The sequence below is a fragment of the Callospermophilus lateralis genome, unplaced genomic scaffold (genome assembly GCF_048772815.1).
Source record: "Callospermophilus lateralis isolate mCalLat2 unplaced genomic scaffold, mCalLat2.hap1 Scaffold_86, whole genome shotgun sequence".
In the NCBI taxonomy this organism is placed as follows: domain Eukaryota; kingdom Metazoa; phylum Chordata; class Mammalia; order Rodentia; family Sciuridae; genus Callospermophilus; species Callospermophilus lateralis.
In genome coordinates, this window is record NW_027516693.1 from 6,203,721 (window position 1) to 6,347,899 (window position 144,179).

General features: G+C 37.6%; 1 protein-coding gene across 1 annotated transcript; it reads left to right on the top strand.

Annotated features, from left to right (window-relative positions):
- The first annotated feature begins 36,699 nt into the window (after positions 1-36,699).
- Positions 36,700-108,110, top strand: LOC143641128 (uncharacterized). Its single transcript, XM_077108519.1, has 5 exons — positions 36,700-36,858; positions 99,182-99,308; positions 103,796-103,971; positions 104,068-107,233; positions 108,049-108,110. The coding sequence occupies exons 1-5, from the start codon at positions 36,700-36,702 to the stop codon at positions 108,108-108,110; spliced, it is 3,690 nt and encodes a 1,229-aa protein (XP_076964634.1).
- The last annotated feature ends 36,069 nt before the right edge of the window (positions 108,111-144,179 follow it).

Below are 144,179 nucleotides of genomic sequence, written 5' to 3' on the forward strand. Positions count from 1 at the left end.
TATATAAATATTTCCCCAGACTTTCTCTGTGGTACTAAAATCAGACATATTTTGAGGGCTGTCCCAAGTCTTCAACTGATCAAGAGGGAGGACTCAGAATGCCACAGTAGGACTTCTAAATTGTTTTCTTCTTCACTCTCTTATAACACCAAGCATATTGTTTAGTCAGTACATTCCATTGTCAATGAACTTGGAGATAGCAAAGATCAGTCATAAAATAATGCCCCCAAATTTCTGTCTCCTTAGGCAGATAGTCACAGTTCCAAAACTAAGTCAGAAGCACCTGTCAAAACAAGGTCCTCGACAAGTAGATGTGATGGGAGCAGAGAGAAGTAGGTCAGGATCTGGAATTCTGGGGAGGGAGCCTTGAGCAGTAGGGAGGAGCTTCAGAGTGCTGGGGGCCTTGGAAAAGTTGAAAATAGAAGAGTTTCAGAAGCAGATTCTTAGGAGCTAGTGTGGATGTCTTGGTTCAGGCAGCCCAGGCATTTCCAGTTGGATTTATTTCCATTGGTTCCAGTGCAAATGTCCAGGTTAAGGACTAGTAGATTCTCCTACCCAGGCTCCAACTGGCTTCTTCTGGCCCATCAGGCATCTAGAATCTATAGGCACTGAGGCTGTGCCTTAATCAAACTATCTAGAAATTTACTTGGAGTTTCTTTATCAAAAACCTGACACAAAACTGGAGAATTAAAGAGTAGTTCACCCTGGTGATAACTAGAAATCCAGGCTGCCATCTCTCCCTGACACAGCTGTCATTCCCTAGAAAGCCACGATTTCATTTCCTAATGAGATATAGCTCTGTTCCAAGGGCATTTTCGCTTCTCGGTGCTTTGTATATTGTACTATGTCTCTGACTGAATAACACTGAGGAGTCCTGGCCTGCACATTCCCATGTGGTTAATTGCAACAGCATGTGGCCGAAGTCCTTACTGAATATGTAATCTGATGCCACTACTGTGATGGTGTTCAAGTGCATAAAATGTTTGAATTAGTTGTTGTTTTTCATATGGAATAAATTACTTCATTGAGAGTTTGGAAACTTGCCAAATATTGAGAGCAGGGAAAAGTTCTCTTTTTTCCATAAAAGTCCTTAGGACTTCTTGCAAATATACGCCCTTTTACTACAGGCCTGTATGAGAAAGTGCTTCTCTGCACCTGTGTTTTATGCTTTGGCTTTGTGTAGGTAGGAGAGAAGGATGGAAGGAGAGGTCCCTAGAAATCTCAGACATGGGGGTGGGGGTGATGATAGATTGGGAGAAGAGACCAAGGGGCAGATAATAGATTCCAAGGGAGGAGAGAGTAGCATAGGAAGAGTCTTTGAGAATAAAGGACTCAGTATGTTTCAGTATCTTGAAATTAATTCAAGAAATGCAGAATAGCTGGGCATGCATCTGTAGTCTTAACTCCTTGGGAGGCTAAGGCAGGAAGATAGCTTGAACTCAAAACTTTGGGGGCAGTTTCAGCATTTAGTGAGACCAGCCTCAAAAAAAATGCAGCAATCACCCCACAAATATTAGTGCCTCAAATCAGAAGAATCATTTCTTATCAGATGCCCTAGGGTAGCCCCCTAAATAAATATCATAACCAGTGGACAAGTCACATAATCTCTTTCAGATTTTTTCCTCACATGCAAAATGGTGACACTAATAGTAGGTACTTCATAGAATTATTGTGAGGTTTACAAGAGATGGTACCTAGACAGCAGTTAGCACAACACCTATCAGAGTGAGAAATCAATATAGTTTAGGGATGATAATGAGGATGCTGGTGAAGATGATGAAAGACACCAAAGAGGATGCCACAAGAATCAAGAAAATAAATGCATTTAAATGGAGCAATAATTATTCAGATTTAAAAATTATCAGGACATTTTCAGACTCATGGAAGAACCAGAACATGGGTGCAGTTTATTTTCATATTTACCACTTCCCTTTGGTTCCTACAATCTTCAGACATAGGAACAACAACAACAACAACAACAAAGGAGGTAAAAACTAGGGGACATGCCAGCACCTGAATTTTTGGGATATATTGGTACAGCGTTAGAGGGGATATTAAGAAACCATCTTTTATGGAGAATTGTATTAAAACCTATGAAACAGCTGAGTGTTTATTCTGTTCTTAAGGGTTCAGAGAGTGTAATTATCTGGATGTTTAACTTAAACACCATTTCAATCTGGTTCTGATCTCCCTGTCAATGCACAACAGCTGTAGTTGTAGAAAATAACCCATGACCCATAGAGTTGGAAGATAGGAATAACATCCATGCTACAACCTAGCAGTGCTAAACCAGGCTTAGCACCATTTCCTAAAGGTGAGCTTAAGGTCGTGTGTCATTTGCCTTCAATCATGAATGTTTGTGGGGAAAATGAGAAGCATGTCATGCCACAATGTGGTCCAGCTGTCTGAAGAACCTCCAGGGAAGAGAATCAAGAGGCAATAATGCAAAGCAAGGGGAGTTCAAGGTGACTCCTGTGGCTTCTCTGCAATTGACCTATTCTGACATCAAAATAGCCATAAAAGAGTGGACCTTTCCACAGTGGACATTCAGTCTGGAAAGTCTCTTTTGGACTCATTGGGGTTAGATCCATGGTAAAGTCAAATGCAAATCCATATATAATGGGGCTGGTGAGGCTACTGCTGCTTCTGTCCACTCCTTCCAAGCCCTCTTTCCCTAATCTTCACCACCTCTGTGACTCTCCACTGGACTGTCCCTGCATCCACACCTCTGAAGTCAAGGAGAACTAATCTATGCCCCAGGCTATAATTACAGTCTGACTCAAGATGCAGTCAGCCCAGGGATCTCTCTCCAGGTGTTATGTGCCAGTGTTTTTCTGATAATCCATTCTCCACCTCCCATAAATAAATAAACAAATAAAACAAAAGTACATCTTTTCTGACTTGTGCATCATGTGTCGCAACATGTGCATGTTTTCCATTTAATTGGTCCTGAATCCCTTATTCTTCACCTTTTAGTTGTACAGTTTGTTTTGGGTCCTTAAGTATGTAACTTGCACCTGGGAAACGGAGATCACAACTGTTATTTCTCTACTTCCTTAAATACTGCTAATATCATAGGCAAATGACAAATGCTTTGTGAGCAAATGAATAAATAAAGCACAAAAAAAGTAGAGAAAGAAAAGCAACCATCTTTTTGCTTACACTGATTTTTATTTCAGATCCTAAATCAGGGGCTTTAATGCACCAATCTGCTTATACACAGCTGGATGCAATACTCTTGGTTTACCTGGTACCATCTGCAGGCTAAAACATCCCCTGAAGGCCAAAACAGAACAAAAGAAGCATTGGGGAGAGAGGGAAGGAGGTGTAGAAAGTGGACAGGAAGAGGTGTTTAAGGGAAATGGTGTACATTAGCAGATGTCACAGAGATTTATTTCTTTTTCTATGGGGATTTACTCTAGTGAACGAACTCTGCTTTCAGGATTTTTCCAAAAAGCACTTTGAGCATTCATCATTTGTTATGGGGGCTGCTTTGTGGGCAAAACTTTCCTTCTTTTCAGATTTTGGATTTAGGCTTTAGACTTGAGATATTAAAAGGAGTAATACTTTGAAGCTTTGGGAGGGGGTGGAGAGAGAGAGAGAGAGAGAGAGAGAGAGAGAGAGAGAGAGAAAGAGAGAGAGATAGATCAGGAGTGAGCAAAGCCTAGGGTGGAGGAGGGATTTGTCAAAATTAATTATCTAGGTACCTTTCTCAAAAGCATTCTTTCCCCCTTCCCCTTACTCCTGAGTAACCATATCAAAGAAATGTACAGAGCAGAGACCTCAGACCCTCAATGTGGTGGGGAAATGCAAGAGATCTGAGCTCTTAGCCTTGTGTTTTAGACTACATTTTGGAACTAGTGGCCAGACAACAGGTCCTGTGTGTTCCTGAGGGAGCGTTCTCAGGGTTAAGGCTTTGAGGGTTGCCAACTAGCAGGGAAAACCACGTATAAGCCATATACTTAGGAAACTCAATAAATCCTCACTGATTAATTCCAGACCACCACTCCCTTCCCAATCAGAGATGTAAAATTTCCTAAAAAATATTTTTTGAAGATGGGGAATGATGGGAAGGTTTAAATGACAGAAGTCTTTTTCATTTTAATTTTTGTTGTATCTTACAATGCCATCAAGAGGCTATTGTGATAGTTTTGAGTGTCACAAAAATAAATACAGGATAGAAATTGTCATTAATTTTAAACTGGTTGAAAAGTAAGGGACAGAAAGAGGTCATTGGGAAAGAATCATTTTTATTTAGCACGAATATAATCCATGAATTAGCAAACAAGTGTTATGAAGATTTGTTAGGAAATAATAGAATTCTCAACTCTGGTCTCCAAGAAAGAGTACGTGCAATTTTATTAGGGCATGCTGGTTGCTGTAACAGATGAACCCCACAATTTCAGTGGCTTTCATAAGAAACATGTTTTTGTTCGTGTGATTAAAAAATCCATGGTGGCTGTTTCTGGTTAACAGAGCAGGGGTAGAAGACATGATGGCTCCACTGATACTGAGGGACCAAGTCTCAGGGACTTGCTGTCTTTAACGTGTGTCTTCCAAGGATACCCGGGAAACCAGCATATGCCATCAGATGAGAAAAAAGAGCGGGTGGAGAAGGCATGTCTTCTGTGACATGACACTTCTGCTCATATCCTGCTGATGATCACTCACATGGGGCTTCACCCAGATGGGCATGGAGCTGTGAATGTTGTCACTGTCTGGGAAGCCACCTCCTGACTCTCCACCTGAAAGTAGGAGCTTGAGCACACTGAGATAGTTAGGCAACTGCACCATGAAAAGAATCAGGAGATGTATTGAAATAGAGGAAGTAGTGAAGTCAAGTTTACAAAGTCATTTTTGAGTTCTGACTCTAAATCACCCACTCGCTGAATGATTTAGTCTCTGATCAACAGTTTCCTCATCTACAAAGTCATGTTCATAATAACTGCTTACAGGATTGCAGTGAGAGCTAAATATAACACTAAATATGAGCTTCTTTGTAAACAAGAAAAGAGTGACCCCATGTTCCTGCTTCTGTGGATGAGCACAGTGGATTTGCATAGTTTGGAAGGCTTACTCTTTAAATCATTAGCTAATTCATGACTGAAGAAAGAGGATATGTTTCCTAAGCTTATATTGTTAATTTTTAAATTATTACATGAGAAAAGGAGGCTGTATTTTTTAAATGTACAATTTGGAAATCTGGGGTTGGGGTAATGGAAAGAAAGTCTAATTGCAACCTTGACATTGGCCAGCTGACTGACCATAATCTGGTCACTTCATCCGTCTGGGCTCTAATTTCCTCAGCAGCAAAAAGAGAGTGGTTAGCTAAATGTCCTTTCCCGATCATGAATGAGATATTATGAGGAGGAACTCATCCAAATGACTCATCCACATTATCAGATTACAATCATGAGGAGATCAGTGGAGAAATAACACCCAACTGGGATAAATTTAAGGTAACATATTTTCAAAATTTAAGGGAAAAATGATGCATTTTTAACCTCTAAAGGGAATGACTTAATTACTATATAGGTCCAGTGTTTAAAAAAATTATGTTTTATCATTTGTCCCCCAATTCTCTTCCTCATCTTGTTTTATGTTTTTCTTTTTGAGCTAATATGGGATATATGGTATATAAATTATAGATAAGACCAGTAGACATTATTTCAGTGGCAAATAAGCATAAGATTTTGGCAAAAATAGCTCCTCTTCATCAGTTTGATATGAAGATTTGTAAAGAAAGATGTAGGCCAGACCAACATGTGATTGAACTGATTTCTTTGTTAAGAGACAAATATTCACATATGTTTAATTTCTTCTCTAGACACTGATGTGCAAGCAAAGCTTTGCTTCAAAGGTTAAGTAAGATTCAAGGCAGCTCCCTGATCCTAGGAGATACTGAATAATAGTTATATGGACAGTAAAGTACATCAGCAATTAACAATTACTTGTGATACTAAATTTTAGCTTCTGCTTTTCATGTTAATCATGAACATCTAATTATTTAAAGCATACATTATTCATTAGATGCATAATTATCCTTATTAGATCAGCAGTGTGGCCATGGTTTAGTCATCAAGCCTCTCTGAGCCTCAGTTTCTTGATCTGTAAGATGGAGATAATATTTCCTTTTGGAGTTACTGTACAATTGTACAGATTAGAGACAGTGTATATAAAATGCCTGGCATGGAGTCTGGAACATGGAACAGGATCAATTAATGGCAGCTATTAACTACTTACATAATTAATTGTGATTTAATTTGTGCTTTCTGTATTGTGCTGTAATAAAGATTAAGAGAGTTATGAAGTGGTCCTTATGTTGAGGAATATAAATATGACTTGGAGACACAGAGCAGGCTAATAATAATGATACAAGCTGGCATTTACCAGTGTAAGCCCCAGTTCAGCGACAGCCAGTGTGACTGGGAGGTGTTTCATAATGTACACATCAAATTTAGATAACAGACATCCAAATTTGCATTTATGAGTGACCCTTTTATTTGCAAAAATAGTTTTGTTGGTGTTTTTTAATAGGTACTATGGCAATAACTGGGCCAGTCAAATTCTCCCATTTTACAGAGTGAGCACTGAGGTAAGAAAGTCTGATGTTTCAGTAGGTTGTACATGAGGGGCTTTGCAGAGGGAAGATTAGAAATCAGTTGTTTTGGTACCTATGCTAGTGTTCAACTCTCTGTCTCATTAGAGTTCAGGAGAATATGATTCACTTGAGAACTAAACCTTGTTTCTTCTCTTAAAATTCAGCACATTTATTCTAAAAAGATTGAAGGCTCAAATGAACATTAGAAAGTGTTTCTACTTTTCATCTCCTTGAAATCATGCCAGAAAAGGCCTCTAGCATGCTCAACTCTAGCTTACCTTTTTGAAAGTTTCTCCCTCCCTGGATGATGGTAGTCATGGAATCATCACTTGTTAACACATAGATGACTCCAGAAATTTCTGTACTTCAAAGTGAATCTTTTATTCACCTGAGTGTTTAACTGTGTCAATGTGCTCTCATTATCAGATTAATTGAATAATTCAACGAGGAAATGTGCCCAGTGCACACATTATACAGATGTGTTTGCCAAAGTTATCTTGGCTTACAGGAGAAAGCAATCCTCTGATGCCCTGAGTTATTTAGAAAGGCCATCACGGATGTCAACAACACATGTATATCCTGAGAGATACTTGTGGTAATATGTAAATACCAAAAATTGTCTCTAGTTTATTCTTCTATTACATTGCTAGGATTCCACCCTTGTGCTGCAGTTGTATAAGTGAACAGTTTGTTACAGAAAGTGTACTTATTCTCCCAATGGATAGCTATTCTTGGTCACCATATAGCCTGTCAAGAGTGACTATACTCCAAGGCTTTGCAAACGTGAAGCCCTTAGTAGGTTCTTGATCTGCTAGTAGAAAACAATTTACATCTAACTTAATGGGGTGGGGGTTGTAGTTGCTATGGTTTGAATGTACATATCCCTCCAAAATTCACGTGTGGGAACTTAAAATACAAAATGATGATTTATTAAGAGGTGGGACCTTTTGAGAAGAGATAAAATCATGTAGTCTATGCCCCTGTGAGTGAGATCAAAGCCCTTATAAAGGAGGTTTCAGCCTGGTGTGGCCGTACATACCTATAATTCCAGCTACTTGGGAGGTTGAGATAGGAGGATTGTGAGTTTAAGGCCACCTAGCAACTTAGTGAGACCCTATCTCAAAATGAAAAAATGGAAAAGTCTGGTATGTAGTTTAGTGGTAGAGTGTCCCTGGGTTCCATCCCTAGTACAATAAATTTAAAAATAAATAAATAAATAAAATTTTAGAGAGCTTCCTAGCCCTTCCATCTCTTCTACCACTTGAGGACACAGTGTTCATGACCTTTATGCCTCTTCCATCATCTTGAAGCAGAGAATGAGTTCATCAGCTATTCAATCTGCTGTTCTCTTATTTTTTAACTCCTCAGCCTCCATAACTGTGAAAAGTAAATTTCTATTGTGTATAAAATACCCAGACTTTTGGATTTCATTATAGAAGTAGGAATGGACTAAGTCACAGATATATTTCTACTGCATTGCCTTAAATGTGGTTGCAAAAACTGTACAGTTCAAATTGTTTTTCAGTTATACAGAGAATTAATTAAGCTGGATAATTATATATATAATTTAAATTAAACTACTATAAGCCATGTAAATGATAAAACATGCAAGAGTAATTTACTATAAGACTGCTGTGCTAGTCAGCCTTTTGCTGTAATAATGCTGTGTAACAAACAACTCCCTCAAATCTCATTGGCTTATATAAATAAACATTTACTTGCTTAAAGAGCTAGGAATTGGGTGTGCCTTAGCTGAACTTGGCTGGGATTGGCACATATGTCTTCTTTCTCTGGGACTCAGATTGAAGAATCTGTGATTCTCTGTAATATTATCTCTTCCTTGTTATTTGCAAGAGGGCAAACAAAACTACACAAATACACTTAAAGCCTCTGGTTCAATGTAGTTTACATTATCTCCTTTAACATTCCTTTGATCAAGGTAAGTGACCTGGTCAAACCCTATGTCAGTGACTTGCAAAAGTGTCTCTACTAAAAATATGTCTCAATGAGAAGGGAAGAAATGTGACTATAATTTGCTGCATTATGTTCAGGCCAGTTGAGTCACAAGGACATTCAGTTAATTGGATGTAGATACTTAAAGCTATAACTCAAAATATTTTTAATTCTCTTTAAATAATTATGCCAGGTGATTTCTTTCCTAAAGAATCAATGAATTTTGGTGCTTCAGGACCTGAATGTATGTCTTCTCGAACAATAAATTAGCCACTCAGCCACAAATTTGCTTTTTGAATCTTTAGTAACAAAATACTAGAAGGCCAGTGTTGTGGTTTAAATATTAGATGTTCCACAAAGCTCATGTGTGAGACGATGCAAGAAAATTTACTTAAGGAATCTTTGGAATAAAAAATCCAAATTGGGGCCTTTCCTTGTTGATATATATAATTGATAATCATATGCGCTACAATATAGTGTTTTGTGTTTGGACTTTATAATTAATTAAATGCAATGTTTATGGCACTTTGTTTATAGATTTATTTGTTAGCACTAATGTCCATAGATGCTAACATTATATAACATTTGTTTCTGAAACATATTGAAGTAATTGCACCTTTTGATTATAGCATGAGATAATTCTGATTACACATTGTAATGTAATTTTGAAATAAATGAGGATTATGTCCAACAGTTCTCACTGATGAAATTATTATTAGTATGTAAAGAAAATAATGTAGAAATTTATGTGTGTATACAGAGAATCAAGTATAGTAGTATACAAAATTGATGAATAAATGCATTAAAATAATGAAAAGGGACATTTCAAGTTAATTAAAAACAATCTATGAATAAAACATAACAATCATAGATATTTTTGTACTTTATACAAATTGAAATATTAATCAAAATGTGTAGAACTAGGTAAAATTGGTCCTCATTAAAATTAAAGTTTTTGGAGTTTTAAAGGTACAATATTGTATGTCATGCACACTTTTCCCATAGTCATTTAATCTCTGAAATCTAGTATTAGAGTAACAGATTCAACATGAGGAAAAACATAAATACTCCACTCCATCCTAAATGTTCAACTATATGGAACAAAATATTTTTGTTCTCTAACTTTTTTACATTGCATTTTTTTTCTAGGTGTTTTTGTCACTTAAAAATCAAAACATAAAAAACAATATCAAGTATAATTTCTAAGAAAATTAACTAATTTCAAGAATTGACAAAAACCATTTGCAGTGGAAACAGATGAGTGAACACTACTAGGTGAAGTAATAAAGAGGTATCAGTCTGAGGTGGTGAAGTGCCAGTTGGGTCCCAGTTGCTCCCTGATTGTTCTGCAGGTCCTATCACCTGACACCACACCTGCATTGAGAGAAGGGCCTATACTTTAGCCTGAGGACTGGATTCTGCTCCTAGTGTCTATTTGGATTCCCAACTCTGCAGGGAATCATTAGAAAAACAAGTTCACAAAATTTGTTGAGTCTAATACATGTAAGGCACTGGGATATACTTGAGGAAATATTTCTGACTGTGACAAGATCCACAATCTAATGAAAAGGGACAAAGACAAGCAAAAACTTGTGGTTGAGTTGCTCTCTTCTAAGAGTGAAAGTCAGGAGTATCGACTAGAGGAAGCCAGCTCATTTTTGTCTGGATTTTCAGGGCTCCACCTGTGGGTTGAAGTCAGAAATTTCTCTTTAGGTATCTCTGGGACATTACAGATTGTAATTTTTTTTCTCCTTGAAATCAACTGCCAAAGTCATGCTACTGTTGAATATGAATAGATCTAAATTACAATAAACACAGGTCAGAGTTTCCTATCCATGGCCAAAGAGGAAGGCATAATCATATAAAATATGGGAAAGGTATTCCCTAGCTAAATGCTGAGAAAACCAGAAATGGCAACATAGTGGCTAAGAGTATTAGAAAGAGATGGAGTTCCGTTCTCTGAGGACAAAACTAGTGAGAAGCAGGGTGTAAAAATGTCAGGGGTCATGTAGATCAAATTTTTTCTGATAAATTTAAGATATTTTACAAACATAGATTTATTTTCACATTATTCTTGTGTGTGTGTTTTTAATTTGATGTTTTAAAACTTCCCCAATAAGTAACATCTTGGATTATAGAAAATAATGGAATGAGTGCTATCAGTGCTTTTGTTCTTCTCTCTATGTTGGGGCAGAACAGTTCTCAAGCTTAATTCTTTCATAAAGAAGATGTGTACTTGGCACTAAGTTCAGAAATTTTAAAAAGCCCTCTCCTTGCTTTGTCAATGCCCCCCTTTAATGGTTCTTCTTAGTTATATATAACATTAGGATTCATTTTGACATAATTATAAAAGCATGGAATATAATTTGCTCTAATTCAATCCCTAGTACTTTCCCTCTCTCTTCCCTCTTCCTCCTCCTACTTGTTCCTGTCACTATTGTTTAAGTCCACACTGTATGATTAGGTTTACCTTTTATGATTTAAGTATTTCCTTGCCGAATTTACAGACAAGTTTGAGGAGATAAAAGTTTTCTTATATTAGAACAAAGACAAGGCTCCAGAGAAAAAATAGATTTGGATGTTTCATTCCCATAACATTTGAATCCTTGCAGCTAATCTAATGCAACTGGATTTCCAATGATGTAAAAAACAAAGCAAGCAAGCACTGCTGAGAGCCATAAGGAGCCTCCTATTGTCAGAGGGGAAATTCCTCTCTCTTTTCCAGAGGATCAATCATCCTGAAAGGGCTTCTCCAAATACTGGTAGCAGTAAAATAATCACCCACCTGAAACAGTGCTTCTCAAGACTGGGGTGTGTTTACTTTCTTCTTGAAGCCTAAGTTATCCAACCATAAATCACATCAAAGAGAAATCTAGGCAGTAGCTAAATATTCTGATTGAAAAATTCTTCAAAAGCCTACATCATATAATAATTTTGTTGAAATTGGTTTGTTATGTGCATTCAATACTTTGCTGATTTAAAATAATCTCGATTTTTTATCTACTTGTTTCATTGACTTTATGTATTAAAATAACAGCAGAAGAAATAATCCAATTAAAAACTACATGTTCAATGATTTTCTCATAGTTACCCCTAATTATTTTTTATTAAAAATGTACTCAAGTAATACATACCCATTGGAGAAAACGGGAAAATGAAGATACATAGACAGAAAAAAAGTAGTAATCAACTAAAGATAACCATAATAGACTTTTGCTTTATATCTGTTCAGATGCTTTTTGGTTTCCATGAATCTAAGTATGTGAGACAATTTTAAGGGTTCCTCTCATACATACCTACATTTTTTCAGCAAGTGTTTTTCTTTTCAAACTTGATATAATATGAATATTTTTCTATGTTAATACATGTACATAAGTTTTAATGATTGCATTTGATCCTTCAGAATTATTGGATCATATTTTCAATTTAATTCATTAACTTTGGTTATTTATGTGTTGACTTCCACATATTTGTGAATTCCTATTTTCCATCTGCTATTGATTTCTAACTATATTCCACTGTGATCCGAGAAGATACTTTATATAATTTTAATCTATTCAAATTTTTTGGGACTCATTTTGTGGCCTAACATATGGCCTATCCTGTATGCAAATAATGTGTATGTTCTACTGTGTTCAGAGGGACTGTTCTGTATGTCCAGTAGATCTAGCTTGTTTTTACTATTGTTCCAGTCCTTGATTTCCTAACTAATCTTTTGACTAGTTCTTTTGTTCTATCTATTCATTTTTAAAAAAATATTTTTTTAGTTGTCAATGGACCTTTATTTTATTTATTTATATGAGGTGCTGAGAATCAAAGCCAGGGCCTCACACATGCTAGGCAAATGGTCTACCACTGAACCACAAACTCAGCCCTTGTTCTAACTATTCTTGATAGTGAAATGTTCAAGTCTGTAACTATCAGTATGGAACTGCATATTTCTCCATTTAATTCAGTCATGTTTTTCTTCAGATATCTTAAAGCTTTGTTATTTGGTGTTTATATGTTAATAATTATTGTATCTTCTTGCTGTATTGGCCCATTTGTATAATATCTTTCTTTGTCTCATAACAATTTTAGATATAAAGTCTGTTTTATCTGTTGTTAATCTGGCAACCCAAACTTTCCTTTTGTTTATTATTTGAATGGGATAAATATATATATATATATATATATATATATATATATATATATATATATATATATATATATCACATATTTGCATGGGATATATATGTTTTACACACACACATACACACACACACTAACTACACACACATTATTTACTATAGTCTTGTATTGGAAAAGAGTTTCTAGTAGACAGCATATAGTTGGATCATTGGTACAACCTCTCAAAAAAGAGCAATAACAAAAGAACTCTTTCTTTAACCTCTGTCTTTTAATTGGATAGTTTATTCTATTTACATTTAAAGTAACTGTGAAAAGGGAGGATTTATTTGAACAATTTTGCTATTTGTCTTCTATATGTTATATATCTTTTTTCATTGTTTTGTTCTTCAATTTCTCAATTACTTCTTACTTTTGTATTTAGTTGCTGTGTTTTTCTAGTGTACTGTTTTGGTTCCCTTTTTATTTCCTTTTCTTTATTTAAAAAATATTTTATTACTGGTTACCCTAGGGATTATAATTGCCTCTTATTTAAAACAATCTAGTTTAAATTAATATGAACTTAGCTTCAATGACATAAAAACTCTCTTCCTATGTATCTCCATCCTTTCCCCATGTCTTGCTATTTTTACAATTCTTTATACATTTTCTGTTCATGAACATAGGTTTATTATGATTGTTTTATATATTATTATTTTAAATAATGTAGGAAGAAGTAGTTATTAGCCAAAAATAGAATAATGCTGACATTTGCAATTTTATATTGTTATTTTTATTGTTCTTTATTTCTTTGTATAACTTCAAGTTACTACCTAGTGTCCTTTATTTTTAACTTGAAAGATAGCCCTCATTTTTAAAGAATTTTTGTAGAATAAATCTACTACATTTTTTCTACTATCCTTGAAAAAATGAAGGCCAAATCAAGATATTTACAAACAAAAACTGAAATAGTTAATCACTAGTAGATTTATTCTATCATTTTTTCAAGGATAGTTTTGACAGGTATAGGAATCTTGACTGATAAATGTGTTTTTTTTTCTTTTAGCACTTTAAATATGTCATATCATTGCCTTCTGGCCTCTATAGTTTCTGCTAAAATATCATCTGTTTATTTTATTTAGGATTTCTTTACACAACAAATTATCTCCAGCTGCTTTCAAGATATTATTTTTGTCATATAACAATTTGATTGTAATGTATCTCAACATGGAACTCTGAGTTTATTCTATTTGGAGTTTGTTTAATTATTTGGATGTGTAGATCTATGTATTTCATCAAATTTTAAACAGTTTTAGCCATTATTTTTTTCAAATATTTTTTGTGCCCATTTCCTCTTCTCTGAGACTACTAGTATATACATACATATATATATATATATATATATATATATATATATATATATATATATATATATATATGTGTGTGTGTGTGTGTGTGTGTGTGTGTATATACACACACACATATATTTACTTTATTTGTAAATATTACACCTTGCACAATTTGTGCTTGAATATATATATGTTTAATGAGGTCCATGGGACTCTGAGCTGTTGTTAAATTGTTTTATTTTTTGTTCTTTTCTTTCTGTTATTAAAATTGGATATTTTGAGTTGACCTATTTCCAAGTTTACTAATTCTTTCTTCTGCTTATGCAAATCTGATTACCATTGTACTAAAGGGCATGATGGGGCAAAGGTAGGTAAAAATGCCGCATTGCTGTCCTACTAGGTTTTAGTTACCCCGTTCTTGAGTAAGCATTCACTTTGACTGCAGTAAGTCTTTGTTAATCTTCCTGAGTTGTGACTTAGTTGATTCTGAACAGGTTTTGCCAGGCTTTTAAGGGGTTCTGTTGGAGGAGGGGGTCTTTGGAATTTTCTACTTGTCATTTTTTTTTTCTGGTACATTTTTCATTCTCTTAAAATATCATCACCCAAATAATCCAGACACAGAAAGACAATTACCGCATATTCTCAATTATATGTGGAATTTAATAACAACCAAACTCAAACAGAGTAGAATAGTGGTTACTAGAGGTGAGAAAGGAGGAATGGGATGGTCAAGGGTATAAAACCTCAATTAAACAGAAGGAATAAGTTTTTTTTTCCCTTTTGAGATATACTGCACTACATGGTGAATATGGTAAAAAAAAATTACACTTTTTAAAATTACTGACAGTAAATTCCAAATGCTTTTACCACACACATACACACAAAGATAAATATGTGTAGTGATGGATATGTTAATATGTTAATTAACTTGATTTAATTATTCTACATTAAAATGATAAATTTAAACATCATTTTGTACTCTAAAACTTTATACAACTATAATTTGTCAATTTAAGATTAAAACATAAAAATAAAATAAATTAAAATAAAATAAATTAAAATAAAATATTAACTCCCACTATATCTTGTTTTAACCTAAATTTATTTGATAATATCTCATTTGTAGATATTTGTGGTCTTTAAAATTTGGGAGTAATTATAAATAACACTACAGTGAGCATCATTTATAGCCAGAATTTACATAGGCTATTTCCTCAGGATAATTCCTAGATAGGAAATGCTGCATTTTATGAATAAAAAGGTATAATTTAAGAGTTTTATTAGGTAGGTGACACCTTTTTCAGAGAGAAAAAAGTCCCAGAGCCATAAGTACTAGTATATCAAGAAACAAATCTTATACCTGTTAGGTTTTTAAGATGAGAAATTTAAACAGGTTAGAATTATTTGTTCAATTGCAGCTTATTTAACTCCTCACCTAAAACAGATAGTTTCTAAATCTGATTTGGTGTGCATGAGTCAGGTCTTCAGTGCTTCAGTTCACCATGTGGGCTGAAGTTGTACACTAACCACCCAAGATCCTACAGTGCCTTAAAGACAACAAAGGGGGAACAGAACTTAATTCCTTTGACGTGGGGGCTATGTTCATGAATTCCAAACAATTTCTACTCTAAGTCTTCAAAAGGCAAGTGGCCTGAATGACCAGAGTTATTCATCTACAGAATAGCAATAGGAGGAGGCATTCAGAAAACTAAAATAGGACCTTTATTTGTAAATATTACACCTTGCACAATTTGTGCTTGAATTATTAATATAATGCCTAAACTGAAACTATAATAGACATCAAAAAATTTCTCTCCTAGTAACCAGCCCTCCTCTGAGTCCTTTTAATCTCATTTCCTACTTAGCAATTTTTTTCTATAAAACAAAACTGTTTTCAGTTACATATTATCCATATTAACTAGCTCTAGTCATATATAATTTCTTTTGTTATATTGGAATTATTTTACTCTTCTGTTTTTGTCCTTGCTTAACAAAAACCAACTACAAACACAATTTGGATTGGAAGACTCATTACTATAGCCTGACTGTACTTGAATTTTGATATTCAGGACCCATTAGATGATTTTAACAAAACAGAAAATATTTGTAAATAGGAAGTCAACTTGGAAGAAAAACATATTCCCTCATTTTAAGTGTTGTGTAGGTTCTGAGATTTTACATCTTCCTTCCAGTCAAACTTTGGAACTAATGAAAATTCTCCATATGAGGAGATTTCTAATGGCTAGGAAAATATTACCAGAGAATGTCTGAGCTGTTGGTGATATAGGAACCTTTACAAACCTGCAAAGGCCCTTCTACTTCAGTAAATAGTGCGATTCTGTACAACTTCAAAATGCTGTGAACCAAAGTATTTTAAGATCAATTTGAAATTCCAGAGAGGGGTTAAGGTGTAGGGTTTTTGTTTGTTTGTTTGTTCGTTTTGTTTTGGCTTTTTTGTCTTTAAATAAGAGTCAAAGCCTGAGTTTCCTGTTATTTTTCCTTAAAGAGAACTTATATGGAGAAAAATCCTGAAGTGGGAATTAGAAATGACTGTCAAGTTTCACGGAGGTCTGATGAGTGCATTTGCCTCCTCCCCTTCCCATCTTCTAACTGGCACTTGACCATTAGCATCACACTCCAATTATTTTTTTCAAGGACACTTTGCCTGAGAATGAATGGTTGTCTCCCAAGAGAAGGAAGGTATCATTTAACAAACAGCAAACACTGTATTGCTATTTATTCATCATTCATTATTTATGATTTGTCCTATATAAATCAGGAACTGGGCTACACAGAGAGGACAGAGGTGTGTGTTATTTTCAAAGACTAAATGTCATATCAGAATTTCAGGGTCAGCATATTGTTTCTTCCCCAAATCATGGTAATATCTAAGGCTATATATCTAACTACAAACTGTCACAAATGAATTCAATAAAAATAAATTCTTTTACATTTGTTCAGATTGTATCCTGAATAGCTCTTAAAACTTGTTTTAATTATTCACTTTTCATCAGTTATTTGGGAAAGTGATACTTCAACTTCAGTATGAAATGCAAAAGCTGAGTGGCTTAAGTATGCTGACTGAAAGTGAAAGTATTATATTCTTTATGTAAAGATCTCTGTCCTGTTGGTTCAGGTGTTGCAGCAAGTAATAATGAAATGTACACCTACTGATAATTATTCTGAATAACTATTAAGAAAGGTTTACAGTTTCTTCCTTTTATTCTTCAATTTCTGGCAGGAGTACCCAAATTTCCAAGGTGGGCTTGTAGAATCAGAGCTCAACTAGAAAGAGAAGCATTACAAGTCATCCCAGTAAAGAGTATTCTTGCTGATCCAGGAGAATTCAAACTTTCGCTCTTCACATTTGTACCAAAACTTTACAGAGGTTTTTGGAATCGAGCTTCCAAAACCTGGGTGGCTCATTCATCTTCAATAATAACATTAAGAGTTACTGAATGACTTAGCCAAAAGTGGTGAGAAGAAGTCGCCACAATTTGTTTCAGCACTTTTGGAATGAACATAATGTCAGTTAGAAAAATTGTCGGTTATGAAGTTGAAGTACGCTTTTCCTCCACAAATGGAGCCTAGTGTGACATTTTATATAAGCTGAATTTCAGAAAATAAGGAAATGACATCTTTTATCTCTAACTAGGTTCTGGAATTAATTTGCTCTTTTTTATTTGCATCAATATATTTGTCCTCCAATGGCATATGTTTCATCAGGGCAACCATGTGGAAAACTCAGACACAAAGAAGTATTTGTTTCTTGCAAGAACAGTGTGAATAAGGCATTAATGTAATTTTGATGCCAGATAAAGTACTTTATTATAGCAGAGCACATAATAATAAAGGGACTTATAGAGGGCCCAAGTTTGTTGGTCTTTGAATTTCTTCCATAGTACAGTAGTCAAATTGGTTCAACCATTTCAAAAATCTGGGTTGAATGAGAGTATGTTTTATCATTTTCCCTTTTTTTTTGAATTGAGTTGCTTATGTTAATTTCAAATTATAAGGATTTTCCAAAGGATTTTTGTCACACAGACCTGGTATAATAGGGCAACAATAATGATATGCAATGGAGAGATACTCTCCACAATGAACTTCATCAGTATTTGGGAGGCAGAATAAATCTATTGAATAATTTATAGCAATTCTAAAGAGATTTTATGTCTAGAAATGAGAATTTATGTGGTGATTCAATATGGATATAGCACAGGAAAATACAGTGACGTTATTTCAACAGAAATAAATTAGGTTACAAGGCTACTCCACACATATTTCAGGATTTTAAGAATACCACAATGGTACAACAGAAAAATCAATGGATGAAAATTCAGGAGACAGGATTCGCTGTCCATCGCTCAGTGGTGTGGGCCCTCTCTCCGTCTGATCGGAGCTGGAACAGTGCAGGCCGCCCCACGGGATCAGAGCGCTCCACTGCGGTGGACTCTGCTCCTCACATCCTACTGCTGGGACCCGGCTACATTTCCAGTCAAGCCTGGCTTTATTATGTGTCTCTGCAGTGCAGCCCCAGCAGCCAGATTGGGAGGAAGAGAGCCAGCGACCACAAAGAAGACAGGAGCGCAGGGAGGCTGGCGGGCAGGACTGCGGCTGTGGCTGGAGAGCTGAGGAGCTGGGGCGCAGCCACTGCTGCCTCCACCGCTGCCGCCTGCTCTTCCTCCTCCTCCGCCCCCGCTGCCGCTGCCCACGCCCTCTCTGAGCCCCTGGCCCAAGGAGGCAGCTAGCTGGCTGGCGACTTGGCACCGCCTGGGGTTAGGCTGCGCACCTCTGGCTGAGCACCGCAGCCCAAGGGCAAGCAGCGGTGGCCTGGCGCCTGGGTGCGCTTGCCCGCTGCAGCCTGAGCGCCCCAGGGCGCCACTTCCTCCTCAGGGGGGCCGGTGCCAGACTGAGCCAGAGAAGGGGGCTGATCCAGACTGAGCCAGAGAAGGGGACTGAGCCAGGGGCCCCAAGCCGGGGCTTCCAGCCACTACAGCCGTTTTGAGCCCCCACCCCCAAGTAAGCTGAGTTGAGGTACCCCCTCGCCAACCATCATAATCTCCAAACCTGGCGTTTGGGTATTTTCTGAGCCATTAATATTTATTTATTTTGTGTGAGGCAGGGGATATTTGAAGCCTTTTTTTTTTTTCCCTCTGGGTTACTGAGCTCCCACGCTCCCAACCACCTCCCCTCCTGAGACCTTCTCCACTCCAGCCCCATTTCCCCTCCTAAGATGGGTTCATTGTGAGCTCTGCAACTGGCTGCAAAATCCCACAAGGAGTGGAGGAGGAGGAGGGTGAGGGTGAGGGTGGGGGTGGGCTGGGGGAGGGGCCGAGGGGCCGCAGGGGCGGGGGCGGCGGAGGATGGAGAGGAGGAGGAGGTCAGCTTTTTTTTTTTTTTTTTTTTGCATAACTCGGCTCAGCTGTGTGTCCTCCGGAATCCCCGAGACTGCCGCTGGGACCGGGATCCCCCAGCTGCCACATTACAACAGGCAGGGGCCACCCTCCGCCCCAGAGTGGCCTCAGCTGGCCCAGCCGCCCCCCCCCTCCAGAGAGGCCACCCCGACCTGCTGTATGCTCCCCGCAGCCGCTAACCCGGCTGCAAAAAAAAAAAAAAAAAAAAAGTTTCCGAGAGGCAGGCAGAGAAAGGGGAGAAGGGCTACCTGGAGAGGCCGGGCGGCGGAGGGAGTCAGCCGCAGAGGGCTACTGAGCGCCTGGAGCCCCAGACATATCGAGGCAGAAACAGGCGAAGCCTCGCTAGGTGAAGGGTGAGCGAGCAAGGCGCGATGGAGTTAGGAGGGAGAGAGAGAGGGACGGCGTCCCTGGACCCTGGGAGCAAGCGGAGAGGAGGAGGAAGAGGAGGGGGGAGGAGGAACTCAGGAGCAGGAGGCGGAGGCGGTGGAGGGGGCCTGCCGTGGACATCCTACCCGCCCGGACCCCTTCCGGGCCTGGGGTCGGCTACAAAGGGCCTTCGTCTCTCCCTCCTTGCGGAACCCGGGCCTGTGTGGCCAATCAAGGCGTGCGGCCCAACTTGGCAGGGATTGGGAATCTCGGTGCTGGCGAGAGGAAGGAGGAGGCAGTGAGGTTGGGCGCCCAGGAGGCTGGCAGCATTGAGGCCGCCCATGCTGGCCCAGGGCCTTGCTGGCTTTCTACAGCCCCCTCCTTGTCGCCTGGGGATGTAGAGAGCAGCAGGTGATGCCTTCAGTTGGGGGTAGGGAGGAGGAGGGGGGCGTTTTCTTTTTTTTGCATAACTGGGCTTGGCCACTCGCTGCAAGGACCGCCGCTGGGACCGCCTCTGGGACTGGGAGCCCTCGGCTTCAGTATTGCAACAGGCAGGGCCCCTGCGTGCCCTGGGCCTCCCCCCCCCCCCCCCGCCCCCCCGCCCCCCCGCCGCCCGGAGCGGCCTGGGACGGCCTGGGCTGCCCCCCCCCCCCCCAGAGGCCGCCCTGGACTGGCGGTCGGCAGCCACCAACCCGGCTGCAAAAAGAGTTTCCGAGAGGCAGGCAGAGAAGGGGGAGGAGAGCTACCCAGAGCGGGGAAGGGCAGCTGGGGGCCCCGGCCGCCGCGGAGCTCCAGGAGCCCGGGACAAGTCCAGGCAGAAGCAGGGGAAGCCGCGCTCAGGGAAAGGTGAGTGTGGGAGGCCCAGCAGAGGCGGGAGGGAAGGAGAGAAGGAGGAAGGACTGGCGAGCGGGTGGGCAGCTGTGGACCCGCACGAGCGAGCGGAGAGGATGATGAGGAGGAAGAGGAGGGGAGGAGGAAGCCAGGAGCAGGAGGCAGAAGCCAGGTGCAGGAGGCGGAGGCGGTGGAGGGGGCACGCCATGGACACCCTACCGGCCTGGACCCTCTTGGGGCCTGTAGCCACCTCTAGCCCGGACCGGGCCTGGGGTCGCCTACAAGGGGCCCTGATCGCTCCCTCCTTGCGGGCCCCAGGCCCCCGTGGCCAATTAAGGGGTGCATGCCGACTTGGCGGGGATTGCGAATCTCGGTGGCAGCGAAAGGAAGGAAGAGGAGGCCAGGACGGGCGCCCAGGAGGCTGGCAGCTTCCAGGCCGCCTTTGTTGGCCCTGGGCCTCGCTGGCTTTCTCCAGCCCCCTCCTTGTTGCCCAGGGATGTGGAGAGCAGAGAGAGTGCGCTTCAGGCACAGCAGTCTGGTCCCAGGACACCTGGCGCCCCTCCCCCCCAGCGCCCCTCCCCCAGCGCCCCTCCCCCCCAGCGCCCCTCCCCCCCAGCCCAGACTGTGCTCCCTGCTCAGCTGCGCACTTCTTGCCTGCTCCACACACTTCCTGCCTGCTCCACAGAGGTTAACCCGGCAGGGAGCCACTGCCAGGAGTTCATTGTCTAGGCCAAGAGGACACAGGTCCCTGAGGAGCCCTGCAGCAGTCAGGAGCACCTCTTCACGCAGTGTGCCGGGTACCCCACCCCTGGCACACTCACCTTCCACACCCTAGCCAGCTTCCTGCAACAAGTCACCAGGGTGTGCATGTTTGTGATGAGATATGAATGTATAGGTACGCACATGCACAGCAGATGCAGGCACTCCTTCTCCTTGCGTTGCATTCTATTTACACAAAGTCCCCAGCTCCAGGGGCCCCTGGAGAGCAGAGGCCCTGGGGAGAGGCAGTGCAAGGGCTGAGCCCCTCCCCTGCCCTTTTCCCATTATAGGCCGCCCTCTCCCGGCCTGGCCTGTGCTTTGTCCCAATTCCAGCCCCTCAGATATTTATTGCTTTTCAAGAACTGCCCCCCTTCTTGAAAGCAATATTCAAAAGTGTGTTCGTAAGTGTGGACAGCTCCATACCAAGTGTTTGAAATGGCAAGGTCTTCACCTTTAAAGATGCTTGAAGGTGCTTCTTAAGGAACAGTGGTGCCTTTTACATTTTAATTTATTTTATTTTGCCTCCACTGCTGTGTGTCAGGACTAACGTGGTGGCATTGTGGACTTCCCCAGCTCCGAACATTCTGCAGTGGAAGTCGCTTGACCGTAATTCATAATTGATCTTAGAAATATGAAAGCCCATAGCAGGAAGGAAAGACAGAAATGTAACAATTTTTAATGGATGCTCAGAGAGTGTAATTTGAAAGCATAGGCATTGCTGCTTTGAAAATCAATCAGGCCTCAGGCGGGCTCACTTCCCACTTCGGGGACACAGCCTCCCTCTGGAGTGGGGAGTCATTTGTCCCCCCAGATGTTTGTCCTTCTTTGGAAAACCCAGATTTACCGGAGGGAGGATACCCAACAAATAGAAAAGGGGGCTGGGGTGGTAGGGCAGGGAGTGAGCAGCCTCATTGGTTTTCCAAAGCCTTGTGATTTTGTTAGAAAAAGATAAGAAAAAAAAGAAAAAGAAAAAAAAAAAACTAACAAATCCATGAATGTTACAAAAGTCGTATTTTCTGACTTATTTTCCTACACCCCTTTCCCCCTTTTGTGAGTCCTGGTGGTGCGGCATTGTAGTTGCAATCATTTGTTATCTTTGATAATTTTGGCCTCATTCTCCAGGCTGTTCCCATCTTGCACAATGATGTTATTTCGGCTGATAATACCAGATGGTTTGGTAACGGTTACCTTGCAGTTCCCTCTGTCCCTCAATGTTAAGGAGCCCTGTCTCCCTTTTACCCTATGGCTGGCTGCTGCTTGCTTCCTCAGATCCACGCAACAACTTCTCTCATTTCTATGGAAAAGGAATATTTTTTTCCCATCCTTTTTAAAACTTTTGAATAATTTGTACTGCTGTCAGTTTTTCTCCATCTAGCAACTGCCTGTTAATTATAGTTCTTAATATTAATTAGCACTCAGGTTGTGTCCACATACCCCCACCCCAACATCCAAAACTACCCCCAGTGACTTTTCTCTCCTTCCCTCCCCTTCTTTGTCTTCTTCTGCCAGCCCCGAGCTCCTCCAAAGTCCATTTTATAAGTTTGGTAGTCTAGGGATCTGGGAACAGTGTAGCTTGACATTGATAGTGTTTCCATGGAAATAATTGAGATGTAATAAATAGAGGCATTCTGAGGTTACAGGTTTCTTGATTCATCTGAGACCACATACAAGTGTAAATTGTTGACATTTGTTTGTCTAAATGTACATGATCTTGCGGGAAGGGCAAAATAAATCCTTTGTACATTCCATAGCTTTCTATGTGGATTGGGGTGACTGATATTTAATCCTAATATTAATCCCCCCCAATTAAGTTACCTATTCTACCTAGCTTTGGAAGGGCCTGTTTCATTCTAGAAAACATTCTTTATGTCTAATAATTGCTGTTTAGATTCTTACACCTGTTTCCTTGCAAAAACTTAATAAGCAATAAAATAACTATGTGCCTCTGGCAGGAGAATCCTGCTAACATTTAATCATAAGGTGCCGAGTGTGCATTAATAATGAAAGGTGCAAAATGATGGTGACTTAACAGTCATAAAGTAATTCCACAGAACCCGCCAGCCCTGGCAAATGTTGTGGCCTGCTACAGCGTGTTCACAGAGGAGGAGGAGGGGGAACCATGCAAGGAGGAAACTGGAGCTAGGCATCTTGGAGTACAGCTCTCCTGGCTGGAGTCAGAAGGCTGGGGATATGGTTCAATCTAATACAAAGTTGTAATAATTGCTATGTCAGTAGCCAACTCTTCAGCTCTTGGCTGTGGAATTCTTCTCTTGATGTAGGATTTAATAGTCTGCCAATTTGATGTATTGATTTCTCTTAACTGTTCATTTGGATGAGTAAATGAAAGGAACTCACTACTGAGTCCAGCGTGCAGACTTGCTGCCTGACTCTGGAAAAGACTCATTTAGGTGGCAGTGGTGGGAGAGTGTGTTTTCAAGGCAGCGTTAGGACCAGCTCCCTCTTCTTTTAACATTTCTCCCCATTTTATCAATAAAATGAAGGGAGCCTGTTCAAACACTGTTTAAAAAGACATAACAGTGTCTACTTCTGTCTGAAAAAGTAAAAGCAACCATTGCTGCCTCTGGTGCTTCGAGATTAATATCTTTCTCTCAGGGTGACTCGACTTGGTTACATACTTTTGGCATGTGGTCTGTTGGATATCAGAGGGACAAAACACTTTGTCTGGGCTCTTCAGCAAAGTGTCTTTCTCTCTTCTTCTCCTCCTTCACAACTTTCTAGGACTTGGAGTTACCTTTACCAGGAGCTCTGTCAAGCCCTGAGTGCGGGTGACCTCCTTTGGGTGTTAAGGCCATCATCTTGGACCTTTTGGAAGGCTGGTGGGTGGATACATCAATGATTCAGAAAGTGTGTAGATTATAAACTCTCTTGAACATTAGTTCCCCCTTACTTCCTGCTCTGGGACCTGCAGTTTTCCTGAGGTGTCACTAAGTTATGGCATGCAGGCATCTTAACTGTTTCAAGGTAATCTAGTGGTGGATGGCTAGGTTTCCTGATGGTCCCATCCATGTTGCAAGTTGGGTGCGTGGCTTTAGGTGCTTGCTTTTTCTGATCCCTGGCTGAAGTGAAGTCCAAACTTGTCTATGCATGGTACACTGATATTTGCAAAGAGTATTATGTTTATGTATTGAAAATATTTGTATAGATATCAGGGTTTCTTCCTATCTGAGTGAGTGTTGGGTAATTATAACAGAAGAGTACCTTGGAAACTCTTAGTGCCTGGTTATAATAGGTAACCTCAATAGGTGTGATTGGGACAATTTGTCAATTTCTGCAAATTCCCATTGGCTTGCAAGGGCGTTTTGTGTGTAGTTATATTAGTCTGTAATCAGAGTAGTTTTGAACTCAAAGTGGACTAGTGAAGACTCCATTGGTTATATATCCCACTTGAATATTTCAGTGCTGGCTGTCAGTTCCCTTAGCCTGCTGTGGGTGCCAGGCAGGGTGAAGTGAGTGGGGGAGATATAGATGGAAACTTTGGATTCATAGCGTACCTGCCAGGATGGGGTGGGAGCCAGCAACTGGGGTTGTACACCCAGTAAATAAAAATATTTTACTGATTTCAAGGATCACCAATTATCTGATTGCTCTGCATGGCTTTTTTGTACAAAGGTTTGATTTTTAATGTCTTCTGAAAAGGGTTGTCTTTGTCTCGATTGATGTCAGGAATAAAAACATGATGGTAATATCCCTTTGAAAGCTATTGTATTGTCAGCCCTGCCTGACAGCGGGAGGGCCTCTCAGCATTATAGATTAGTGCTGTGAAAACACTGACATTTTCTTTGTTACATTGCTGTTGTTCTACTTGCAAAGTCAATTACACAATGTTGGAGCTCAGTTACCCAGTTGACTTTGGATGTAGCAGTGTCTTTCACTGTCTTCTTAAAGATATAATTTTGTATTGTTATTGTTGCTTTTTTTTCTCCTTTTCCTTTTGAACCTGCCTCCCTCCCTGGTTACCTCCCCTTCCATGTGCTAACCACCCCCCCACGCCCCCCCCAAAGTCTGAACATGTGTGCAAGGCAAACACTCTGGTTTTAATTGTGACCATCCAAATTCAAAGACCGCTACATCATTATCTCTGAATTCTTCTGCTGATTCACATCTCAGTAGCTTTTTTTTTTAAGAGAGAGTGAGAGAGGGGGGGAGAGAGAGAGAGAGAGAATTTTAATATTTATTTTTTTTTTAGTTATCGGCGGACACAACATCTTTGTTTGCACGTGGTGCTGAGGATCGAACCCGGGCTGCACGCATGCCAGGCGAGTGCGCTACCGCTTGAGCCACATCCCCAGCCCCCATCTCAGTAGCTTTTTATTGATATAGTGACTACAGCAGCCAAGATACATAAAAAAAAACCATCCAACGAGATTATAGTGTTGATAATTTATTATCAAGTGGGTTGTTTTCTGGATTGGGGGTCACTAAGGTTGGCAAATTCAGAGCTTGCGTTTTAAATATTTTTCCTCCTCCCACTTCCTAGAGCCTGCAATTCGAGCTGAACCAGGTTCCCTGGTAGATGGGACCCTGGCAAACAGTTTATTATTATTATTATTATTATTATTATTATTATTATTATTACAGATGTACCATTCATCTAGAGCCATTGAGTTTGGGGTTTAGGATCCTGAATGGCCTTTTGTCACGTTTGGAAGTGGTCTCATAGGAGAAGCATGCAGTCCATTCTCCCACTGCAGATGACAAATCGGGTTATAAGATGTTGTTCTGAGGGGGTTCCAATCTGCCTTTTTCAGCAAACTTGGACTTGGGATGGATTTACACCCCTGTGTGAAATCTTGCTACTGAATGGAAGGAAGCCTCAACATGTCTAAAGCTGAAAATGGTTCCAGAGGTTGTTTTTATTTACCTGCCATCTTCACCATCCCTCCCTTCTCCAGAACATCTGAAAGTCCTGAGTTCCCTAACCTGGTCACGGAAGAGGCGGTCACTTGGAGGAGGGGCTTGCAGAACCAACCGTCACTCGCCCCACAGAACAGGGTGTAGGAGATATGCTGGTGCTGCCCGTCACCACCGCAGACTGCAGATGACGGGCTCCATCAGGAAATTCTGTCCGTCCAAGGACACTAATGGTGGGCCCCCGAAGTTATTATTATGAACCACCAGACAAGAGCCTGTGTTCACCAACAATTTGTCAGAACTAATTTTGTTTTTCTCCAATAATTGAAAATTAATGTCTTGAAGTGAAAGCAGATGTTCATGTCATCTTCTGATTTGGGATATAAAATGGGGCTCTGTGGATGTGCTCAGTAATCTAACAGCAATTTCCCTCTCCTTCATAATGGGGGTTGCTCGGCCTATGTCACCTAAGGCCAGAGATTGGGAGCTGAGAGAAGGGGGCCTGGGTGGCACTCCTTGTGCTACTTGGGGGTTTGTTTGGGAGGGAGACTGCACCAATAAAAATCTTTTTGTTTGAGCTCTGAAACTTGGAGAGTTCATTGTTGAGGATGTTTAGTCACTAGAGACATATTTGCTGAGATAATTCAAAGCATTGTGCTGGGATAGGTAAGGGGAGCCCTGGCAGGGGGAGAGTGGCATTCTAAAGATGTGTGGGTCCCTAACTGTCATGTCCTTTCACTGTTGCATGGTGAAGCTGCTTAAAGTCACGCATTCCTGGGCCTGGATCCCAGAGACCTCTGCTCACCTGGCTGACCCAAGCAGTAGCTCAGAACTCTGTGTCTCTCCTTTTCTAAAAACTCTGTGTCTCTCCTTTTTAAAAAATGGGGGTAAAATATGCATAATATAAAATTTCCGTCTTAACCATTTTTAAGTAGTATTTAGTGATGGTTGGGGGAAGGCCATCAGTTCAAACTTCAGTCTTCCAGAGCAGATGTGAAAAAAACTGGCTCAGAAGATGATGTGGTGTCTCAAAAGCTCACAGTTCTTTTTCTTAGTCCAGAGTGAGAGGTGAGTCAGGTCTGCCTGCCGCTAAGAGAGAGCAGGAGCCTAGCCCCATCAGGGCCAGTGGGACTGGGGTGCCAGGGACAAGTACAGGAACTTTCTAGTGATCTAGTGACCATTCCCAGGATTAGAACATTTGCCCTCTCTTTGGGGGATGCCATTCTTCTGGAGACTAAGCCTGGCTGGGTGTGAGCTCCCCTAGTGCCCCTCATAGGCCAGATCTTGAGTGGCTCCCGAACTTGCCTGCCAGGGCCCAGGCAGCATTGGCTCACCCAGCCCAGTGCACTTGGGGCAGGTTTTTCTGTGATGGGGAGAAGGGAGGAGCAGCTGTTACAGGATGGCCACCTGGCTGCCTTGATTTGTGGTGTCCTTGAAGCCCCATGTTGGGCCTGTAGTTCTGGGCTTTGCCTCAGCATGTTGTCTCCTCTCTGCCTCCTCCAAAGTGCTGGGGAACTTTTTCCTTCCCTGATTTCCCTGTAATTGAGATTCGCCACCTGGGCATGAATTATTTTGTGCAGCGTTGTCATTCCCTGTCCTGCTGTGAGGTTTATCTATTCTGTTGATCCTAATTAAATAAAACATACTGTTCACCTAACTCCTGTTGCACCAAATTTTACCTGCCTGAAAGCAGAGTGATGGCCATCTGGTCCTGGTCAGGGAGCAGGGCGTTCCTAGAGATAGTGGGGGTGGAGGTGGGGTGGGGGGCAGCAGGCGAAGAGCTGTGCCCCTTGGACTGGGTGTGGTGGGACTATGGAGCACCAGCAGTATACAGTGTGTTTCTGCTTCCTGAAGAAGAGGTTTGGTTTTGTCCTTAGCCCCCTTGGGGCTGTAGGTTTGAATTTGGGGAGATGGGAGACAATCACCAGCTCCAGGGACTCCCCAGGGCGAGGACAAGGAAGGAGAGCAGGCTGGCAGGCTGGTGGCTGGAAGATGGAAAAAAGGGACAGTTTCCCATCACATGAGGTGAAGGCTGCAGAGAGCGCTGGGTTCTCTGGGGATTCGCGAGCTGTACACCTGTTCTTGGTGTCCCAAAAGAGTGTCTGCAGATGCCCTGTTCCCCCCAGACGGACAGTCGTCAGCAAGGGCCCTGGGCATGTATATTGGGAAGATTCAGGCCTTTACTGTTTTTGCCTTTGAATCTCTCAGAATCCTGAAAACCACGGAAAAGGGACCCTGGAGTTTCTTCATTCAGACGCGCGCGCGTGTGTGTGTGTGTGTGTGTGTGTGTGTGTGTGTGTGTGTGTGACTGGACCTGAACACTGCTCTTCTCAGGGAGCTCTCTCTTTCTCTCTGTGCCACATCCATGCATCTTTAATTTCACACATCCATCTGCAATCTGGCTCCCACAATTTAGGTGCATGGGTACTCGTTCCACCTGTTAGGGCCACAGAGAACCACTCAGGTTCCCAGTCCCCAGAGCAACCCTGTGGAGAGCTGGTCAGGCTGGTCCTGCCTTCCCCATGGGAGAGCACCTTTCCTGGCACAGGGCAGCCTGGGGGGACCTCCAGGACCTCATGTTTCATCACAGATGAGGACCCAAGCTGGGATTCTGGACTACTGTGTTTAAAAATAAAAGGACTTCTGAACTGAATGAGTGAAGGTGTAAACTGTTGAGGGAATGAACCGGTGAGCAAGCGAGTAAGTGAATGAATGATCAGGTTGTGACTAATGAATTTCTAAGAGAAATAGCAAGAGGGTGAGGTCCCAGGCAGGACTTGGGCTCCCATGGGTGTTACTCTCTCTCGTCTCTTCTACCCTCCTGGTCTCCCTCCGCCTTTTTTCCTGCTCAGGAGGTGAGGCTGCTAGCCCTCATGCTCCGGAGCTGGGGGTGGCTTGTGCCATCCTCTTCCTTCTCAGGTGCTCCATGAGATGAAACGGTAGTTGCTTCTCATGGGGGGCCTTTGCCCTGTATGGTCCTAGGCTTGAAAAATAGTCTTTTGAAAATGATAAAAGCAATATGAGATTTTTATATTAATTTGAAATAAAACAGAATGTTTGACTCCATAAATTTCCATCCTGCTGCTTATGTTCATCCTGCCACAGAGATTCAGGGGTCAGATGGGACATCCTTAACTGGCTTGGTGCTGGCCAGTGCTGGGCAGTTCAGCTACCATTGGACCCTCTTCATCTTTCAGGGAGGGTTTGCCCCAGGATTAGCACTAAGAGTGAGGGGTAGGGTTGGGAGAAGGAAGCAGGAGGGAGAAAATGGGAGTGCTCACAGGGAAACCTGATGCCCAGAGTAAAAAACCAAGGCTCACTCTGAGCTGGCAGAGTGGTGCATGCTTGTGATTCCAGCAAGTGATCTCAGGAGTCTGAGGCAGGAGGATTCCAAATTTGAGTCAAGCCTTGGCCTTTTAGTGATGCCCTTAATAATTCAGCCAGATCCTATCTAAAAATAAAAAAATAAAAAGGACTGGGGATGTAGCTAGGTAGAAAAGCACCTCTGCTTTCAATAATCCCCAGTTCTGTAAAAAAAAAATGAACAACCCTATCTCCAAGGTGAGGCTCAGAATGCTTTATTTTTCTTGTGGGGGATGGGTGTGGGTTGGAGGCAGGTTGCAGGCAATGTGTTCCATGATCTGGGGAAAGAGAGTGTCCTCTTTCAGTCTTAGTTTTCCTATCTATCCAATGGGATGGAACCAGTTGGATCAACTGCATGTCTTAGGTGCTATAGGATTTTAATTCCTGGAACACAAGAAGTGGCAAACACATAAAACTTGGGTTTTAAAATAGTGCAGGCTAAGCTGGGTGCGGTAGTGCAGGCCTGTAATCTCAGTGACTCGGGAGGCTGAGGTGGGAGGATCGCAAGTTCAAAGCCAGCCTCAGCAATGGCGTGGCACTAAACAACTCAGTGAGGCCCTGTCTCTAAATAAAATATAAAATGGGGATGGGGATGTGACTCAGAGGTTTAGTGCCCCTGAGTTTAATCCCCAGTACCCCCCCCCAAAAAAAAGTTTCTTTTCCAAGTGCTGGGGCCACAGTGGATACATCTGAGTTGATTGCTCTAGGGCATCTGCTGCAGGGCAGCTGGGTTCTTTCTAGCCTTTTAAAAGGTTTAGGGTGAGCAACAGATTGGGAGAGGCTTGAGGCTTGATGGTGTTGTTTCCAGGTGTCTGAGAGGGAGAGTTGGTGGTGATGGGCATTGTTGGTGCCAGCTGGTGGTGTCCCAGGTTCTTTGGCTCCAGGTGTTCTGCAAAGCATTGCTGGTCATCTGGGTGCTGCTGTAATCCAGTGGTGACCAGGCCAGACACATATCCATTTAGAGTCACCAGCCCTGATCCCTATGGAGGACACATGGAGGGACAATCAGGAGCTGGCTCTTTGGGCACCATGGGGCTCTGTCTTCCTCTTGTCCCCCATTCCTCCATGAGATTCTCACTGCAGCTTTCTGATTTACTTATCTCAGTTTCACAGGTGTGCAGACTGAGGCACAGAAGTCCCTTGCCCAAGGTCATACTGCTGGAAGTAGCAGAGCTGGGATTTGGGGGCAGGCCTTATCTAGGTCCAGAGCCTGAGCAGTCACCACCACCTTTATTTATAACTACTCTGTGGCTGTGAAGGACAGCAGAGGCCCACCTCTGGTTTGGGTGAGACAGCCATGAATAAAGGCACCCAGGGGGAGCCCTCCTTCCCACCTATCTGTCCATCCGTGGAGTTCTGCCTTTAGGGCTGTCCATTTTCCAATCTGGGGGGGAGGGAGATTGACATCTTAAAGAACAGTCCCATTCTTTTCCCAGAGCACTAGCATCCTGGGTGCCCCCTTACCCAGAGCCTTTACAGTGGTACCTTTACACTAGACCTGGGTGTCTACACCTGTGTGTGTCAGTTTAAACACAGATGGTACCTCCTACTCCCTGGATACACTGACTCTCATTTCATATTTTCACGTAGCAGAGATTTCAGTTTTGGTTGCACAATTAAGATCATTGTAGGCACTCAAAAAAAAAAAAGATAACTTGACCTGGGCCCAGCATCTGTAGTCTTTGAGGAGGGGTTCCTGGTCAGTGTTTCTTTGAAAACTTCCTGGGAAACTTGAATGTGCAGCCAGGGTTAAGGATTGTTGGTGAAGGAGTTAGCACCACATCTGCGTCACACATTTCCACATTACAGCAAGAGGGGCTCTATGGAGAGGATGCACCAGAATTATTGATTGTTTTAATGGAGTTGGGGATCAGACCCAGGACCTTCAGTACCCTAGGCAAGAACTGGACCACTGAGCTACATTCCCAGCCCTCTAGAACTTAAAGTCATCTAGCGGTGGACAGACAGTTGCTTTCTACTGTTTTGCTGTTAGTGACAGTGCTGCAGTGAGCATCCTCAGGTATCCATTTTTGTGTTCTTGTTTAAGTATTTCTTAGGCTGGACTCCTAGAAGTGGAATTATTGGGTCTAAGTGTATCACTGCAAAAATTTGATACTTTTTTTGTACTATGGATTGAACTCAGGGGGTACCTGGCCACTGTGCCATATCCCCAGCCCTATTTGGTATTGTGCTTGGAGACAGGGTCTCATTGAGTTGCTTAGTGCCTTGAGTTGCTGAGACTGGCTTTGAACTTGTGATCCTCCTTTCTTAGTCTTCTGAGTGGCCGGGATTACAGGCTTGCGCCACTGTGCCCAGCAATTTGGTAGATCTTTCTGAGTCACCTTGTGCAAAGGCTGTGCCAGGGAACTCTTCAACAACAGGGCCCAGGTGCATGGCATGTTCCTCTGAACCCTTGCCCACCTAGGAGGTTTCCTTTCTTCTCTTTGTTTCTGTCATCCTCTCCCCCCCCCACCCTTTTTTCTTTTTGCCCATCAGGCAAGCAAGACATTGCACATTGTTTTGGTTTTTACTTCTTTTTATTATTATTAGCAAAGTTGACCACTTTGGTTTCATTTCTTCTCTGGGCATCTTGGCTGCAAGGGTGCAGGGCAGGCTGCACCCAGTAAGCATCTCTTTCCTTCAGTGAGTCCTTCAGTCTTCCCCCCACCTCCCATGCATACATCTATTCTTCCATCTAAATCCAGAGCATCTTACCAGCTGAGCTTTGCTTGGACTCCCAGGAAGATGCTTGAGAACCAAGAGAAAGCCATATGTTCAGGGAGCCCATAGACTGGAAGGGTATGAGGCCTCAATCCCCAGACCAGACAGGGCAGTCCAGCATTGAGGTCCAGGCTTAGGGCTGGGGGGTTGGGGCAGTTGGGGGAGATTATTTTTGATAGGGGAAATCAGGCAAAGCATATGGAAAGTCATTTTGTTTGGACCCTTAAAAGAGGAGCCCTCTTGGTGCAGGTGCCAGCCTGTGTTCTTTCCAGGCAGGGTCTCATTTAATATTGGCACTAATTGACACTTAGGTGGGGCCTCAGGCTTTATTTTTCATGAGCAACAATGGAACCCCCTTGGAGAATCCTCAGCTGAGCATTCTTCTCATATGGATGGTCAGACTTGCCCAGAGAGATGCAAGTCAGGTGTCCAAGGTTATACAGTGACCTTGAGGCAGAACTGTGCCTAAGAGAGGGGGAAGATGTGCTGTGGGAGTTTGCTGCGGCCACTGACCCAGGCTAGGACCCACTTTGAAGACAGCCTTGAGACCCCTAAACTTCTGGAGTGTGGGGGAATTCTGAGCAGATGGGTCTGGGCTCCCAACCCTGCTCCCACACACACACTTGCTGTGTCACTGCTGAGTCTTAGTTTATTTTCCTCCCTCCCGGGGGAAGTGTGAGGACAACTCCATGGAGCTGAGTGCAGTGGTGCAGGCCTGTAATCTCAGTGATTCAGGAGGCTGAAGCAGGAGGATTGCAAGATCAAAGCCAGCCTCCACAACTTATTGAGGTCCTAAGCAACTCAACAAAACCCTGTGTCAGAATAAAAAAATAAAAGTGCTAGGGATAAGGCTCAGTGGTTAAGCATCCCTGGGCTCAACCCATAGTTCAAAAAATAGAAAGAAATCTTAAGGGAGAGAGAGCTGTAAGTTGAGTAGCCATACAGAGGAGGGTTAGTTATTTCTTCTGGTGGGATCCCACTGCAGACTCTCCCATTCCCTCTCATCTATATCTATACTCAAAATGCAGCACTGGAGATAATAGGCAGGAAACAACAAACTTTTAATCTGTCACCTGCTGTGTGACACTTAGCCCTCTTGGTGATGCCAGATTGTGCATCCCTCCTCATGTCATTCCTCTCACCCCACCAGAGAACTGCTGCCCATCTCAGGAGCCTCCTTGGCCAGGCACAGTGAAGCTGGTTGTGTGGGAGGGAAGGCGTATGCCCCAGAATGGGTTGCCCATGTGTCTGTGTGTGCATGAGTCCATGTGCTTGTGGGTATGTGTACTTGTATGTGAGTGTATTTGTGCTGCTGTGCTCATGTGTGCTCACACATGCATCTGTACATGTGTGCATGAGTCAATGTGAATGAATGTATATGAATGGCCTTGTGTGTCTGCAGCTGAGGGAAAGGACTTTTGTCATTACTTGCCTGGTTCAGAATCTCAGTACAGGGGCTGTGTTACTTTGGATACAGTTGGTACCAAAAGTTTGAACTCCTAGGTTCATAGGTTTTCACCCGGGGAGAATGCACATGGGTGAATTTACTTTATATGCATTCATTCAAATAATTGGAGCATCTTCCGTGTGTGCAGCACTGTGCTAGACTCAGTCCTATAAAAACTAAGAAGCAAGTTCTTTCTTCTAAGAATCAGTTGACCATTTATAAAGCTGTGGTCATGAGAGTGGTTAAAAAGTATTTTTTTATGGCCAAATGCATTTGGCAAACACTGCAATAAACAATTAAAAAGTTTTTTAAACCTTTAGGTCTTCTCTGAGTCTTTAAAATGCTAATGTAGGACTCAGATATTTTTAGTAGTTTGTGATTTCTAAACTTATTAGATTACTCTTTGTGGAGTCCTTTATCTTGGACACAGTTTGGGTTTCAAGGCTTTTAGAGTTGACATTATTTACTGGCTCTTCATTTGTTCATTCATTCAGCCCAAGTGTTTACTGAGCACCTATTATATGCCATGTATGCTCAAGGTGCTGAAGCTCCACAGGTGAGAAGACAGAAGTGTATTCTAGTAAAATTGATTGGCCCATCTACAAGTATATGGGTCCATTCATCCTGAAAAGCCAATCCTGGAATAGGCAGGGAATGGTGTGGAAGGCTTTCTGGTTAAGGCCATCCTGGAGGTGACACTTGAGCTCAAATGACAGGGGTGTTCATGAGGGGATTTATGTACCCCAAAGTCTTTGCAGTTTATGATTCGGAGGGGCTGGGAGGGGCTGGGGGATTTTGGGAAAGTCTGGAGAGAGGGCTCTCTAAATCTTGCCCTCACATTCTGGGAGCACCTGCTACCAACTCAGTACCCTTTTGGTTTCCCTGGTGCAGTCCAGAAGCCAGAGAGAGGCTTCCCCTTGTGTTGAGTCAGTTAAACGGGATTCTTGCAGGCACGGGTGCTTCAGGGTTCCAATCTTGTCCTAGGAACCTCAGTGGCTTGACCCATTTCTCTGCCCTAGACCTATCTCATTGTTTACTGGCACCATGACAGAAGAAGGATGACTCCTCCCTGGGCCTGCCTTCTGTGCACACCACCCAGCCAAGCGCCTTGCTTTTGTGCCCATGCCATGTCCCCAGCATCTGGCACTGGACTCACATTCCCCCCACCCCTCCATCTGACAGATGGGGGAATGAGTCCAGGAGGCTCCCCAGACCATTCCCGGAGAGGCCCGGCTAAGAATCCAAGCCAGTCTGTGACCTGAGGCTGGTGGTGTGTGTGGGGCTGCGCCTCAGTGTTGGGGACAACAGAGATTTCCAGGACGGGAGAGCTGAGGCCCCTTAAAGTCTCCTGGTGCCTGTCTGCAGAGTGGCCCTGTAGGGTTTGGGTCCTGAGAGAGGAGCAGGAAGAGTGAGCGGGTGGGAGGTGGGGTAGGAGGAGGGGGATGGAGAAGCCGCGGGGGAAGGGAAGCCGGCGAGGGTGGGAGAGGGCGCGGAGCTGGGGTGGGGTGGAGTAGGCAGTTCGGTAGAAGTTGTGGGGGAGGGCGGTGGCGATGAGACAGAGTTGGGTAAGGCAGGGGAGGGGGCCTGGGGGCTCTTCCCCCCCCTCAACCTGGGCGAGCCCAGCTGGTGCTTGGGAACGCTGCCCCTCCTGGGCCCTTGTCTGCCGGGCTCTCGGGGGCAGCCCAGGACATCTTTGAGGCTGCTGTCCTGGGAACGCATTGGGCTGCCCCTCGCCGGGGAGGACTCCAAGGCTGCAATAACTCAGGGCCAGGTTTGGGCACAAAGCGGCAGTGGCAGGGGTCTGGCTGGGAAGGCGCAGGCTGCGCCACTGGCTCGCTCACTCGCTCGCACTGCCCTGGTGGGGCCGGCTTGTTCCGTGCTGCGGGGCCGCCTGCTCCTCAGAGTCTGGTGCCCGCAGGATTGCAGAGTCCCAGGCCCCACACTGAGGGGCACCTACCAAAGGGCATCTCACCCTCAGCTGGGCGCCGGTTATTGGGCTGACACCCCCACTGGCCAGATGCTCGCCTTGGGGGAGCCCTGGGGTCACTGAGCAATGATTGGCCCTCAGATTTGGGGAGGAGTTAAAGGAGGCAGGGAGTGCAGCCTGGACCATCTGAATGTATGGCAATAAAAATAAATGTACTTTCCAGGTCCTAGGGACTGCTCTGCGCACTCACTTCATTCATTCCTTAACATGCGCTTCACAGTATCTATGAGTAAGGCCATGATTATCCCCGTTTTACAGATGAGGAAACTGAGGCACAGCTAGGACCAGATAGGATCTGAATATAGGCCTCTCTGACTCCAGAACCGTGTCGTCCCTGTAGGGTGTCCAGGCGTGCATGGATGGCCTGGGTATCTGGGCATGGGGGCCGTTCTGAGTCCATTTGCACATGTCCAAGAAATTAAAGATAGCTTAGCAGGCAGATCGTAGTCATTCTGGGTTTGCCATTTCAAATTCATGCACAGGCTCCTTCCTCTGAGGGATATTCTAAGCCCAGGCCAGGCCTTTTGCTTTTGTGGGGTCTCTCTACCTTGGGGGAGCAGACAGTCGTTGGGGTGGGGTATGTGGCAGTGAGACCCCAGTAAAGAGTAAACAGTTCCACCAAGAGGCAAATTCTTGCTGAGAGACTGCTCTGCTTATCTGACTTAGACAGGGTCCTCGGGGAGGACATTGCAGAGGACATTAGTGCAGGATGAAGAAAGGTGACTGCTGAGGAAGGTGTTTAGTTCCCTCTGGCTCTGAGTGGCTTCCCCAGGGTTGCAAAGGAGAAGGAGAAGAGGAGGCTGTGGCCCCTGCCTGTAAGGACCTGAAAGGACGAAATCTTGGGAATCTTGGGCACATATGTCTGGAAGGGCAGGGACAAGTGCTGACTGGCTCTCCCGAGAGGATTGGAGCCCAGGTGAAGAAGAGCCATGGCAGGACAGTGGTACAGACTGCCTGGCATGGGTTGCATTGTGGGGTGGCCCTCGGTGCATGCACATAGGTTCTGTCTGAAGAGTCCCCAGGGCAGGCCACCTGGACCTCGAGCTTTGACCCTCAAGGTCCCCAGAGATTTTCATTGGTACCTGCGAGTACCAGGGAGTAGGTTGTAGGAATGTTTCTTGTTTTTCTAATGAGGAAAGGAGGGCCACAGAGGCCAGCAGCCTTGTCCTGCGGCACCTGCAGCAGGGCTTGTGACCATCTGTCAGTTGGGATGTTCATTTCCTGGGTCTCTAGATCCCATGGAGAGGAGTTTACCAAGGCCTGCCTCCCCCTCACCCCAATGTTAGGGTTGGAGGTGGAAAGGAGATGCTGGTGGGTGCCCCATTACATGCACCTGAGCTTCTTAGCCTGGTTCTAGACTGAGCTAACCCCGTCCAACCAGGATATCGCTAGGTCAGTAAAAAAAACAGCTGCCCACATGTGCCCATTGTATCCCCAAGTCCACTTTAATTGGGTCTCCAAATGGGCTTTATTCTGAATTTCCTGTCTGGCTCCAAATACCCATTGCTCAGGCTCTTCTAGGGGAATTGAGAGAGCTGTGGATTCCCAGGACTGAGTTTTTTTTTTTTCCCACTTGGACTAGCTGGACGAGTCTGAGCCTGTCCCAGAACTTCTCTGTGCCTCTTGTCTTGCTTTATTTTTCTTAGGAGAGTCCCAAGTCTGCTTCCAGGGAGGGAGGTTTGACTTGAGACAAAGGGGACAGGACATTTATTTAGAGTGCTTACTAAGGTGTACTCTGGGCCAGCTGCATGCTGAGTGCTTGATGAGCCATTCTCATGAGCCCTATAAACAGCTCTGTGAAGTTGGTTCCATTATTCTCACCTGTCTGCAGTTGAGGCAGCTTTGAGGGACAGCCAGGGATCCAAGGTCATATAGGTGGCCTGATGCCACCCACCATGCCTGCCTCAGTCACTCCCAGGACAGCTTCTACATACCTGGTGAACCACTGACATTGTGGGGACAGATGGGCAAACAGTTATGAACTCTGAGGCTGGAGACACTGTGTTCCCCCTGAGGAGCTAGCTGTGGCCAGCCCCACCCTACCCCCTACTCTGGGCCTGGCAAGCTGCTGAGGTTTAAATGGGGGAGAAGCAGCTTGGACTGGTCAGGGGTGGGAGGATGAGGCCAGATCCTGGGACGTTTGAGTGGGTGCTGGGCTGGGCTTTACCTGCTTCTTGGTTTCTTGGCTACTCCAAAATAGCAGTGTCCATCACTGGGCCCAGCTGGGCCAGCAACTCTCTCCTGCCAAGTGGGAGGTGCTTACCTCTTTTAGGGACTTGGGGTGGACAGTCCTCTCTTTTATTCTGTCCCCTCCTATCCTATTCCCCAGGCCTCAGGAGCTCCACTGGCTCAACTTGGAAACTTGGATGTGCTTGGTGAGAGTGTGTGGCCTTGCTGAGGGACTCAAATTGGGGCCCTGCCCTCTGGACCTCTGTCTGCCACCACCCAAACAACCCTCTAGTCCCTGGCCTGGCCTGTAAGTCTGCATTATCTTCACTGTAACATCTCTGCAGAACGAGTGGGTGTGTACCCCCTCCCAAGCTTGCTTTCTCAGGCTGCCCTTCGTGGGGCACCCGTGCTGGCTGAGGGGCTCTGAGCTCTAGCCCTTCTCCCTCCTGAAGTCTAGCTAATCAGCCACTGGGTCGACCCTCTGCATTCTCTGCCCTCCGCCCGCTCCATTGCTGGCTTCCTGAAACCCAGGGACCCTGGAGGTTTCTGGACCCTATAGAGTTGCCTGGGTGTTGTTTTTTATTTGGGGGGGTCATGCCTGGTGGAGGAGCTGGGAGCTGGGAGACAGGCCGATGACTGGGTCATGGCCAGCCAGGGGTGGAGGCAGACACCAGCCTGTGTCTCCCTGGATCAAACTGTGATCCCCAGTCCCTTTCTCTGGTGGTCCCGGGTCTGGCTTCCCCACCCTCTTTGGCATTTCCTGTCTGTCTCCCTTTCATTTTGCACCCAGACTCCCCAGGGGTTCCTCTAGGGGGGGAAGAGCCAACTCTAACCTTTCTCCCTGGTGACAGGACCTGACATGGCTGTAGTCCCACTGAGCCTGGGGTTTGGCTTGACCTTGTCTCCCTACATTTCTCCACACTCACCTTCTGGCTGGGCAGCGGGGTCCCCGCTGGGCTCCCCTCCATGTCTGAGCCAGAGAGCCATGGTCTGAGATGCTCCTCAGAGACCCCTGGGCTGGGGCCAGTCATGCCTGTGGGTTCTGGAAGAGGCTGAAGGATTAGGGATGAGGAGAGGCAAACACTGGCCTTCTGGGGCAGGAGTCAGGACTGATGCCTCTCTGGACTTAATTCTTAGGTGGTTTTGAGGACCTCCAAAGCCACAGCACCTCACTTCTCTCCCCACCCCCCAGGCCCATCCCACACACTGGTTTGCCTCTCCAGACATTCTCTCCTGGTCCCCTACCCCTGGGTGCCTTCTTGAGCTCATTGGGCCCCTATCCCAGCCCTCCTGGGCCCCCTCCTTCCTCCTTGACCCACTTTAGTCTCCTGTTGCTGGGGGAGGGGAGCGCACAACTGGGGGCTCTGATCCTGGCTGTCTCCCCCAGCATCCCTTGGGCAGGCTCTGAATGGAGGCAACAAGTTGACCAGGCCTGGCCCCAGGGACTGGCACACTGCGTGCTCCTAGTGACAGCCTCCCTGCCCCCTCCATGGACAGACAGTTCTGAACAGCTGCCCCTGCCCAGGCCCTGGGGAGGCCCTGCCAGGACCCAGCTCCGGTTCCCCCCAGCCCTAGGGAGCAGTGGCTTCAGAGGTTCCTCCTATCTTCTTGCCATGCACCATTCTCAGAGGGGAGGGGGGGCAGGGCCAGGTCCTGGCCTCCACCCATCCTTCCCCTAAGTCTCTCCTGGACAGCCCAAAGCTCAAGTCAAGTCCTGTGTCTGCTGTTAATCTGTGTGACTTGGGGAGCTCCACCAGCCCTCTCTGGACCTCATCTGTGCATTTAGGGAATGGAGCAGATCACTGATGTTTACCAAGCCTCACTGTGTTCCAGGGACTGGGCTAAGTGCTATACATTGATGAACTCTTGTTCCTGTGGGAATTCCATGAGCACACTTTCCTATTTGGAATGTGAGGCAAATGAAGCACAGGAAGGGGAAAGAACATGCTTTTGAGGTCACTCATACATGGAGTTCCAGGCAGCCTGATTGGTGACTTGTCTTCACTCTGCCATTCTCTATTTGATCTTGGCACTGGGGCTATTAACTCCTCAGGGACTAGGACAGGGCCCTCTGAGGGCCTGAGATTGGGGCTTCTCCTTGGGGGACCATTCATTCTGTCCTCCTCAGGTGCCTTGCCACCCTGCCACATGACAGACTGTGGGAAGCTGAGACCCCAGACATCCCAGCTGGGGACACCCCGCCCATATCCTGAGTCCCAGTCCTGGGGTTCAGGGACCTGAATCCAGCCTGACTGTGCCCTTGAATGAACATCACCCCCAGGACAGGAGGGGACCCCTCCCAGCAAGCAAGCTGAAGTGCCAGGAGTGGACAGGAGTTGCCTGTTAGGACCCCAGCAACCCTCCCTCCCTTTTCGCAGCCAATGAGAAATGCAAAAAATAGGGTGTGCAGGCCCTGAGGGGCTGTTTGACTTTAAGAATCTGCACTCCCCTCATCTGCACATTTGCCTTGACATATGTCTTGCCTCTGGGAACCTTTAAATGTCACCTCATTGTCTTGCTGAACAAAAGAGGGGGTGGGAAGTGGGACGGGTCTCTGGGAATGAAATCAGGACATCTTTTCTTATTTGCCTAATTTCCTCACTCAAATGTGTCTTGTGATTAAATATTGCTTCATTCTATCCTGTGTGCTTAGGTCAGAGACCAGGTTTCTTTTCTGAACAGGAAATTGAGAGTATCTGGTCTTTTCATCTTGAGATTTCTCACTCCATTCCCTCTCTTTCTCTTTTTTATCTCCTACTACTGGAAAAGCCATGGTCTTCGCTTCTGGAACCTAGCTCCTCTAGAGAGAGCACATGGGTGGCGCCAAGTGTCAGTCAAAGGCAGTGATCCTTACAGTGCTCACTCAGTGGAAAAGACTGCAATTACTTGGTCATGCTGCTCTCCTTGGCCCAGGGTAAAGCACCGAGCAGAGTGGGCAGGGGATATATAACACCAAGTCCTGTGTTTTTGGCCCTGGTCATAATGAACTTGCCTGATCCTACACTCCATCACTTTGGTCTCTCAGTGGCTCTTTACATGCCTTCCCTTGGGAGTGATTAAAATACTGCCTTTCCTTAGCCTCCTAGCAATGGCCTCCCCTCCTTGCCTTCCTTTCCCAGGTTCATCTTGCAGTCACTCTTGTTCAGTTACAGCTGGGTTGGGGATGGTTAGGGTGAGTCCACTCTCCTAAAATTAGAAAGAGAAGATATCAGGATGTTACTTTCTATGGAGGAAGAAAAATTTTAAATTGTCTTCTGAAACACAGCTAAAATTTACAGAGCTTACTGAATGCCAGACACAGGGCTCAATGCTGTGTCCACCCATATCTCTCAGTCTTCCTAAAAATTCCATGAGGTGGGTCCCATTCTTCCAATTTATTAATAAGGAATCAGCATAAGAAGTTAACCTTGCTAAGCACATGTGGTCTGGGTGTGTACCATAGCCTTATCATTTTTCTTGCCCCTTTGTCTCTCTATGAGTTTATTGGCACCAAAACAAGCATGCTAAATGCAAAGTAGGTTTCCTGATAAATTCCCCCAGAAGCCAATCAGGCCACATAGTGCAAACTAATGTCTCTCAGGCCCAAAGTGCAGCCCCATGGCTCCCGGGTGTACCTTGGTTTTACAAGGCTTCCAGTTATGTGGGGTCTCCCACTCATCCCCACACCCTGTTCTTTGATCCCCCAATAGCACCATTGGATCCCAAACTGCATAAATCCCACTTTACAGATGTGGAATGAGCAGGGGGGTTGCTGGAGCAATTAGCCAAGGCTGTGGGGTGTGTATGTGGCTGGACTGGAAAGCAGACCCATGTTCTCACAGTTTATGAAAGCCTGCAAGAATCACTCCATCTTTTGTTTTTCTGCCCACATCTTGCCCAGGAGGTGACTAGAGGACAGAGTCCTGCTTTTAATAAACAAGAATGATGGAAGTTGGAATTGCAATGCCTAGGTATATATAATTAGACGAACCACCCTCATTTTTGTATTTTAGTCAATATTTAGATTCAATATATCTCAGAGCATTTGAGGGCCTTACAGTGACTATTAGAATCAACTGGGACAATGTAACAGAATTAGTTCATTGGAACTTACATGCAAGACAAATTTATAAATGTCTCAACCCCATCATACCACTTGATTTTGATTATATTATCATTTAAATTCCTGGGTACCTTGCAAACACTTTGATCTTAACCAGATGTAATTCAACTATGATCACTATTGGTGGTTATGGAACAATGCAACCAAACACAATGAGAAGTGACTTTTGGACTTATGTGAAGTCCAGCCTTTGGCCAATGGAATGGATGATTCACAGTGCCAGGCATAGGCACCCCTTCCCCAGGATGTACAAGGTGAATCAAGTGGGTGAGTGGTGAGAATGGCCTTAGGCCTGAGCCTAAGCAACTCTATTTTAAAAACTCCAGTTTGAAACCTGCAGTCTCATCAGGAACACCCACAGATCTCTCCAGTATGACCTCAGACAATTACTTCTCCTTACTCTGATAAACAGAGTGAAGCCTCTGGCAGGCTGCACTTGCCTGATAAGAAAACAAAGTGAGAAGATAAGGGTGGAGACCATCAGACCAGATGTTTCTGACCCCAGGGTAAAGGATGACCTGGAGAAATCTGGTGATATCTGATAAGGATTGCAAGGGGGGGGGCATAAAGCCCCAAAATTTAGCATAAAAATAGAGCTAATGAACAGGGATTCAGCCAACTGAAACAAGGCTGGAAAGTCTGGTGAGGAACTGGACTTACATCTCATTACTTGTCATCATTCTCCTGAGGAGATCCTCATGACTCTCAAACTCTATAACCTCATCTGAATGGTGAAAGCCTCAACTTCTTTCTATGACCCTCTCCTCAACATGTCTTCCACTCCATGCCAGGAAAAACCTGCCTTGTTTCTTGACCTGATTACTGTGAATCTTCTTCACATGATATCTCAGAATCAAATAAATTAAGGTGGACTTGTTCTCATCAAGGAGACAGTGTTCTAAAAGCAAAAGCAAAATCATTAAAAATATTTCCTGACTAGGTACCTGACAAGTACTCCTTCATAGACACACATTGATATAAGCCATTAAAAATAAAAAGAGCCCTGACCCAAAGTTTGGAGAATACATTTGGCTTTTGACTAGCATAGGAGTAAAATTGCATTACCAAATTTCTGTATACAGATAAGGCTAAAGGACTATTCATATTATGGCACTAATTCTGCCTTTTTTAATAGATGAGGTTTTTACAGCTGTTCAGTATCAAAAAATATTTTCAAAGTCCCACAAGTACTGTTTATGTGTGTGTGTGTGTGTGTGTGTGTGTGTGTGTGTGTGTGTGTATTTATGTGAGTGTAGTACTGGTGGTTAAACTTAGGGAATATTATTCCTGAGCTATATTTTCAATTTTTTCTTTTTTTTAAATTATGAGACAGGATCTTACAAATATGATTTTTTGTGTGCCCACAATTTTTAAGTACATATCAAGATCAAATATGCCTGACCCAAAGGCAAATCTTATCTCCATTATTAGCCATGATTCATCATTATTTTTAAATTCTCTTAAAAGTTAAGTAGTGACCTCTTTTTCAAAAAGGGGGGTTACACACATATGGTGGCTCATGTCAGCAAACTTAATAATTTGGGAGACTTAATCAGGAGAATCATAATTTCTAATTCAGCCTAAATAATATGAGAGGTCCCTAAGCAACTAAGCAACACTTTGTCTGAAAACTGAAAATAAAATAAAATACAATTAAAAAGGGGTGGTGATACAGGTGTTTACGAGAACTATCCTGGGTTAAGTACTCATTCCTCTCCCCTTAAAAGAAAAGAATAAGAAAAAAAAACACAAAAATTTTACATCTGGTGAACTTTTTATTCAATGGGGTTAATATGTTTGAGAAATACTACTGATGCTTATAGCAAGGATTTAAAATAAACTTGGGAAATGCCTGAGAACTGAATTGAAACATCAAGGACAAGCAATATTTTTAAAATTTCTTATCAGGAGAAATTTAAAAACAGATATATTTCATTACAGTCATGATAAAAATGCAGCATTGTGTGGAAACTGCTACAAAACCACTGTATTTGTATCACAAAAGTTTTATAAATGGAGAATATGAAACATGAAACACTACGTAAAAAAGTGAGGGAGAGACAACATTAATACAATATGTGTAATCTAAAATAAATAATGCACAAAATATCCACTATACAAATATTATCTGGGAGCATGTCTACAAAATAACACAATACTCCATGCATAAAGCAGAGGACTTGTGATAGTCTCAAATTAAAAATAGTTTCACATCTGTGGCTTCTATGTAGGGGCTCATATCAAAAAAGCAATGTTTCGGGCTCAAGCAGATGAAAGAAAATATGAGGAACTTTTTTTGTAACCATGTGATTTATTTTTATTTTTTTTGTCATTCATGACAGCAGAATGTATTTTGACATATAATACATACAAGGAATGTACATATATTAATCATATTGTCTATTCTATTCTGCTGCCCTTCCTATCATCCCTGCTCCTCCCCTACTCTCCCATCTTTTCTCTTTATCCAATCTAATGTGACACACTTTTTTTTTTCTTTTTCTCATCACAACATTATATATTTATTCTGTTTAACAATAAGGTCCTCCTTCCATCTTCTGTGCAACTCCCTTCTTGCTCCTTTTTCCTCTCACCTCTCTTCCATATTTAGTGGTAGTCTTCTTCTCATGCTCTTCCCCCCATCCCATCTTGAGTCACCTCCCTTATATTAGAGAAGACATTAGGCATTTTTTCCATATTTAGTGATAGTCTTCTTCTCATGCTCTTCCCCCCTATCCCATCTTGAGTCACCTCCCTTATATTAGAGAACACATTCAGCATTTGTTTTTTAGGGATTGGCTAACTTCACTTAGCACAATCTGCTCTAATGCCATCCATTTGGCTGAAAATGCAATGATCTTGTGATTTTTTAGTGCTGAGTAATATTCCATTGTGTAAAATGCCACATTTTTTTAATCCATTCATCTACTGGAGGGCATCTGGTTTGGTTCCACATTCTAGCTATTGTGAATTGTGCTGCTATAAACATTGATGTGGCTGTGTCCCTGTAGTATGCTCTTTTTAGGTCTTTTGGGTATAGTCTGAGAAGGGAAATAGCTCTGTCAAACGGTGGTTCCATTCCCAGCTTACCAAGGAATCTCCATACTGCTTTCCAAATTGGCTGCACCAATTTGCAGTCCCACCAGCAATGTATGAGTGTACCTCCCTGCCCCCCCATCCTCGCCAGCACTTATTGTTGTTTGACTTCATAATGGATGCCATTCTTATTGGTGTGAGATGATATTTTAGAGTAGTTTTAATTTGCATTTCTCTGATTGCTATAGATGGTGAGCACTTTTTTTTCATGTATTTGTTGATTGGTTGTATATCCTCTTCTGAAAAGTTTCTGTTCAAGTCCTTGCCCTATTTGTTGATTGGGTTATTTGCTTTTCTGTTGTTTAACTTTCTGAGTTATTTGTATACTCTAGAGATTAGAGCTTTATCTGATGTTTGAGGGATTAAAAATTTGTTCCCAGGATGTAGGCTCCCTATTCACCAGATGTGAGGAACTTTTGAGATGGTAGGCTTGCTCCTTCTGAAGGCAGCAATAGCCCACAACCAGCCTCTAGCTTCTATCCCTCAGCCCCCAAAGTTATTAAATTGAAATTTTTTATGCAGGTCAGACAAAGAAGGCATATCCACAACATTTGACTGATGTAAGAGCATGCTCGCAAACAAATGTTTTTTTTTTTTTTTTTTGGATGATGCTGAGGATTGAACCCAGGGCCTTGTGCATGCTAGGCAAGCACTCTACCAACTGAGCTATGTCCCCAGCCCACAAACAAATGTTTTTGACCTTGAGTACATACATTGAATCTGAGTGTTTAAGACCTTGGCTACTTGCTAAAAGCATAGCCCTCTGGAAGCTGTACTAACACACTTGGTCTTTTGGTCTTTTTTTGGCCCTAAATGCCTCATGGTATTGAGCATTTTACAACTTCTACTGTAAGGAGCAATGCTAACCTCTCCATTTTTAGGGTGTAACACAGAATGCTGTATGTCTCTAATTCTTACAGACAAAAAAATAATAATCATTCTTTTTTGACACCTGGGTAAATTTTTTTTTAAGCCCATTAGTTCTGCTTAACAGGTAAAATAGGTTAAACTTGGATACCTGGGGTGGCCATGCCAGTTGTTCACTGGAGCCATTGGCTGCAGTTGTTTCAATTTATACATCATGCATTGACTGGACTTGAAGGTCTTTATCCTTCTTCTTCTCTACAGACTCAAAATCACAATGGGGAATGTTGATAGATATTTTCAAAATACAGAGATCTTACTCTACTGGATGTATTTTGGATTCCTAGACCTCTTGATTATCTTGCAATTTCTCATTCTGCTAGTCTCTCACACAATTGCATCAGTTTTTGCTGTCAAATCTATAAAAACCATTCATTCCATGGCCAAAGCAGCTGCACATGAATCCTTTGACTATTTCTCCAAATCATCTATGCCAATGCTGCCACTTTTTTCTTTGGCCAGGGACTGGGGCCTGGGCATCAACACTTCATTGACACTTCAAATTGCAGGGTTCATGTTTACCCACAGTGCAGTCAGAATTCTTATTTCTGCTTACAAGGAACTAATCTCATTATATTACCACTCTCCATAGAAGTCCACTCTAATAGGACTGAGGCAACTAAGTGTTGTATGCTTCTTGGTGTCCATAGGTGTCACCACTCCCCTAACAACCTCTATTAATCTATCAAGACTGAGATATCTCTCACCTGCAAATATCCTAAAGACTATGCCAGTTGCTGTGTGGGTGTTGAGACCCACGATGTAAAATTTGGGTCTCTAGCAATTGAGAGATGTGAGGCAGAGTTGACAGTGCAGTAATGCTTATGCAAACAACAACAACAAAAACAAAAACACAATAGCTCCCAGACAGCCCAGAGCCTTCAGCCCTTATATTCCTGCATTATTCCATAAGCCTTTTAATATATAGGCCAGAAAGCAAAGGTGAATGGTCAATATTTTACATAGTGAACACATGCTCAAAAGAAAATGTTTATGACAATGAATGCATACACTAAATCAGGGTATTTATTTCTTGAATAAATAATAATAATAATAATAATAATAATAATAATAATAATATAAAAATAATATAATATATATAATATTATTATATAATAATAACCTGTTGGAAGCATCAACAAGAGAGTAGCTATAGCCAATGATCCACCCTTTTAGGATTAATCATCAAAAAATCTACACACCTGAAATCTTCTGTAATGATCTATTAGCAAGGAGGTAAGAGCTCTGCATCCACAGGCCACAAAAAATTACACTGTATTGTGATATGACTAGAACACCATCTCCCCTGCCTAGAATTACTAAAAGGTATCTCCAGGTAGTATCTTAACAAGCTCATCATTCTTTCTACTTATCATTGATCAATTGTTATGTGGCTGCAACTAAAGATGTAATATGTAATGAAGTAATACTGATATCATTTTGGTGATCTAGAATATACTCTACAACTGAATATGGCAGAAATCCATTCAGGTGCTGCTGTTAACAAACCAAGTGCCATGTGATTTTGCATCACAAATTTTTGTATTTGATAATTTTTCTTTATTAACTAGAGATAGAGCCTGCTTTTTATCATTTAAGATTTGACTGTGTACTCTGTGTCTTATTCACCAAGGATACATAAAAAAATAATTAAGAAAGTACATCATCCTCATGAGTTTAAAAATTTATTTATCACATAGTCTTCTCTTTAGCTATAACCACATCATAATTTTCCATAGGCTGTAAGGTTTTAACCTAGTATCCTAATAATGCCAGCAGAAAAACCAGAAGTTCAAACATATTGAGTAACATTTTCAAATTAAATCAAAGTTTAGTCAGTAAAAAATTGTCTGGATAGAATGGAGATCAACAGACTGTTGACTATAATAGATAATGTTACCTTCAATATACATTGAAATATTGGTTTCAATATTTAAATGTTAGGAAATAAGCCAGAATTAATAAAGGGGTGATTATAACAACTGTTTCTCTGCTTAACATTTCAATTTTGCCTGTTCATAAACCTGAATACAAGAGCCAACATTTTGATGCATGTCTGTAATTTCTGTGACTCAAGAGGCTGAGGAAGAAAGATTTTAAGTTCAAGCTAGACTCAACAACTCAGTGGGGCCTTAAGCATCTTAGTGAGAACATGGCTTGTCTTAAAATAATGGGCTGGATATGTGATTTGTGATAAAGTGCCCTGAGTCTAGTCCTAGGTACAAAAAAATCCTGCTTTTTAATGCCACCATCTAACTTCTAAGACAATAATGAAAGATTGATAATTCATGTAATCTAGAGGGTCACATAGAGTTGATACTGAATTCCAGTAAAGTTGCTTAATGTTTGTGAGACCTTCCAAATATTCTTTCACACTGAACAGCTATGTAAACCTCATCTATTACAAAAGGCAAAATGATACTGAGTGTCAACCTATTAGCAATTCTTTAACCTTATCTGTACGCTTAAAGTTGACAATGTGTTCTTGCTCCTCTTCTAGCCAATGTTCAGAGTATGTTTCCCAAACTTTGTATCTGAGTTTTTATTTTTGTGTGTGTGACTTATGTAAAGCTGTGACTATGAAAGAGTATTAGTCAGGAAACATTTTGAACACTTTGTTTTTACTTTCACAACACCGCCACCTCCATGAGAATGAGTCCACCTTAATTTATTTGATTCTGAGATGAAGGATGCTTTTTTGGCAATCATATCTCCCTGTGAATTTCAAAAACCATATCAACTATCACCGAATTACACACAGTAAACTGATCCCATATGAAACCAGCCTTAATTGATGATAATTCCACACATGAGACCCTAATTTTTATATAGTTTCTTCTTATTAAGTGATAGATAACTAATCCACTAACCATGGGCTGAGTGCCAGGATTCAATCACACATGGAACTTAAGTTATGTGAAAAACACATCGTGCCTTACAGGAAGTGGTAAATTTTTATTGATTTAAATTTAAACTTTAATTTCTTGACATACTTTACTGAATTATTTAGAAATGTATGTAGACTTCTATGCTTTAATATTTGATGATATTCTCACAGTACCCCATACCAAAGAAAAAATTGAAATTACAATCCTGCATTAAGCTAAAGACAAAACTGCAAAATAAGTTTTTCTTTAAAATGTTTAGACTCTAGTTTCTGGGTTACTGATGATCTGATGACCTAGGGTCTTCTCTCCAGTGATACCCATCTCTTTTGGTTACAGTATGATATCTAAAATGTAAATGGATCTGTGCCCAGAATCCTGTGAAAAATAGTGTCCATTTTTGTCAACTTCTGAGTTGTAGATGGCAGCTCTCTCAAAGTTCACAGTCTCTCCTGTCCTTTGGCCCTGAGAGAATGTTGTTTGGTAAGTTTATTTCATTACCTATGACACAGAACTAAGTTGTCCAGTTTTTACAACTTGCTGAGATCAGGGTATTCATATATCTCAAACATGGGATATAGCTGTGGTGACATAGAGGTCAAGAGTGAAGTTTAGGATGAAACTTGAAAAATACATTTATTTATTAGTAAATTTATATTGTCAAATATAATAATATTTTGGATATAGTGGTTTAAGTTATTGCAATTGATTTAAGCTGTCCTTCTTAATTTTTAATAGAAATTTTTTAATTATTCTTGTGCATTATATTGTTTTTTTCCTCTGGGGATACATTACTGCCTTAGGACATTGCTTAGATGTTTAAAATACAATTTGCTTTCTCATAAGACCAGAAAGCAGTGAAGTTAAATGAAATTTTAAAGTAATTGTGATGAAATTTTTATTCATAAAAATATATATGTTGGGTGTGTGAGAGACCTTGCCTCTTGGTTTTATTTTCCCCATTGGGTTTCTCCCCAATGAAATTAAGTTTTCATCACATGAAAATATCACATGATCTTTTACCCTTCCTCCTTTCACCAAGGTTATTATGTGGCTGTATAGTTTAAGAGTGGTGAGGGTAATGCAAACGACGAGAAGCAATGAGATGTCATTGCAAGTCCTCATTAGCCTCTGGAGCTCAAGTGAATTTTTGATTGAGCTGGCTGAACATCTGTTCATATGTTCTATTATTTATATTAAATTTTGAGGCTTTTTACCCCCTTTTCAATCCTTATTAATTACCACCAGATTGTTCCTTGACATCCTTTACTCTAGGGCCAGAAACCTCTGGTCTGGTGGTCTGCACCCTGGCCTTCTCACCCTTCCCTATTACTAGGGGAGGACAACTTGCCAGAGGCCTCACTCTGTTGTGATTTGTTTATGTCTGAAGGCAATACTGCAGGGCTTCTTTAAGCATGCCTGGTGAGACTGCAGGTTTCACACTGAATTTTTTTTAAATGGAGTTGTTTAGGCCAGGCCTAAGGCCATCCTCAAAATAGTGTAGTGAATTTATTCAAAATTAAGGTTTTTCTTTTGTTTTGTTTTGTTTGTTTGTTTGTTTAATGTATATGTCCTCAATTGAGTTTTCTTTTCTTTTTTTTTTAATACCAGATGTTTAACTCAGGGACACCACACACAACCCCAGCCCTTTTATTGTTTTTGTATTTATTTAGAGACAAGGTTTCAGTTAGTGGCTTAGTGCCTTGCTTTTGCTGAGGGTGGCTTTTTACTCATGATACCCATGTATGATTGTTCTGAGCCACAGGGGTTATGACCTGTGCCACCAAGTTTGCTTTCAAGTGAGTTTTTAAATATGTAAAAAAAGTTTATTAAAATTACATTTAGAAGCATTCCTAATATTCAAGCAAACTCCTTTGCGTTGTGTGGCAGGAAAGAAAAGTGCAACTGGACTTTAATTTAAATTACAAGCAAATTCAACTACAAATGCTTAATTATAACACAGTTAATTAGAAGGTCACAGACCATGGCACTATTGTACTTTTTTAAAATAATTTTTTCTTAGTTGTAGATGAACACAATATTGGTATAATTATTATTATTATTTTTATTATTAATGTGAATCCAGTATTGAACAATCTTCCTCATGCATACTAGCCAAGCACTCTACCACTGAGCCACAACCCTGGACCATTACCTGGTATTTTTAATATTTATTTATATTTCATTTATTTATATGTGGTGCTGAGAATTAAACTAAAGGCCTCATATATGCTAGGGGTACACTGTCCCACTGAGCCACACCTTCAGCTCTTTCTTGGTACTTTTTAAATACCTGTTTTAGATAAATGTTCAGTAGCCTTAACCCTTTTCCAATATCTATTTGGATTAAATCAATAACCTAGAAATCAGTGAAGCTGAGAGCCTAGTTCTATCTCAAACTCTGATTTTACTTCCTTTTTTTCCCCCAGACTCAGACACCTTATCACAGTGTCTGAGTTAAGATTCCCCCTTGAGGAATTTACTGTGTGTTGTCCAGATTCCAAACCCAATATTTACCTATTCCTTAGTTTTATAAAAGTCTTACACAGTTTGCCCAGAGGTACCAAAATCTCTTGGAGTATTAAGAAAAATCAGTATCTCAGTCTTGACTTTTAGGGAGCAGTTTGAATTATAAGGATGCAGCCTTTAAGGCAAGTATATAAAAGGAACATTTTCATCAATACCTTGTATCTAAAATGCACTTCTTTTGATTCCTTTTATTAGATACTGTGAATAAACATACACTGAAAATAAAAATAAAGTAATTTCTTTAACAAAAATGTTCCAATTTCTTTAGATATATATCCAGAATTATAATATAGGGCATTTTTTAACCAAGAATTGTTATTATTTATATTTATTTAGGCACTTTACCACTGTGTTACATCCATATTTTTTTTTAATGAGACAGTGAACCATTGAGTCACTTAAGTCATTGGCAAGTTTCTGAGGCTGGTCTTGTACTTCAGTTCCTTCTGTTTCATTCTCCAAAGCCACTGGGAGCACAGACATTTACAATAATATTCTGCTTTAAAATATTCCTATTAGTGGATTATATGGCATTTGTATTTTGAGCTTTTAAGAACCATGACAGTTTTTTTTTTCAAAAGTATCTTTATTAATTTTATATTTTAACCAACATTTTTATCTATACATATACACATATACTCTGTAGTCCCTACTATCTTTTAGATATTTGTTTGGTTTGTTGTGGTTTGGTGCTAGAAATTAAACTTCGGGGGTGCTAACCACTGAGTTATGTCACCAGACTTTTTTTTTTGAGACAGGTGATATATCACTAATATCTCACTAAGTTGCTTATAGCCTTGCTGTGTTGTTAAGGCTGTCTTTCAAATTACAATCCTCCTGACTCAGCCTCTCCAGCCACTAACATATTTGCCACCACACCTAGCTCTTTGAGATTATTATAAAAACATTTGCAACAAAACTGCTCATGCTACAGAAAATCTCTTTGGCTGATACAATTTAACCCTGAGGAAAGTTTATATGAAGTAGCCAATGTGGGAATGTTCTGTAAAGATTTTTTTGGAATAAACAGGGATCATTGGTTTTGAACCTCCTTTCTAAATTACTGTTTGATATCATAGTTTATAAATGTGCTGGGAAAGGATGTAAATTCATTTGTTTGAAATCTACAGAGATTTACATAAGCTCAGTCACCTTTTGTTCCAGAGCTTGGAACTTCAGGATGTAATAATGTAAACAAAATATGTTAAAGTTGAGACATTCAGTATACACACACACACACACACACACACACACACACACAGAATTCTTTTTCTAGGAGCAATTGGTGACTCTGGAATTATTACTAGTGTATCAGGGACATAATAATGTAAACAGTATGTTAAAGTTGAGACATTCGGTACACACATACACACAAACACACACAACTTTCTCTAGGAGTAATTGGTAGTTCTGGCATTATTACTACTGTTTCAGGATTGGGTCAGGATTCAGGAAATGCTAAAATCTCACTCAAGCTAAGAGTAAATTACTGGATTCCTCCCTATTTCCCCTAAAATACAAGCTAGAGTGAACTTCATCTGTCAGCAACAGAAGTTGGGAAAATATGCTGCCAGATGTGTTTTTTTTTTGAGATAAATTGACAGCTGTTTTAAAATTTTTACTATTGTTTGTTCAAAACATTACATAATTCTTTACATATCATATTTCATACATTTGATTCAAGAGGGTTATGAACTCCCATTTTACCCCATATACAGATTGCAGAATCTCATTGGTTACACATCCATGTTTTTACATATTGCCATACTATTGTCTGATGTGTTCTGCTGCCTTTCCTATCCTCTAGTATCCCCCCTCCCCTCCCCTCCCCTCTTCTCTCATCTTCTCTCTCTACTCCATCTACTGTAATTCATTTCTCCCCTTTTTTCCCCTTTCCCCTCACTTCCTCTTATATGTAATTTTGTATAACAATGAGGGTCTCCTTTCATTTACATGCAATTTTCCTTCTCTCTCCCTTTCCCTCCCACATCTCATCCCTGTTTAATTTTAATTTTCTCCTCATGCTCTTCCTCCCTGCTCTGTTCCTAGTTGTTCTCTTTATATCAAAGAAGACATTCGGCATTTGTTTTTAGGGATTGACTAGCTTCACTTAGCATAAAATTGACAGCTTTGATATTTGGATATTTCTGTGTCTTGATCACAGCTAATGAAAAACTTGGAAAGGCTTTTATGACTCCTAGCTATCACCACATTTTTTTGTATAACTTCTCCCATATTTCCTTTTTGTGTGTGTGTGTGGTACTAGAGATTGAATCCAGGGCCTTGAGCATACAAGGCAAGCACTCTAAAAACTGAGCTATATCCTCAGCCCATCTCTCACATTTCTATTTGCTATAAGTGATGATGGCAATAGGGGATTTTGTCTCAAATGTGGTACATTGCTCAAGACACGACTGATATCCAGGGTATCTAAATCTCTACTCATTATAATTTTGCCAAAGAGACACTCATAGTAGTTTTTTTTTAATGTATCTATAGATGGAGAGAGTGTGTCTCATTTTAATATTCTGTTTTATTTTCAGAATCATTCCCTCTTAACATTTGCCTTTTATAGTGTTGCTAAGGTTGGAACTGACTATCTTGCACTTTCTGCACACACACTCTTACAGTGAACTTTGCCACTAGGTCCCAATTCTAACTTTAGGTTGGATAGATTCATTCATTCAATGTAATGTTATTTTTCATATGGTCAGTTTTACATATTCCTTTCTATTGCTCTTAACAGTACTATTGATATACATATGGTCTCAGATTTGATTCATGTTATGATTTATTCTTCTGTATTATTGCAGTATAAGTAAATGTGTCACATAAAATAACTATATTATTTGTTTTTTTATAAGTTTTCAGGTATTTTGCATATTTTATTTCCAAGATGAATTTTTTTGGTCTCTTTTTTTCTTTTCTTTTATTTGGTACTGGGAATTAAGCTCAGGGGAACTTAGCCATTGAGCCACATCCCCTGAACTATTTTGTATGACAATTAGAGTTGGTGTTTCACTGAGTTGCTTACAGCCTCACTTTTGCTGATGCTGGCTTTGAGCTCACAATACACCTGTCTCAGCCTCCCAAGGTGCTGGGATTACAATTGTGCAGCACCACATCCAGCTCTCTTCTTGTATTTAAAAAAAATTCTAAAATTTTGATGGGAAAAATTACATATTAAATTGAGTTAAATAGTTGTATTTGTAATGATTAGTTTCATTTACACACATAGTATTTTATGTGTATTTGTAAATTTTTATTTAGTTTGTGATAAGTTCCACATATTTTCCTTGAAAGCCATTATACATGTAATGTATTTAACAGATGTAACTTAAGTATAATACTCTTATGTGGTATTTTGTACTCTAATAAAATCAAAAATCTTTCTGGACTCTAGAAACCAATTTTTCTCAAACTTTATTATTATTTTTTTTTGAATGTACCTCATCTTTCCTCTTAGGCCCCAGATTTCGACTTTGTTGACAAGTATAGCTCTAGCCTTATGCTATCATATAACTATACACTGTCATGGTACACACATACTAAAATTTCTACAGGTCTATGCTGCTTGGTGAGGAGTACTTCATATATACATAAACAGTTTTCATGAAAAAATAACAGCAGTTTCTACTTCATCTTTAATTCATGAGAATTTGTTTTGTGTCCTCATCAATATTCTGTATTCTTTTGTTTGTTGTTGTTTCTTACTGGAAATTTAAATCAGGGACACACAGAGACTGAGTCACATAAAGTTGCTAAGGGCTTTGCTAAGTTTCTGAGGCTGGTTTTGAACTCAGAATTATCTTGCCTTAGCCTCCCAATCCATTGGGATTAGAGGTGTATGCAATGAAACATTGTTCTATTTTATTTTTTATTTTAAAATATATGTTACTTCTTAAAATCATTTATTCTTGATATTAAGAAAGCCTAGAATACCATTTTTCCCCACAAATAATTCCTTTTTTAAAAAAAATGTCATTTTTTTTGAAAAAATGTCAGTAGTACCAGATTTATACTTTATTGTTTTCTAAATGGGAAGTTTAATATTATTATTATTATTATTATATTATTATTATTATTATTATTATTATTATTATTATTAAGCTATTTATTAGTTACAAAAGTTTATCTGTTCATATTATTATAAGGCATATACTCTTTTCTATAACGTCATAGCACACTTTAGTGTGTATCAAAATAACCTGTTGGGGGTTGGGGAGGAGGTTTCATGGTATTAGAAATGATGGTGGAGGGGTGGGATTGTGGCTTAGTGTTAGAGTGCTCACTTAGCATGGGTGGGACTTTTGTTCAATTCTCAGCACCACATAAAAATAAAGGCATTGTGATGAGTCCATCTACAAAAAAAGATTCTCTCTCTCTCTCTCTCTCTCTCTCTCTCTCTCCCTCTCTTTCTCTCTCTCTCAAAAAACTTTATTAAAAAAGTAAATGATGGTGTAATATGATGTATAGTATTATATAAAATATGTGTATAAAGAAATGAATTCGTGTAAATATACTTTGTATAAAACCAGAGAAATGAAAAATTTTGCTCTATATGTTTAATAAGAATTGTAATGAATCCTGCTGTCATATATAATTAAAAAGTAATAAAAATGACAAATAAATTATGGCATTATGTTCTAATTGGCAATAAATACTACTCTTTTAAAAATTGAAAAAAAAGTCTGTTGGTCAGTGATGAACTTTATAAAGTATAAAATGTATCCTGAATATTTGGTAGTACATAAACCCAGATTTAGGTATTTATAGTGTTTCAGCAAAATAAAAAAAAAATACTGTAGAGTTCATTTCTTGCAACATATAATTATATGAGATGCTTTTTATACATATACATATATATGACCATTATACATAATTAATAAATGATTACTACATCTCACATTAACCACATTTATTTCAAATTAATTTGTACTTTGAAAGCACCAATATATGACAGTCTTTGGATATATGTACTTGGTGTGTCTTTAAATTTGTTACTTTATGTATTATGCTCTTTTCTTTATTCTTCTTTTTATAGAATTTTTTTTTCCAAATTATTGAGATTACTGAATTTTAGACACCTCAGTTTAACAGTGCAGTCTGTAGATTTTCTTTTTAACTTCAGCTAAAATACATCCCGCTTTTTATAGGCTTATTGTTATGCAAATGACTTCTAAAAACCTGCATACATAACACCCTAACCTGACCTTACTCTGGACTAGTGATATCTGAGTGGAGGGGATCTCAAAGTGATCCATGGAAAAGGCAGGATTGAAATAGTTAATGATGTGAGATTGGTAGATGCTGAGTATGTATTAGTGATTATTCATGAAAAAGTATTGGTGGAGTAGATAGGGGTAGAGATAAAAGTGCTGTGAAGGAAAAAGGGAAAAAAATGACAAGCTCAAGGGTTCAGATTTAAAAAGTCTAGTGGTGGATCAATAGTAGCATGAGGATAAGGGTTTCTTTTCAGGCAGAAATAATGTAGAAGCAAAAGAAGAAGGTAACTCTGTCACAGTCCAAAAAGAAAGAGTCAGATGAATGGTTTATGTGTTTATATTTTTCCTACCTTGGAGTGGAATTGATAATTCACAGAGTATGTTTAAATAGGTAGTATAAAACCATTTCCAAGTAGCTTTACAAATTTGTGAGGCCACAATCAACATTTGACAATTCCAGTCACATAAAATCTTTGTTCTTTTTCATCTGTTTTATTCATTCATTCATTCATTCATTCATTTTTTTCATTAATTTTTGCTTTACTGTTATTGTGTATATACTCCTGGTGAGTATTCAATGATACATAAACACACACACACACACACAGATATATATATATATATATATATATATATATATATATATATATATATATATATATATATACTAACTTCTATAATATTGTATTCTAAAACATTAAAGTCAGCCAGCCTCAGCAACTTAGTGAGGCTTTAAGAAAATCAGCAAAACCCCCTTTTTATATAGAATATTTTATTAAAGGCTAAGAGCGTTTCCTAGCAAAAAAAGCACATATGATTGTAATTTGTAATATGAGAGACAGAGAGAGAGAGAGAGAGAGAGAGAGAGAGAGAGAGAGAGAGAGAGATATCTTGCAAAAATAAATAAGTAATCAGTGACACTCTTACACTCTTAGTGTCAAGGATGTAAATAATTCAAAAATAATAGTGAGCTGTTGAAAAACACATCTAGGTTATTAACTGCTGCTTTGGAAAGTTAGTCTGCTCTCCAATATATAAAAGTGAGAGAAAAATTCTTTACAAAGTTTTGTATAAAAAAAAAAAAGATATTTCAAACAACTTTTAATTCACCCAGACTGGGTCAACTTTAGTTGGTGATTAGGGTTCTGCCAAGTTGATAGATCCTTGAGTTATTTGGAATAATGTGATTTTATGTAGTCTTTAAAAACAAAGATTGAGGTCTAACATAAATCAGATTTGGCCAAGGAAAAAAACATTTAAAAGAAAAGTAAATTTATGAATAAATACATAAAACAATATTTAAGAAAAATTAACATTCAGAATACTAATGCAATTATATAATCACCAGTAATGTAAAAACAATGTGCCGCAGTCTCTGGCTGGGCACAAATCACGAGTCTCCACACAGCTTGTAGATTCAAACAGCAATTCTTTATTCCCGAACTCACACCGGCCGTCTACAAACACGTTCTAGGGGAATCCACGTTCTCTGCCCAAATCCAATCCGCCCAAATCCACTCCTGCCTAAATCCACACCGCATGGGCTTCTGTCTCCCAAAATATACTGTTTGACCCTAAGCACTCAAGAGGAACTCAGCAGCAGGATACGCCCTATTCCAAAAGAGGAACACCCTAATCTCCTATTATACTAAACTGCCCTATTCTAAAGGGGAAACACCCTACTCTCCTATTATGCTAAACTGCCCTATTCTAAAGGGGGAACACCCTAAACACGGATCCTGCCCTGGTCCTTGAGCAAGGTCACCTTTCAGAAGTCCTTCCACTAGACAGCATGGAAGTAAGCTGGCAAGGAATTTGTCATACCTACTTGGCTGATGGCTCCCAGCATCTCCCCCCTTCTGATTAATTAAACAACAAGTAATGTGGCTTAAGGACCGTGCCTGGTAGGTTGTCCAGTTCAACATATGGCTCTTACCCGTCATTGGAAAACTGACCTTTAGGTAACTGACCTTTAGGCGTCAGCCTCCTGTCTTAGGTTGATACCATTGCAACTGGATCATACCCGTCACTGACTACCGGTCCAGCATACAGCCATACTTGTGGATAGGTCTATGCACCAGTGGGGGGGTGAGGTTCTTTGCCTCACCTCTGTTGGCCCCCAAATTTGGCCTTGGTGCCAGTGGGGGAGTGAGGTTAATGTGGCTTAAGGACCGCGCCTGGTAGGTTGTCCAATTCAACATATGGCTCTTACCCGTCATCGGAAAACTGACCTTTAGGTAACTGACCTTTAGGCGTCAGCCTCCTGTCTTAGGTTGATACCATTGCAACTGGATCATACCCGTCACTGACTACCGGTCCAGCATACAGCCATACTTGTGGATAGGTCTATGCACCAGTGGGGGGGTGAGGTTCTTTGCCTCACCTCTGTTGGCCCCCAAATTTGGCCTTGGTGCCAGTGGGGGAGTGAGGTTAATGTGGCTTAAGGACCGCGCCTGGTAGGTTGTCCAATTCAACATATGGCTCTTACCCGTCATCGGAAAACTGACCTTTAGGTAACTGACCTTTAGGCGTCAGCCTCCTGTCTTAGGTTGATACCATTGCAATTGGATCATACCCGTCACTGACTGCCGGTCCAGCATATAGCCATTGGCCCCCAAATTTAGACCATCACTAGCAGAAGGGAGGAGGATACAGAAATGCCACGACACCAAGCCAATTGACAGTTCCTTTGGAAAAATTGCATCATTGGTGACACCATCAGCAAAGATCACTGGTGACACCATCAGCAAAGATATGCCAGCATTACCACAATTTGCTGCACTAAACGTAGTTACATAGTCCAGGCAAGTTCTGTAAGCAGTTCAAAGGGGAGGAATCTATCAATCTGTCCGTCTCCTCCCAAAGTAAGTTGACTCCTTGATTGAGCATACTTGTTGAGTTATATTCATTGGGATGAAGATAGGAATTCTGGCAATGATGCTAAAAAGACATTATCCTGAAAAGAATTATTAAATATAATGAAAAGGAAAGGTGAAAGTAAACAAACAGATCTGTTAACCTACTTAAAAGACAATCCTTAACAGCTGTTTACCTGATTTAAATTAGTAAACAAGCAGATCTGTTAACCACCTTTAAAAAGAATCTTTAACAGCTGTTTACTTAATTTAAATTAAGCCATTTAAATCACGTGAATAAAAAAAAATAATAATAATAATTTGGATCCATTTTCTCATGAGCGCTCCTCATATATGAAATACGCACACACAGACATACAACACAAAACACAAATGTGCAAACAAACGTACAACACATAAGATAATAATAAAGGCCTTGTAGCTTTACCTAGGTGAAATCTCCATTGCAATGTTTAAAAACTCTATAGTCAAAAAAAAGTAAAACTGATCAGAAAAACATTAACCTAGGTTTGTGTGAGCTCAAAAAATAAAAATAGAACCTTATGATGTGGGAAAAATGCAATAATAAAATAGATATTGAAAAAAGCATCCTTGTTAATCACTGTTGCAGATGTAAGAATGGCCAAGCTGGAGTTCTGGATATCAGCTGTTATGGATTTGAGTCAAATCATCTTCTTTTCGATTCGTAGAAATTGCTTTAGTTAGTCTTTCTGGAATCCAAATCGGCTGCTGTTCTCCCTGTGGAAACACACAAACAGAGCCCCGACTCCAGACAATCACTGGGTCTGGACCTTTCCATTGTCCTGTTAGAATATCTTTCCAAAGAACTTTAGGCTTATGCACATTTTTTGGATACATATGCCTTTCTGCAGCACTAAGTCCTGATGAATCCAAATTTAAAAAGTTTAGGGTAAAAAGTGTTATTTTAAGTTTATCTTTGGGGGATATATACCCCTTTCCAATTCCCTCTTTTTGTTTTAGTAAGTACGTTTTAATAGTTTGATGAGCTCTTTCAACTATGCCTTGTCCCTGTGGATTGTATGGAATTCCTGTTATATGAGTAATACCAAATGATGAGCAAAATTGTTTAAAAGAGGTAGAGGTATAGCCAGGACCGTTATCAGTTTTTAACTGTTTAGGAACACCCACAGTGGCAAAATTTTGTAAGCAATGAGCTATAACATCTTTAGTTTTTTCTCCGGCATGAAGGGAGCCCATCAAAAATCCGGAAGAAGTATCAACTGTAACATGTAAATATTTTAATTTTCCAAATTCTGGCAAGTGTGTGACGTCCATCTGCCAAATATGGTTAGGTATCAGTCCTCTAGGATTGACTCCAAGATTAACTTGTGGTAAAAAGGTCACACAATTTTGACATTGTTTTATTATATGTCTGGCTTGTTCCTTAGTTATTTTAAAACGCTTTTGTAAAGTATTAGCATTAACATGGAATTTTTTATGAAAATTCATAGCTTCTTCTAGTGTAGAGAAAATATGTATGTCATGTGTAGTTTTATCTGCTAAATCGTTGCCCAAACTAAGGGCTCCAGGCAATCCTGTATGTGCTCTAATATGTCCTATAAAGAATGGATCTTTTCTGTCCCAGATTAGACTTTGTATAGTGGAAAACAAAGAGAAAACAGTAGAAGAAGGGGAAATCCTACCAGCATCTTCAAGAGATACTATAGCATTAACTACATACTGACTATCAGAAAAAAAATTAAATACAGAATCTTTAAACATTAAAAAAGCTTGTAATACTGCATTAAGCTCTACCTTTTGAGCTGATTGTTTGGGTACTAAAAATGTAAAAGTTTGATCAGGGGTAACTACTGCTGCTGTACCATTATTTGACCCATCAGTGAATATATTTGGAGCATTCATGATGGGGGTTTTTCTTGTCATTTTTGGAAAAACTACAGGATGCTTAGACCAAAAAGACAACAAAGGATTAGATGGTAAGTGATTATCAAATGAAACATTAGATTTACACATGATTATTGCCCAAGTATTTAACTCATTAGCTAACTCATCAATTTGATCCATAGTATATGGAGTAATAATTTTATTGGGAGAAATTCCAAACACTCCCTTCGCTGCTTTTATTCCTTTAAGTATTAATTGTCCTACAGCCTCAGGATACCTAGTAAGAATAGTGTTAGGAGAATAAGATAAATGTATCCACAATAATGGACCTTCTTGCCAAAATACTCCTGTAGGAATATTTTTTGTTGGTAGTACAATAAATAATAAAGGCAAACTTATATCAATTCTATCCAAATGTATATTTTCCATATATGTTTCAATAATTTTCAATGCCTTTCTTGCTTCAGGAGTTAACATGCGAGGTGAGTTTGGATCTGATGGACCTTTTAGAATATCAAATAAAGGTCCCAACTCTCCTGTTGGTATGCCTAGATAAGGCCTTATCCAATTTATGTCTCCCAATAACTTTTGAAAGTCGTTAAGTGACTTGAGTTGATCTACTCGTATTTGAATTTTTGGTGGACGGACCATGGTTGAGGATAATAGAACTCCTAAATAATTAATTGGAAAATTTAATTGTACTTTATCTATTGCTATCTCTAGATTATAATTTTTTAATAAGTTTGTAAGTGTGGCATAACATTCCAGCAATATGTTTTTATCTTTATGTGCCAATAATACATCATCCATATAGTGAAATATTTGTAGTTCAGGATTTTGATTTCTAAGTGGCTGGATTGCTTTATTAACATATATTTGACACATAGTTGGACTGTTAGCCATCCCTTGAGGGAGTACTTTCCATTCATATCTCTGATCAGGACCTTCATGATTTAATGCAGGGATAGTAAATGCAAAACGTGGACTATCCTCGGGATGAATTGGAATTGAAAAAAAACAATCTTTAATATCTATGGCTAAAACATGCCAGGTTTTTGGCAAAGCAGACAATTGAGGAATCCCTGATTGAGCAGGTCCCATAATAACCATCTCATTATTAATGGCTCTTAAATCTTGCAATAATCTCCATTTACCAGATTTCTTTTTAATGACAAAAATGGGAGTATTATGAGGAGATATGGAAGGTTGTATATGTCCTTCCACTAATTGTTGTTTGACCAGATCATGGGCTACTTGTATCTTTTCTTTAGTCAGGGGCCACTGAGGAACCCACACTGGTCTTTCTGATTTCCAAGTAATTTTTATTGTCTCAGTGGCCCTTTCTGAAAATCCAACCCATGTCTGCTTGTTCCTTGATCTATTTGAATTGGTGCTGCTATACCTTGTCCTTGTTTTCCTAATCTTTTTTCTTTCCTAAAACCTTGTCTAGCCCTAGTAGTGGGCGCATTAGGATTGATGTTATTTGTTAATGTCAAACCTAATTGATCTAGGACATCTCGTCCCCATAAATTTATAGGAAGATGATCCAATACATAGGGCTGTATAGTTCCCTCACAACCTTCAGGATCCTTCCAATCTAATATCATTGCACTTCTATGGGGATTAGTAGCCACTCCTAGGCCTCGAAGCGTTTGAGTGGCTTGTTGTAATGGCCAATGTTTTGGCCATTCCTTACTAGATATGATGCTAAGGTCTGCACCTGTGTCCAGTAGCCCATTAAAGTCGTGTCCTTGAATATTTAGTTTTAACATTGGGCGAGAATCTAAATTTAAAGACAACATAGCCCAATCTACACCTGTGGAGCCTAATCCCCTGGAACCTCTTTCTACACTATGACTAGGAAATTTATTATGTAGGCTGGGTATTATTAACAACTGTGCTATTCTGTCTCCAGGCGAAATTACTGATATACCTCTTGGAGAACTAGCTATAATTTTTATTTCACCTACATAATCGGGATCAATTACCCCGGGACTTATCATAAGTCCTTTTAATGTAGATGAACTACGTCCCAATAATAAGCCTACTGTCCCTTGGGGAAGAGGTCCTTTTATTCCTGTGGGAATGATTTGAATTCCCATCTCTGGAGTTAGTACTGCTCTGGCAGAGGCGCAGATGTCCAACCCTGCGCTCCCTCGGGTTTGTCTGATGAGGGATTTAATGGACAATGTGTCCTGGGCACTACTCTGATGGTGTTGCTGGGTTCCTCCACTGCCCCGTATATTTGTGGTTGTGGGCCCCGGAGCATTGGGCCCGGCTGTCCGTTTTTTGGCAACGGAGCCTGATGCCTTTCTCCACGGTATCGTGGGTAAATACCTGGTCCTTTTCCGTTTTTTGGTAAGGGAGTACCCTCTATGGTAGTTTGAGAACGGCATTCATTAGCCCAATGTCTCCCTCTACGGCATCGTGGGCAAATACCCGGTATTCTATTTCTTTGATACCTAGTTTTGTTAAATCCTCCTCCTATGGGGCAACTCCTTTTAAAATGTCCTGTTTGTTCACAATCATAGCATGTTTTTGGCCTGGTATCTAAAGCGTGTTGTACTGCAGCTGCCAAGACTTGCCCTTGTTCATTAATATCTCTACATAATTTAATATATGTGTTTAAATCTTCATGTCTCCATGGTCTAATAACCTCTCTGCAGCAACGATTTGCTTGGTCATAAGCCAGTTGTTTTATTAATGGCATTGCTTGTTCCGTATCCCCAAAAATTTTGGCAGCCGTTTGAATTAGCCTATCTACAAAGTCAGCGTAAGGTTCATTAGCTCTCTGTATTACCTTAGATAGCTGACCTTGTAAATCTCCATGTCCTTGTAAAGTCTTCCATGCCCTAACTGCGTCTGCAGCAATTTGTGCATATATAGCAGGATCATATTCAATTTGTTGCCGCTGACCCTCATAAGGTCCTTTTCCTAGCAACATTTCTAAATTTCTTTGAGGGTAACCGGCTGCTGCATTTCTCCTAGCTGTCTCTGCACAAAATTCCTCATTGGCAACCTTCCATAACAAATATTGTCCTCCATTTAGCACAGATTTACACATGCTAGCCCAATCTGCTGGCGTCATGTCCAAGTTAGTAATGGACTCGACCATGCTCACCGTGAAGGGAGCTTGGGGACCATAGGTTGTTACAGCCTCCTTTAACTGCTTCACTGTTTTAAAATCTAAAGCACGGTGAATTCGCTGCCCTCCTACCTGTTCAAGTACAGGGCATGCTAATCTTCGAGGTCCTGTCTCAGGATCCCAATTATCAACTACGGGGTTTGAGGGCCACTCAGCTGTCTCTATCGGTGGGGCTGTTGGTTGAATTAAACCCTCTTGTGATAAAACGGAGTTAGTAACAGCCTCCTGTTGTGGCCTTTTTTCTAACAACCCCTTTTCCTTTAAATTTTCTTCCTCTGTCTGACTAGCTGGAGAGACCTTCTCTTTTGCTTGATCTAAAATGTCTTTCACCATATTCTGAACCTCTAACAATTTACTTAACATCTTTTCAGTTTGTTTTAATTTACTATAAAGATAACGCAACCCAATAAGATAACACAAAACAAAACCGAAACTGAATGAAGCAAAAACAGAATAAAAAATCGTTGTATCAATTTTCTCTTCCTCAGGGCCGACAAACTTCAAACCTTTAGTCAACCATTTTTTCCAGTTTGCCTGAGAAATTTCTAGGGATAGGCAGCTTGAAACAAAAACAAAATAAATCAAAAGAAGAACACATTGTTTTCTGAAATGGTCACCCATTCTCTCGCCTTCCCTCAGGGGCGAGCAATTTCACTTACCTCCAAGTTTCAGACGTTCCGCGTACGGGCCACCAAATGCCGCAGTCTCTGGCTGGGCACAAATCACGAGTCTCCACACAGCTTGTAGATTCAAACAGCAATTCTTTATTCCCGAACTCACACCGGCCGTCTACAAACACGTTCTAGGGGAATCCACGTTCTCTGCCCAAATCCAATCCGCCCAAATCCACTCCTGCCTAAATCCACACCGCATGGGCTTCTGTCTCCCAAAATATACTGTTTGACCCTAAGCACTCAAGAGGAACTCAGCAGCAGGATACGCCCTATTCCAAAAGAGGAACACCCTAATCTCCTATTATACTAAACTGCCCTATTCTAAAGGGGAAACACCCTACTCTCCTATTATGCTAAACTGCCCTATTCTAAAGGGGGAACACCCTAAACACGGATCCTGCCCTGGTCCTTGAGCAAGGTCACCTTTCAGAAGTCCTTCCACTAGACAGCATGGAAGTAAGCTGGCAAGGAATTTGTCATACCTACTTGGCTGATGGCTCCCAGCAACAATGACAACTAAAGATAAAGTGAATTAATAAAGAAACAAATAAATAATGGAATTAATTAATTAATTTATTGATTTATAACTAACAAGTGTAAAAATGTAATGTGAGTGAATTGTCAAATTCAGCTTGCAGCCATGACAAAGTGTAAAGGTACATGGAAATGGTGTTTTACTACTTACCGAAACACCCTATGAACTATAAATTTTACTCCTAGATGGAAAGAGTTGAACAGAGAACCCATTCACCTGGCTCTCTTACTTGGGAACTGTGCAAAAATTACCTTTTTCTCCCCAAAATTTTATTGCTGCTTCCAAGAACACTACCCCTCTACATTCATACCATCATTGTAGACTTATAGCATATGAACCCCTCTATTGCTCAAGTTTTTTTTTATGGCTCTTTTTCTCTCTACTCCCTTATAGTCCACCAATACTTATTTTGTAATTCAAAATCTACATATTCAGCAACCTGCAGTCTTACATCTTACTATATCCTTTTCCTGCCTTGTGCATGACCACTTTGAGATCCCATCCAACGTAACATCAATAGTCCAAAGTGATCAGATTCTGGGGTAAAATATGCAGAATATTAGAGGTCAGTTACACAACAAGAAAGCTGTAAAAATTGGGCTTCATGTAAGAGTGAAAATAAAAAGAAAATCTATAGACTTTACTAGTTAAAATAAAGGATCCAAAATTTATGAATCTCAATAATTTCAATTATACATGTGAGTTAATTTTTTGGGGGGAAGGGATATAGAGACATTGCTTATGAGTTTAAAGCTCAAACGGTTTTTTTTGTGAGACAAAGAACAGAAAAGTTAAAAAAATAAAGAAATCGTGATATCATTTTCATAAATAAAAATATAGACATATTTATTCACAAATTGCTTTAACCTTATAAACAGTTATAAATGTCAATGCACTTCCCTCTGGGATAGGTCCTAGTATTGGGAAAAAACTTTGCCTTAAAATAACCACATTCACAGACCCTCAAGTAATAATAATAATAAGTGACATGAGGAGGATTTCAGGGTTTTGAAGCATACCTGTAATACAAGTTAGTTGAAAAGCCATCAAGGAGAATTTAATACACTGTCTGAAGACATATATGTATAAATTATATAAAAAAAAGTGTTTATGGTTTTTGTAGCGAGGGTGCAAGTCCAATACACAGTCTTTATTTTTTTTGAATATTTTTAAAAAATGGACACAATACCATTAGTAGTTTGTTTGTTGGTTAGTTTTTTAATTTGGTGATGGGTGTTCAAACCAGTACCCCACGCATGCTTGGGAGGTACTCTACCACTGATTCTTAACCCTAGTACCCAAAGTCCTTTACTTAATTAATTTTTTTTTGTGGGAGTGTATGTGTGTAGTGCAGGGGATTGAATCCTTGACCTTATATAAGTAAAACAAGCACTCTACTGACTAAGCTATATTCTCAGTCCTGATCTGTAGTCTTTTAACAATGACAATGGAGAAGCCTGTCATTCAGACTGATTCTGCACTCACTTGATTCAGGCTGGAGGCAGTGCCTGAACCCTTGACCAATAAGTCTCTTAGGTGAGAACTGTCCAGATCCTCAGGCAGCCAGTGATGAGGGGGCGGGCTTCAACAATCTTTTGTTCCCTTGGTGTCTTGAGCCTGCCATTTTTTCAATCTTTTTGTAGGCTTTCTGTCCTGAATCTGGAGCCCTGGTGTCTGTGCTATGCAGATTCTGAAAACAAATCACAGGGAGAGTGCTGAGAACCCTGAAAGCCAGGAAATGGTAAGTGTGCCTTGTTATCTTGAGACTGGGTAGGAAGGTGGCTTAAAGCTGACAAGAGTGGCAATGGTGGAAACTGGCAGTCATAGTTAGGGACTCCTCGTGCTCCACTCCAGAATCTTGTGGCCAGAGGATCTCTGTGGGGCAGCTTATCCTTCACCTGCCTCTGACTACTCTAGTGAGGCTTAGATCAGCAGTTGAAAACCTGGGCATTTTGTTCCATTATTTTATGGTGTTTTCAGCTTATTTCTAAAGCCCTTTGTGGGCTTCCCTGTGCCATGAGTCCAGCATGTCTCCAGATTCTGTAGTGAAGACTGAGATAAATATCAAGAGAGAACCCCAAATCCATTTGTTGTACACATGCATGAGATAGGCTGTTGGTTTTAGGGCTTGTTACTCATGAGGGTTTGTTTGTTTGATTAATTTAGTGTGTGTGTGTTTGTGTGTTGTTTTCTTTTGGGTACCAGAAAATTCAACCCAGAGGCGTTCATCCACTGATTCACATTTCCACCCCTTTTAAAAATATTTTTATTTAGAGACAGGGTCCCTTTGAATTTCTTAAGGCATCACAAATTTGATGATGCTGGCTTTTAACTCATTCTCTTTATGAGTTCTGCGATTTTTTAATGTAGGGGAAGCAGTATCTCAAATCAGAACAAAAATCTGAAATCCAGAACTTCAGTTTAGCTCTCCATAGGTCTCAGAATAAATGCCTAGTTTTCTAAATCTCTGTTCATATATCCAAATCTAGGGTTCTCTGTTCACAGTGAATAACTATATAAAATAGAATAGATAGTAGAATGACCTTGTAATGTGGATAATGGGCCTCACTCAACAACGCTTGGAGGCTAACTGGAAGATATGTTAATGAGTACCATTAAGGCCTATTTAAATTGTAAAAGACCTTGAAGCCCACTTGTGAGAACACCTTCAACAAAGTCCTTTGTCCCAGAGGTGATTCCTGTTTGAATTTGAAGAAAAAAGGATGGGTCACTCAAAGAATGAAAGTGAATTCATATGGTTATCTGGATGCCTTTTCCAAAGCCTATTTGAAATGCATTTTGCTCTGTGTTCTGCCTAAACCATTAGTAAACTTCTGAGATGGCACATCAAAATGAGGTTTTCTTTTTTCTGATATCATTCCTCATACCACATGGTGGGAGTTCTATTTTTTAGATTTTTTTTTCTATAAAATTTATGAGACAAGCACCTAGATGCAATTGGCAAACTAAGAAATTTTTGCTCCACTTTCCGCATTATCAATCATTATTTTCCTATGCTTTACATCAAATGGATGCACAATTTATGTTTTTCTACAAAAACTGAAGGACATTTTTAAATATTTTAATTTATCATTCTGAGATTTTCACATGAGATGAAAGTAGAATAAAATTATGTGACATTAAGAAGAATGAATCTCTCTTAAATGAGGTTTGTGTGTCCCAGTTAAGAAATTTTAAAAACTGTAATTGGTCATCAATTGAGGGTTTATTTATTTATTAACATATTTGTTTATTTATTTATGGTCAGACAATTTTATTAATAACCCACAAAAGGGGCTGGGGTTGTGGCTCATCCATAGAGCACTCACCTAGCATGTGCAAGATCCTGGGTTCGATCCTCAGAACCACATTAAAAGAAGTAAATAAAAAATAAATAAATGAATAATCCAAAGAAACTTTCCAAACATTTAAAGAAACTCTTTTCTTCTGGTGTGGAAGGATAAAATAAAAGTGGGATTAATTTGAATTTAAATTACATGCAAGTTCAATCTTTCTCTCTCTCTCTCTCTCTCTCTCTCTCTCTCTCTCTCTCTCTCTCTCTCTCTCTTCTCTCTCCCTCTTTACTGGGGATTGACCCCAGGGCACATGCTTAGAAGGCAAGCACGCTACAAGCTGAGCTATTTACCCCACCCCATTTTTTTTGTGGGGGAGGCCAGGGATTGAACTCAGGGGCACTCTACCACTGAGCCACATCCCTACCATTATTTTACTTAGAGACAGGGTTTCACTGAGTTGCTTAATGCCTCACCATTGCTGAGACTGGTTTTTAATTCATGATCCTTAAGTCTCAGTCTTATAAACAGCTGATATTAGAGGCATGAACCACTATTCCTGGCCAACTTCAATCTTAAGGGCTAAAATACACAGCAAATTAGATCAAAGTCCATGTCAATTACTTGGTACATTATATATTGCATATATATATTTGTTGTTGATAGACCTATATTTTATTTACTTATATGTGGAGCTGAGAATTGAACCCAGTTCCTCACATGTGCCAGACTAGTGAGGTACCACTGAGCCCCAGCCCCCTGGAACATTTTTTATGGGGGGTATTGGAGATTGAACTCAGGAAATCTTGACTACTAAGAAACATCCTCAGGGTTATTATTATTATTATTATTATTATTATTATTATTATTATTATTACTTTATTTAGACACTTTTCTTTTGCTAAGGCTGGCTTAGAACTTTTGATACTTCTTCCTCAGCCTCTTCAGCAACTGGGATTACAGACTTGCACCAACACACCCTGCCCCTAGTACATTTTTTAAAGAGAGAGAGAGAGAGAGAGAGAGAGAGAGAGAGAGAGAGAGAGAGAATTTTTTAATATGTATTTTTTTTAGTTATCTGCGGACACAAAATCTTTTGTCTCTATGTGGTGCTGAGGATCGAACCTGGGCCGCACGCATGCCAGGGGAGCGTGCTACTTCTTGAGCCGCATCCCCAGCCCCCTACTACATTTCTAATACCTGTTTACATAGATTTGAAACAGTAGCCTTAACCTTTTTCTAATGTATATTTGATTTGAATCCATAACCCCAGAAATCAGTTAAACAGATTTATTTATTTTTTTATCTCCAACACTGTTTTTGGTTATGACAGTGTTAAGTTTCCCCATTAAAGAATTTTCTATGTGTTGTGTTCTCATTCTGACCTCCCATGTGACCTAGTTCTGAGTTTTAAAATATCTGAAACAAGGTTCTCTGAGATTCCCAATTTTTTGGAGTATTTAGAAAACACCACTATCTGAGTCTTGCCTTCTAGAGACTAGTTTTAATTTTAAGTGTGTAGCTTCTGAAGGGATGGACTAATTGGATGCTTTGCAACTGGAAGACACTTTCTGATATACTTTCTATCTAAAAGGTACTTCATTTGTTTCATTTTATTAGATACTGTGAATAAAAATACAATAAAAGTAGACGTGTGGCAATATATTTAGCAAAAGGATTCCAATTCCTTTACATATATACCCAGAGTCATTATTAGTGGATTTTATGATTTTTTTTACCAAGAATTATTATTTGTATCTTTTTATTTATTTAAATACTGAAGATTAACCTCAGGGCACTTTACCAGTGTGCTACACACCCAGTCTCCAACACTTTTATTTATTTATTTATTTTTGAGAGAGGGTTTAACTGAGTTTCTTAGGACCTTGCCAAGTTCTTGAGGCTGGTCTTCAATTTGAGATTAAACCCCTAGTTTTCTACCTCTTATTCTCCTAAGCCACTGGGGTAAATGCATGTACAACCTTGCACTGCTACCCCAAATTGTTACTAGTGGATTATGTGGCATTTTTATTTTGGGCTTTTGAAGATCCTTAACACTTTTATAAAAAATATACTTACTAAATTTATATTGTCACCAATATTTTTACATAATTGTGTACCATGGAATCCCTATTTATTATTAAATATTTGCTTGGTTTTATTTGGTTTGGTGTTGAGTATTGATCCCAGGGGTACATACCACTGAGACAAATCCACATTACTTTGTATGTTATATTTTGAGACAGGCTACCACTAAGTTGATTGTAGCCTTGTTATGTTAATGGGGCTGTATTTGAATTTATAATTCTCCTGCATCATTTTTCATAGCCTCTAGAATTTCAGGCATATGCCACCATACATGGCAATTTTTAATTTTTATAATAGTCATTTCAACAGCACTGCATAGGCTGCAGAAAATCTATTTGATGAATGCATTAAATCCCAGAGGCAATTTTATATGAAGTAGCCAGTGTAGGAGTGTTGTGGAAAGATTAGCAAGGATTGTGGAATATGATAGACATTATTATCTAAAGTACATATATGAAGACAGGAATTGATGTGAACATACTTTATATACAAACAGAAGTATGAAAATTTTTCTATATTTGTAATAAGAATCGTGATGCAATACACTTTATGTTTTTAAAAAATAAAACCAAAAAAAAAATCTTTATATTTGTTGCTGAAAATAAAACTCAGTGCTTTGCACATGCTAGCAAAGTAGTCTACCACTGAGACACAACTCCAGCCCATGTACCCAGCTTTTTATGCTCTCTTTGTAGTAATCAGAAACAACTTTTAAAATTAAAATTGCATTTATATTACTTTTCCTAGGACAGTAATGTATTACTTACTAAACTAATTCTTAGTATTTTTTAAAAATTATGTAATGGGAGATGATTTTTATTTTTTTCCAGAGATTAATTTATCAATTGTTTGGGGTTTGGTGAAGGGTCTTCTTTTTTTTTTCAGAATATGCATGTCTCCTATTATCAAATGTGTCTATGCTAAGTGTGTTAAAAGTAATGATTCTAAAAGTTTACACAATCAACACATTTCCAAGACTATAGGGAAAAGAAAAAGGACAATATTTACAACATAGAAACCATTTCACATGGAAGCATAGTATCAGTGTCCAACATGGAGTGTAATCCAGATCTTTCAGTGATAAAGTTGTTTAAAAAACACAACCATAGTTTTTTGTGATCCTCTAAAGTACCCTGAAAAACTTTAAGTCATTTACTCTTCTTCAAAATAAATTTCCTGCTACCTTCTTAAAAAATAAAGAACTATGAATGAGAAAGGTGAATGAGACTTAAGTTCTGTGGAGGTACTGAGGTTGACTTTTAATTATAGTTTATAAATAGTCAAATAAGAAGGGCCTTAGAGTAGTCTCATCTTTTCCAACACATGATAGGGAATACTTAGATGAACTGAAATGAAATAATGAAAATGCATTTTAGGAAAGTGATATCACAGAAATTTTCAGAGTAGAGTCTTAGAAATGTGGGAAAAATATATTCATATACATATGCATTTCTATAGAAAAAATAAGTGATAAATAGATGAGTATGAGGGTAAATTCAGTGTGTCTCATGCATTGTAGCTTGAAGGTAATGATAAAGTATTAACTGAGAAGATCCAGAACTCTATAATTGTGGGAGACATTAATAGCAATTTAGAAAAAGAAAAATTGTTTAATCTCTTTAGATTTGCCTTTGTCCTCTGTTCTTCTTATGAATTTGATTCTGTCAAATGAGATTATGTGGGTATGGTTCTCTCTGAAGTTATGGGGTTTTTTTGTTTTTAGAATTTTTTCAGCTCTGTCATGTATAGCCCTGCCCTAAACTCACTTTGGGGGCTCTTTTACCACCTGTTCTGGACTGCAGAACAGAGACCCATCTCACTCATTCTGTGCAATGAATTGACTTTTTTCAATCTTTGCCAACAATGGTTGGAAGAACAAGCATATTGGAGGGTCTTTCATATCCTATAATAAGGTTTTCAGACCCTGTGGGGTTAAAGGTTTCTGCCTGTTGTGTTAGAAACATTTTCCCTATGAGAAGGGCTTATCTATCTATCTATATATATATTTTGGAAGCCCTGTGAACACAGAAGAGAAGCATTTATAGTCACAAACCAAGGAATGCCAAAAGCCATTAGATATGAGAAAATACAAAAAAATGAAATCTTCTCTTAGAGCTTTTAAAGGTAAAACATTTATTTCTGTTTTCTCTAAGAAAACTAAAATTTATCCTTACCTGACAATATTTTGATGTTTTAAACTGCTTGGAATTTCTACCTGTGTTTTGAATTCACCTATGCCTGGCTGTCCCTTACCAGATAACAACGCTCTAAAACCTTACTGGTGCCCCATAAATTCTGGCTCCAGCTTACCAAATAACAATTTTCTCTAAAACTCAATGGCTGCTCATGTATTCTAAAGTCCTGAGCTGGATTAATTCACTAACTTGAAATGTTAGCCATGTAGATCCTAAACCTGCTATCTGCCTTTGTATTATGATTGTCAAAATCTTGTTAGTTGTAAGTACCTTAGACACCCACCTCCTTTGTAACTTTTTGTGCTGTAAATACTTTTCCCTGAAGATCAGGGGGATGACCTCTAGCATGGAATCTTTTAAGAGACAGTAATATCCAGCTTTTGTGTACACAATACAGTGTTGATTTAAAATTTGAGTTGGTTTTCTTTTCTTTATGCTTTGGTTTAACATTAACCTTTTTTAACTTTACTGTAAATAAAACCAAAGAACACAACAAAACTCCTGTAAATAAGCCAGGTGCATAAAAATAGTCATTCTTTACTGAAAGCACAGTATTCATTATGGAAATGATATAAGCTTAAAAATTAAAAGATAGATCAAATATCAAGGGAGTTTAGGAGTGAGAAATTTTTTCTTTCAGAATATAGGTAGTAAAATAGTACAAAAGAGAAAATGTGAAGCATAAATATATTAAGTAATATGCAAAAAAAATCACCAAAATATTTATTACAAAAAATTATATCTACCGAAATGTTTCAAAAGAAGCAGTCTTTTTGTCAGGGATAAACATTTGGGCAGGAATGGAGGTTTTGGTTCTCTTTTTACGTAGTTTTACTCCTAGTGAATAATCTTTATACTATTTCTGCATTTTACTGGTTGGAATTAATTATAATTTATGTATCTGCGAAAAAGGTACTGAATGCAGAAAAATATTAATCTCTGTATATTAGCAGCAACTGAGTTATAATATTTGCTATGATAAATTTTCTCTTCAGGTACTTAAAGACTATGAATTTGCTGTTTAGCACTTAGGTATAATTCTCTTTGGTGTTCTCTAGTTATTTATGTCTCTATGCCAAGTTTTATCCCAAGCTCTTAGTATGTGCCTTAATTACTGTATGTATCAATGTAAGATTTATGTCTTATTTGTGACACTTTGTTCCCAGAACTGTGTCTAAAGGGAAATATGTACAAAACGATTATCCAGGAAAAAAAAATCTATCTAATAATATATTTTATTTTATATTTATTTATATATTTATGTATACATATTTTTATAATTTAGAAACACACTTTGATCTGAAACTACAGTGATACTAGTGTATTTTAGCTTGAATTGCTTGTGAGAAACAAACTAAAAAGACTTTTCTCTGTGTTGGTTGGTGATTTCTGCAACCTCAGGAACCTAGTGAATAATAGCAGAAATAAATAAGTAATTCTCTAGAGTGAGGCAGAACCACCAAACTAGATGATGTTTTGCTTCTGCTTTCTATCTTGATTATTAGAAACATACCTTTCAATTTACATGGAACACTTTTGGAATTCTGTTCTGTTAGTTTTTCTAAAACATCAATGAAAGTGAAAAATAATGCAGAAAAGATAAATTATTAATTTCAAACAATTCATTTCTTAAAATAAATAATTTTTTTAAGTCACCAAAAATTCTGAAAAGTTAGAAAAGTTAAAAGGTTTAGAAATATCGTAAGGCAATTTCTCTTTTGCTCAGAACAGTTGACTATATCTCCAACTCATTCTTCTCTAGAATTGGACTGTGTGCAAATACGACAAAAAAGTGCTAAGATGCCCCACATGGCTCATAAGTTTAAAATCCTAAAAGGAGCTCAAATCTGCCATTTTTCTACTTTACAAAATACAAAATCTTAAATTTGTATACTTAATAAACATTTGCAGAAGTGTAATTCAAAATGACCTAAAAATGAAAAAAAAATCATTGAAGTACTGACCCACTGAACATGAGGGACTTATAATATTGAATCCCTTATATTAAATGACTTTTTATTATTGCCAAAATTTTCCATGTTTATATTATTAATATATTAATCAAAATTTTTATGCATTTAATAACAAATATCTAATTTCCTATTTTATTCAGTCTTTTAAAAAAATTAGTAGTAATTAATATTAATAATTTAATGCTCATACTTGTTAAAGTATGTAACATGTACTTTAAAAGCTATGGCTATAGCAAGTGAAAAATCCAGTCTAATTTCCTTTTAAGATTGGGAGCCATCTCATCACAAAGGCATGAAAAGTTAATTTCTCATTCATTATAAATTACTGTGATTTGAAAACTTGTTTGAAATGCCTACCAGTGCCTTGAACTCACTCATGTCTGGTTTTCCCTGATGAGATAACAACCCTCCCTGAAATTTTAGTGATGACTCTTAAATTCTCTCTTTCCCTGACCAAATAACAACTCACTCTGAAACTTTAGTGGTGCATCATAAATTCTGATGTTGTGATCTAAATTTGCTCCCTAAGTGCTAAACCATTTAGACCATTAACCTATTATGTGTCTTTGTATTATGCTTGTAAAAATTCTGTTATTTATGTAAGTTCTCAAGACATCCCCCTTTTGTAACTTTTTGTGTGATAAAACTACACTCCTAGAGACTGGAGTGCTGGCTTCTTTTCCTATAAGTTTCAGGAGAGACTGTTATGCTCAAATGTGGGACCCCCAAAAGACCACCAGAGACCAAGATTGATGTAAGCACCAAAGAGGTGTTTATTGCAAGCTAGCTCAGTTCTCCACACACAAAGAAACTCGTGGCTTAGAGGTCCTGAGCCTAGGGTTTGCAGCAGTTTTATAAGTCTTTGGGGAAGGCAGGTACCCCACATACATCATAGCATCTCTTAGCAAATCATCACACACCTTGGGAAAATCATTAACAACTCTTAAACATGATTAGCACATTCATTGGTGGGAATAAGTTGGGTCAGCCTGTTTGGTTAGTACAAGATGGAGATTCATTTGAACAGATTGGCTTAGGCCATGAGGGGAGTATATGCTGAACTATATGGTTTCCCAAAATGTTATCAACCACCATAAACTACTGGAAGGGTCATTTGGAATCCCAGGAATCTTCCATGTCTCATGCTGATTGGTGGCTGCTAGGGGGTTGCTATGGATCCCCATCTACCCTGACTGAGTCAGGGACAGCAGGCACAACAGATCTCTCCTGTTATTTGTAGATAAACAACTCAGCAGTGTGGGAATGAGCCTAGGAGTGTTCTTTGTGTCTTTCCAAGGACAAGAATCATGCCCCCTTCCTTGGACAGTCTTTGCTCTGAGCTAGAGGCTGGTTTCTCACCTTGTACCTTATGTTTTTTTATGTATTTTTTTTTACCTGTAGCTGGACACAATACCTTTATTTCACTCTTTTATTTTTATGTTGAGATGAGAATTGAACCTAGGATCTTGCACATGGGAGGTGAGCACTCTACTGCTGAGCCACAATCCCAGCCCCTTATTTGTTATTTTTATTGGGCATTTTTATTTTAGGGGTTTTCTTCCCAGTTCAAAGTTCAATCTGTCACCTAAAAAGAACAGAGATCAAAAAATAAAAAATATATAATTTGATAATTATTGTCATTATTTTATATTAATTCCTAAATAATATACAAACATATACAATCCATAAACTGAAATGACTTTATATGTAAGTTTAAAAGAAAATGTTCTGTTGGTTGGGTTAGTTTCCACTTATGGGAAAACAACCTTGCCTTAAAATAACAGCAGCCTGATACTCTGAGGTACATTTGTCAGATAAACGAACAAACAAACAAACAATAAAACAGCACTCACCGACCTGAGATTCTAGCCTTTATTCATGCCTGAATGGATAATATTTCCTGTAACTCAAAAAAAAAAAAAAAAAACGGGCTCATTTCTCTCAGATTCAATGTTCATGATGTGAAGCTCCTTCTAATCAAGAGCATTTTGTGGGAACTGTCCAATCATGTGTGTCATCAGGGAGGAGGAGGGTGGACTTTCACTTCTTATCTCCTGAGTCCTCCATTTTTGCCATCTGTAGTCTCACACTTCAGAGTCACAGGTTGTTCTGCTGTGCAGGAACTGAGGATCCCAAATAGCCCTACTCCTGAGAACCAGGAAATGGTGAGTGTGCATTGGCCTAGCAAAAGAGCCTGGGTGAGATCGACTATTGCAACCACAAGACTGGCTGTGGTGAAAACAGGAGCTAGCAGATTTAGACTCTTGGCAGTTTCTGGAGTCTGCAGGCTTAACTCCTCCACTGGGCCACTATGACCTCAATCCAACTCACCAACCAGGTGGGGAACATGTCGGTGGCAGAGACTCTTTGCTGCCTTCCTTATGCTCAAAGGGCATCCTCAGAATCTGCATAAAATACTATGTGGCAGGTGTGTTCCTTCAGCCCAGTGACTTACCAAATGCTGGAGATTGACAGATGGAATAATTATCAAAATCAAATCTCCAAGGTCCATTTTCCTGCAGGAGAGGAGCTGTCATTATGTCACTGTGGTATCTAATTTCCTTTTGAGCTAGCTAATTTTAATTTTGACATTCTTTTATTTTTACTTTCTTCATTATTATTATTTTGTAAAGTTAGGTGAACTCAGGGATACTGTACTACTTAGCCATATCCTTAGTAGTGAAGCCAGATTTACAGATAGTTAGTTAGTGTAGTTAGGTAAATTGGGTCTAATATCCAGTAAAATCAAGAATGAACACCATATTGAGAATGGAGTCCAGGATAAGGGGAATTGAAAATGTCCCCAAGGCCCTGAGCCCATCCCAAAGAAATTTTAATGAAGCAGCTCCCAGAAAACATGGAGATGCTGATCCAAAAGCCCTTCCTGCCCAGATTACTCCTTCCTCTCCCCTCTCCTGCACACTTTGGGTCTTCCCACCTAAATTCAAACACTGCAAGATAACAGAAAAAAGGACAGGAATGTCTGGAATGCGGGATAGCCAAAGGAAGACCTTAGCTATAAAAAAGCTAGAAAGACCTTAGTTTAAAAAAAAATCCCTTTCATGGATTCTACCTCTTTGGTCCACTTTTTCTTCTTGAGAGAAGTCTTTTCTACTGTCCTATAATAAAGCTTCTACTTTCCGCTTCAGGTGCCTTGGCACACTTCTCTGGTGTTATACTTCAGCAATGGGGAAGCAAGGACTCTTCACCAGTAAACAGCCTTAACAGGTTTAAATTTATTTTGAGAAAGGCCCTAGCTAAGTTGCTGAGATTATTTTTGTTATGGTTTGATTTATCTAAAATTTCCTATTGCAATAAAGCATACTGTTTTTACAGACATATGTATTCATATGTGGATCTTATTTATATTGTGATTCTTTATTATTTTAATAGTATAATTTCACAATATATATGAATAGTAGGCCATGATAAGTTCTTTTTTTTGCTCTTATAATTGAAAAGGTTTTTGGCTAACGTTACATATAACTTTGTAGATGAATTTTAAAAATTTGTGCTTTGGTTTCTTACTTCATTTAAAGTAAAGCTTGATAATTTTTTATTATTGCATTATTGTTGTATTTAATAGGTTTATTTTGACATAGTCATTAAACATGAAATATAATTTGCTCCCCTTCAGTATCCAGTAGATTCCCTTTCCCTATTCTTCTACTTGATTCTATCGTATATTTATTTATATTTTTTTTATTATTGCTTTAAAGAATACACATAAAAGTAGACTTCGCTGTGATATATTTATATTTGTACATAGCAGTTTTGGTGAGATATATTGTTGGTTACTTTGGGGGAAAATTATCACCTTTTTAATGATGAGTTTTATTATTTACATGGGATGTATAATTCAGACTTTTGTATGCTTTTTGTGACTTTTATTTTCTCATGAGTTCTACATATTTTGTTTCTAAAAATGTACATATGAGTAATACCACTTGCATAAGGCACCTATATACAATTTATACATAGTGTTTTATGCTCTTTTTAAAACTGGTTTTATTATGAAATGTGACTGGCCCCAGTGACCATTTTTTTTACAGATTATTATTTATCTCTTCCAAGAAGTATATTGTATTGAACCATGCACTTGGGCTTCAAGTGTTTGGGTGAGTACCATTTCATACTTACATGTTATCATGATCACATATGCTCTAATTTCAGTAAGTCTCAGTGATGGGGAGTATCATGTATATTCAATAACAAAATAGTTTCCACAAATAGATACTAATTTAAACTCCATTTGAGTTAATGATTATTAATTTGTTTTAAATGTTCACCAATATTACTTAATTTTCCCCATGATGGGTTTTTATTTTGTATTTCTTAAATTTCTAAATATTTTGAATTTCTATAGTTAATAAATATATCTCATGTATAAATTTGAAGTTCAAACTTCTGTCTTTTATATATTTTTCACTCAAAAGATGAGAAAATGATTCAAAAATGCAGCTAGAGGTTGATTTAAAAAAAGGTTTAAATTATTTTTTTAAATTGAATTTTTCTTACTCATCATTTATTATATTTTTCTTGTATGATTGTAAGAGTAGGTTATTTAAAGTGGATTCTAGGGCTTTTCTTTGTTAATTACTACAGGAAAAATAACTAAGAAATTTCTCTACACTATGGCTGCAGGAAAATGAATAAATTTCTTTAAAATAATGTGGTAATAAAATTGTTAAATGACATATTTTCTAAACATCTACTCTTTAAAAATTTTTTTCTGTAATATTTTTGGCAGTAAATCATAAATTCTTTTATCTGGATTTTGGGATTTAATATAAAATCATATGGAATAAAACTTGGCCAATCTTAGAAACATTCATACATAATTTGTTGTTTACTTAATGACATGTTGTGGAGATAGCAACTAATGAACATATGAATTTTTAGAAATAGTTACTTTTTTGCTTTTAACTTTCTAATAAGCCTTTTAGATTTATTTCCTTACTGAGTCACTCAGGGTCACTGAATTTTTTTTTTTTTTTATTTTGTAATCTCCAGGCATTTACCCTTCTAAGAAATCTGTGTTGTGAGCTCTGTTTCTGAAGAATTTCTTAATATGAAAGAAAAAAAAAGTATTTATGTTGCCCCCAAAATGTATTCTCAATGAACTCTCCTCAAAATGGAGAGAAAATAATATTTCCCCAGACTGACATCCCTGTGTCAGGAGCTAACAATACATTGATGGCCTTGAAGAAATTTCATACAGTTCTATGGGTAGTTTTCTTTGGGCTGCTGAATTGCCATTTAGTATCCAGATACCTATGATTTTTCATCTGTACTATGGGAATAGTTTTAGAGGGCACAGATAAATAATGCTTTTTAACACAGTCTAGCTGGGCAAAAAATCACGAGCCACTCAAGCAGGAACAAACATTATTTCCAATACTCCCACAAATGCCATGTACAACGCGGCCTTCTCCCGGGACACACCACACCAACCAGAAATCCCTCCTCCAAAAATCCCTCCTACCACACGTCCCCAACCAATGGGAACTTTCCAGGAATCCCCTTGAGGGCTCCAAAGTAGCAGGCCAAGGTGGACAGCAGGGGTCTATTATCCAATTGAATACACATCTTAACATGACCATTATCATCTCACTGGCTTGCTGGCATCACCTTTCAACCAAAAATGCCATGTGTCATTCCCACTTGGCTATGGCTCTCAGCATCTCCCCCCTTCTGTTTAATTAAGCATCAAGCATGTGATTTAGGGACTGTGACTGTTAGGCTGTCCAATAGTACACATGGCTCTTACCCATCATCAGAATAGCTGACATCAAGGTGTCAGCCTCCTGTCTTAGGTTGGTACCACTGCAATTGGATTATACCTGTCACTGACTACCGGTCCAGCATACAGCCATACATGAGGATAGGCCTATGCACCAGTGGGGGATGCATAGAACCAGATATTCTTTGCCTCATCTCTGTAGGCCCCCAAATTTGGCCTTGGATCCAGTGTGGGGGGATGAGGTTCTTTGCCTCACGTCTGTTGGCCCCCAAATTTTAGACCATCTGTAGCAGAAGGGAGGAGGATACAGAAATGACATGACACTAAGTAAATTGATGGCTCTTTTGAAAAATTGTACCACTGGTGACACCATCAGCAAAGATACTCCAGCATTACCACAATTCGCTGCACCAACAGATAGTTCACAATGTATACAAGAGATACATAGTCCAGGCAAGTTCTGCAAGCAGTTCAAAGTAGAGGAATCTATAAATATGTTCTTTTCTCCCAAAGTAAATTGACTCCTTGATTGAGCATTACTTGTTGAGTTATTATTCATTGATGCATCAGTTTATACAGTTTACTGTGGTAGCTATCAAAGAAGCTGTAGTTTGGTTTTATCTTTGTCTTCACTGGCACTAAGATAAAGATAGGAATTCTGGCAATGATGGCTAAAAAAAACAATATGTAACATTCCAACAGGTACTAAGAAAACAATTTTCTGAACAATTTACCTTATCCTGAAGGGAATTATTAAATATAATGAAAAGGAAAGGTGAAAATAAACAAACAGATGTGTTAACCTCCTTATTAGTTCACATTTAAAACAATCCTCAACAGCTGTGTACCCAATTTAAATTAAACCATTTAAATCATGTGAATAATAAAAAAATATTTGGATCCATTTTTTCATGAGTGCTCCTCATATATAATCTATGTACATACACACATACAGACATACAACACAAAACACAAGTGTGCACACATAACATACAACACATAAGACAATAGTCAAGGCCTTGTAGCTTTACACAGGTGAAATCTCCATTGCAATGTTTAAAAACTCCACAGTCAAAAAATAAAACTGATCAGAAAAAACATTCACCTAGGTTTGAATGAGCTCCAAAAATAAAATAGAACTTTATGATGTGGGAAAATGCAATATAAAATAGGTATTGAAAAAGAAATCCTGGTTACCACCTGGGTTGATCTTTTTTGGATATCCCATTCTTTTTCCTGTAACTTGCACAATGGGTCTGAAAAAATTCCCACAAGCAAGCCCCAAGGGTTTTTACATTTGAAATAGGCTTTAATGGTGTTCATTATTCATTAGCCTAGAGGTGTGGGAGAACCACTGTTGCAGATCAAGAATAGCCAAGCTGGATCTCTGGATATCATCTGTTATGGATTTGAGTCAAATCATCTTCTTTTGGTCTGTAGAAATCACTTTGGTTAGTCTCTCTGGAATCCAAATTGGCTGCTGTTTTCCCTGTGAAAACACACAAACAGAACCCAAACTCCAGACAATCACTGAGTCAGGACCTTTCCATTTTCTTGTTAGAATATCCTTTCAAAGTACCTTAGGCTTATGTGCATTTTTGGACACATATGCCTTTCTGCAGCACTAAGCCCTGATGAATCCAAATTTAAAAAGTTTATAGTAAAAAGGGTTATTTTAAGTTTATCTAATGGGTATATATACCCCTTTCCAATACCCTCTTTTTGCTTTAATTAGTACCTTTTAATAGTTTGATGAGCTCTTTCAACTATGACTTATCCCTGTGTATTGTATGGGATTCCTGTAATGAGTAATGCCAAATAATGAGCAAAATTGTTTAAAAGAGGTAGAAGTATACCCAAGACCATTATCTGTTTTTAACTGTTTTGGAACGCCCAAAGTGGCAAAATTTTCTAAGCAATGAGATATTATATCTTTAGTTTTTCTCCGGCATGAAGGGAACCCATCAGAAATCCAGAAGTATCAACTGTAACATGCAAATATTTTAATTTTCCAAATTTAGAGCAAGTGTGTGATGTCCATCTGCCAAATATGGTTAGGTATCAGTCCTCTAGGATTGACTCCAAGATTAACTTGTGGTAAAAATGTCACACAATTTTGGCATTGTTTTATTGTATGGTTTGTTCCTTAGTTATTTTAAAATGCTTTTTTAAAGTATTAGCATTGACACGGAACTTTTTATGAAAATTTGTAGATTCTTCTATTGTGGAGAAAATATGTATGTCATTTGTAGATTTATCTGCTAAATCATTGGCCAAACTAAGGGATCCAGGAAATCCTGTATGTGCCCTGATATGTCCTATAAAGAATGGAGCTTTTCTGTCCCAGATTAGCCTTTGTATAGTGGAAAGCAAAGAGAAAACAGTAGAGGAAGGGGAAATCCTACCAGCATCTTCAAGGGATACTATAGCATTAACTATATACTGACTATCAGAAAATAAATTAAATACAGAATCTTAAACATAACAAAAGCTTGTAATACTGCATTAAGCTCTACCTTTTGAGCTGATTGTTTGGGTACTAAAAAAGTAAAAGTTTGATTAGGGGTAACTACTGCTGCTGTACCATTATTTGACCCATCAGTGAATATATTTGGACCATTATGATAGGTGTTTTTCTTGTCATTTTTGGAAAAACTACAGGATGTGAAGACCAAAAAGACAATAAAGGATTTGCTGGTAAGTGATTATCAAATGAAATATTAGATTTACACAGGATTATTGCCCAAGTATTTAACTCATTAGCTAACTCATCAATTTGATCCATAGTATATGGAATAATAATTTTATTGAGAGAGATTCCAAGCACTCCCTTTGCTGCTTTTATTCCTTTGAGAATTAATTGTCCTACAGCCTCAGGATACCTAGTAAGAATAGTGTTAGGAGAATAAGATAAATGTATCCACAATAATGGACCTTCTTGCCAAAATACTCCTGTAGGAATATTTTTTGTTGGTATTACAATAAATAATAAGGGCAAACATATCAATTCTATCCAAATGCATTTTTTCCATATGTGTTTCAATAATTTTTAATGCCTTTTTTGCTTCAGGCGTTAACATGTGGGGTGAATTTGGATATGATGGGCCTTTTATGATATCAAATAAAGGTCCCAACTCTACTGTTGGTATGCCTAGATAAGGCCTTATCCAATTTATGTCTCCTAATAACTTTTGAAAGTCGTTAAGTGATTTGAGTTGATCTACTAGTATTTGAATTTTTGGTTGACGGACCATGGTTGAGGATAATAGAAATTCTAAATAATTAATTGAAAGATTTAATTGTACTTTCTCTATTGCTATCTCTAGATTATAATTTTTTAATAAATTTGTAAGTGTGGTATAACTTTCTAGCAATGTGTTTTTATTTTTATGTGATAATAATACATCATCCATATAGTGAAATATTTGTAGTTCAGGATTTTGATTTCTACATGGCTGGACTGTTTGTTAACATAAATTTGATACATAGTTAGGGTGTTAGTCATCCCCTGAGGGAGTACTTTCCAATCATATCTCTGATCAGGACCTTCATGATTCATTGCAGTGAAAGTAAATGCAAAACCTGGACTATCCTCAGGATGGATTTGAATTGAAAAAATATCTTTAACATCTATAACTAAAACATACCAGGATTTTGGCAAAGCAGACAATTGGGGAATCCCCAGTTGAGCAGGTCCCATAATAACCATCTCATTATTAATGGCTCTTAGATCTTGCAATAATCTCCATGTAACAGATTTCTTTTTGATGACAAAAATGGGAGTATTATGGAGAGATATGGAAGGTTGTATATGTCCTTCTGCTAATTGTTGTTTGTCCAGGTCATGGGCTGCTGGGAGCCATCAGCCAAGTAGGTATGACAATCTCCTTGCCAGATTACTTCCATGCTGTCTGTGGAAGGACTTCTGAAAGGTGACCTTGCTCAAGGACCAGGGCAGGATCCGTGTTTAGGGTGTTCCCCCTTTAGAATAGGGCGGTTTAGCATAATAGGAGATTAGGGTGTTCCCCCTTTAGAATAGGGAAGTTTAGCATAATAGGAGAGTAGGGTGTTCCCCCTTTAGAATAGGGCGTATCCTGCTGCTGAGTTCCTCTTGAGTGCTTAGGGTCAGACAGTATATTTTGGGAGACAGAAGCCCATGCGGTGTGTATTTAGGCAGGAGTGGATTTGGGAGAAGTGGATTTGGGCAGAGAACGTGGATTCCCCCAGAGCGTGTTTGTAGACGGCCGGTGTGAGTTCGGGAATAAAGAATTGCTGTTTGAATCTACAAGCTGTGTGGAGACTCGTGATTTGTGCTCAGCAAAAGACTGCGGCAATGGGCTGCTTCTATCTTTTCTTTAGTCAGGGGCCACTGAGGAACCCATACTGGTCTTTCTGATTTCCAAGTAATTTTTATTGTCTCAGTGACCCATTCTGAAAACCCAATCCATGTCTATTTATTACTTGATCTATTTGAATTGGTGGTACTATACCATGTTATTATTCTCCTAATCTTTTTTCTTTCCTAAAACCTTGTCTAGCCCTAGTAGTGGGACCATTTTAATTGATGTTATTTGTTAATGTCAAAACTAATTGATCTAGGACATCTCATCCCCATAAATTTATAGGAATATGATCCAATACATATGGCTGTATAGTTCCTTCACCTCCCTTAGGATCCTTCCAATCTAATACCATTGCACTTCTATGGGGATTAGTCACCACTCCTAGGCCTCAAAGCGTTTGATTGGCTTATTGTAATGGCCAATATTTTGGCCATTCTTGACGAGAGATGATGCTAAGGTCTGCACCTGTCTCCAGTAGCCCATTAAATTTATGTTCTTGAATATTTAGTTTTAGCATACGGCGAGAATCTAAATTTAAAGAAAACATAGCCAAATCTACACCTGTGGAACCTAATCCCCTGGAACCTCTTTCTACAGTACAACTGGAAAATTTATCATGTAGGCTGGGTATTATTAATAACTGTGCTATTCTCTCTCCTGGTAAAATTACTGACATACCTCTTGGAGAACTAACTATAATTTTTATTTCAACTTCATAATCAGGATCAATTACCCCAGGACATATCATAAGTCCTTTTAGTGTAGAAGAACTGCGTCCCAATAATAAGCCTACTGTTTCTTGGGGAAGAGGTCCTTTTACTCCTGTAGGAATGATTTGAACTTTTTTCTCTGGAGTTAGTATTGCTGTGGTTGAGGCACAGATGTCCAACCCTGTGCTCCCTCTGGTTTGTCTGATAAGGGATTTAATGCATAATGTGTCCTGGGCACTACTCTGATGGTTTTGCTGGTTTTTTTCATTGCCCTGTATATTTGTGGTTGTGGGCCCCAGAGCTTTGGGCCCCCCAGTCCATTTTTTGGCAACGAAGCCTGATGCTTTTCTCCACAATATCATGTGTAAACACCTGGTCCATGTCCATTTTTTGATAATGGAGTACCCTCTATGGTGGTATGAGAATGGCATTCTTTAGCCCAAAGTCTCCCTTTACAGCATCATGGGCAAATACCCAGTATTCTACTCCTTTGATACCTAGCATTTTTAATCCCTCCTCCTATGAGGGAACTCCTTTTAAAATGTCCTGTTTGTTCACAATTGTAGCATGTTCTTTGACTGGCATCTAAAGCCTGTAGTACTGCAGCTGCCAAGACTTGCCCTTGTTCATTAATGTCTCTACATAATTTCATATATGTGTTTAAATCTCCTTGTTTCCATGGTCTAATGGCCTCATTACACCATCTGCTTGCTTGTTCAAAGACTAGCTGTTTAATTAATGGCATTGCTTGCTCTGTATCCCCCCCAAACTCTGGTAGCTGTTTGAATTAGCCTATCTACAAATTCAGTGTCAGGTTCATTAGCTCCTTGTATTACCTTAGCTAATTGACCTTGTAAATCTCCATGTCCTTGTAAAGTCTTCCATGCCCTAACTGCATCTGCAGCAATCTGTGAATATATAGCCGGATCATATGCAATTTGTTGCAGGTGACCTTCATAAGGTTCTTTTCCTAACAACACAACTAGTTTTCTCAGATGATAACCAGCTGCTGCATGTCGCCTAGCCATTTCCATGCAAAATTCCTCATTGGCAACCTTTCATAATAGGTATTGCCTTCCATTTACAACAGCTTTACACACACACTAGTCCAATCTGCTAGCATCATATTCAAGTTGGTAATGGATTTGACCAAGTTTATGGTGAAAGGTGCTTGAGGACCATAGGTTGTTACAGCATCTTTTAGCTGCTTTACTGTTTTGAAATCTAAAACATGGTGAATTTGCTGCCCTCCTGCCTGTTCAAATACAGGGCCTGCTAATCTTTGAGGTCCTGTCTCAGGATCCCATCTATCAGATACAGGGGTTGAGGGTCCCATAGGTGGCACTGTTGGTTGAACACTTATGCCCTCTGCTGATAGAAAGATTTTAGTAGCAGCCTCCTGTTGTATCTTTTCCCCTAATCACTTTTTCTGCTCTAAACTTTCTTCTCCTTTCTGACTATCTCAATAGGCCTCCTCTTTTTCCTGATCTAATATGTCTTCTACCATAATCTGACCTGAAAGGTTTGGACTAGGCAAAAAAATATCGTGTCATCATCCACAAAGGCAATGTGCCAACTGGCAGAGTTCCTGGGTTTTTCTTTGCCCTGTCCCTTAAATCTTCACCATGATGGTCCCATTGTGATATATTCAACAACTTCTCCTTAAAAAGCCATGGGCTACATTTTTGTATTGTATCAACATATGCCCTGACTCTTTGGTTTTACTTGGGTGTCTTCTTCCTGTAACAATTTACTTAACATTCTTTCAGTTTGTTTTTTTGCTAATTTCTGACCCCATATTTCTGTTACAATGATAACACAACTCAAACAGATAAAACAAAACCGAAGCAAAATAAAACAAAAATGGAACAAAAAATTGTTGTATCAATTTTCTGTTTTTCAGGGTTGAACAACTTCAAACCTTGAGCCAACCATTTTTCCCAGTTTGCCTGAGAAAGTTATAGGGATAGGCAGCTTGAAACACAACAAAATAAATCAAAAAAAATTGTTTTTTGAAATGGTCACCCATTCTCTCGCTCTGCCTCATGGGCGAGCAATTTCACTCACCCCCAAGATTCAGGCATTCCCCTTATTGGACACCAAATGCCACAGTCTGGCTGGGCACAAAATCACTAGCCACTGAAGCAGGAATAAACTTTATTTTTAAAACCCGCCAAACCCCAAGCACACAGCCTTCACCCGGGACACACCACACAAACCGGAAATCCCTCTTCAGGAAATCCCTCCTACTGCACTTCCCCAACAAATGGGAACTCTCTGGGAATCCCTGTGAGGGCTCCAAAGTAGCAGGCTGAGGCAGACAACAGGGGTCTAATATCCAATTGAATACACATCTTAACATAACCAATATCATCTCAATGGCTTGCTACTGTCACCTGTCAACCAAAAATGCTGTGCATCACTCCTACTTGGCTATGGCTCTCAGCAGCTCTTCATGGAGGCTATGAATATCTGTATGTTCCGTAGTGCACAGCTGACAAAGCCCCTGGAATACACTATGCAGATTCTATTTGGTTAACTATTATCTGCCACTCACATGAATTTTCTTTCAAAAGCTTGTATAACCTTTTCACTTTAGGCATCCATGTCATCCACATTCCCAAGTATAAAAGTTTGAGTCTTTCTTTTCTGAATTCCAGATTCCATTTCTCTTGTGGTTCAATGTGGTACAAATAATTATGTTTTTTTCTTTCTTTCTTCTACACTGAGTTTCTAATAAAAATGTTCTCTGCTCCAAACGTATATTTCCCATGTTCAGCTATGTTTAGAAAATGATATAGATAATTGTATTTGATAATTTATAAAGGAGAGTTGAGAAAGATTCTTGCTCATGTTTCCCTTCCTTAGAAACTGAACCAGAAGTGTTCTTGGTCCTGAAAAGGGAGGACTATAACCAATCAGATATATAAAAAAAAATAGTGATTGATTGTATATTCTCTTCTAAGAACTCTCTCTTCAGATCCTTGGCCCATTTCTTGATTGGGTTATTATTATTATTATCATCATAATCATCATCAACATCATCATCATCATCACTATTATTATTATTTGCTTAGTTTTTTTTAGTTCTTTATGTACCGTAGAGATTAGTGGTCTACCTGATATGTGAGGGGTAAAATATTTCTCCTAAAATGTAGGCTCTGTCTTCACCTCACCGATTGCTTCTTTTGCTGAGAATAAACTTTTTAGTTTGATTCTATCCCATTTATTGATTTTTTTTTGTTTTAACTCTTGTGCAATCAGTGTCTTATTAAAGAAATTGTGGCCTAATCCCACATGATGAATATTAGAGCCTATATTTTATTTCATTAGACACAGAGAATATGGTTTAAATCCTAGTTTCTTGATACACTTGAAGTTGAGTTTTGTGCATGGTGAGAGATAGTGGTTTATTGATGCGGCTATATTTTCTCAAGTGCATGTTTTGACACCTTTGTCTAATATATGATAATTATAATTTTGTGGGTTAGTCTCTGTGACCTCTATTCTGTACCTATTATCTGCAGACTGTTTTTTTGCAAATGCAATGCTGTTTTTCTTACCATTGCTCTGTAGTATGATTTAAGGTCTGGTTTAGTGAAGCCACCTGCTTCACTCTTTCGGCTAAGGATTGCTTTAGCTATTCTTGGTCTCTTATTTTTCCAGATAAATTTCATGGTTGCTTTTTCTATTTGTATGAGGAATGCCATTAGGATTTTTATCAGAATTGCAGTAAAACTGTATAATGCTTTTGTAGCGTTGTCATTTTGATAATATTACTTGTGCCTATTGATGAGCAAAGTAGACCTTTCCATCTTCTAAGGTCTTTTTTTGTTTTTTTCTTTAGGTTTCTGTAGTTTTCCTTGTATAGTCCCTTCACCTCTTTCATTAAGTTGATTCTTAAGTATATTTTTTGAAGTTATTATAAATGGGGTAGTGTTCTTAATTTCTTTCTCAGAAGATTTTTCACTGATATTCAGAAATGCCTTTGATTTATGGGTGTTGATTTTATATCCTGCTACATTGCTAAATTTATTTACTAGTTCTAGAAATTTTCTGGTGGAGCTTTTTGAGTCTTCTAGGTATATAATCATATCTGGCATTTGTAGGTAATTGGATAGCATTGGAGAAGATAATACTAAGTGATGTTAGCCAATTAAAAAAAAGGCCAAATAGAAGGGGGCTTTCTCACAATGGGGTTGGGAGGGGGAGCATGAGAGAAATATATGGATTCTCAATAAAGAATAGGTGTGGGAGGAAAAGAAAGGGGGCAGGAAATTAGCAAGAATGGTGGAATGTGATAGAGACCATCATCAAACGTACATGTACGAAGACACAAATTTGTATCACCATACTTTATATACAACCAGAGATATGAAAAATTGTGTTCTATACATGAAAAAAGAATTGTATTGCTTCTGTTGTCATTTCTTTAAAGAAATCGATAGAAATGTGAAAAAAAATTGTTCATAAATTATTTACATTAAATATGTGTATGTTATATAGAGAATATATGCATATACACACACACACACACACACACACACACACATATGATTACATATAGATCTAGGGAAAGGCAAGTATCTTTCCTGAATTTTTAAAAATCAATTAATTTATTAATTTGTTCTAACTTGCTAATAGATCAGAATGAATTTCACTTCATAGTACACAAATAGAGCAAGAAATTTTATTTCTCTTGTTGTACAGAAAGTATAGTTATGAAACCATGTAACTCTACTTTGTGTACAACAAGATTTTCATATCATTCCACCATCTTACCTACCTCTATACCATCTCCCATCACCTCCCTCCCCTTTGTCTTATTCAAAGATTCTTCATTTCTTCCATGCTACCTCCCACTTCTCTCGTTGTGGATCACCATCCACGTAGCAGAGAAAACGTTTGGTCTTTGGTTTAGGACGGTTGGCTTACTTGCCTTAACATGATATTCTCCAACTCCATCCATTTACTTCCCAGTTCCATAATTTTGTTCTTTTTTAATGCTCAGTAATATTCCACTTTATAAATAGACCATATTTTATTTATCCATTCTTCTATTTAAGAGCATATAGGTTGGTTCTACAGTTTACCTATTGTGAATTGTTTTGCTATGAACATTGATGTGGATATGTCTCTGTATTATGCTGTTTTTAGCTCTTGTTGGTCTAAATTAAGGAGTGGGATAGCTGGATAAATTTTGGTTTCTTTCCAAGTTTTCTAAGGAATCTCCTTATTCTTTTCCAGATTGGTGTCACCAATTTAGAGTCCTACCAACAGTGTAACAGTGTGCCTTTTTCCTCACATCCTCACCAACATATATTTTTGCTTGTATTTTTAATAACTGGCATTCTGATTGGAGTAAGATTAAATTTTGGAGTAGTTTTGATTTGCAATTCTTTAATTGCTAAAGATGTTGAACATTTTTTTATTGATTGATTGATTTTTTGTCTTCTAAGAAGTGTGTCTCTACAGTTCCTTAGCCCATTTCATTTAAAGATTGGGAAATTTGTTTTTTTGTATTAAGTTTTTTAAGTTCTTTATATATCCTGGAAATTAGGTTTCTATTTGATGTGCATGTGATAAAAATTTGCTCCTATTCTCTGGTATCACTTTTTGCCTCACTGATTGTTTCTTTTGCTGAGAAGAATCTTTTCAGTTTGAATTCATCCTGTCTAGTGACTCTTGTTTCTATTTCTTGTGCTTTAGTACTATTCTTAAAGAAGCAAAATTTCAAATCCCCTACCTGGGATTACAAGTGTATGACATCATGATAGCAACACAATTCATCTTCGTTTCAAGACCACTTTTTTAAGAAGCTTTCATCCTAGGAAAAAAAAAGAAAATGATATAGACAGGCCATTGGGTGTAAGGCCATGTCATAAAATAAGAAATATACCATTAATAAATTTAAATAATTGACTCAAATATTTGGATCTGGGGAAAAACATATATATATATATATATATATATATATATATATATATTATACACACACACACACACACACACACACACCATACACTTTCTTGTTAAATCTCCTTGTCCTCACTCAGGAAAGTTTCTCTCTAATTTTTAATATCTCAGGAGAAATATAAGTAAAAATAAACAAATAAAAGTATCTTTCAACTGTAGATAAAAAGAAGTGATCATTTCCTTCATCTTTCTGAACTCAGGACAAGCATAACTCTCAATTATGGTTCTGCGAACTGAGATTTTCTGGAGTCTTGGCATAGTTTTGACGATGCTGTTCCAAAAATACATATACTTTATTAGTGAGATTTTAAATACATAATGGTAATTTTCATATAGTGGAAATTATGGGTTATACTAAAAAATTCAGTTTTTTACTATTTTATATGAATTCTAAAAAAAATTATCTTTCCACCTCATATAATTTTAATGTTCAATCTGTTTCCATACAAGAGAAGTTAACTGAAATTTTACAGGATTGTCTCTGTATTATTTCCATCCATAAATAATATATTTACGTATATAATCTACAAATTCAAAAGGACTCATATGCTAGTTTAAATGCAAATGCTTTTCTGGGTTGGCTGGATTTTACTTCTCCAAGTATACCTTGCCTTAAATTTGCTGCAGCCTGAGGATCTGGCTTTCAATTCCCAGAGCCTCAAAAGAAATTGAGTGAATAAATAAATAAATAAATAAATAAACAAACAAACAGACAAGACCCTACAATTGTGACATCATTTATTTCTGGATTTGAGGTTATTTCCTGACTTTCAAAAAACTCACTAGACTCAGATTGAGCATATGAAGACATAAGTTTTGTCCAATCTGGACTTCTTATATAAGCATTGTCCAATCTACACATATTCAGTAAAGAGAAGCAAGTTTTGACCATCTGGTGTGAAGTCTGCCAGAGTGGGTATCCATTTCTAGGCTTCCTGACTTATATTGAGTGAACCTGATTTTTTTCTCCTGTATAGGTACTTAGTGATTTTTAGAGAGGACACATGGTTCCTAAAAATACAGTAAATGATGAGAGTGCAGTGAAATCCTGAGACTGGATGGTGAGTTTGGTTGAAACTGGCTGCAAGGACTATGGTGGGAACTGGCAATGGTTGGCTAGAATCCCTGGTGTAATCTTTGTTTTCTGCAGTCCTGTGTCTTCTTTTGAGAAAGGTCAGCCATAAATTTTCACTGGCCAGTCAACTGGACCATATATTAACAGACACTGGAAGTCCTATAGTATCCTAAAGAATATCTTTAGCCCTTATGGTAAATTCTATGTGAGAACATTTGTGCAATATTTCTGAATTTTCTCAGATTGTGTTGTGGATTCTGGAGTGAGGAGATCATTACAATCACAACTCCATGTATTTTTTTCCTCCAGGAGGGGGGTGAGATACTCTATAGGTATCTCAGTTTTTCTTTTCTCCTGAATTTATTCTTCTTTTTTGAGATTGTGGTATTGTGGATTGAGCAAGAGGTACTGTACCACTTAGCTACATATCTGGTACTTTTTAATTTTTTTTTCTTCAGACAGTTGCTGAGTGTGATTTTAAATTTATGCCCCAGTATTGTGAGTTTTATTTATATATAAAATTTTAGCTTCCTGTTCAATGAAAACTTCCCCCTTTCCCAGTATTATCAGTTACATTTTTGCAGTATTATCAGTTACTTTACTCATATTTCAAATGAACATGGTATTTTCAATTGTTATATAAAAAACTGGATTAGACTTTAAAGTATTTTTTTCTCTTTGGGTGCAATGATACATGCATATTAATTCCAGAGTGTCAAGTGGTTAAATCAGTAAGAATGCAATTTAAAGGTAAACATCTAATTAGACAGTTAGAAAAAACCTGTCTCAAAATTTTAAAACATGGCTGGGTATGTAGCCCAAAATTAACATGCTGCTGCTTCAAATCCCCAGTACCATAGAAAAAAATCAAAAGCAAAATTTTGTTGTTGTTGTTGTTTATGAGCATTTTATATGATTGAAAAGTAAAGAAAAATTACTTGATCTTGGAAAAATCATGTGTTTCTATTCTTCCTTTGTGTTTCCAAAGGCAGACAACCTGTTAGAGTGTCTTTATGCTCAGATTTCCTTTAATGGAATGTATATGAGAGCATTCTCATTCCCTACTCTGGTATTTTCCTGCAACTGTGTTTAAGAACTATGTAATATGAGGATCCCACAGCTGGCACATCTAATGCCTCTCATAAGTCCAGACCAGTACTTGGGGCTTTTCTTGTTCAAGAGCAGTATAAATGAAGAGAGCTTAGTTTCTCAAAGAAATAACTGAGAGAACTGTCAACTTCCATTTTTTTTTAAATGTCTTCACTAATTTTACAGTCTAGCACAGTGTTTCTTTCTTCCATATTCATATAATTGGAGTACTACTTACTATTCCACTTTTTGAGAGTAGCCATTCTAACAGATGTGCTCATGCAGCAGATCTTATAGTTGGATTGTGCACTAAAATTCTGATGCAAGCTTTATAGATTCCAGGGCACCTTATGCTCACTGGAAAAAAAAATTGATGTGCACCTCTTTTAGAAATACAGAGGGATCTGTTATTATAACCATTTTTCTTCACTAATATTCGAAATTTCAGCCCATTACAATATTTGTACACCAATGTGAAAACACTCCTTTTTGATCTAGGGAGATTTGCACTTGCACAGTTATCAGTGCTTTCAATGCTTTGAGGTTTCAGATGTAGTCCATTGAATAGAAAAAGTTAATATCAGGACAAATTACTTACAGAAAGAATTGGTTAGGTCTGGTGTTATTAGTAAAGTGAGCTGTGTGGGAGAGCTCAGGAAGTGCTAAACTGCCACTTTGGCTTTCAGTGGTGGTCTGTATTTCCCTGTTAATTTTTTGGTACTGTCTAGATAAAAGTTCAACTGTCAGCAACAGCTATTTGCATTTTTGGAGAATGTTGGTGAATTCCTCTAAGGGATTAAGGTGTTACCTTAAGATTTAAAACCTCTTCCACTCTGGTCTAATGAAATAAAGCCCATGGATCTTGCATGGCCATTAAAACCACTTATTTTTCCCCCGGAGTAAATACTCATGTATATCTTATCCCTTCCTCTGTGTGTACAGATAAATTGGCATTTAAACTACAGGCAATTTAAAGTTAAATAACATATTTCAAACCCAAGTCAATCTCCCTTTACTTATATTAACAGTGGATTTGGGCAATTTGTTCCAGTAATTTTGCATATTGCTCAAATCAGAAAAATCTTCAAGTGCATTCTACTTATCTCTTGGTCGATATTTTTTTTTCAGTTTTCCAATTTGTGTGCCTCTAATTCCTTTAAAGATTTTAGAAGGACTCAAAACAGGAGAATATATTTATTTGATGTATCCATAAATAAAGGGAGGCTTATATTCTGCTTTTATTTATTTTTATTTTATTTTTTAGAATTATCTTTCTTTATATCTGCTGTTTGGTGGATGCTTGTGTATAATTCCAGTGTCACACACATTCTGCACACAAGTCGCTTTTGTAATCTATGCCTTTTATTCTAACATCTACTTTGAGGTTTAATTGTAGCATTCACTCAAATTAAATATTTTATTGATATGTTTTGATTTATATACTTATAATAATTAACAATAAAAAGATATTTGCATACATATGAATTGCCCTATGTAGTTTTCTGTAATGTGATTTCTTTATCTTAAAATTACTACACTGTTTTAATATTATAACATGCATTAGTGTCAGATAATGATTATTAGTACATTTGCTCTTATCTATGAGAGAGTTCTTGTCTATTTTATATACATTCAACTTTCCAGGAAAATTATAGAAGTTTTTGCTTTGATTTCTTCTTTAACAAAAACTGAAAAATGGTAAAATTATGGTAAAATTATTATTAAAGGGTACCTTGGGAAAAATAGTCATTTTTATAATATTTTTTCCTTTGTAAATATGTTGAATGTTTGAGTCTTTTATGTTCTTTTCTGTATTTTTATTTTCTCAAATACTGCATATTCCTTTTGTAAACATACTTGCATATGAAATGCAACATTTATGTGACATCAGCTTAACACATACATGGTATTATATAGTATTTTTCAAACTGGATATAATACATCAACAATAATGCTAGCTCCTAGAATTTACATTTTACAAAATTTAATAATTATTTCTTTCTCTTTCGCTATGCCCCTTGGTTTCAACTCTGGAAGAATGTGACTGTATTCTCATGTACAGTTGCTATAATTTCAGTCTCTGTTTCCTGTGTGGGTGTATAATATACATATGATTACAAAACAGTTTATACAAATGGATAATAAAAGCTTAAAATATTATTTTCCTTTTTTGTGAATGTATTTATTCCACATGTTCATCAATACTGTTTAATTCATCTATATGATGTGATTTTATTCAATGTTACCTAATTTCTAAAGATTTTGAGTTTTTATGGTTATTGAACACTTAGATATATTTTTTAAAGTGACTCTTCAAGAATTTTTTGTTTTTGTTTTGCAATCTGTTGTATTTTTTCTTCTTATAAACATTTGATTATTTGTGAGGAAATTAGGGTTTTTTTTAACCTTGTCAGTTTTGCAGCTTTTAATGTAATCATTTGATGAATAGATTTTTTTGTATTAATATTTTGTAATTCATATGTTTAAGTCTATTATATTTATAATATAAGTTTGAAAACAAAAAAACCCTTTTTTTTCTGATATTAGAAATTCAACCAAAGTGTCTTAATGCTGAGCATATTCTCAGCTCTGTTTTAAATTTTATTTCCAGGTGAGGTTTTCTCAATTTCTTCAGTTGGCCTTAAATTTTGAACTTCATGCCTTAGATTCCAGAATAGTAGATATTTCAGGTGTGCACCACCATATAAACCCTATCTTTTGAATATAAACTTTTGAGCTTTGTACTTTCTTATATATTTCAGTATTTTTTTATTAATAACTTATATTCAGCATTTAAGGTGTCAAAATATGTTATGTTTTATGAGTGAAGGGATAAAATAGCATTTTATTATCACACTCTTTTTCCAATATACTAGCATGTTTTAAGAGTTTTGTTGTTGGTGTTTTTGGTATTTCCACGATTTATTTTGTTATGAGGTTTACCCTGATAAATTTTACTTCATAATATCAATCATGTGGCATCATGGTATTTTGGTCAGCAGTAGATGTTATGTACAACCATGGATCTAGCAAATATCTTAGCCATGTACTAGTCTATACCATCTAGATTCTATCATTGCACTCAGAGAATTGGAAAGTTGCAGAAGATTCTTAGGATAAATTTTCCAGAGTGTATTTCCATAAAGTGAGAAATCATTATATATGTCTATGTTTTCAATTATATACTGTATAATTGATATAATTTCTATTTTTTGAATTTTCAAATTTGGTAGTGCTTTTTAATTATGTCTGCTTTTTTTTTTATCTGTACTGAAGACTGAACCCAGGGGTGCTTAACAGTAAAGCCACATCCTCATTTTTTTATATATATATTTTATTTAGAGTCAGAGTATTGCTGAGTTACTAAGTGCTTCACTAAGTTCCTCAATACAAAATATATAAGACAATATTATATATAATATTGTATTAGAATTTATGATCCTTTTTATCCTCCTCAGTCACTGAAACTACAGTTGTCCATCACCTCAGATATAGATGAATTTCAATTTTTCCAGCTGTATGGAGGTCTAAGTGAAACATAATAACCTGTATGTACATTGTTAAAGAAATGGAACCCACAATTTTACCCAGTTTTTTGACTGGACTGTATATGCCGAAAGGACATAAAATCAGCATACTACATTGACACAGCCACATTAATGTTTATAGCAGCACAATTCACAATAGCTAAGCTTTAAAACCAACCATTCAATGATGAATGGGTCCATTCAATGATGACAGGATAAAAAACTGTTGCTTATGTGCACAATAAACTATGAATTGGCCATAAAGAAGAATGACTTTATGACATTTGCCAGGAAAGGGATGAATCTGGAGATTTTTTGCTAAGTAAAACAAACAATTTTGTTAAAACCAAAAGTTGAAAGTTATTGCTGATATGTGAAATCTAAAGCTCATAAAGGGGGGAAGGGTAAGAAAAGAAGATCAGTAGATTGCACAATGGTAAATAAAAAAATAAGTAAATGAATAAATAAATAAATAAAAGGGACAAGGATAGAAATGTAAAAGATATATATCTGTAAGTGAATCCTAACATCATAGCCATCATCAAGAACAGGATTTTAATTAGGATAAGATATATCTCATGCTTGCATAATACCATAAAAATCAATTTTACAGTCAGGTAGAACTAGAAAGAACCAATAAATTAAAAACAAACAAACAAACTATATTTGTTTGAAGAGCTATATGTATATTCTATTATAAATATCATAAAATATAAACATCGATCAAAATTTTTGTATATATATATATATATATTTAATTTTGTATGTGAAAAAATGTTAAAATTATAAAAAGTAAAATTCAAACAGGATTGTTGTTACTATTTTTTATATTAATAACATACATAAAAACTATAAAATATTTGAACTTAAATAAACTATTAAATATTTTCATTAAGTGGTCTACCTTGTTACATTTCAAAATTTCTCTTATACCATTGATATTGGAATTACTAGAGATCTCACTACACATTCAGAATAGTCAGCTGTATCAAAGAAATAACAAATGAGATTCTACACATTAGTAAATCTCTGATTAGTAGTCATATAATTAAAATTTGAGAATTCTCTTTCTTAATTACCATGATTTTCTCATCTGAAAAATATGTATAATTTAGATCAAGATATAAAAAATTACAAAATAAATATTTTTGAGATAATATCTGATTTTTATATTGTGTTTCATAAATGTGGACTATGTATACTTTTTTTAACTTAAATCACTTTTTCTGCAGAAGAAGATAATAGTATAATTGTGTTTTAAAACACTACCTACATGATAGTCTACTAACTCTCATTTCAACTTTAATTACATTACATATTGTGCAAATGTTCATGTGGTCAATGTGTTATTTATGTACCTATTCTTATTTTAGGAACTGTTAACATTTATGGATGTAGCCATTGATTTTACTGAAGAGGAGTGGGAATGCCTTCAGCCTGCTCAGAAAAATTTATATAGAGATGTGATGTTAGAGAACTATAGAAACTTGGCCTTCCTGGGTAAGTTTAATTTCCCATTAAAATTATTAATTACTAATTATTATTTAATTTACTTCTGTTGCAGAGTATCTTCTGGGATCTTATGCAAACAGAAGAGAGAGACACACACACCGTGAAAAGGAAAATAGAAAAAAAAAACTGACCACACCTCTTAACAGCTGCACATATAATACCCCAAATTTATGTATCTTCTGATACCATGACTACATTCTAACCCAGTGTTTCTTTAACCCCAAGTGCTAGCTAACCAAGATTAGGTACAGTTAATACAAATATGGAGCCCCTTCTCCCTAAAGACATTAACACAGAAACTAGATAGTACACCTGTTGAATTGTCTTAATAGCTTCAGGGAGAAACTGCTGTGCATTACAATTGTGGGACTCAGGGTGCCAGTTACAATCACCCTCACACTTTCCTGTCTATTCCAAGGTCAGAATACCTAATACCTCCCCTCTTTTTTTAAGGCCTTTTTAGTAAATAATATTACTTATCTCCTTAATGCTGGTGGGGCCAAAAATAGGGCAAGCATAGACAACAACAAGTTCCAACATCAGTAAACATCCACCTATGAATATTTTTGACCCATATAAAATTGAGTAAACATGAAGTTAACCAATCTAACAAGTCCAAAATCCCTCATCTTGTTGAACTTTATTAATGCCATCTTTAATGTAATCTAAGTCTTTTGAAATAAAATTACTATTATAACTTAAATTGAAGGAACACATGTTATTAAACTTCTGATATCCTTTATGATGTAACAATAACAGACAATCAATTGCAGCATGATTGTCAAGTATGGCTTGACAGTGTTGTTTTTGTTCTTCATTAAGCATATTTACATCCATGGAGGCATGACTAATACTGTTTATAATAGCATAGGCAAGTTTCATAGTAGTTTTATAAGCCCGTAGAGCTAGTCCAGGTACTCTCACTAAGGAGAATGTGAAAGCGTTAAATTCTGCCTTAGAGAGAAGCTTCACTGAATCATCACAGTTATTGTCAAGAGGAATAGACCTTGTATGAATAAATTGCAAAGGATGTTGACCTATTAAATACTATGTGTATGGTAGGGACACATTATTCTGCTAAGACAACAATGAATACCATGAGACATTTTTGCAGGCATATAACAATTTTATGCAAGTGTATTGAGATATTGTTATAGGTTCTAAAAGTCCAGGATCTGACAGTACTGAATTTCCCAGAGCTGGTGTACAAAAAACAGAGCAAAATTGTTATTAAGACCAAAGTATTTACAGAGTTTTGTGTGACTTTAGCAATCAAAGCAGTAACAAAGTTATCTAGAGTACATTCTAACCCCATTTTAGCCAACACCTGTTGAGCTGAGGCTGTTAATGGTTTTATATCCCCCCAAGTAATTAGAATTCAAGTATCTTGGGGTCCTCTTTTAGTGTTTCTCCTCTTTTGAGGAGAATGATTATTCTCTTGTTTGGATGAACTCTTATCTTCCATAGTTAAATGAAACTTAGAAATCAGCTTGTAAAGTCCCTGATGCACATTTATAATTGCTATTTTTCATGCATGAAGCTAGAGTCCAAAAAGGACATGTTGGCATATGTGAGGCAGTCTATGCTTTTCCCCACGTGATCAAAGGCATAGGATCTTGTCATGCTGGTCAGGTGGAACCTCATATATTACATAATATTTTTGGTAATGGCTGTTTGAGAATAAAATATCTATTCATTGCAGATGACCAATTTTGAGTATTAACTTTATGTTGTATATTGAGCACATTAACTGTAAGTAAAACAATATTTAATGCATATTAATATAAGAGAGGCTAGATGTTTGTTTCTGTTATAAAAGGCAAGTATTAGAATACAATTTGGTCACTCAACAAAAGCTCGTCCAAAAGAATTATGAGAAATTTCATTATTTAAAACTATATCTCATTGATTAAAAATTGTGCAAAAGGATGAGATGTAAAAGCAGGAGCATTATCCATCTTTAAACAAATAGGGCCTCTAGGAGCAGATCATGCTTGGTTTCTTTCCATGCTCTCTGCTGGAACTTACTTGACATTTTCTATTTTAGATTCAATTATGTTATTAATTTTATAATTTTTTTGTGTTTTGCAATAATGCATTAGCAATCATAAATATTTTGAAGTGAATAAATCATTATACTTCTACATTGTAATATTTAATATTTTCTTATTTTGATTAGTGATTTAAGTTCTGGATCATTGTTTTTTTATTGTGGCATGCTTGGATTCTTTTCACATATTCTTCTCTCTCTCTCTCTCTCTCTCTCTCTCTATATATATATATATATATATAGAGAGAGAGAGAGAGAGAGAGAGAGACTTGTGTTGTAGTTCGAGATATAGAATTTTTGGGATAATCTCTAGGATTACACATGAAACATTAAAAGTTGGATGATCTAAAGATCCAAAATTGCCAGTAGTAAATATATATCCATGAACAAGTAAATCAGAATTAAATCATATATATATATATATATATATATATATATATATATATATATATATATATAGAGAGAGAGAGAGAGAGAGAGAGAGAGAGAGAGAGAGTCTTTGACAATAATATCACCCCTACACAAAATGCAGTGTGTTTATATATCCCACTTCTCTTTATAAATTCTATAGATTTTTAATTTTTACAGTGTTTTACAAGTTGCTTATACTTGTCTCAAACTTGGTAATGCTTGATAAGGCTCTCCCATATTGGTAGAATTTCAGATTTGTACACTAGGAATGCCCCTCTCACATAAACATTGTGCTCATTGATGTTAATATTTTTCAATTTCACTCTCTAAACTTTTTTAAAATAATTATTTAGTGTTCTTTCAGTAATTTATAACTGTCAGTATCCTAATGTTAAATTCTTAATGTTCTTTTTTTTTTTTTTTGGTTACTTGCATTTAGCCATGCTTCTCTTTCTTTATATTTGCTGTACTATTTTCTATTTGTTTATTAAAGGAGCCATCAGTAGATTATATAGTCCATGAACAATTAAATCAGAAATTTGAAGAGATACTTCTGCTTTTGTGTTTAGTTCAAACATGTTTCTCAGTATTAAAGCTAGGGACTCCATGTGTGTGCCCATCAATGTCAAATGTGTAAAAATATGTACTTATATACTATTATTATTTAGTTATAAAATATTTTGTCTCTTAAAGTGTTATAAGAAATATATGCAGGACTTTGAATTAAGTGAAAGGTGGCAGGCAGATATTAAGTTGTAGGAGCATTTGATTCACATGTGGAAGTCAGAAATTTAGTGAGCAAAATTTTGCTCACCAGGTACTGTGTTTTGTGTAGGGTTGATATTATAGTCAAAGTCTCCATATTTTTATTTTATTGAGCATAATAAGGTCAAGAGTTTTATTTTACCATATATTGAGTGTATTATGTTGTTCATAAATACTAGTAGAAGGAATACAATACCTTATAAGAACAAAATTGATAATTATATAAAATAATGATTGTGCTAATTCATTCTATTTAGTCATTTTACCTTGTATATATAGTATAAAATACCATGATATATTTATAAATAAACAAAGTTTATTTGTCAATAAAGGAAATTCTCATATCACACGAATGTAAAAATATAAAAATCAATTTATTATACTTGATTGTCATGTGTTGAATTCATCTAAGTATTATGGTCATGGGCTATGCAAGGTTTATATAGTCTTTTAAAATGTGTTTATGAAAAATTTTATAGACATATATGTGTATATTTCTTAGTAAATTTTTTGTTCCTCTTTCTTTTTAAGAGTCCATTGCCTTTTTACACTTGTTGAATATTTATGGTATTATAACTCAAAATCTACTAGTTATTTTCATGTCTCTATGTCATGGTAGTCAAAAACCATTTTTTGGGCACTCTTTGAAAAAGCCAGAAATGTTTGTATGTTTCACATTTCTCTTGTTCTACTGACAGTGAAGGTAGCTCGTAAATATTTTTTTAAAGAGAGACCGAGAGAGGAGAGAGAGAGAGAGAGAGAGAGAGAGAGAGAGAGAATGAGAATCTTTAATATTCAGTTTTTTTAGTTTTCGGCGGACACAACATCTTTGCTGGTATGTGGTGCTGAGGATCAAACCCGGGCCGCACGCATGCCAGACGAGCGCACTGCCGCTTGAGCCATTTCCCCAGCCCCTCGTAAATATTTCTTAAATACACAATACTATCTTATGAAGGACAAAAGGCTGTTAATGATACTTTTCTACACTTTATTACATTACTCTTCTTAATGATGTACTTCTCTTGGATACTGTGTTCTCTACAAGAATTTGGGTAATATTCTCAAGGTAATTTTTTCTGTACATTTTTATTGAATTAATATATTTTTCGCATTTGTGGTGACTTTGGACTTACTAATCTGCTACATTCCTTATGTACTTATTTTACCTTAATTTCATGTTATGCATGCAAAATATATTTATGCCAGTCTAATAGGTATTGTTTTTTTTTTTGATTTTTGTTTATTTCAGCCATGACTCCTAATCATACCCAAGAATATTCACCAGAAAATGGCCTAAAACATATATTTCATGAAGTGATAAGTGCAAAATATAGAAGTTGTGATCTTGACTATTTTCCACAAAAGAAAATATGGAAAACTACAAGTGATAGTGAACATCAGAAATCATATAGAATATCAGGCCTTGTATACCACCAGAGAATTTATACTGGAGAGAAGCTCTACAAATATAAAGAAAAGCAACCAAAGCTTTTAGTAAAAAAAAAAGGTCTTATTTACCACAGAGGAACCCACAATGGAGAGAAGCCCTACAAATGTAAAGATTGTGGCAAAGCTTTTGGTCAAAAATCAATCCTTATTCACCACAGAAGAACTCACACTGGAGAGAAGTCCTACAAATGTAAAGATTGTGGCAAAGCTTTTGGTAAAAAATCACACCTTATTTACCATGGAAGAAATCACACTGAAGAGAAGTCTTACAAATGTAAAGAATGTGACAAAGGTTTTGGTAAAAAATCAGACCTTATTCGGCACAGCAGAACACACAGTGAAGAGAAGCCCTACAAATGTAAAGATTGTAACAAAGCTTTTGGTCGAAAATCAGACCTTATTTACCATGGAAGAACTCACACTGGAGAGAAGCCCTACAAATGTAAAGATTGTGGCAAAGCTTTTGACAAAAAATCACACCTCATTTGCCACAGACGAACTCACACTGGAAAGAAGCCCTACAAATGCACAGATTGTGGCAAAGCTTTTGGAAAAAAATCATACCTTATTTACCACAGCAGAACTCACACTGGAGAGAAGCTCTACAAATGTAAAGAATGTGGCAAAGCTTTTGCTCAAAAATCAATCCTTATTCACCACAGAAGAACTCACACTGGAGAGAAGCCCTACAAATGTAAAGATTGTGGCAAAGCTTTTGGTCAAAAATCACACCTTATTTACCATAGAAGAACTCACACTGGAGAGAAGCCCTACAAATGTAAAGAATGTGACAAAGCTTTTGGTAAAAAATCAGACCTTATTCGCCACAGCAGAACACACAGTAGAGAGAAGCCCTACAAATGTAAAGAATGTGACAAAGCTTTTGGTAAAACACCAGACCTTATTCGCCACAGCAGAACACACAGTGGAGAGAAGCCCTACAAATGTAAAGAATGTGACAAAGCTTTTGGTAAAAAATCAGACCTTATTCGCCACAGCAGAACTCACACTGGAGAGAAGCCCTACAAATGTAAAGATTGTAACAAAGCTTTTGGTCGAAAATCAGACCTTATTTACCACAGCAGAACTCACACTGGAGAGAAGCCCTACAATTGTAAAGATTGTGGCAAAGCTTTTGGGAAAAAATCACACCTCATTTGCCACAGACGAACTCACACTGGAGAGAAGCCCTACAAATGTACAGATTGTGGCAAAGCTTTTGGACAAAAATCAGACCTTATTTACCACAGCAGAACTCACACTGGAGAGAAGCCCTACAAATGTAAAGAATTTGGCAAAGCTTTTTCTCAAAAATCAATCCCTATTCGCCACAGAAGAACTCACACTGGAGAGAAGCCCTACAATTGTAAAGATTGTGGCAAAGCTTTTGGTCAAAAATCACACCTTATTTACCATGGAAGAACTCACACTGGAGAGAAGCCCTACAAATGTAAAGAATGTGACAAAGCTTTTGGTCAAAAATCAGACCTTATTCGCCACAGCAGAACACACAGTGGAGAGAAGCCCTACAAATGTAAAGAATGTGACAAAGCTTTTGGTAAAAAATCAGACCTTATTCGCCACAGCAGAACTCACACTGGAGAGAAGCCCTACAAATGTAAAGATTGTAACAAAGCTTTTGGTCGAAAATCAGACCTTATTTACCACAGCAGAACTAACACTGGAGAGAAGCCCTACAAATGTAAAGATTGTGGCAAAGCTTTTGCCAAAAAATCACACCTCATTTGCCACAGACGAACTCACACTGGAGAGAAGCCCTACAAATGTACAGATTGTGGCAAAGCTTTTGGGAAAAAATCACACCTCATTTGCCACAGACGAACTCACACTGGAGAGAAGCCCTACAAATGTACAGATTGTGGCAAAGCTTTTGGAAAAAAATCATACCTTATTTACCACAGCAGAACTCACACTGGAGAGAAGCCCTACAAATGTAAAGAATGTGGCAAAGCTTTTTCTCAAAAATCAATCCCTATTCGCCACAGAAGAACTCACACTGGAGAGAAGCCCTACAATTGTAAAGATTGTGGCAAAGCTTTTGGTCAAAAATCACACCTTATTTACCATGGAAGAACTCACACTGGAGAGAAGCCCTACAAATGTAAAGAATGTGACAAAGCTTTTGGTCAAAAATCAGACCTTATTCGCCACAGCAGAACACACAGTGGAGAGAAGCCCTACAAATGTAAAGAATGTGACAAAGCTTTTGGTAAAAAATCAGACCTTATTCGCCACAGCAGAACTCACACTGGAGAGAAGCCCTACAAATGTAAAGATTGTAACAAAGCTTTTGGTCGAAAATCAGACCTTATTTACCACAGCAGAACTCACACTGGAGAGAAGCCCTACAATTGTAAAGATTGTGGCAAAGCTTTTGGGAAAAAATCACACCTCATTTGCCACAGACGAACTCACACTGGAGAGAAGCCCTACAAATGTACAGATTGTGGCAAAGCTTTTGGACAAAAATCAGACCTTATTTACCACAGCAGAACTCACACTGGAGAGAAGCCCTACAAATGTAAAGAATTTGGCAAAGCTTTTTCTCAAAAATCAATCCCTATTCGCCACAGAAGAACTCACACTGGAGAGAAGCCCTACAATTGTAAAGATTGTGGCAAAGCTTTTGGTCAAAAATCACACCTTATTTACCATGGAAGAACTCACACTGGAGAGAAGCCCTACAAATGCAAAGAATGTGACAAAGCTTTTGGTCAAAAATCAGACCTTATTCGCCACAGCAGAACACACAGTGGAGAGAAGCCCTACAAATGTAAAGAATGTGACAAAGCTTTTGGTAAAAAATCAGACCTTATTCGCCACAGCAGAACTCACACTGGAGAGAAGCCCTACAAATGTAAAGATTGTAACAAAGCTTTTGGTCGAAAATCAGACCTTATTTACCACAGCAGAACTCACACTGGAGAGAAGCCCTACAATTGTAAAGATTGTGGCAAAGCTTTTGGGAAAAAATCACACCTCATTTGCCACAGACGAACTCACACTGGAGAGAAGCCCTACAAATGTACAGATTGTGGCAAAGCTTTTGGTAAAAAATCACACCTTATTTACCATGGAAGAACTCACAATGGAGAGAAGCCCTACAAATGTTCAGAATGTGGCAAAGCTTTTGGTGACAAATCAAACCTTACTCGCCACAGCAGAAACGACTGTGGAGAGAAGTCCTACCATTGTAAAGAATGTGGCAAAGCTTTTGGTCAAAAAGTAGACCTTATTCATCACAGCAGAACTCACTGGAGAGAAGCCCTACATATGTAAAGAATGTGGCAAAGCTTTACTCAAAAAACAAGCTTTATTTGCCACAGAATAACTCACACTAGAAAGAGCCTTACAAATATAAAGAATGTGGCAAAGTATTCAGTCAAAAATCACACCTTATTTGCCACTACAGAACCCACACTGGAGAGAAGCCTCACAAATGCAAAGTAGGTGACAAAGTTTTTACTCAAATTTTACACCTTGTTTGCCACAGCAGCATTTACACTGGAGAGAAGCTTCACAAATATAAGGAATGTGGTAAAGCTTTAAGCAATAAAACACGCCTTATTCACCACAACAGCACTCACACTGGAAAATAGCCCCACAAATGTGAGTAATGTGGAAAAGTATTTAATAAAAAACAATACTTTATTCACCACAGCAGAAAACATCCTGGTGAATGTGAAATGTAAATAAAGTGATAATACTTTTAAAGAAAGACTAAACCTTGGGGCTGGTGTTGTGGTTCAGTGGTAGAGCTAGCCTCACATGTGTGAGATTCTGGGTTCGATCCTCAGCACCATAGAAATATAAATAAGTGAAATAAAGGTATTGTGTCCAACTACAACTAAAAAATAAACATTAAAAAAGAAAGACTAAACCTTATTAACAACAGAATTTATACAGAAAAGAACCCCTACAAATTGAAAAAAATGCAGCAAAGCTTTTAATAAGAAATCAATTCTTTTCACCACTAGGCTACTTATTCTGGAAAGAAGATATATGAATGTAGACAATCTAGAAATATTTTATATTATATATCATATATTACTAGACATCAGAGAAAACACACTGGAGAGAAGCTCTACAAATGAGAGCATTTTTATGATTACTCTTAGAAAGGAACAAAACTTAATCCTCACCACAATAACCATAGTGTAGAGAAAGTTTTGAAATGTGAAAATTGACAATGTGACAATTCCTCCAAAATTTATTCACCAATACTCAGCACCTGTGGATACATACTGGTTAGAGAAAATACAAATGGAAAAAGCATATTGTAGCCACATGTTTCTTTCTTAAACACTGTTTATTTTTGGATAATTCATTGTGCCCAAAAACCCTAAAATGTTAAATAATATTTCCAAAATGTATTTAAATTTTAAATTCATTGAACATCATTCATTGAAAACTCATACTAATAGTGAACATTGAACAGATTTTGTCCAAAAAGTATGCCTTATATAAAAATAAAACATTTTTAATAAATGTGAGAGTATAGTATAATTATTATCTATATATTATACCTTGATGTATATGAGGATCAGTAAAATACAGAATTCATTTAAGTTTAGAAAACAAGTAGTTGTCTTTAACTTTTGCTTAAATTTATTAAGCATTATTAAGTTATTTTGTAGAAATATCTGTCATAATATCATACATGCATAGTGAAGAAACCTCATTTTTGAAAAAATATAAATGTTTTTCTAAATCAAAAATTACTATTTTCACTTTTAAATACGGAGAAAAGTATTATATGAAATCTATTTTTGATATTTAACATTGAAGTGTAATATTTTAAACTTTAATTTTTTTTTGTATTTCAGTTTAAGTTTATGTATTTTTTTATACAGTGACCCACATTTCTTTGCCCTCTCTCCACTTTTTCAAATTTTGTGACTGCCTTGCTAAGTTGCTTGAAACCACACTAAGTTGCTAAGGCTGAATTTAAACTTCTGAAGCTACTCAGCTTCCCAATTTGCTTGGATTGTAAGCATTGACCATCATGCCAGGTTTACAGTGCATTTTTCTACATATATCTTATGTATGCAATATGTCTTTAAAACTGAATATTTGTTTATATGTAATTACTCATATATTGCATCCTGTTAAATGACACACATCATAGTGTTCAACTTGACTAAATGTTCTATGTAACAGTAAAACATACTATTGAGTAAATAATACTCTAGCATCTGTTAATACTTTTACACATTTTAATCAAACTTAATGTGGAATACAATTTGCATAAGTCAGATCATTATTTTTTCTGTTTGTATTTATGGTGAAATTAAGAGTTATAAGAAGGATATAGATATAGGAAAATAAGCCCCAGATTTTCATATCTTGATTTATAAATTTTAAAATGTTAACATTTTTACATTTCCTAGTTATTTTAATAGACTGAATTTCCACAAACTTAAGGGTAACTCTTACTGGAGACAAGAGCTTTATCTTTCTTTTATGCATAATGGCCTTCTAGACTTCATCCTCATTGGAGAAATTTCATTTTTCTGTGAATGAGGTCAATGATCAATGTTTTCATGTACATTAGTAAATTATCCTTGTTATTCTATAGGTAGTGTTATTTCAGGGCAGGAATTAGAGAAATGGATGTGGAGTCAACGTTGAATGAGGCCTTATATTTATGACAAAATAATCAATGAGCTATGTTTTATAGTCTCAATTTCTGATGACCAGTAGTAAGAGGTAAACTGAGGAGGTTGTATTTAAAGATTAAGTTTCTTATCATAAAATGTTGCCTTTTCAGCTACAATAGGGTAAAAGCTTTTTTCATACACAATCCATACAAAAATCATATTGAATATTATTCACAATTTTATTAGCATTACATATAATTCATGAAGAAATGAGTTTACAGCAACATATGCCTAAGAATAAGATCTGGGGACATTGTACACTATCCAATATAGACATATTTATATCTATATTTATATCAATTTAATTATACATGAAACTACACTAAATGAGAAGAAAAATCAATTGGATCAACACACAACAATGTAGAAATAGAAACTTGTAAAGATTTAAGCAAGAGACCAATAGCGTATGAAGTGTGGTTTCCAAATGCTAGGGGAAAAATGGACATATGATCAGTTAAAGGTAATTGAAGAAAGATAAGTTACCCACTTTGAGCTACAACAGCATTTGAAAATAGTCACAAAGTAAGCAAAGATTATTTATTTCCATTTGTATGCTTTGTAATATTTTCCGAATTTTTTCTGCATATTTTATTGCAGTCAAATTGGAAAACAATCCAGAAAGTTCATAAAGACAAGTATTGCTCCTCTGGTTTTAAAAGTAAGAAAAGGAATAGAGATTTATCGAGCCAAAAATATTTACTAGTTAGAATTAAAAAAAAAAAAAAAAAAAAAAAAACGAGATTACCAGAGTCTAAGTATAATATATTTCAGCCATCCATGGCTGCACAGGGCATTTTTGCTTAACAAAGAATTTGTTCATGTATGTACACTTAAAGAAGATTGCTGTTTTTAATCAGTCTTTTTCATTAATAACAATGATGTACCTTTCAATAATTTCCATTCACAAAAATACATAATTTCAGAAATCTTTTGGTTCATTCTCCATATATTCTTCCACAATATTCACCAGTACAAGATAATATAAACCTTTTGGTAGCCCCATCAAGGCATTCACTTCTATTAATTTTAAGGCCAAAAATATACTGCATAGAAAAGTATGATACATGGAACAACATAATTTTACTTAGTAAAAATATATATTTTTTTTCATAAAAAATATATCCCAACTCCTTTGTCTTGGGATTACATTTGGAAAATATGAGGTAACTATACTGTGTATTATGACCTTAGGCTATGAGCCTTAAAATTACCTTAAAATAAAAAAGAATATTCATGTTTATTTGTAAATATAGTTTTCATATTTCAAATATTCAAATTCCACAACAATCAATGATACAAAAACTTGAGAAAAACAACTGCAGTTTGCTGTCTAATCATGATATTTCAATACCTGCTATACCTGTGACTTCCACTTTTTTTTAAAAAAAATAATAAATTTTTCATACAATTTGGGTGAAGTGGAGGACAAAATCTCCTGAATTGTTTTCCTGGGAAAGCCATCATACTTGAAACAGCTGAACCCCAACTCAAAATATGTTTATTCTACATTCTAATTATATCAGTTCTTAACTCATCTAGCATAAAACAAATCCACTTTCTTCTGGTTGAATATGTTGTCCTCAATGATATGGAACCTGGGAGCTAAAAGAAGTATGACATAAATAATGAGGTCTTTTTTTGCATAAGGCAAATTTCACTTTTTGTATGTGAGTTTTCTGCCTGTGAAGATCTACATTTCTCTTCCTACAATGGTATTATGATTGATCGTGACTTGTGTGATTACAGGAGTCTTAAAATACAGCTACATGTGTTGGAGTCCTTTCACTGGTAAAAAATACTATAATTTGTACTCTAATATGAGATTCAAAATGGTGCTAGACAAACCTATTTTTTAATCTGCCTCTTTATTCATGGTTTTTTAATGGTTTTGATCTAGTCAGTCATCAAGATGTAAATTCCCTCTTTAATCATTAGCAATGAGACAATTTTTGCCATTAAAAGTAAAAACATTCTCATAGAGTCTTTGCTATATTCTAAGGCACCACTCTTGATTTGCTTTACTAAACAAAATAAATCCCACATATTTGAATCCCAAAGTAAATGGCAATACGTTAACCTAAGCACAATGAGGAATGTAAGAAATACAAGATATCACCTTTGAAATACAAAAACAAATAAGAATCAGAAATGCTAAGCCATTACCATCTAAACTATACCAGAACTTTTAAAATTTAATCTTAGATATTCTACTCACTCTCATAGTAAGATGCCTTAGACTCAAAGATATTTAATCACTCACTAAAGGTCACTCAGTGAATGCATATCAGTTCTTACTCTAAAGCTTTTACAGAATTTTTTTGATAATTAATTGCAAAGTCTCACCTGTCTTCTTTCGAAATAAGACAAAGAGGTTGTTTTAGTCTGTTTTATAATGTTATAGAAAAATATCAGAAAGAGGCTGTTGATAGCCATAGGTGAAGGAGCCCCAGCAAATTTCCAGCTGCCAGCAATTTTCCAGCTTCCAGCTGATGATTGGCTCACAGCGGCCCCAGCAAACTTCTAGCTACCAACTGATTGGCTCCTCTGTGGTGATACACATTGGGCTGTCCCCCCACACTTTTAGACCACAGAGATGCTCATTGGGGGACTTTTTTTTTCTCCACCCTCATGACCCAGCCAATCAGCCTCAAGAGCAGAAGTAGTGGGGGGGGGGGTTGAGAGGCTTGTGGGAAGCTGTTGGTGGCAATTGGGCTCTGAGGGAATTCCTGAAGAGCTCGTGTGGTGTGGCATGTGTGTTCTAAAAATAAATTTTGTTTCTGCTTGATAAGTAGCTCATGAATTGTGCCAAGCAAGACTGAAGCATTTGGTGGCTCGCACAAGGAGCGACTGAGGGTAAGTGATAAGGTAAACTGCTCAGCCCTGAGGGCAGGGCGAGAGGATGGGTAGTCATTTGAAGATTCTTCTTTCATTTTGTTTAGCTTTAGTTTTAAGTTGCCTGTCCCTGGTGATGTGTAAGATGGAAGAAAAACCCGCTCACATCTGAGGAAAAACTATTTACGTCTGAGGAACAGTAAGGGAGAAAGGACAGATGGACATTTCAGGAGGATAGAAAGGCTATTATAATGATTTTTTGTTGTTCCACTTTTATTTCATTCTCCTTCAGTTTTTCTGGTTGTTATCTTGTTGGGTTGTATTATAGTTATAATAGAAATATGGGATCAGAAATTAGTAAAAAAACAAACTGAAAGAGTGTTAAGTAAATTGTTAGAGGAAGGAGGCATCCCAGGAAAATCAAGAGCAGTCAGGGCATACGTGTTGATACAATACAAAAATGTAGCCCATGGCTTTTTAAGGAGGAGTTGTTAAATATATCACAATGAAACCATCATGGTGAAGATTTAAAAAGAATAGAAAAGAAAAGCCCAGGGACTCTGCCAGTTGGCACATTGCCATTTTGGACATTTGTATCTTGTTTGCTTAGTCCAAAGTCTTCAGTTCAGACAATGGTAGATGAAGGAGAAGACATATTGATTCAAGTAAAAGAGAAGGTCTCTCAAGCTAGTCAGACAGAGGAAAAGATCAAGTAAAAAGAAGGTCTCTTGAGCTAGTCAAAAGATTTAAGTGAAAGAGAAGGTCTCTCGAGCTAGTCGAACAGAGGGAAAAATTTAAGTAAACGAAGAGGTCTCTAGAGCTAGTCAAAAAGAAGAAGAAAGTTTAGAGCAGAAAAAGCCATCAGGGGAAAAGTTACAACAGGAGACTGCTACTAACACCTTTCTATTACTAGAGGGCATAAGTGTCCAACCAACAGCGCCACCTCCACATGCTGGGAAGCCCCCAACCCCCTTAGTTGATAGATGGGATCCTGAGACAGGACCTCAAATACTAACATGCCCTGTATTTGAGCAGGCAGGAGGGCAGCAAATTCATCATGCTTCAGATTTCAAAACAGTGAAGCAGCTAAAAGAGGCTGTAACAACCTATGGTCCTCAAGCACCCTTCACTGTAAGCATGGTCAAATCCATTAACAACTTAAACATGACGCCAGCAGATTGGCCTAGTATGTCTAAAGCTGTGCTAAATGGAGGACAATACCTGTTATGGAAAGTTGCCACTGAGGAATTTTGCAAGGAGTCGGCTAGGCAAAACGCAGCAGCTGGTTATATTCAGAGAAATCTAGATATGTTGTTAGGAAAGGGACCTTATGTGGATCAGCAGCAACAAATTGCATATGATCCTGCCATATACTCACAAATTGCTGTATATGTGGTTAGGGCATGGAAGACTTTACAATGACATGGAGGTGTACAAGGTCAATTATCTAAGGTAATACAAGGAGCTTATGAACCTTATGCTGAATTTGTAAATAGGCTTTTTCAAATAGCTACCAGAGTTTTTGGGAATACAGAATAAGCAATGCCATTAATAAAACAACTGGATTATGAACAAGCGAATTGTTGGTGCAGAGAAGTCATTAGACCATGGAAACATGAGTATTTAAACACATATTAATTATGTAGAGATATTAATGAATAAGGGCAAATCTTGGCAGCTGCAGTACAACAGGTTTTAGATGCCATGCCAAATACATGCTACAATTGTGAACAAACAGGACATTTTAAAAGGAATTGCCACATAGGAGGAGGGTTTAACAAAACTAGGTATCAAATGAGTAGAATACCCGGTATTTTCCCACAATGCTGTAAAGGGAGACATTGAGCTAATGAGTGCCGTTCTCAAACCACCATAGAGGGTACTCCGTTGTCAAAAAACGAACAAAAACCAGGTGTCTATCCACAATATCATGGAGAAAAGCATCGGGCTCCATTGCCAAAAAATGGATAGGGGGAGCCAATTCTCCAAGGCCCAGGAACACAATGTATGGGTCACTGGAGGAATCCAGCAAAACCATCAGGGTAGTTCCCAGGACACAGTGTCCATTAGATCCCTCACTTGACAAACCAGAGAAAGTGCAGGATTGGACATCTGCACCTCAGCCAGAACAGTACTAACTCCAGAGATGGGAGTTAAAATAATTTCCACGGGGGTAAAAGGACCTCTTCTCAAAGGAAAAATAGGCTTATTGTTGGGACGCAGTTCTTCTACTCTAAAAGGACTTATGACAAGTCCTGGGGTAATTGATCATGGTTATAAAGGTGAAATAAAATTTATAGCCAGTTCTCCAAAGGGAATATCAGTAATTGCACCAGGAGATAGAATAGCACCATTACTAATAATACTCAGCCTACATGATACAGTTTCCAATCGTACTGTAGAAAGAGGTTCCAGGGGAATAGGCTCCACAGGTGTAGATTGGGCTATGCTTTCTTTAAATTTAGATTATCGCCCATGCTAAAACTAAATATTTAAGGACATGAGTTTAATGGGCTACTGGATACAGGTGCAGACCTTAGCATCATCTCCAAGAATGGCCAAAACACTGGCCATTACAACAAGCCACTCAAACGCTTTGAGGCCTAGGAGTGGTGACTAATCCCCATAGAAGTGCAATGGTATTAGATTGGAAGGATCCTAAAGGATGTGAAGCAAGTATAGAGCCATATGTATTGGATCATCTTCTTATAAATTTAAGGGGACGAGATGTTCTAGATCAATTAGGTTTGACATTAACAAATAATATCAATCAAAATGCAGCCACTATTAGGGCTAGACAAGGTTGTAGGAAAGAAAAACGATTAGGAGAACAAAAACAACGTATAGCAGCATGAATTCAAATAGATCAAGGAATAAATAGACATGGACTGGGTTTTCAGAATGGGTCACTGAGACAATAAAAATTACTTGAAAATCAGAAAGACCAGTATGGGTTCCTCAGTGGTCTTTGACTAAAGAAAAGATACAAGCAGCCCATGATCTGGTCAAACAACAATTTGCAGAAGGACATATACAACTTTCCATATCTCCCCATAATACTCCCATTTTTGTCATCAAAAAGAAATCTGTTAAATGGAGATTATTGCAAGATCAAAGAGCCATTAATAATGAGATGGTTATTATGGGACAATGAGATCGTTATTATGGGACCTGCTCAATAGGGGATTCCTCAATTGTGTGCTTTGCCAAAAACCTGATATGTTTTAATTATAGATATTAAAAATTGTTTGTTTTTTTTACCATTTGGATTCATCCTGAGGATAGTAAACATTTTGCATTTACTATCCCTGCACTGAATTATGAAGGTCCTGATCAGAGATATGAAAGGAAAGTACTCCCTCAAGGGATGGCTAACAGCCCAACTAAGTGTCAAATTTTTGTTAACAAAGTAATCCAGCCACTTAGAAATCAAAATCTTGAACTACAAATATTTAAATATATGGATGATGTATTATTAGCACACAAAGAAAAAAAAACATTGCTACAATATTATGCCACACTTACAAACTTATTAAAAAATTATAATCTAGAGATAGCAATAGAAAAAGTACAATTAAATTTTCCAATTAATTATTTAGGCGTTCTATTATCCTCAACCATGGTCCTTCCACTAAAAATTCAAATACTAGTAGATGAACTCAAATCACTTAAAGACTTTTAAAGTTATTAGGAGACATAAATTGGATAAGGCCTTATCTAGGCATACCAACAGGAGAGTTAGGATCTATATTTGATATCCTAAAACATACATCAGATCTAATTTCACCCTGCATTTTAATGCCTGAAGCAAGAAAGTCATTAAAAATTATTGAAACATATGGAAAATATGCATTTGGATAGAATTGATATAAGTTTGCCTTTATTATTTATTGTACTATCAACAAAAAATATTCCTACTGGAGTATTTTGGCAAGAAGGAACATTATTATGGATACAATTATCTTATTCTCCGAACACTATTCTTACTAGGCATCCTGAGGTTATAGGGCAATTAATACTCAAAGGAATAAAAGCAGCAAAGGGAGTGTTTGGAATTTCTCCCAATAAAATTATTACTCCATATACTATGAATCAAATTGATGAGTTAGCTAATGAGTTAAAGACTTGGGCAATTATCATGTGCAAATCTAATGTTTTATTTGATATCCACTTACCATCAAATCCTTTATTGTCTTTTTGGTCATTGCATCCTGTTGTTTTTCCAAATTGACAAGAAAAACACCTTTCACGAATGCTCCAGATATATTCACTGATGTGTCAAAACATGGTTCTGAAACAATAGTTACCCCTAATCAAATTTTTTACATTTTTAGTACCCAAACAATCAGCTCAAATGGTAGAGCTTAATGTAGCATTATGTGCTTTTGTGCTGTTTAAAGTTGTGTATTTAATTTATTTTCTGATAGTCAATATATAGTTAATGCTGTAGTATCCCTTGAAGATGCTGGTAGGATTTCCCCTTCCTTTACTGTTTTCTCTTTGCTTTCCACTATATAAAATCTAATCTGGGACAGAAAAGATCCATTGCTTATAGGACATATCAGAGCACATACAGGATTACCTAGAGCCCTTAGTTTGGGCAATGATTTAGCAGATAAAACTACACATGACAAACATATATTCTCTACACTAGAAGAAGCTCCAAATTTTCATAATAGTTTCCATGTCAATGCTAATACTTTACAAAAGCATTTTAAAATAAGTAAGGAACAAGCCATATATATATATATATATATATATATATATATATATATATATATATATATATATATATATAATAAAACAATGTAAAAATTGTGTGACCTTTTTACCACAAGTTAATCTTGGAGCCAATCCTAGAGGAATGATACCTAACCATATTGGCAGATGGACGTCACACACTTGCCACAATTTGGAAAATTAAAATATTTGCATGTTACAGTTGATGCTTCTCCTGGATTTTTGATGGGCTCCTTTCATGCTGGAGAAAAAACTAGAGATGTTATAGCTCATTGTTTAGAAAATTTTGCCTCTGTGGGCATTACAAAACAGTTAAAAACAAATAATGCCCCTGGTTATACTTCTACCTATTTTAAACAATTTTGCTCATCATTTGGCATTACTCATAAAACAGGAATCCCATACAATCCACATGGACAAGGTATAGTTGAAAGAGTTCATCAAACTATTAAAATGTAGTTATTAAAGCAAAAAGAGGGAGTTGGGAAGGGGTATATATTCCCCAAAGATAAAATTAAAATAATCCTTTTTACTCTAAACTTTTTAAATTTGGATTCATCAGGGCTTAGTGCTGCAGAAAGGCATATGTGTCCAAAAAAATGTATGTAAGCCCAAGGTAATTTGGAAGGATATTCTAAAAGGACAATGGAAAGGTCCTGACCCATTCATTGTCTGGACTGTCTGTTTGTGTGTTTCCATAGGGAGAACAGCAGCTGATTTGGATTCCAGAGAGATGAACTAAAGTGATTTCTACAGACCAAAAAGAAGATGATTTGGCTCAAATACATAATAGCTGATATCCAGAACTCCAGTTTCTCTATTCTTACATCTGTGACAGAACCAGGATGCTTTTTTCAATATCTATTTTATTATTACCTTTTCCTACATCATGAAGTTCTATTTTGTTTTTTGAGCTAATACAGACCTAGCTTAATGTTTTGTTGATCAGTTCTATTTTTATGACTATAGAGTTTTTAAACGTTGAAATGGAGTTTTCACTGTAAAAAGTTATAAGGCCTTTACTATTATGTTATGTGTTGTATGTATTATATTATGTGTGCACACTTGTGTTTTGTGTTGTATGTTTGTATGTACGTATGTGCATATATCATATATGATGAGTTCTCAGGAAAAAAATGGATCCAAATATTTTTTTTTAATTCACGTGATTTAAATGGTTTAATTTAAATTAGGTAAAGAGCTGTTGAGGATAGTTTTAATACGTGAACAAAAGGTGGCTAACAGATCTGTTTGTTTACTTTCACCTTTCTTTCTTATTAAATTTAATAATTCTGTTCGAGATAAAGTAAATTGTTCAGAAAATTGTTTTCTTTTAGTGCCTTCTGGAATTTGACATAATTTTTTCTTTTGCCATTATTGCCAAAATTCCTATCTTCATCCCCGTGCCAGTGAAGAAAAAGACAAAACCAATCTGCAGGTTCTGCAATAGCTATCACTGAACTGCTTACAGAACTAGCCTGGACTATGTATCACTTGTACTGTGAACTCACTTGTATGCATTGTGAACTATCTGTTAGTGCAGCGACTTGTGGTAGTGTTGGGGTATTTTTGCTGATGGTGTCATCGATGGTACAATTTTTCCAAAAGGAGCCATCAATTGGCTTGGTGTATCCTCCTCCCTATTGCTTGTGATGGTTGTTCAGCTAAAATTTGGGGGCCAACAAAGGTGAGGCAAAGAACCTCACGCCCCCGCTGGTACAAAGACCTATCCACAGGTGTGGCTGTATGCTGGACCGGTAGTCAATGATGGGTAAGTTCCAATTGCAATGGTACCGACCTAAGACAGGAGGCTGACGCCTTGAGGCCAGCTCAGTTGATGACGTTAAAGGACCATATGTAGTATTGGACAACTTAAGGAAGGCACAGTCCCTAAGCCACATGCTTGTTGTTTAAACAGAGAGGGGGAGATGTTGAGAGCCACAGCCGAAGGGGCTCCAGCAATCTTCCAGCTGCCAGCAAACAGCGGCCCCAACAAACTTTAGCTGCCAACTGATTGACTCCTCTGTGGTGATGCACATTGAACTGTTTCCCCGCCCTTTCATACCATGGAACTGCTCATTGGGGAACTTTTTTTGGCTCCACCCATGTGACCCAGCCAATCGGCCTCAAGAGCAGGAGTAATAGGGTGGTTGAGAGGCTTCTGGGAAGCCGGTGGTGGCAGTTGGGCTCTGAGGGAATTCCTGAAGAGCTCGTGTGGTGTGGCATGTGTGTTAAAAGTTTGTTTATGCTTGATAAGTGGCTCATTAATTGTGCCCAGCCAGACTGTGGCAACACGCCAATGTATAAAAAGAGATATAAATGCATTAAAATATTTTCTGAGAGGCTGGCATTGTGGCTCAGTGGTAGAGTGCTCACCTGTAACATGCAAAAAGCTGGGTTCAATTCTCAGCACCACATAAAAATGAATAAATAAATAAAATAAAGGTATTGTGTCCAAGTACAACTTATAAATAAATAAATAAATTGTTTGAATACATAGTTCTGAAGATTTAAGTGCACTGTACCAGAATTTTCTCAGCTCCTGTGACAGCTCCTTTATGTGTTTTACACATGAGGTGGCATTAAGGTGAGGGCTCATTTGAGATGCAGAGAGAACATAATGAGCCAGGAAATCAGAGAAATTCAGAAAAAAAGACTTACTCTTTTGTAACAGCTGGCTTTAATAAGAACTATGTTGTGCCCCATGAAAGTTACATTAACCCTTTCCAAGAGCCATCTCCCCCCCAATGATCTAACCACAATTTCCTAGATCTCACTTCTTAAACATTCCACTATTTTCCAACTCTCTCCCTTTGAAACTAAGTTCCAAACACATGAACATTTGGGGGACATACTCAAATCATAATGAAAGAAATATGAGAGAGACAATGGTAAAAATGAGAACTAGAATGTCATTTCTTAGTAGTTATAAAGATTCTAGATACTACAGTAAAATGATTTAGAGTATAGAAATTATTTAAGGTTGATATTTTTTAAAGACAATAGGAAATTTAATTAAATTACTTTTTTAAGATGAATGAATTTGAATGTGACAAGACAAATGGGCTAGGTATATTAAAATAAGGAAAAAGTCTGTGCAAAAACTCAATGAATGTTTACTAAATCATGCCTACGTATAAAAAGAGAATGCTAGGCTTTCTGATTATGCTATACCAAACCAAATGTTTACTGGCTAAAATCTGGTGGCCCTCAAAACCAGAGCAAATATTCGTATAAAAGATGCAATGGACATCAGTCTCAAGAGCTTCCTACTTAAAATATCTGCTTCCAAAGACTGCATGATTCATAGTAATTCTCAGAAGTATTATATTTCTTTCAATTTCAATTTTTAGCTTTCTATATAGTTATCTCACCATCTCATTGCCTTATCAATATTTTCCTGAACTTCTTCATATATTAATCTATACACTATCTCAGATATGTTTGTTTCTAGATTGTCAGGGATCCCTCAGTGAATTCTGAGATGTGTGAGAGGTCGAACAAGCATAGAAATTTGCTTATGAAAAATAAGCCATATTTTAGGTGGGAAGTAAAAGAAGAAAAGATGCAAAAGTACTCATCTAAACTTGTATGTGCTGATACTACACAAGGTTATTTCAATGATGTCTGGTTTGGGGTAGGGTAGCAACTTTTCTTATACATTATGACACAAAGTTTATCAAATATGGTTGTTACAGACTTTTTAAGAACACCTAAATTTTTCTTAGTAATTTCTACATTGAAAAAGTACTGTTACCTTTAAACAAAACTATCCATTGCAATAAATCTGAAATAGTTCTTTAATATTGCAAAACAGAAATTTGATGGCATTATTCAGTGAAAGCCAATATTTTCTAATATCACCTCACACCACAATATATGTACCTTATATAGTTTAACACCTATAGGGGTTCTTAACACAATGGATAGATAATTAAAATAAAGAGTGAAATGAGACTCAGAAACAACTAATTATAGTAAAAATTATTATTATCTTATTTCACATATTAGTGCACCCTTTGCTTTTTTTCCCAAAAGTTATGTTTTTAAACCTTTGGTATAATATTTCACTTTATTTAAATAACATTATAAATAGTAATATTTATTTATATTTACTCTCTGATGCTTCTCAAATATATTTGCATATCTCAAGACCTCAGCAGATTTCTATACACATTATTCACTAGAGAAACCATAGTTACATCTGAAATCTATATTGCTCTTTTCAAATGAGGTCTTGCAGGTTTTGAAAAATATCTGAAATAATTATAATGAACTTATTTTTAATTAGTGTATAGTAAGTGCCTGATAAATATTTGTGAAAAGAATGAAGAAATAATAAGAGCATTTATATAATCTGTAAAATAGGGTATGTGGTATTTCATGATTTTAGCTACAACTTATTGAATATTAGAACAATCTTAGTATGTGAGTAAGACGTGGGTATGATGAAGCAATAATAAATAAAAATTGCATGCTGCATTGTTAGTAATTTAGTAATTTTTTTTTCAAAAACAGACACTCTGATGTGTGGTTTTTGTCAACTATTATATTATGAATGAATGAAGCTCAGAAAATGAATAATTGGAATTACATACTTGCTTAGGATGCCTATCATTCATGGTTAAAAAACCTTTAGCTATATAAAATTTAATACTGTATGTACCATTGTGATATAATGGAATTTTGACAAAATGTACATTAATAACGCTGAAGTCTTTCATTGAGTCTTATATCAGTTTATGAAATAAACTTACTATATGTGATTTCCTCAATTCTAAGTGTCTTATGCTTTAAGAAACTGTATGGACAATGCAAATTAAAGTTAATATACTAATATCAATAGTAGAAGCACTACAGAAAAGATGAAAACAAAGAATTGGGAGATTCCACCATTAAAGAAGTAATTTTCTAAACATCTTTTCAATGTACCTAACCCACTATTGATACCAAAATTAATAAGCAAACTCTTCTCATGCTGATTGTGCATGCTGCTATTATATAAAATGAAAACAAGCAAATGTGTCAGAGATGCATTTAACAACATTAGTTGAAAATACTATTGATTGATAAGTATCTCACTGTGTTTGACCCCAGCAAATACCTTCTCAGTGTGCAAGATAAATGGGTAAAAGTTAAAAAAAAATCAAGTAAAATCTATGTTAAAGAATGACAACTATTTTTTCGTAAGGAAAATGTTAATGTCTTTTTGAAACAACATGACAATAAACTGTGCCCTATCACATAAAGGAAAGCAACAATTCTCTCCTGTAATTCATTTCTCCCCCTTGTATTATTTTTCCCTTTCCCCTCGCTTCCTCTTGTATGTAATTTTGTATAACCCTGAGGGTCTCCTTCCATTTCCATGCAATTACCCTTATCTCTCCCCTTCCCTCCCACCTCTCATCCCTGTTTAATGTTAATCTTCTTCTCATGCTCTTCGTGCCTACTCTGTTCTTAGTTACTCTCCTTATATCAAAGAAGACATTTGGCATTTGTTTTTTAGGGATTGGCTGGCTTCACTTAGCATAATCTGCTCTAATGCCATCCATTTCCCTCCAAATTCTATGATTTTGTCATTTTTTAATGCAGAGTAATACTCCATTGTGTATAAATGCCACATTTTTTTATCCATTCATCTATTGAAGGGCATCTAGGTTGGATCCACAGTCTTGCTATTGTGAATTGTGCTTCTATGAACATCCATGTAGCAGTGTCCCTGTAGAATGCTTTTTTTGGGTCTTTAGGGAATAGACCGAGAAGGGGAATAGCTAGGTAAAATAGTGGTTCCATTCCCAGCTTTCCAAGAAATCTCCATACTGCTTTCCAGATTGGCTGCATCAATTTGCAGTCCAACCAACAATGAACAAGTGTACCCTTTTCCCCACATTCTCGCCAGCACTTGTTGTTGTTTGACTTCATAATGGCTGCCAATCTTACTGGAATGAGATGGTATCTTAGGGTGGTTTTGATTTGCATTTCTCTGACTGCTAGACATGGTGAACATTTTTTCATGTACTTGTTGATTGATTGTATGTCCTCCTCTGAGAAGTGTCTGTTCAGGTCCTTGGCCCATTTGTTTATTGGGTTATTTGTTATCTTATTGTCTAATTTTTTGAGTTCAGGATATTTTCTTTATTTTAAGCATAGGTATTTGAGAAAATCTGGAGATATAATTAGCATATAATTAGCATATTTAAATTTTATTTTCTTGATCATAGCATTTAATCAAAATGGAATATTTTCAGACCTAATTTTCTTTTGAGTATATACATGTAGAAAAATGGATAAAATATAAAAAATAATATATCTGTTTTTCAGACACCAAAAACAGGCATAGAAACTGAGTTAATCCATAAGCAATAAGTGTAGACGGGTTAGGCGAACTATAACTTTATTTTAAAAAATGCTTCTTAATAAGTGCTGTTTGATAAAATGCTGTTAAAACTTATGGGTAAAGGGGAAGTAAAAATAATCAAAGTATACCATTGTAAGAAATACCTGAGATCTTGCACCTGAGACCAGACTGTGGGGGAAACTTCATGTTATGGTAGAAAAGAATCCCTCACTTTCCCTTTACCCTCTCAGTCCCTTAACCTCACCAGAAACCACCAAGATTCCCAGAATAAAAGGTTTCAAGTTCAATAGTCACAATCTTTCCAACTACCAAAAGCAGTTACAATTCAACTGAACAAAGAAGCTAATGTGCAAAGTTATGGGGATCTGAGACGTCATATAAAAATTTAGGTTAAAGATAATACTGTTTTTTTTTTTTTTGGTATGTGTGTTTTGTTTTGTTCCAAGGGTGTGGCTATTCATTGGTCACCTAAAATTAGCAAAGAAACTTTTAATTTGATGAAGTGTAAGTGGGTGACCCATATTAAAAAAAAGACACATTTTTAAAAATTTTAAAAAAGCCTAATTTACCAAAAAAATGTTGCTACTTTCTCCCTCTACATTTTGCTTTTTAAAGTATTTTGTTTAAAAAAAATATTCATTTTTACTTTTAGGTGGACACAATATCTTTATATTTTTTTTTTATTTTTACATGGTGCTGAGAATCAAACCCAGTGCTTCATGCATGCTAGGCAAGCACGCTACTACTAGAGCCATATCATCAGCCCTAAAGTATCTTTTCTTAAGTTTTGACTTTTATTTTTAGTCCTGAAAGGTAGACAGTAAAACAGATTCTAGAAGAATTTGCAACCAACTGCATGAGGGTTTGGGTAGCTGAGAGGCTGAAGCTGGGCTGGGAGGAGCAGACCAGAAGTCTGAATAAGGAGCAGACTTCCCTTGGTCACTGGAGGCCAATTATAACTAAAAAGAGACAAAAATAAATAAGTGTTTGTAAACCAGGAAATGACACAGGTTATCAAGTTAGTATCAGTTAGAAAAAAATTCATATAATCAAGAAAAGAAAGAAATAATTAACAGGATTAGAAAAATAATAGGTGTAAATTTTATTTTTACAAGCTTATTGTGATACATAAAAATAAATATTAATTTTATATTTTGATTTTAAACGGAAGGCAGAGAGATATGCAAGTCATTTAGTACTTCACAAACCTTACTTCAGTTACAAAAGAACTGAATTGTTTAATCAATTGATAACTTCTACTTATTTTACTCTCTATCTTCCTTGGCATTTCACCTGAGGTCACACTTGTAGAGTGTGACCAATAACTAAGCAAATAACTAACCAAGAAGATAGTCACTGAGTTACACTCTTTCTCAGAAACCCCGATCAATTTCAGAGCAAAGGTGTGATACAACACCTATTCATTTCCATTCTTGGGAAAAGATCCCTTTTGTGAATCAGATAGAAGAGGAAATTAGCCCAACCTCTATAAAAATATTACTAGAAATAAATATGAGTTATCTTCATTTAGAAGTAAAGTGAAGTAAAAAAACACCATTGTACAGTATCTTTCAGGATTACCCTTGAAAAATAAAAAAAATGAAAAAAAAACTCTTTCTAAAGAGCAGAACACTTGGCAGCACACTTCATCCTTAATTTCACGTGGAAAAAGAAGTTACCTCAGATAAGAAGGTACATAAAATAACACGAAGAAATCAAGACTTGGTCAAGGGTTTAGAAGGAAATTTGAAGACTATAAAATTTGGGGGGTACAGTAATAAGGATGGATCTCTGAGAGAGATAATGCAGTGTAAGTATCATAGAATTTCATGCTATCACATACCAAAGTACATACATCATGGACATTGTACAAGACAACAAAGTTGACAACTGGACTTGGCTAGTTGTTTTTATCCAACTTCTGATGCTGCACAGGATGAATTAGGACTGAGTACCATAGTGGTTTGTAGTCACCATATTTTATTTATCAAATGCTTCTTCCAAATATCTAGCCAGCTAGGAGGAGAGGTCTATCTCTAGGTTCTTGTTACAGCATCATTTTTTTTTTATCATTTTCTCATAATGAATTAACATGTGGACGTCATTTAACCCAGAAATAATTTTAACCAGAAGAACCCAAACATTTATTTTTAAATTTTACTTTTACAGACAACAGATGCTAAGCAAGTAACACTAATAAAGTGTCAATACATCATGCCTAAAATTGAATCAGACCACATTAACAAAAATAAAAGATATTACTATTGGTCTATGACCATGGTATCAACTGTATTATCATCTAAAAAAGCTGCTGGTCTTGTAGAATTCTGGAACAGGTGATGGTGTTGCTAACACTTCTTAAATTTCACATCATTATATCAGGTTATGCTACCAAGAGACACATTATATATATCCATGAAATAGAGTGTAAAAGTTTAAGAGTCTTAACTCACCATCACTCTTATTAATGCACTTGCCAATTATATTTTCTTACGCCATGCTGCTGCATCCTCCACTTTTAGAAATCCTAGTTATTTAAGAGGACACTTTTTCAACAGGATGTATAACAAAATTCCAACTAAAATTTAAACTGCACCTGAAGACTCTAAATTTTATGTACTAAGAAAACCGAAAGCAAGAGGAGAAATTACAATCCTAGCTAGGTCAGTTCACTCTCCTCACCAGAAAGACATTGATTCCATGCTGCAATGCTAAGCAAGTACCACTAATAAACTGCCAATACATCATGCCTAGAATTGTATCAGACCACACTTAACAAAAATAAAAATATTACTATTGGTCTATTACTATGGTATCCACTGTATCCAAATATAAAAGTCTATTGTATATTTGAAGATAAAAATTAGATGATTCAATTTGAAAACACATTATCCAATTCTCTACTTTTTAGTATTCACTTTCCATACAAGGATTGTAAAAGGACCAGTGTAGTAGTTGTGTCTTGAGAAAATTATAATGAGGAGCCTCAAATGATTTGGTGATGAGTATAGAGACCAAAATAAGTATGTTTAGTGGATCTAAAATGAACAGCAGAAGAGACACAAGATGACTATTAATTTGACATTTAGTCTACACAGCTGTCAAAACTGTAATTAATCGCACCGTTTTCCATTCTTATCAGTTTTCTTCAGGAATAGAGTCTCACCAGTACCATAAACTAACTAAGTTTCTGGGGTGTCACTATAGGGAACTATGCTTTATGGCACCATTAGGACTGAAGGATTCATTTCCCAGACAACTGCTGAATGTGGTCCTTTCAAAATATTTTCTTTAGTAGAAGATCGTTTTTCTGGCTAATACCACTTAAGGCTTCCTAAACTCAACACTGTTTGAGACTCATGTAAAACACACTCCATGTCTCAAGTAGGAAAAATATGAGAGCACAAGACAGATCTATAATTTCCCTTTGAGTAAGAAGAAGCCTCCTTTGAGATTAGACTGCAACCCCAGATTCTGTGTGCCCAAATGTGCTTCCTTCCCTTTATTTCCATTGTGCTTATCTGAAGCACACTAGCTTATGGACTTCCAAGATGCCTAGTCATGGTCTTAATCCACTTCCTGGGAAGCCCTAATTAGAACTCAAATGAATCCTTCATCTACTTCCAGACTTTCTGTTTTCCAGAAGTTCTTTGAAGTCTTTTGTCACTGGAGATTACCTCCTCTTTTCATTGTGGATGTTTATCTCATTTTATGCTTCTATTTTACTGTTACTTTAATTCATTGTTGGTAAAATAGCCTTGTTTATTTGAAGATCTAAATCTCTAAGTAAAATAGTTACCTTAGTTTATGGGCTTATAATACACAATCAAAAATGTTCAACACATTTTAATATGAATTTAGATACATGATTAAAATTGGAGGAAACAAAATAGGCTTAATAGGATGTAATTCTGCACTACAAAATTATCATTGTTTTTTACAAAAGATAAGAATTTTGGAAGATAATGACACCAAGAAAAAGAATCACTAATTTTTTATAAATAGAGTTGTGCTTAGAAGAGAATAATAATGTCACCATAAATTGATGATATAATATAAAACAAAAAGCTTTATAACCAAGTTATGTTTATTTTTGAAGAAACATATTTGAAGCAAAATATGAAATCCATGAATCTCCTCAAAATACTATACAGTGAATAGCATTTATACACAAATCATATAATTTTTATGATATTATGTAAATTTTCTAGATATAGATGTAGAAGTTATGTACACTAATATTATTTCTCAAGACACATTTATTTTGAAGCAGTTTCATAAATCTGCAAATACAACAAAGTTTTACTTATTATATACAGATCAGTACCTCAAAAATTACCAAATACCTGGATATATTTCCTTTAACAGATTTCTGTTTCCTACACAATAAGGTCAGCTTTAATATATCTTCTACCTTTTCAGTGACTCAGAATTTTTAAATTTTAAGTGAACTTCTCCTATAGGCTCACAATTCGCCATATAACTATGGTACTAATGCAATTAGTGATGGATGTTACAAGAAAAATTCTTAGTTCTTTTAAGAGAGTTTTTTTGAAATGAAACACTATCTCAACATATGATTCTTCAAACAAATTATGATAATGCATGCACAGCAATAAATTTGAAATAAAGAAGGTATAGACATTCATTAGCTACATGACTTTGAAAACACATGCCTGGACCTAAAAGACAGTTGTTTTGCTTTGTAATTGCAGCACATTTTATAGCTGTGTGAGGAGTTTTAGGTCTATGTTTTTGTTTTGTGATCTCACATGCTTTTTTCATTCAGATGTATTAATGTAATATATGCTTATGTAAGTTATATGCCTCTTTCTAATTATAGAATATTTTTTAGAAACTCTTGGTAATCATAGAGTTTCTAAATTAGAGAGCAATTACCATGCAAGCTAGAAAATGCACAGTGGCTTAAAGAAATCCTCATCCCAGAGTCTAGCCTTAGATTTTTCACATAGTTGATGATCAATAAATTTGTATGGTTCATAAAGTTAAGATCTGTTTAATCTTAAAGTATAGAAATAAGAAGCCAGAGAGGTGCTTCTTCACAGATGTCAAGCTGTCATTACTTGGAAATTCAAGGAGTCCTAGAGGGCAGTCTGTCCCTCTGATTGATGTAATTATGTAAAATTCAAGTCCTGTTTTTCTTCCCCACAACTTTGGCTTTCCTGTTTCATCTTTTTCTTTGTGTTTCAGTGACCAGAGAATGAGATAGGTTCACAATTATTTGTTCATGCCAAAGACAAAAAACAAACAAAACAAACAAGCAAAAAAGAAAAAGAACTAAAAAACAACTGAGTTTGTGAAAACATCAGAAATTCAAGTACATTGATCAGGGTAGGATGAGATTCAACTGACCTCAATGTTCCTTTAAGAAAAATTAGATTCAGACATTTCCATTGTGACAGAAATGGGAAAGGGCATATATGTATGCATATAGTCACACACATATATATACACACATGAAACTAATACATAAAGAACAAATGAACACAAATATTCCTCCTCTAAACTTGGAAATTATATTCCTGTTTATTTTTAATCCAGGAATAGAAAATTACTAGTATGTTCATTTGATTTTCCAAAATATTCAGTGTGCTTCCAAACCCTTTTATCATGTTGCTCTCATTTGTCATTTCCTAACTGAAAGAGTACAGGATCAAAAAATTTTTAATCTTTTGAGTTAAATTGGATCCAAAGACTTTATGAGAAATATAAGCAGTTTATGGCATTGTGATATTGCCCTCTATGAAATGATGTTTTGAACATAGAATATCATTTCATTCTAAAAATTTAAAAACATATAATTACTCAAATTATAGAATTCACATCAATAGTAGTTCTATTTATTTTTTAATATTACAGAAGCAAGTTTATAAATAAAAAATGCTAAATTACAGATGGAGATATGGCTCAGTGGTGGAGCACTTGCCTAGCATGTGTGAGGTCCTGGGTTTTATCCTCAGCATCACATGAAAATAAAATAAAATAAAAGTTTATAAAATATCAAGTTAAAACTCATGTCTTCTTTTATAATATGTATACAAATAAGTATTTTTTAAAATCTCTAGATGACATTCCATATGTAAGTTGTATGACTAGAACTCATTAAACTTAGAACAAATGGAAAACTAAAATTAATCATTACTACCTACTAAAAGTGATTCATTTTACGAGGATATAAATTAAAGAAGCAAACATTGTTAGAAGAAAATATTCTCAATGTACCATATAGAACACAGTCCTCTGGATTGAGTAAAACCGTTGGAGCTGAAGTCTCTGTTCTGCATCTACAAGAAACCTCACTAGTATGCTAAAATTTCCTTCTTCCACAGCCTTTCTATGACCCAACTGCACACTACTTTTGAATCTAAGAATGCAGAGGCACTAATCCAGATGAATGAGGCAAAGGATGATGTGGTGCAGGTAATAGCCTAAAGAGTTGCACGTTTTAAGGAAAGACATCTTTAAGTTCTGTCTCTGCAGGCCTATAATGTTATTTCTAGAGAAATATGACAAAAATCTCCCTGGAAAACACAGAACTGTGGCTTTCCCTGTGTAACACGTAAGCTGTCTCTTAATTTTACTTCTTCTTTGTTGGATAACAGCAATCCTGGGAGAGCTGGCCTCCAAATATTTCTCTGGACATGTTTGGAAAGGCATCTCAATTGGAATCATGTCCACACAAATTTGCTATTATTCTGATCATAAGATCAAATTAGTCCAGTCCAATTAAACAATTTACAATGCCTCAACTTTGGGGTGAGGGATTTCTGGCACCTCCCATTGTTACACCATGGCTCTGAGGGTGCTCTCTCAATCATGTGTGATAGGCTCCTCTTCCCTAGCTTTTTCTCACATGAAGCACCTGCTTTTGGGGTAGTGTTGTTTCTGCATGACACCATTTTTAAATTGACTTTTTTGGGTTTCAGGCTATATGTAAAATATTAAAATTAATCTGAAATTTCAAAAGAAGAAGAAGAAGAAGAAGAAGAAGAAGAAGAAGAAGAAGAAGAAGAAGAAGAAGAAAAAGAAGAAGAAGAAGAAGAAGAAGAAGAAGAGGAGGAGGAGGAGGAGGAGGAGGAGGAGGAGGAGGAGGAAGAGGAGGAGGAACAACAACAACAACAACTGAAGGCCACAGGCTGAGGAGATCACAGGAAGATTGAACATGGAGCTGAGTCAGAGCCCATGCTGAAAGGCAACGCTAAGGAACCTGTGATGAGCCCTCATATTCACTAATGGAGGTAGAGGGGAGGCCTGCCCTTTCTCTGAGACAGACCATGTAATATTAGCTTAGTCTTGTCTGTATTATATATAAAATTATATAAAGCATAAAAAATAAAGTGGAGACTTGTGATGTAGAATCAAAAGAAAGTACAATCATTTCAAGCAGGTAACTGAAATTCCAGTGTTGGAGTCAGAAGACACTGCTTTATCACAACCATTATCAATATGTGAAGAGTTAATAAAAGTATCATAAAAATGAAAAAAAGGTATTTTGAGAGAGATTTGGAAACTTGAATTAAATGGTAATAAAATAAAATAAAAACTGCAACATCTACAGGTAGTTTTCCACATGGTTGAATTTGAAGTAGTTTGAAAGCTGCAGAAAAAAAAAATTATAAGAAATGCCAAAGAATGAGACCTTCAAAGCCGTGTGCAAGAGAAATAAAAAATAGGAGAAGGGCATAAATAGTTGAACAAGCATATGTGTTGGCTTTGAACTCACAATCCTCCTGCCTTAGGCTCCCAGTCTGCTGGGATGGCAGACATGTGCCACCTCACTCAGCTTTAATTTAATTTTTCTTCTATTTATTTATCTTTAAGATGGGGCTAATGCCACTTGCTTCCCAAGACTATAGTGCGAATTAAATGAAGTCATAGATAGTTAGCACTTAGTGCCTAGTGAGTGCTCCATTAGTTAGCGGAATGACAGGCCTTTGTATTTTTGCTTTGTGGGCACCCAGATTTAGCTCTTTTGGCAAAGCCTTGAACAACTTAGCAAAACCATGTTTCAAGAAAAAATACAAAAATAGGACTCGTGACGGGATGACGCTCAATGGTGAAGCATGCTGAATTTCAGTCACTGGTACCAAAAATGTCATTTAATTTAGGACATTGTAATTATTTTATTAGTATGTTCATTTTTGACCTATACATATATGGGCATAACATCATTGAGCAGTCTCATTTCTCAGTGCTTGAATCATCTCTCTTATCCTCTCTTCAATCAGTCTAAACTCAACTATTCTTTCTCCAATTTTTTTGAGATCCACTTCTTTTTTCAACTCCATTTTTCTTTTACCTTTCACATATTAGAGAAAACACTTGACAATTGTCTTTTGGCATCTGATTTATTTCATTTAATTTTATGTTCTCCAGATTCATTCATGTCCCACAAATGATATAATTCCATTCTTTTATGAGGCTGAATAGAATGAGTAAACTTGTGAAAATATATGTAGATGCTATTTTCTGGGGATGTCACCTGCCAGCACACAGGACCTTAAGTGTCCAAGCTCAGCCTGCCATTGTGTGAACAAGGGAATGAAGATGCAGGAAGCAAAAGGTCTCATGTGAACCATTTGAGGTCTTCCAATCTGTGACTCTGACTACTTGTACATGCACCAACCAGCCTGGTAACTTTCAGAGTGTCCGTTATTGTCTGCATTGATGACTAACCTGTCTCAGTGGTCTGTTTTCAGTACAGTTCTGTTCTCAAGAGGAGGGAGACAATGTGAAGTAAAATCTCCTAATTCTCCAAGTGTCAGATGTAAGATTTGGTTCCTTCCCTCAATTATTTACCTTTTGTCCATTTATGAATCTGCCTTTATCCACTTTACATTAGTCCTCTCCTCATGTGGCACCTTTGTATTCATTCTGCCCTGAGCTCTGGTTGGGGGTAGGGAATCTAGAGTCAGAACAGACCTGGGACCATTGGCACATGAACTTAAGCATTTTATTTATTTTATTTTTTACTTTTCAAGGATTCATGTTTCCCATGTTGTGAAGTGGGATTGACAGCTAGAAATGGTGACACTTAATGATAACGGGAGCAATTGATGACCATGTACTGGACTATTGTTTTTGAGAATTTTATTCCTGAACTCTTCACTGGCAATAAGAACTCCATGAGTTCAAGCCATGTTTACAACCATGTTGCAGGATAGGAATGCTCAGCTGTGTTGAGTTAACTTACTTACGGTCACACAGCTAGCAAATGGCAGCTTCATTGTTGCTGTGGGAACAGAGGAAAAAATACAGAGATGAGCATGGTAAAGTGGCACATAATTATCAGGTCATAGAGCAGGAAAATTATGTACAGGTGCAATGGAAGGCCTGGCTCTAACCAGTATACTGGCAGGGCCCCTGAAGAGGTAAGAACAGAGTCCAGAGTGCAGGGTAGAAGGAGCCTTCACTCCTATCTTAAAGAGGTAGCTCAGAGAGTAACATTACAAGAGGTCTGCGCCTGCCTTGCAGGGATGGGGCCAAGTGGATGGTTCCCAAATTTGACATGCAGAAATGCAGAATATGAGGATTGGGCTCGGGGGTAATCCCCAAGCTCCTTGCTGTTGTATGTGCATGTACATAGGCACATACATGAAGGGATGCCCAGAGAGTTGATAACCTGTGTAAAATTCAGGGAAGAGTTCATATTGAAGGAACAATTGAAAAGACAGAATTTTCACTTTAAATATATTTTAGTCTGTTTTGACTGCTCTAAGGGAGTACTACAAACATATAACTTCAAGCAAAAAAAAAATTCATTTGTGGACTTCTGAAAGCTCAGATGTCTAAGATCAAGTTTCCAACAGGTTTATTGACTAGTGAGTACCTGCTTTTTCTTAGACAGCTCTAATTTGAAGGTTTGTGACCCCTTGGGTACCTTGGTTGAACTCCTCTCCACTAAGGTGATGGTATTAGAAGGTGAGTATTTGGGGAGGTGTTGAGGTCCTGAGGCTGAAGTCTTCATCAGTGGAATTAATGCTCTAATGAACAGTGCTACATGCTACCTGGCTTCTTCCACCACATGATGTAACAGCCAGAAGCTTCTAACCATTAGAAATGTCCTTTCTAAACATTGAATTGCCTTGTGCCTTGATCTTACACAGTGTGAAAATGAGTGTCTGTGGCTTATAAACCACCCAGTCTACCAAAGATTAGTATAGCAGCTTGATGAGCAAAGAAATACACCATCTCTGTCCTCACAGGATAAATTGAGAAGTTTCTTTTCAGCTTTCTTTTAATAAATGACAATAATCCTATTCCATGACTTAATAACCTGCAGGACCCCACCTTTTTCTGCCTAGGCTTATGATAAATTACCACAACATTATAATGCATACTCACACAGGGTCTAGGACTGGTCATTTTTCCCCAAGTGTGTATAGCTAAGCTTGTAAAACCTGGACCTGAAAGTAACTGTCAAGTCCTCTCTGTACTCTTGGCATTAAAATTTCAAAGAATTTTCAGTGTATATTAATAGTCATATCTGTGTATTCACCAGGCTGCTCACACTAGATAAGAAGTGGCCCCTGCCCTTGTAAACTCCAGTCTAATGGAGAAAGCAAACAACCGATCTTGTCCCTTGCTGTGCTGACACTAAACATTGCATATGAATCCTGTGATCCTTTATTGTCAATTACTGATCAGTAAATGTTACATCATAGTAAGCATTGCTACTTTAGGTAAACATTTTGTTCACATTGAAGAAAAAATCCTGGAAATCATGCAAGCTTAAGAAATTAATTAGTCACAGAATAGTATGGTTATTGTAGGGTTGTCAGACTCTTAACTCTGTGTTGGGCTTGATTTTTGTCCTTTGATTTAACTCTGTTTTTTGAACATGGTTTTTGTTTATGTGGCTCAAATATAAACCCACATTAAAATACACTGAAGATTCACCTATATTCCGTCCCCACTAATATTTAAACATTGCCCTTCATGAACAACTGATTTAATTGTTTCTAGTATATATTCTTACTGTTTCTTGTTCTGGTAGGAGGCAATTACAATAATATGTTATTATGTAAATTTCTTTCTTACCCAAAAGGGAGTGTTCCTGTATATCCTGTCTGCCCCTTATTTTTCACTCAATGAATCAACCTGAAAAACACTCCACATATGCAATAATCGTAACTTTCCATGGTATAGATAGACCAAAGTTGGAACTAAACAAATGATGGACATTTGGGCTATTTCTGAATTTCATTTTTTAACAATATTTGTGTATTGAATAGCTCTGGGAATCTACTTTATATTCTTGCAAATGTACATTCAATGTTCAGTCCTGCAAGAATTATTACTTATCAATGGCTATTTTTTTATACTTTCAAATAATAAAGCCCATTTTGCTGGAGGGTACAACCTTTTTATTTCTCCCAGCAGGTATACAAGTTCATGCTTTCTGTAGATGCCCCGTATACAGAGGGCTCATTTTGGATATTCTGTGCACTATCACAATGTGCTTGTAATTTCTTCTTTTTTTCTGAAAGAAATATTTCCTATTTCTGTTATTTTTTTTTCTTTTTACATATGATTGATATCATGTCATGGTTACAAAAGAAAACAGCAGTGTCCTACTCTAATAAACCCAAGGCTTTGTGAGAGCCCAAAGCTGAAACCAAAAATTACTTCCCAGTACAAAGATCACCAAGGATAAAATGCATTTTGGTAGTTTGTGTCTTCCAACAAACTGATTTATGTAATCTAAGTTCTTATACCTATGGGCTGAGAGTTTTAAATATTGTTTATTTATTTTAATGTTCATGTATTAATAGTGATAACATAATTTGTTTTTTAGTTAGAGTTCTATCTATTTATTGACTTTTAGAAACATGCTAGGACATGAGCCTCAGAAAAAAGACTTCCTGGAACACCCCCAATATTGAAAACAAATGCCTTAGAAATTAATACATTGGTACAAATGTTCAGCATACAGTAATAAATATAATATCATGTTAGGTCACATTCATGATGGCAGTAGAATAAAATAAGAATCAAGCATTCAAGAACATGTAGAATATGCACAAGGAACAAGGAATTACAGCTCTGCTGTGAGAATTGATGGTTGAACTTTGCCAAGCAGGAGTTTCTGGGGCTCAAGGTGATGTAATAGAAAACACTCAGCAGGCAGGTGGAACAAATGGAGAAGCACCCCCAAAAAAGTTGTGAAAGTAGATTATTAATTTGTATTTGATGTCATCTCCAAAATTCTGAGACAAAAATATCTGTAACTATGAATCCCATAATTATCAGCATCCCTAGATTTATTGGGGCCAAGATACCAATGGTAAAGTTCTTGGGCTAGATCTTGTGCTAGAAAAGGAATGTGAAGTTTCAGAAGAAAATTATGGTGTTAGCTGAAATCTCAAGACAAACCTCAGAGGAATTTTTTTTTTACTAATAAAATAATATAGTTTGTTGATTTTTCATGTTTTTTCATATTTCATGTTAATAGTATATATCTTAGGAGAAATTGAAGCAGAAGCCTTTGTTTCAAATAGTGTCATCTTCATCAATCTCAGCCTATCCTATTGCAGGTATATATGTGGATTCACTGAACACACATTTTTTGTCACTTCAATTATCAAGTCCCTCTAATATCCTCCTGGTGCCATTCCAATATTATTACCAAATTATGTCTGAATTATGTAATGATAACTTTGCTCCCACTGTACATAGGCTTTCTTATAGATTCAGAATTGCCATATATTATCAAAATAGTTCTTGATATAATCTCATCTTGAGGTTTTTGGGGGTAGTGTGTTATTTGATTTCATCTTTCTCTTCTTGATTAAGCAGTAGGAACATATTGAATACTCTACAATTTTCAGTGAATTGAAATGGAAGGATTGCACAAAAGTAAAGAATTGAAACCATCTGAAAAAATGAATCTCAATGTAGTAGGTATGCACACAGATGTATTTTTTGTGCTGTCTTTTGACCATTTACTACCCGACCTAATGCCTTTAATATGTCATCTAAGATGACACTGAGAAGCATGCCCAATAAGATGATTTTTTTGATTTGTATTTATAATGTTTTTTTGAGTTAAAGTGTTACCTTGATGCTAAATCTGATCATCTTGTATGACATATAAGGAGTCATATTACATATATTCTAGAGGTGTTGTGTATCAAAGAAGAACAAGTATCAAACATGGATGTGTTTCTGAAATAAAAAGTCCTCAGTAGAAATGCTGGCCATTATGTTTTAATTTTGCAGTTCCTCATATATGTGATTTAATAGATTTAAATCTTTTCTTTTAATAATGGCTACATATGTGGTTGCTTCAAAGTGTTTTCATAATGTTAAAATATTTTAGCAATATGTGTAGAAAGCTGTTTGGCAGTATTTTAGACCTGTCTTTGAATCGCCGATGTAGCTATCCACCTTGCATATATATTATTATCATGACCTGAAAAAATATCTTAAGTGACGAAAGTCCAGCTATTTAATATAAGTAGAAATATTTTATTATTGTGTTCTCCTCAGTCATCTGGAATAAAGGTGGTAATTAAAGTCACAGTTCAGATACACTCAAAGTCATTTCATTGTAAGATTTTTAATTAAAAAAAAGAATTTGACCAAAGCATAAAAGATGAACTTCCATAAAATCCCAACATTCATCTGCTTGAAGGAAGCAGAATGTATTTCTTCAGTAAAGAAACCATCCGTAAAATTGATACAGAAAATTTGATTTTAATCTGATGGAATATTTTCTATACAAGGCATGTTGTGTTTTAAGTCAAGTGTCTGAAATAGTAGGTATGTATTTTAAATTGTTTCAAGCCACATATTTAAAAACACCAGTCATCAGGGCTAAGATTTTGGCTCAGTGGTAGAGTGCTTCCCTAGCACATGTGAGAAACTGTGTTCAATCCTCAACACCACATAAAAAATAAAATAATAAAATAAAGTGTAAACAAGTTTTGAAAAAAATAGCAGTCATCAGAAATCCATGTGGATGAAGCTAAATTGTTCCATGACTCTTTGGACCTTTTAAATATAAAAGACAGGATAGTAAGAAAAACCAAAAAAGTGAAACATTAATGAACATAGGATACTATTTTACAATTTTGAGGTTATGTAGATATTTGGTTAAAACATCAAAGAGTTGATTTCTGTTTATTTTAATTTTTAACTGGAATCTACTGTTTGTACTTGGATCTGTACCCATTATTGTAACTCAACATGTGTATATAGAGTGTAATTATCAGATCAGGGTAATTTTCATCTCATTAAAATTATTATTATTTGTTTGAAACCTGCAAATTTCTGGCTATTTTGATTTGTTTAAGAAGTTATTATAGAACATAATCACCTTATTGCACTTTAAAAACTAAGAGTTACTTTCTGGTCTTAACTGTTTTTGGCACTCCTTACACACAATCAGTCTCTTTCTCATTCTTATCATAAATCTGGTTAGCATTTCTGTTTTCAGTTTCTGTGTAATCCACATTTCAGCTTCAACATATAAATTCCACATGCAGTATTTGTGGAAAAATAAATGTCATTACTAGGAAAAATAAAATATTTTCCTCAATTAATAATTTGGGAAATTGGCATAATTCTCTGCATTCACTCATTCAGTGTTTTGAACTTGTCTATAATAATAAATCTGGAAAATGAATAAAAATATAAAAATCAAATGTCCATGTGTTTTCAAGATTTTATGGGTCACGTTTGGTCAATGAAAGTAAGTTTTGTGACATCTACTTTCATAAAAATGGCATATGCTAATTTTTATAAATTTATTTATAATAAGTGAATATGTAATATGTATGTTTTTGTATTGTAAGTTTAAATAGATCCATATTATGATGGAATAAATAACTTTAAAAAATTTATTAGAGTTGGCTCAGTAGCACAGGTCTGTCATTCCAGTGAATGTGGAGGCTGAGGCAGGAGTATTGAGAGTTCAAATCCAGCCTCATTAACTTGGAGAGGTCCTAAGAAACAATTTAATCCTGTATCAAAATAATAATAATTAAAAAAAAAAACAAGAAAGAGAAGGGGACCCAGACACAGTGGCACACACATGTAATCTCAGTGGCTAAGAAGGCTGAGGCAGAAGGATTATGAGTTCATAGTCAGCTTCAACATTGGTGATTAACTAAGAAAATTAGTGAGACTCTAAATAAAATACAAAATGAGGCTGGTTATGTTGCTCAGTGGTGGAGTATCCAAGAGTTGAATCTCAGAAGGGCCAAATCAAATAAATAAATAAAAGGTGCTGGGGATGAGCTGGGCCTGTGGTTCAGTGGTAGTACAATTGAATTGCATGGCATGCATGAGGCACTGAATTTGATTCTCAGAACCACATATAAATAAACAAAATAAAAATCTATCAACAAAGAAAAAAATATTTTAAAAAACTGGAATGTATCTCAGTGGGTAACCACCCAAATGCACTCACCCTGTATCCCTTCTCTACCTGGGATGCCCACCCTAACACATGTGAAAGAACAATATCTCAGGCTGGAAACCTATCCAGCAGTTCTCCTTTAACAGCCAATGAGGAAACATTCCTCACTTGATGCCCATCCTTTCATGCCACCTCGTGAGTGAGTATGCACTGGGCCTACACTAAGCCACCTGAGCACAACTGGTTTTTAAGGTCCAGGAGAAGGTATCTCTAATTTATTCCACTGGGACATTATATTTTATAAAATGGGTTTCTAATAATTCAAAATGACAGGTTTAGGCCTGAAAGTACAGTTCAGTAGTAAAACGAGTGTTTCCCATGTGCCTGGCTCTGGGTTCCTCTGCTTTGGTGACCAGCATGAGCTTCATGAAAGAAAATTCAGTGCATAAGAAATTGCTAGAGAGTTTTAAATTAAAGAGACAGAATCTCATACCTTTAACGCAACTCTGAGATGGCTTTTCCTAGCTCCCACCTCCAGCCACCTAATCTGTTGGTGTGGTTTACAGAAGAGATTAGCGAGAGAGGGAGAGCACGCCAGGGAGTGAGCTTTTATTGGGCAACAAAAAATTCAAGAGAAAATCCCATCCAATGAAGGTTAAGGGGGGCAGCAGCTCAAGGTCATGGCTGGCAATTGGGTCTTCAGGTCAGTGGCCTGGCACACCTCTGCATGGACAAGCCCTCAGACCTGGGAAAGGGTGGGGAAGGTTTTTTAACACAGGCTGTGTTTAAGCACTTCTCACCCATCCAGGGAGATAACTCAAATCATGTAAGGATGGCCTCCCACAGGATCCAACTCCAGCATGTAAAAAAAAAAGCTAGGCAGGCCTGGTGGCACATGCCTATAATTCCTGTGGCTATAGAGGCTGAGGCAGGAGACTCACAAGTCTAAGGTCAGCTTCAGCAATGTAGTGAGGCCCTAAAAATATTAGAGAGAAACAGTCTATAAACTATAAAAAAGGGTTGGGGATGGTTGATCGGTGCTTAAGAAATTTTAGATTCAGTCCCCATAACCAAAAAACATAACCAAACCCAAACTAAAAGTGAAAACCAAACTTTATTCCCCAATATTCTTTGCAGGTAGGGGGTCTCTATGATTCTGTGCTGGCCAATGAGATATCAGTGGAAGCAACTGGGCTTCTTAGATTTTTGTTTTTTCCTTCTTCCCTTTCCCCTGATTGCTGTAATGAATGGATTGCAGAATGAAAAACAGAAAGGTTTCGGGGCATGATGGCATAGCTGGATAGCCATAGCAGCCCAGACTGCCAACCACTGGGCTTTTTGATTTTCAGGTAAAAGGAAATCTTTTTCAGTATTTGATGGGTATATTTTTCTAGTAGTGGAAAGACAGATGCATTTGTTTTTCTCCTTGTTCTTCTTTCTATTCAATGTCCTCACATTCAGGAACAATGTAGGTCAAAAGACCCAGCCATCTTTGTAACCAATTATTTTTCAGGTCTCTGGGGATGGAGTGGAAGTACAACACAAAACCCCTACTGTACTTAATCTGAGCCCTTGGGGCAGAGTTAGGCCTGAGTAATCTCCAGGATCCCTCATCTGTCTCAGAATGCTCACAGAGAGTGAGAATCTTTCCTCTTGTCAAAAATCCCAGGAATCCCATGGCTCTCCTGAGAACTGTTCCACAACAGACTAACACTGGTCCAATCTCAATTTCTGCACTGATGGGCCATTGGAAAAGTGATTTTAAGCAAGCCTTATTGTTCCCAATTTTGAAGTGGGTCTTCTCCAAGAATTACCTGAATCTAAATGAACACAGAAGGAAGAAGCCAGGGTCCAAAGACTGAAGATGAACCCTGCCTCCAGAGAAACCTAAGATTTGAAAAGATTTCCAATTAAAGTGAGGTGGCAGGTAAAGTATAGACCTTGACATAAAACAATAGCCTGAGAGCAAATTGTCAAGTGTGGGCAAGGACATATGTGTGACAGACTGATGTTTCACAGCCTCCACAGCAGGTAAAAATGAATGCTAAAATCGTAATATGTAATATAAGAAAAAGAAACCATATTTTTTTCCTTTTTTATTTCTTTTCTTTCTTTCTTTCTTTTTTCTTTTTTCTTTTCTTTTCATTTCTTTTTTTTTTGTACAAGGGTTTGAAACTAGGGGAACATAACCACTGAGCCTCATACTCAGATATTTTTAATGGTATTTTTTAGCTTTTGAGACACATTGTTAATCACAATATTGCGGTATTCTTATATCAAATAAGCATTTTGATCACAAAATAAATATGTCATGTTAACAAGTACTTCTCTTTTACTGATTTTTTTTCTTTCCATGAATTCAAGTGAAAATTCTGTGTTTTCATATTTAATAACTTTTTTTATAACTTTAACCATTATTTTATTTTTTTGTTTTTATGTGATGTTGATATAACACAGCTCTTCGTGTGCACTAGGCAAGCACTCTCCCACTGAGCCACAAACCCAGCCCACATTTAACCCCATTTTAATCAAATTCTTTTCTTTCTTTCTACTCATCCTTGCTTTTTTATTCACCCTCCAATCTATGTGACTAAAATGTCCTGGGAAATGATACTGCCTAATGTTAATTCTGGTATTTGGGGCACTGGGTTTTTGCAAGATTCCCATCCCTTGTACAGTTTTACAGTATTGTGCTGTATATTTGAATTCTTTATAGAAGCCTTTAGCATTTTTGTGAAACAATGCAATCAGTTTCTCAAAATATGGCACTATTTTGAAAAGGTTTGGGGATATTGAATGACATGATGAGAAAAGCACCTGGAATAGTGTGGTTGTGTGATTCTGAGAGGACACAAATTTCTTTGTGAGGTAACACATGGTGTTCTTACCTAGAATGTCCTTCCCTTAGCTCTTTAGCATACTTCAATTTATCCTTTAATACCTTTTGAATGTGAAGAATTTGTACTCCCAGCCAATACCTATACCCAGCCAACCAGACCCCTTCTTTTTGTTGTTTTGTAGCAATAAAGCAATAACAGAAAGGGTTCCAGTGTGCTCATATAATAATGGGGTTCAGCAAGAACTATAAAGGGGTTTTGGCCACTGAAATCACCTGGAAAAACCCAGCTCCTGGTTTTATTGAACTTTGCTATCAGATTCCTTGTTTTCCCCAGTGTTATTTTTTTTTTAAATTAAATCACCTAGTTCAATTTCTGCAGCTTGGAACCCAAGTCCCCAACTGCTGCCCTGTCTCTATAGCATTGGGTCAGGCTGTCAGAATAAACCATAGCTATACAAAAGTCATTATGAAGAGGCTTTCTTTTCTGAGACTGAACCTTGAGAAAGATGGCCATGACCAGATACCTATGCTTTCTCATTCTGAGATGCCCCAGTCTGGCTGGAGAAGAGATCACAGATGACTCTTGTTTGCCAAGTAGCTGTGCCCATCCTGTGTTAAAAGGGTAAGAAAAGGTGCTGAAGGCCACAGAGCTTAAAAAAAAAAAGCAGAAGGCCAGGTCCTTTGAAAACATGCTTTTTTAATCTGGCTGGCCTCTTTCACAAATAGGGCAGGGACATTGCTAGTTGCTTGACAGTGCCTCTTCTGCATCCATAATACAAAGACAGTGCTGAAAACATGCTCACATTTATGCAAATAAAGTATTATTATCAGCTGGAATTTTGTAAATGGATATACTCTGTGTTTAGCAGAGTGATTCAAGGTGAACCATTGAAGATGTGGGGTTCAAACGTGACCAGAGCCCAAAGGTAATTGTCCCTTAGACTCAGTGGTGTCACAACCATTGGCATCTCTGCAAGATCTCTTTCATTCATTTCAGATGGAGTTTTCAAAGAGCAATGGAGAGGCCAGGTGACAGGGAGGCTGGTGTAGGAGTGAACTTGATGGAAAACCATGGCTAAAGAAGAAGAGCAGAGCCATTTGGTATGCTAGTAGATGCTGGTGAAATTGGGCCAAGCCAGACTGCAATGGTTCCAGAGGTAGAGGAAAAAAACTACAATCCCAGAGTGTTAAATATGTCATCAGAGGATGAGTCACGTGGACAGAATGCAGAGGATCAAATCGGTGGAGTGGGCGTGGCTCTGCAGAACAGTTTAGGTAAGAGGCCAGATGCTGGGTGGAGCCTATGCAAAAAAGTGGAGAGGACCTGATGGGCAGAGCTGGTGAGGCAGAGTCAGGCTGAGTGAGTGGAGCCCAAATCATAAGCACAGTGTTCGGGAGAAGACAGGGGAAGAATGTGGGAGGCAGCACCCCACCCAGGACCGGTTAGGTGAGCACAGACTAGGAACCAGGAGGCACAGTGATGCAGGAGCAGAGAGCATGGTAGGTGCATCCACAGGAGGCAAAGGGAGATAGGAGAGGCATCCGGTAATTTTGTCAGGAGTCACTGTGGACCCAGAGGGGAAGCAGGGTCTTTGGGCTATGAGATAGTAATGTGACCACGGGATCTGCTCCATTGGGGGCCTCAGTTTCCCCTCTTACCCACTGAGGCAATGAAGGGAGGCTGAAGATGCCATGGCATAGCCTTTCTTTCTTCCTCCCTCTCATTAGATGCTGTGCACTTTCTATATTTTCAGGATGGTTGGGTCCCATGTGGTTTCTGGAAGAGTCCTTGGGATATCGCCTGAGACACTTTGTTTTGGGGGAACAATAATTTTTTTCCCAGTGTGTTCACAGAGACTTTTCTTGGTGCCTGCTGTTTAAATATTGAGACCCTGAAGTCCAGAGAGGGTAAGTCTGTGATGCCACCGTCACTTGCTGGAGCCTGATCTGGATCACACAGTTCCCTTCACTCACTCACTCACAGGTAGGGGGTTCATAGCACCTGGACAATAAAAAAAGCATTGATGAGGGAAGAGGCCTTGACTCTTTCCAGGTGCTACTTTGGGACACTCCCTGTCTTTAAAGTAGGACACAAAGTGACGTCTGCCTCTCAGGCTGATGTAAGGCCAAATTCCAGCTTCATGATTCTCTAAAAGGCAGTTTGCAATGGATGGGGCAAGGGATCTATTTTGACAGTACTATCATTTAGTATTCTTTTTTGTTTTAAACATTTATTTTTAGTTGTAGGCGGACACAATACATTTATTTTATTTTTATGTTATGTTGAGGCTTGAACCTAATGCCTCATGCATAATAAACGAACATTCTACCTCTAGGCAAAACCAA

Excerpts from the sequence above, each read along its gene's own strand:
- LOC143641128 (XM_077108519.1), top strand. The coding sequence starts at position 36,700 with ATGGCAGGACAGTGGTACAGACTGCCTGGCATGGGTTGCATTGTGGGG. Across the intron at positions 103,972-104,067 it reads CATATAGAATATCAGGCCTT|AGAGGAACCCACAATGGAGA; the intron begins GTATACCACCAG and ends CTTATTTACCAC. Across the intron at positions 107,234-108,048 it reads AGAATGTGGCAAAGCTTTTG|ATTATATATCATATATTACT; the intron begins GTCAAAAAGTAG and ends GAAATATTTTAT.